Consider the following 144,179-nt stretch of genomic DNA (forward strand, 5'->3'; position numbering starts at 1 on the left):
GGGTGCAATGTGAAGAAAAAATGTATACTCTGCACAGCTCTGAGGTATGATGTGCCTTACGATCAAAGACAGCCTGTCACATATAAATTACTGAGGCTGGCTGGGGAACTCTGTTAAACTACTGAGGCTGGCTGGGGAACTCTGTTAAACTACTGAGGCTGGCTGGGGAACTCTGTTAAACTACTGAGGCTGGCTGGGGAACTCTGCTAAACTACTGAGGCTGGCTGGGGAACTCTGTTAAACTACTGAGGCTGGCTGGGGAACTCTGCTAAACTACTGAGGCTGGCTGGGGAACTCTGCTAAACTACTGAGGCTGGCTGGGGAACTCTGCTAAACTACTGAGGCTGGCTGGGGAACTCTGCTAAACTACTGAGGCTGGCTGGGGAACTCTGCTAAACTACTGAGGCTGGCTGGGGAACTCTGCTAAACTACTGAGGCTGGCTGGGGAACTCTGTTAAACTACTGAGGCTGGCTGGGGAACTCTGTTAAACTACTGAGGCTGGCTGGGGAACTCTGTTAAACTACTGAGGCTGGCTGGGGAACTCTGTTAAACTACTGAGGCTGGCTGGGGAACTCTGTTAAACTACTGAGGCTGGCTGGGGAACTCTGTTAAATTACTGAGGCTGGCTGGTGAACTCTGTTAAACTACTGAGGCTGGCTGGGAAACTCTGTTAAACTACTGAGACTGCCTTGGAACTCTGTTAAACTACTGAGGCTGGCTGGGGAACTCTGCTAAACTACTGAGGCTGGCTGGGGAACTCTGTTAAACTACTGAGGCTGGCTGGGGAACTCTGTTAAACTACTGAGGCTGGCTGGGGAACTCTGTTAAACTACTGAGGCTGGCTGGGGAATTCTGTTAAACTACTGAGGCTGGCTGGGGAACTCTGCTAAACTACTGAGGCTGGCTGGGGAACTCTGTTAAACTACTGAGGCTAGCTGGGGAACTCTGTTAAACTACTGAGGCTGGCTGGGGAACTCTGTTAAACTACTGAGGCTGGCTGGGGAACTCTGTTAAACTACTGAGGCTGGCTGGGGCACTCTGTTAAGGCTGGCTGGGGAACTCTGTTAAACTACTGAGGCTGGCTGGGGCACTCTGTTAAGGCTGGCTGGGGAACTCTGTTAAACTACTGAGGCTGGCTGGGGAACTCTGTTAAACTACTGAGGCTGGCTGGGGAACTCTGTTAAACTACTGAGGCTGGCTGGGGAACTCTGTTAAACTACTGAGGCTGGCTGGGGAACTCTGCTAAACTACTGAGGCTGGCTGGGGAACTCTGCTAAACTACTGAGGCTGGCTGGGGAACTCTGCTAAACTACTGAGGCTGGCTGGGGAACTCTGCTAAACTACTGAGGCTGGCTGGGGAACTCTTCTAAACTACTGAGGCTGGCTGGGGAACTCTGCTAAACTACTGAGGCTGGCTGGGGAACTCTGTTAAACTACTGAGGCTGGCTGGGGAACTCTGCTAAACTACTGAGGCTGGCTGGGGAACTCTGTTAAACTACTGAGGCTGGCTGGGGAACTCTGTTAAACTACTGAGGCTGGCTGGGGAACTCTGTTAAACTACTGAGGCTGGCTGGGGAACTCTGCTAAACTACTGAGGCTGGCTGGGGAACTCTGTTAAACTACTGAGGCTGGCTGGGGAACTCTGTTAAACTACTGAGGCTGGCTGGGGAACTCTGCTAAACTACTGAGGCTGGCTGGGGAACTCTGTTAAACTACTGAGGCTGGCTGGGGAACTCTGTTAAACTACTGAGGCTGGCTGGGGAACTCTGCTAAACTACTGAGGCTGGCTGGGGAACTCTGCTAAACTACTGAGGCTGGCTGGGGAACTCTGCTAAACTACTGAGGCTGGCTGGGGAACTCTGCTAAACTACTGAGGCTGGCTGGGGAACTCTGTTAAACTACTGAGGCTGGCTGGGGAACTCTGTTAAACTACTGAGGCTGGCTGGGGAACTGTTAAACTACTGAGGCTGGCTGGGGAACTCTGTTAAACTACTGAGGCTGGCTGGGGAACTCTGTTAAACTACTGAGGCTGGCTGGGGAACTCTGTTAAATTACTGAGGCTGGCTGGTGAACTCTGTTAAACTACTGAGGCTGGCTGGGAAACTCTGTTAAACTACTGAGACTGCCTTGGAACTCTGTTAAACTACTGAGGCTGGCTGGGGAACTCTGCTAAACTACTGAGGCTGGCTGGGGAACTCTGTTAAACTACTGAGGCTGGCTGGGGAACTCTGTTAAACTACTGAGGCTGGCTGGGGAACTCTGTTAAACTACTGAGGCTGGCTGGGGCACTCTGTTAAGGCTGGCTGGGGAACTCTGTTAAACTACTGAGGCTGGCTGGGGAACTCTGCTAAACTACTGAGGCTGGCTGGGGAACTCTGTTAAACTACTGAGGCTAGCTGGGGAACTCTGTTAAACTACTGAGGCTGGCTGGGGAACTCTGTTAAACTACTGAGGCTGGCTGGGGAACTCTGTAAAACTACTGAAGCTGGCTGGGGCACTCTGTTAAGGCTGGCTGGGGAACTCTGTTAAACTACTGAGGCTGGCTGGGGCACTCTGTTAAGGCTGGCTGGGGAACTCTGTTAAACTACTGAGGCTGGCTGGGGAACTCTGTTAAACTACTGAGGCTGGCTGGGGAACTCTGTTAAACTACTGAGGCTGGCTGGGGAACTCTGTTAAACTACTGAGGCTGGCTGGGGAACTCTGTTAAACTACTGAGGCTGGCTGGGGAACTCTGCTAAACTACTGAGGCTGGCTGGGGAACTCTGCTAAACTACTGAGGCTGGCTGGGGAACTCTGCTAAACTACTGAGGCTGGCTGGGGAACTCTGCTAAACTACTGAGGCTGGCTGGGGAACTCTGCTAAACTACTGAGGCTGGCTGGGGAACTCTGCTAAACTACTGAGGCTGGCTGGGGAACTCTGTTGAACTACTGAGGCTGGCTGGGGAACTCTGCTAAACTACTGAGGCTGGCTGGGGAACTCTGTTAAGGCTGGCTGGGGAACTCTGTTAAACTACTGAGGCTGGCTGGGGAACTCTGTTAAACTACTGAGGCTGGCTGGGGAACTCTGTTAAACTACTGAGGCTGGCTGGGGAACTCTGCTAAACTACTGAGGCTGGCTGGGGAACTCTGTTAAACTACTGAGGCTGGCTGGGGAACTCTGTTAAACTACTGAGGCTGGCTGGGGAACTCTGCTAAACTACTGAGGCTGGCTGGGGAACTCTGTTAAACTACTGAGCCTGGCTGGGGAACTCTGTTAAACTACTGAGGCTGGCTGGGGAACTTTGTTAAACTACTGAGGCTGGCTGGGGAACTCTGTTAAACTACTGAGGCTGGCTGGGGAACTATGTTAAATTACTGAGTCTGGCTGGGGAACTCTGTTAAACTACTGAGGCTGGCTGGGGAACTCTGTTAAACTACTGAGGATGGCTGGGGAACTCTGTTAAACTACTGAGGCTGGCTGGGGAACTCTGTTAAACTACTGAGGCTGGCTGGGGAACTCTGTTAAACTACTGAGGCTGGCTGGGGAACTCTGTTAAATTACTGAGGCTGGCTGGTGAACTCTGTTAAACTACTGAGGCTGGCTGGGAAACTCTGTTAAACTACTGAGACTGCCTTGGAACTCTGTTAAACTACTGAGGCTGGCTGGGGAACTCTGCTAAACTACTGAGGCTGGCTGGGGAACTCTGTTAAACTACTGAGGCTGGCTGGGGAACTCTGTTAAACTACTGAGGCTGGCTGGGGAACTCTGTTAAACTACTGAGGCTGGCTGGGGAATTCTGTTAAACTACTGAGGCTGGCTGGGGAACTCTGCTAAACTACTGAGGCTGGCTGGGGAACTCTGTTAAACTACTGAGGCTAGCTGGGGAACTCTGTTAAACTACTGAGGCTGGCTGGGGAACTCTGTTAAACTACTGAGGCTGGCTGGGGAACTCTGTTAAACTACTGAGGCTGGCTGGGGCACTCTGTTAAGGCTGGCTGGGGAACTCTGTTAAACTACTGAGGCTGGCTGGGGCACTCTGTTAAGGCTGGCTGGGGAACTCTGTTAAACTACTGAGGCTGGCTGGGGAACTCTGTTAAACTACTGAGGCTAGCTGGGGAACTCTGTTAAACTACTGAGGCTGGCTGGGGAACTCTGTTAAACTACTGAGGCTGGCTGGGGAACTCTGCTAAACTACTGAGGCTGGCTGGGGAACTCTGCTAAACTACTGAGGCTGGCTGGGGAACTCTGCTAAACTACTGAGGCTGGCTGGGGAACTCTGCTAAACTACTGAGGCTGACTGGGGAACTCTGCTAAACTACTGAGGCTGGCTGGGGAACTCTGCTAAACTACTGAGGCTGGCTGGGGAACTCTGTTAAACTACTGAGGCTGGCTGGGGAACTCTGTTAAACTACTGAGGCTGGCTGGGGAACTCTGTTAAACTACTGAGGCTGGCTGGGGAACTCTGCTAAACTACTGAGGCTTGCTGGGGAACTCTGTTAAACTACTGAGGCTGGCTGGGGAACTCTGTTAAACTACTGAGGCTGGCTGGGGAACTCTGCTAAACTACTGAGGCTGGCTGGGGAACTCTGTTAAACTACTGAGGCTGGCTGGGGAACTCTGCTAAACTACTGAGGCTGGCTGGGGAACTCTGCTAAACTACTGAGGCTGGCTGGGGAACTCTGCTAAACTACTGAGGCTGGCTGGGGAACTCTGCTAAACTACTGAGGCTTGCTGGGGAACTCTGCTAAACTACTGAGGCTGGCTGGGGAACTCTGTTAAACTACTGAAGCTGGCTGGGGCACTCTGTTAAGGCTGGCTGGGGAACTCTGTTAAACTACTGAGGCTGGCTGGGGCACTCTGTTAAGGCTGGCTGGGGAACTCTGTTAAACTACTGAGGCTGGCTGGGGAACTCTGTTAAACTACTGAGGCTGGCTGGGGAACTCTGTTAAACTACTGAGGCTGGCTGGGGAACTCTGTTAAACTACTGAGGCTGGCTGGGGAACTCTGCTAAACTACTGAGGCTGGCTGGGGAACTCTGCTAAACTACTGAGGCTGGCTGGGGAACTCTGCTAAACTACTGAGGCTGGCTGGGGAACTCTGCTAAACTACTGAGGCTGACTGGGGAACTCTGCTAAACTACTGAGGCTGGCTGGGGAACTCTGCTAAACTACTGAGGCTGGCTGGGGAACTCTGTTAAACTACTGAGGCTGGCTGGGGAACTCTGTTAAACTACTGAGGCTGGCTGGGGAACTCTGTTAAACTACTGAGGCTGGCTGGGGAACTCTGCTAAACTACTGAGGCTTGCTGGGGAACTCTGTTAAACTACTGAGGCTGGCTGGGGAACTCTGTTAAACTACTGAGGCTGGCTGGGGAACTCTGCTAAACTACTGAGGCTGGCTGGGGAACTCTGTTAAACTACTGAGGCTGGCTGGGGAACTCTGCTAAACTACTGAGGCTGGCTGGGGAACTCTGCTAAACTACTGAGGCTGGCTGGGGAACTCTGCTAAACTACTGAGGCTGGCTGGGGAACTCTGCTAAACTACTGAGGCTTGCTGGGGAACTCTGCTAAACTACTGAGGCTGGCTGGGGAACTCTGTTAAACTACTGAAGCTGGCTGGGGCACTCTGTTAAGGCTGGCTGGGGAACTCTGTTAAACTACTGAGGCTGGCTGGGGCACTCTGTTAAGGCTGGCTGGGGAACTCTGTTAAACTACTGAGGCTGGCTGGGGAACTCTGTTAAACTACTGAGGCTGGCTGGGGAACTCTGTTAAACTACTGAGGCTGGCTGGGGAACTCTGTTAAACTACTGAGGCTGGCTGGGGAACTCTGTTAAACTACTGAGGCTGGCTGGGGAACTCTGCTAAACTACTGAGGCTGGCTGGGGAACTCTGCTAAACTACTGAGGCTGGCTGGGGAACTCTGCTAAACTACTGAGGCTGGCTGGGGAACTCTGCTAAACTACTGAGGCTGGCTGGGGAACTCTGCTAAACTACTGAGGCTGGCTGGGGAACTCTGCTAAACTACTGAGGCTGGCTGGGGAACTCTGTTAAACTACTGAGGCTGGCTGGGGAACTCTGCTAAACTACTGAGGCTGGCTGGGGAACTCTGTTAAGGCTGGCTGGGGAACTCTGTTAAACTACTGAGGCTGGCTGGGGAACTCTGTTAAACTACTGAGGCTGGCTGGGGAACTCTGTTAAACTACTGAGGCTGGCTGGGGAACTCTGCTAAACTACTGAGGCTGGCTGGGGAACTCTGTTAAACTACTGAGGCTGGCTGGGGAACTCTGTTAAACTACTGAGGCTGGCTGGGGAACTCTGCTAAACTACTGAGGCTGGCTGGGGAACTCTGTTAAACTACTGAGCCTGGCTGGGGAACTCTGTTAAACTACTGAGGCTGGCTGGGGAACTTTGTTAAACTACTGAGGCTGGCTGGGGAACTCTGTTAAACTACTGAGGCTGGCTGGGGAACTATGTTAAATTACTGAGTCTGGCTGGGGAACTCTGTTAAACTACTGAGGCTGGCTGGGGAACTCTGTTAAACTACTGAGGCTGGCTGGGGAACTCTGTTAAACTACTGAGGCTGGCTGGGGAACTCTGTTAAACTACTGAGGCTGGCTGGGGAACTCTGTTAAACTACTGAGGCTGGCTGGGGAACTCTGTTAAATTACTGAGGCTGGCTGGTGAACTCTGTTAAACTACTGAGGCTGGCTGGGAAACTCTGTTAAACTACTGAGACTGCCTTGGAACTCTGTTAAACTACTGAGGCTGGCTGGGGAACTCTGCTAAACTACTGAGGCTGGCTGGGGAACTCTGTTAAACTACTGAGGCTGGCTGGGGAACTCTGTTAAACTACTGAGGCTGGCTGGGGAACTCTGTTAAACTACTGAGGCTGGCTGGGGAATTCTGTTAAACTACTGAGGCTGGCTGGGGAACTCTGCTAAACTACTGAGGCTGGCTGGGGAACTCTGTTAAACTACTGAGGCTAGCTGGGGAACTCTGTTAAACTACTGAGGCTGGCTGGGGAACTCTGTTAAACTACTGAGGCTGGCTGGGGAACTCTGTTAAACTACTGAGGCTGGCTGGGGCACTCTGTTAAGGCTGGCTGGGGAACTCTGTTAAACTACTGAGGCTGGCTGGGGCACTCTGTTAAGGCTGGCTGGGGAACTCTGTTAAACTACTGAGGCTGGCTGGGGAACTCTGTTAAACTACTGAGGCTGGCTGGGGAACTCTGTTAAACTACTGAGGCTGGCTGGGGAACTCTGTTAAACTACTGAGGCTGGCTGGGGAACTCTGCTAAACTACTGAGGCTGGCTGGGGAACTCTGCTAAACTACTGAGGCTGGCTGGGGAACTCTGCTAAACTACTGAGGCTGGCTGGGGAACTCTGCTAAACTACTGAGGCTGACTGGGGAACTCTGCTAAACTACTGAGGCTGGCTGGGGAACTCTGCTAAACTACTGAGGCTGGCTGGGGAACTCTGTTAAACTACTGAGGCTGGCTGGGGAACTCTGTTAAACTACTGAGGCTGGCTGGGGAACTCTGTTAAACTACTGAGGCTGGCTGGGGAACTCTGCTAAACTACTGAGGCTTGCTGGGGAACTCTGTTAAACTACTGAGGCTGGCTGGGGAACTCTGTTAAACTACTGAGGCTGGCTGGGGAACTCTGCTAAACTACTGAGGCTGGCTGGGGAACTCTGTTAAACTACTGAGGCTGGCTGGGGAACTCTGCTAAACTACTGAGGCTGGCTGGGGAACTCTGCTAAACTACTGAGGCTGGCTGGGGAACTCTGCTAAACTACTGAGGCTTGCTGGGGAACTCTGCTAAACTACTGAGGCTGGCTGGGGAACTCTGTTAAACTACTGAGGCTGGCTGGGGAACTCTGTTAAACTACTGAGGCTGGCTGGGGAACTCTGTTAAACTACTGAGGCTGGCTGGGGAACTCTGTTAAACTACTGAGGCTGGCTGGGGAACTCTGTTAAACTACTGAGGCTGGCTGGGGAACTCTGTTAAATTACTGAGGCTGGCTGGTGAACTCTGTTAAACTACTGAGGCTGGCTGGGGAACTCTGTTAAACTACTGAGGCTGGCTGGGGAACTCTGCTAAACTACTGAGGCTGGCTGGGGAACTCTGTTAAACTACTGAGGCTGGCTGGGGAACTCTGTTAAACTACTGAGGCTGGCTGGGGAACTCTGCTAAACTACTGAGGCTGGCTGGGGAACTCTGTTAAACTACTGAGCCTGGCTGGGGAACTCTGTTAAACTACTGAGGCTGGCTGGGGAACTTTGTTAAACTACTGAGGCTGGCTGGGGAACTCTGTTAAACTACTGATGCTGGCTGGGGAACTTTGTTAAACTACTGAGGCTGGCTGGGGAACTCTGTTAAACTACTGAGGCTGGCTGGGGAACTCTGTTAAACTACTGAGGGTAGCTGGGGAACTCTGTTAAACTACTGAGGCTGGCTGGGGAACTCTGTTAAACTACTGAGGCTGGCTGGGGAACTCTGTTAAACTACTGAGGCTGGCTGGGGCACTCTGTTAAGGCTGGCTGGGGAACTCTGTTAAACTACTGAGCCTGGCTGGGGAACTCTGTTAAACTACTGAGGCTGGCTGGGGAACTCTGTTAAACTACTGAGGCTGGCTGGGGAACTCTGTTAAACTACTGAGGCTGGCTGGGGAACTCTGTTATACTACTGAGGCTGGCTGGGGATCTCTGTTAAACTACTGAGGCTGGCTGGGGAACTCTGTTAAACTACTGAGGCTGGCTGGGGAACTCTGTTAAACTACTGAGGGTAGCTGGGGAACTCTGTTAAGGCTGGCTGGGGAACTCTGTTAAACTACTGAGGCTGGCTGGGGAACTCTGTTAAACTACTGAGGCTGGCTGGGGCACTCTGTTAAGGCTGGCTGGGGAACTCTGTTAAACTACTGAGCCTGGCTGGGGAACTCTGTTAAACTACTGAGGCTGGCTGGGGAACTCTGTTAAACTACTGAGGCTGGCTGGGGAACTCTGTTAAACTACTGAGACTGGCTGGGGAACTCTGTTATACTACTGAGGCTGGCTGGGGATCTCTGTTAAACTACTGAGGCTGGCTGGGGAACTCTGTTAAACTACTGAGGCTGGCTGGGGAACTCTGTTAAACTACTGAGGCTGGCTGCGGAACTCTGCTAAACTACTGAGGCTGGCTGGGGAACTCTGTTAAACTACTGAGGCTGGCTGGGAAACTCTGCTAAACTACTGAGGCTGGCTGGGGAACTCTGTTAAATTACTGAGGCTGGCTGGTGAACTCTGTTAAACTACTGAGGCTGGCTGGGAAACTCTGTTAAACTACTGAGACTGCCTTGGAACTCTGTTAAACTACTGAGGCTGGCTGGGGAACTCTGCTAAACTACTGAGGCTGGCTGGGGAACTCTGTTAAACTACTGAGGCTGGCTGGGGAACTCTGTTAAACTACTGAGGCTGGCTGGGGAACTCTGTTAAACTACTGAGGCTGGCTGGGGAATTCTGTTAAACTACTGAGGCTGGCTGGGGAACTCTGCTAAACTACTGAGGCTGGCTGGGGAACTCTGTTAAACTACTGAGGCTAGCTGGGGAACTCTGTTAAACTACTGAGGGTAGCTGGGGAACTCTGTTAAGGCTGGCTGGGGAACTCTGTTAAACTACTGAGGCTGGCTGGGGAACTCTGTTAAACTACTGAGGCTGGCTGGGGCACTCTGTTAAGGCTGGCTGGGGAACTCTGTTAAACTACTGAGCCTGGCTGGGGAACTCTGTTAAACTACTGAGGCTGGCTGGGGAACTCTGTTAAACTACTGAGGCTGGCTGGGGAACTCTGTTAAACTACTGAGACTGGCTGGGGAACTCTGTTATACTACTGAGGCTGGCTGGGGATCTCTGTTAAACTACTGAGGCTGGCTGGGGAACTCTGTTAAACTACTGAGGCTGGCTGGGGAACTCTGTTAAACTACTGAGGCTGGCTGCGGAACTCTGCTAAACTACTGAGGCTGGCTGGGGAACTCTGTTAAACTACTGAGGCTGGCTGGGAAACTCTGCTAAACTACTGAGGCTGGCTGGGGAACTCTGTTAAATTACTGAGGCTGGCTGGTGAACTCTGTTAAACTACTGAGGCTGGCTGGGAAACTCTGTTAAACTACTGAGACTGCCTTGGAACTCTGTTAAACTACTGAGGCTGGCTGGGGAACTCTGCTAAACTACTGAGGCTGGCTGGGGAACTCTGTTAAACTACTGAGGCTGGCTGGGGAACTCTGTTAAACTACTGAGGCTGGCTGGGGAACTCTGTTAAACTACTGAGGCTGGCTGGGGAATTCTGTTAAACTACTGAGGCTGGCTGGGGAACTCTGCTAAACTACTGAGGCTGGCTGGGGAACTCTGTTAAACTACTGAGGCTAGCTGGGGAACTCTGTTAAACTACTGAGGCTGGCTGGGGAACTCTGTTAAACTACTGAGGCTGGCTGGGGAACTCTGTTAAACTACTGAGGCTGGCTGGGGCACTCTGTTAAGGCTGGCTGGGGAACTCTGTTAAACTACTGAGGCTGGCTGGGGCACTCTGTTAAGGCTGGCTGGGGAACTCTGTTAAACTACTGAGGCTGGCTGGGGAACTCTGTTAAACTACTGAGGCTGGCTGGGGAACTCTGTTAAACTACTGAGGCTGGCTGGGGAACTCTGTTAAACTACTGAGGCTGGCTGGGGAACTCTGCTAAACTACTGAGGCTGGCTGGGGAACTCTGCTAAACTACTGAGGCTGGCTGGGGAACTCTGCTAAACTACTGAGGCTGGCTGGGGAACTCTGCTAAACTACTGAGGCTGGCTGGGGAACTCTGCTAAACTACTGAGGCTGGCTGGGGAACTCTGCTAAACTACTGAGGCTGGCTGGGGAACTCTGCTAAACTACTGAGGCTGGCTGGGGAACTCTGTTAAACTACTGAGGCTGGCTGGGGAACTCTGCTAAACTACTGAGGCTGGCTGGGGAACTCTGTTAAACTACCGAGGCTGACTGGGGAACTCTGTTAAACTACTGAGGCTGGCTGGGGAACTCTGTTAAACTACTGAGGCTGGCTGGGGAACTCTGCTAAACTACTGAGGCTGGCTGGGGAACTCTGTTAAACTACTGAGGCTGGCTGGGGAACTCTGTTAAACTACTGAGGCTGGCTGGGGAACTCTGCTAAACTACTGAGGCTGGCTGGGGAACTCTGTTAAACTACTGAGCCTGGCTGGGGAACTCTGTTAAACTACTGAGGCTGGCTGGGGAACTTTGTTAAACTACTGAGGCTGGCTGGGGAACTCTGTTAAACTACTGAGGCTGGCTGGGGAACTCTGTTAAACTACTGAGGCTGGCTGGGGAACTCTGTTAAACTACTGAGGCTGGCTGGGGAACTCTGTTAAACTACTGAGGGTAGCTGGGGAACTCTGTTAAACTACTGAGGCTGGCTGGGGAACTCTGTTAAACTACTGAGGCTGGCTGGGGAACTCTGTTAAACTACTGAGGCTGGCTGGGGCACTCTGTTAAGGCTGGCTGGGGAACTCTGTTAAACTACTGAGCCTGGCTGGGGAACTCTGTTAAACTACTGAGGCTGGCTGTTGAACTCTGTTAAACTACTGAGGCTGGCTGGGGAACTCTGTTAAACTACTGAGGCTGGCTGGGGAACTCTGTTATACTACTGAGGCTGGCTGGGGATCTCTGTTAAACTACTGAGGCTGGCTGGGGAACTCTGTTAAACTACTGAGGCTGGCTGGGGAACTCTGTTAAACTACTGAGGGTAGCTGGGGAACTCTGTTAAGGCTGGCTGGGGAACTCTGTTAAACTACTGAGGCTGGCTGGGGAACTCTGTTAAACTACTGAGGCTGGCTGGGGCACTCTGTTAAGGCTGGCTGGGGAACTCTGTTAAACTACTGAGCCTGGCTGGGGAACTCTGTTAAACTACTGAGGCTGGCTGGGGAACTCTGTTAAACTACTGAGGCTGGCTGGGGAACTCTGTTAAACTACTGAGACTGGCTGGGGAACTCTGTTATACTACTGAGGCTGGCTGGGGATCTCTGTTAAACTACTGAGGCTGGCTGGGGAACTCTGTTAAACTACTGAGGCTGGCTGGGGAACTCTGTTAAACTACTGAGGCTGGCTGCGGAACTCTGCTAAACTACTGAGGCTGGCTGGGGAACTCTGTTAAACTACTGAGGCTGGCTGGGAAACTCTGCTAAACTACTGAGGCTGGCTGGGGAACTCTGTTAAACTACTGAGGCTGGCTGCGGAACTCTGCTAAACTACTGAGGCTGGCTGGGGAACTCTGAGTCACAGAGACAGAGCAAGTCACAGGGGGAAGATCCGTCCTCCCTGTTCATATACGCATGCTTGCAGCATGCAGACACGGACACACACACGTACGCACACACACACTGGCACCTTTAGACAGTCTGTCCCTCACCTTTCAGCTACACACAGTGAGTGTTTACACTCTGTCATCAATTGCTGGTCTGTGCAGGATGACCAGGGCAATGGCCAGTGATAATTCTCTCACCAGGAGCCGTCACAGCGTTGTGATACTTACCAGAAAACAAAAGGAATGTCAGAGGAAACGTTAAGAAAAGGAACAGCCCCACAACCCCCCCAACAGCCCCACCTGCTGGTGGAAATATGTAATTGGGTTGTATTATTACAAATGTATTCGACAGACATGCTTAGAAGTAGCACTATAGTAGAGAAGCCAGAAATGTTTCAGCAGACTGTATTTCATCTAAGATTTGATGCTGTCATTCTGGGGTATTGCCTCAGATAACAGCCACTGTAATTGTCTAAATAATGGATGTGATCACTGAAAGAGAAGAAAGAAGCAACAACATCTACATGTTAGTATGTCTGGTCAGCTCTCTGTGTGGGCTCTGAGGTGTGTAACATGTTAGTATGTCTGGTCAGCTCTCTGTGTGGGCTGTGAGGTGTGTAACATGTTAGTATGTCTGGTCAGCTCTCTGTGTGGGCTGTGAGGTGTGTAACATGTATGTCTGGTCAGCTCTCTGTGTGGGCTGTGAGGTGTGTAACATGTTAGTATGTCTGGTCAGCTCTCTGTGTGGGCTGTGAGGTGTGTAACCAAGCAGAGTCCCTGTCCTCTGTCAAATGGATGAACCCACTTTGCAAATTAGCAGCCTTGCCCCTATCTCTCTGGACACGCACACAGCACACAACACACACACACACACACACACACACACACACACACACACACACACACACACACACACACACACACACACACACACACACACACACACACAGCGGACGGGATGGCAAAAGGCCAGGCTTGAGAGCCTCACAAGGGGGAATAGAAACATGTAGAGGCCTAAGCGGAGAGGGAGGAGAAGAAAGAAAGTGGGATGTGTAGGAGGGCAAGGCAGTATGGAGAGCCCTGGGTGCTCATGTAGAGGACAGGGGTCCCCATGGAGGGACCAGCCGTGGGGCAAATTAGACCAAACCAGCATCCAGTCGGTCAGTGGGACCCAGGCAGAGGGCAGGTTCTGCCCCTGGCATGCACCCTCTCATTGGGGTCACCTAGCAGCCTGCTACACCCCCTCTAGTTCTTCTGAACATCTATTTATCGCCTTTCAGGAGAACTCAACTATCCTTTATAGGACCAGACCACAGGATGTTGAAAACAACAACTAAAGGATCCAAAAATGTTGTAGCCATGGGTTACCAGACTGTGACATCAGGGCTGATCAAATATTTAACAGAAAATCGACATCAACATACAACTCTCTCTCTCTCTCTCTCTGTGTGTGTGTGTGTGTGTGTGTGTGTGTGTGTGTGTGTGTGTGTGTGTGTGTGTGTGTGTGTGTGTGTGTGTGTGTGTGTGTGTGTGTGTGTGTGTGTGTGTGTGTGTGTGTGTGTGTGTGTGTGTGTGAAAGAGAGAGGATGAGAGCTTCCCCGGCCCTGCTGCACAGACCCCAGTAGCCATAGGGAACACAACAGGGAGTAATGGACGAGGAGGATCAGATTGATTAAGCGATTTTAGGAGTGATACAGCAGATTAACCTGCTAATTAATGTTTAATTTGAAGGCAGATTTAGATCAAATGTGAGAAAGCCAAGGCCTTCAGCTTGCTTTGTTCATTGGCTTCAATGTCTTGGGTCCTGGGTTATAATCAGCGTCCAAAATGGCACCATATTCCCTACAAAGTGCACTACTTTTGACCAGAGCCCAGGGCCTTGGTTAAAAGTAGTGAACTATGTAGGGAATAGGGTGCCATGTGGGACGGTCCCCAGCTGTTGGTTTTATGAACTGTATTATTATGACAGCGGATCATCTCACTAACAACTACAGGCCCCTGCACTGCTGCCTACACATCATTAGCCATCCATCTGTCAGGATACTAACAGGTTTGCACCAACGTGGCCAATCAATGCTCACTTCACTGCATTCCTATTCACCAGAGTCGGAGAAGGGGATAAACAGCGCACCTACGCACGCACGTACGCACACATGCACACACATACACACACACACACACAACACTCTGCAGACATGTACCCAGGGCATCGGAGGGGAGGTAGAGATAAAGGGCTGGTGCCAATAGTCAATTGGGGATTACAGAGGATGGAGGGATGGAGGGAAGGAGGGATGAAGGGATGGAGAACGTGTGAAAGCAGTGAAGTCACTCACACTACCCCAGAGGCACAGAGCCTCACACACGCAAGCAAGCACTCAGGCAGGAAAACACACTCAGGTCAAGTCACAGGAATATATGCATGCCCAATTGCACAGCACACACACCTACATACTGTATACCAATACACACATTCTGAATGGACATGACAATATGGACCTGGAAATGAAAATAGTGGAAAATAACTTCACAAGTTGAAACTGGTGAAAACTCCATACGGTCATTGGGAAAAACTCTATGGCAGTGGGGACAATAGACTGCGGTGAATGATCTGCCTCCCTGTGTAACCCTATCTGAGGAGGCAGAGGAGGGGGAATACACCAGTGGTTGGTTAATGGGAAGGTCATTTAGAGAGAATCCCCCAGGTAGGAGGCTTGTCCTGGCCCTGACACGGCTCGTTTGTCACAGTTCAATAACTGCCACTCCAGGGAGCCCCTGTGTGGAGGCTGTGTGTGTCTGTGGACCCATTGGCCTGGGTAGGACATGACTACACAGCTGATTTCTAGTGCTGCCTGGCCCTCCATTAGAGCCCTCACACGGGGTCCCACACGCAGACAGACATGCTCACACGGACCCTGGGCTGCAGGAATCAGTAGCCATAGCTAATAGGCTGGATAAATGTCAATTCCCCAATTCATGCAGACTGGAAGGATTAAACACTTTTGAGGATGATTTACACTGTTAGAAAATAAAGCGTTCCAAAAGTGGCCTTCGGCTGTCCCCATGGGAGAACCCTTCTTGGTTCCAAGTAGAGCCCTTTTGGGTTCCATGTAGAACCATCGGTATAAAGGGCAAGCAAAAAATGATCCTTCAAAGGGTTCTCCTATGGCAGGGGTGGGCAAATTTTTTGGCTCGAGGGCCACATCGGGATATTGAAATTCAACGGAGGGCCGCATTTTTTGGGGGACCAATTGTTTGTTAAAATCAACTGGCCCAGCATCGTCCTGGTTAGGAGAGGGTTTGGCAGGCCGAGATTTCCTTGTCCCATCGCACACTAGCGACAACTGTGGCGAGCCAGGCGCACGCACGCTGACACGGTCGCCAGGTGAACGGTGTTTCTTCAGACACATTGGTGCAGCTGGCTTCTGGGTTAAGCGAGCAGTGTGTCAAGAAGCAGTGTGGCTTGGTTGGGTCGTGTATCGGAGGATGCACGGCTCTCGACCTTCGCCTCTCCCAAGTCCGTACAGGAGTTGCAGCGATGGGACAAGACTGTAACTACCAATTGGATACCATGAAATTGGGGAGAAAAAATGTTTACAAAAGAATATATACATATTTTTTTCTTGTAAATGTCTCAAGGGCGGATACGGCCGCAGGCCATACTTTACCCCCCCCTTGTCCTATGGGGACAGCCGAATAACCCTTTAAGGTTCTAGATAGCACCTTTTTTTCTAATAGTGTAGAGAAGGGGCAAAGCTCCATCACTAAAACCCTTGGGAGTATTTAGGGTCCGATGGCATCATTGGTAATAAATGAGTTGATGACAAACAATACAGAGTAGTTGAAAATGTTAACTTGCAAGCCCAATACCTATCGTTTAGTCAGACAGAGTGCTATAATTCTAGTGCTGAACTGTGTATTGATGGGAATGCCCTCTGTAACCTGTCTCTCTCTCTGGGTAGATAACAGTAACTAGGTGATTCCCCTGCTAAGAGAGAGAGAGAACCTTCGGATTTTCACACATCTTATTGATCAGGAGGACAGTGAGAGACTGAGACACCACACAGCCATCCTTTCTCACTCTGAAAATCAATAGGCCTTCATGTGTTTGTTCATCCATGTGTTACCATGTCCTCAGTCACACATGCCCAGGGCACAATTTGGACATAAAACTGAGATTTAGGTTTTGGGTCGATTTTCTGTCTAGTGGGATTTGGTGGACCTATACAGTATTTTATTGTCGGTTAATGCTTAGTGCCATGAGGAGAACAGAAAAGGTATGTGTCTCCCTCTTGTGGTCATATTGTGAAACATTAATTTATTGTAGCCCTAATCTGAATAAAGTATGTTTATTTGCACTCCCTTCGAAATTAGAAAAACAATACTCCATATTCCAGTGTATAAATGCAACAAAAACAGTTAACTTAATGTGATACTTAGGCCTATACCCATGGGCAAGTGGCGGCACTGAGAACAGTGCCAAGGAAAAATGTACCAAACGTATACATGCCTTACTATGTCCAGTCCATGGGATGTCCATTCTGAAGGATGACGCAGTCATCTTGTCATAGGTACGAGCGTAGGCTAAACCTATTCAGCAAGTTGTTGAAAAAAATACACATCAGATGACTAGAAAATAAATATCGACGCTCTCAATTCTTGGATCGAACCTCGACATCATTCTGCCTCTTGGTTTACCTCCCTTCCCGTTGATGGCATTTTACCTGCATGGCCCTTTTCAAGAACTTGAATATTTAACCACAACATGTAGGCCTAATATTTAGTTGTGCTTCTACGTTGTTTCAACTTTCAAGGTGATGGTTTATTTATCTCCCTGAGTACACCACTAGAGGTCGGTATTTGTTAGCTGTTAAAGTTCAGTTAGTCGTCTGATGTTCACAGGTGGATATGATGGCTTTTACAAACAGCAGTTAATTGGAAAGCACTTACTGTGTAGGCATGTCAAACATATTATTAAACATAAATACAAATATATATATTTATACATATATTATTTATAATACATTTTAATGTATTTTCTACCCTTTATTTAACTAGGCAAGTCATTTAATTTAGAACAAATTATTATTTACAATGACGGTCTACCCCGGCCAAACACGGACGACGCTGGGCCAATTGTGCGCCGCCCTATGGGAATCCGATCACGGTCAGATGTGATACACCCTGGATATAATCAAACCAATGGCTATTCTTCATGAACAAGGGCACAATCTGTGCCCAATATAGTCTGTGAATCCGTTTTAGGTCTGAAATTCTATATGATCTATTATTCAAATAATAATCAAAACTGTAGTTATCTACATATCTCAGCAAGGGGCTGTGTCTGTGGATAGTGACATCACAGGGTACTTCCTCATTCAAGCCCAAAGCAAAGTTCAACAGTGATATTGCAGTTATAACAGCTGAGGTATTCTGGAGTTGTCCTTCATATATATATATACATATATATATTTGATCTCAGTAAGGAATCTGTTAAATTGAAGTGGTTTATGTTTTTTGTAAACGTTGATAAAGAGGATATTAACATTCAACTTTGAGGAAGTGCATGTATAACACAGAATGACTCCCTTGCTGTATAAAGATGCCTTTTGGGTAAGTTCCCTCAGTCTGCTACCATTGTCTCTTGATGTCCTGCGTTGGTGTGTGTAACTAGATATAACTAGGTAGTCTACTGATAACTCATTTAAAATCTCTCTATCCAGAAATAGTAGTATTTTGTTCATTCTCAGCCATTTACAGACTTGAAAGTGTAGTGAGCCTTTTAAAGCAAACAGCGTTAGGTTTTTAAAATGTGACAGTTGTCTGACAGAATATGATGTCCACAGTAATAACATGCCAATGAAATGTGGAACTGAACTGAGTGCTGTGGGAAAGCTGGAAAGGTCTGGGTTCAACTCTTACTGCTAACCCCTTAGATATGCACTGTAGGATAGGTACTGTAGGAAAGGTCTGGGTTCAACTCTTACTGCTAATCCCTTAGATATGCACTGTAGGATAGGTACTGTAGGAAAGGTCTGGGTTCAACTCTTACTGCTAACCCCTTAGATATGCACTGTAGGATAGGTACTGTAGGAAAGGTCTGGGTTCAACTCTTACTGCTAACCCCTTAGATATGCACTGTAGGATAGGTACTGTAGGAAAGGTCTGGGTTCAACTCTTACTGCTAACCCCTTAGATATGCACTGTAGGATAGGTACTGTAGGAAAGGTCTGGGTTCAACTCTTACTGCTAACCCCTTAGATATGCACTGTAGGATAGGTACTGTAGGAAAGGTCTGGGTTCAACTCTTACTGCTAACCCCTTAGATATGCACTGTAGGATAGGTACTGTAGGAAAGGTCTGGGTTCAACTCTTACTGCTAACCCCTTAGATATGCACTGTAGGATAGGTACTGTAGGAAAGGTCTGGGTTCAACTCTTACTGCTAACCCCTTAGATATGCACTGTAGGATAGGTACTGTAGGAAAGGTCTGGGTTCAACTCTTACTGCTAACCCCTTAGATATGCACTGTAGGATAGGCACTGTAGGAAAGGTCTGGGTTCAACTCTTACTGCTAACCCCTTAGATATGCACTGTAGGATAGGCACTGTAGGAAAGGTCTGGGTTCAACTCTTACTGCTAACCCCTTAGATATGCACTGTAGGATAGGCACTGTAGGAAAGGTCTGGGTTCAACTCTTACTGCTAACCCCTTAGATATGCACTGTAGGGTAGGCACTGTAGGAAAGGTCTGGGTTCAACTCTTACTGCTAACCCCTTAGATATGCACTGTAGGGTAGGCACTGTAGGAAAGGTCTGGGTTCAACTCTTACTGCTAACCCCTTAGATATGCACTGTAGGGTAGGCACTGTATGATAGGCACTGTAGGATAGGCACTGTAGGATAGGCACTGTAGGATAGGCACTGTAGGATAGGCTCTGTAGGATAGGCACTGTAGGATAGGCACTGTAGGATAGGCACTGTAGGATAGGCACTGTAGGATAGGTGCTGTAGGATAGGCACTGTAGGATAGGCACTGTAGGATAGGTACTGTAGGATAGGCACTGTAGGATAGGCACTGTAGGATAGGCACTGTAGGATAGGCACTGTAGGGTAGGCACTGTAGGATAGGCACTGTAGGATAGGCACTGTAGGGTAAGCACTGTAGGATAGGCACTGTAGGATAGGCACTGTAGGATAGGCTCTGTAGGATAGGCACTGTAGGATAGGTACTGTAGGATAGGTACTGTAGGATAGGCACTGTAGGATAGGCACTGTAGGGTAGGCACTGTAGGATAGGCACTGTAGGATAGGCACTGTAGGATAGGCACTGTAGGATAGGCACTGTAGGATAGGCACTGTAGGGTAGGCACTGTAGGGTAGGCACTGTAGGATAGGCACTGTAGGATAGGCACTGCAGGGTAGGCACTGTAGGATAGGCACTGTAGGATAGGCACTGTAGGATAGGCACTGTAGGATAGGCACTGTAGGATAGGTACTGTAGGATAGGCACTGTAGGATAGGTACTGTAGGATAGGTACTGTAGGATAGGTACTGTAGGATATGCACTGTAGGATAGGCACTGTGCTTTCACCACAATTTCCACATCTGTTATATTCTGTTTAACTTGTGAGGTATCATAGTATTTTTGCACAGATGTTCCCTGAGGTGTTGGTTGCTATGGCTCCCTTCCTGCTCACGGTGGTTACGAATTTAGCTCTATCATTGTCCAGATAGATTTGCATCCAAGGCAACAGTTGATAATCTACCTGTCATCTTCAGACATGAAAGAGAACATATTAAATGGGTTTCTATTATGCTGTCTGCAACTAAAAGTTGTTCAAAGTGAATATTCTATGGTCCTCTGGACAGTCCTCTGACTATATTGTCTGTTTGTAAGTACTGTAACAAGTATTTATGACGCAATGCACATTTCAGTGAAACGTAATATCAATCTTAAATGCTTTGTGAATTTCACCAGGTTCATATACCATGTTGTAAAGACACCCCATTCTATGGGAACCAATCCCTAAACAAGTTCCAACTTCTGTGGAATCTAACTGTTCAGTATGTGCCACCAAATACAGAGACAAACCACTGGGCAGTTTGAGTCAAACGTTTATTTTGTAACTATTGTTGTGTAACTGGATTACAACACCTCTCTTTCTCTCTCTGTAGGGAGTTGATTTCACTAATCATCAGGGCTATGAGGTTCTGATTCAGAGACTATGTGATGGCAGGCGGATGTGCAAAGATGTGGAGGAACTGCTGAAGATGAGGTAGGGTTTCTCTGACGTCATTTAAACTTCATACAAAATGCACGCAGGGATGGTCAGCAGTGATTGCACACTGAATCGGAATGTTCATACAACTCAAAGATTGGTCTACACTCTACAAGTCTGCCTGTTTGTCTGTCTACAGGGCCATGGCAGAAGAGAGGTATGGGAAGGATCTGGTGACAATAGCACGTAAAGCTGGGGGGCAGACAGAGATCAGGTAAATGGCTGGTTATGTACATATATAGAGATGATATGTTTGGACCATAATACCTACTATGCACAAGTTAGCCAAAATGCTGTCATAACAGATACAAATAACATTGGTGGGGACGTTGGCCGAAATCGAATGTAATGTTGTTGTTTTTTTATTTAAATAATTTGCCATTACCTGGTGTGGCGCGCCTGCTACTTGCTTATATGCCACAGCCACTTCACAGGCAATATAATAGGTAGTCAATAGAATAATAGTAATATTTTTAGAACATAATAATGATAGAGTCAGGGTTCAGTAGTGGCACACAATGCCATTATGTCACACATTCTAGCCCTCGTGGAATCATTTCCAACAGAGAGAGAGAGAGAGAAAATGTGTGTGTGTGTGCATCCTCAATCCAGTTTCCTGTTCACACAGTTAATCTTTACACCATTGCTAATTAGCCAGTCATGTGACATGGTAAAGTTGGACGAAGAGAAGAGACCAGACAAGGAATCAGTGGTTAAGGATAAACATCATAACTTACTGAGAAACAGTAGCCGCAGGATCACAGTACACTTGAAACAACAAACACTAAGTCTTGAAAACTCACTCAGGAAACAAACGCACACAGTAAACAATTCAAGCTTCTGCAAAGGACAACAGAAAACACACCTCTTAACAGGGAAATCATTATCACCTTGGGTCAGGTTCTCGTGTCTGGGCTTGTCGGACCGTGGTCTCAATACTCCATATCACAGAGTCCACAATGCAGGAGCTGTGGATGATGGGCCCCGAGTCCCTCTCCTCGTTAGAGGTATCGTGTTGGCGGGACAGGGCACCTGCTTTCTGATTCTTGGATCCCGGGCGATAGGCTAGTGTGAAATCAAACCTGTTAAAAAAACAGAGCCCACCTAGCCTGGCGAGCGTTCAACCTCTTGGCTTCTTGAATGGAGACCAAATTCCTAAGGGCCCACTTAACTGCCAAAAGCTCACAGTTGCCTACATCGTAGTTGCGTTCCGCTGGCGAGAACCACTTGGAGAGAAAGGCGCATGGGTGCAGTTTCTTGTCCTCTTTGTTCTGCTGTGAAAGGACCACCCCTGCTCCGGTGTCCGAGGCGTCCACCTCTACTACAAAGGGCAGAGTAGGATCAGGATGAACGAGGATGGGTCCAGAGGTGAAACATCCCTTAAGCTCTATGAATGCCCTGTCAACCTCAGGAGTGTAGCAAAAACGGGTCTGGGACATTAAAACAATTATATAACCTTTATTTAACTAGGCAAGTCAATTAAGAACAAATTCTTATTTACACTGACGGCCTACCCCGGCCAAACCCGGGCGACACTGGGCAAATTGACACGCGGGTTAGGAACGAGAGAGGCGCTGCCACTGCACCAAAGTTGCGTATAAAACACCTGTAAAAATTGTTTCACCCGAGGAACCGCTGGACCTGCTTGAGTGAGGTGGGATCGGGACAGTGGACGACCGCCTCAACCTTTTTGGGGTCCATTTGGATGCCTGTGGTAGAGATAATGTGGCCCAGGAAGGAAGCTTTGGACACGTGGAATTCACACTTCTCCATCTTGACATATAGTTGGCTCTGCAGGAGGCATCTCAGGACTTGGTGGACGTGCATTATGTGTTCTGGAAGGGTTTTGGAGAAGATCAGGATATTTTTGAGGTAAACAAAGAGAAACCAATTTGAGTGTCATTGATCAATGCTTGAAAGACTGCCGGTGAGTTTGATAATCCAAAGGGCATGATTAAATACTCATAGTGTCCACTAGGGGTGTTAAAGCCAGTTTACCACTCATCTCCCTGATTCTCACCAGATTTTAAGGGTTGCGGAGGTCCAGTTTGGTGAAGAATTGGGCCAACTCCAAGACATCAGGGGCAGAGGTTAACGATTCTTGATCGTAATCCAGTTCAGCCCTCTGTAATCGATGCAAGCACGCAGGCCTCCATCCTTCTTACCCACGAAGAAGCCTGCACCAGCTAGTGATGTAGAGGGGCTAATGAAACCTGCCTCCAGCGACTCCCGGATGTAATTGTCCATGACTGCTGCTTCAGGGGTTGAGAGATAGTACAGACGGCCCTGGGTAGGTGTGGAGCCGGGTAGGAGTCCTATGGCACAGTCGTATGAACGATGTGCAAGAAGGGTGGCAGCTTGCCTCTTACTGCAGGCCTCCGGGAGGTCGAAGTATTCAGGAGGGAGAGCGGAGAAGTCGTGGACTTCAATGGATGCTGGAGGACATGGTGAGGCTCTTGGTGGGGGTCTTAGACATTTAGACTGGCAGTCCTTACCCCAGTCTAGTAGGTGTTTCCCGTGGACCAGGAGAATAGTGGGTTATGTAGTGCTAGCCAGGGGTACCCTAGGATAAGGGGGTTTCTAGGGAGCAGAAAACTAAGAGTCTGAGTGTTTCACCCCAGCCTGTAGTAGAATGGGCTTGGTCTGATATTCCACCTGACCGGAGCAAATGGGCCATCCATTGAGGGCTTGAATCTGCAGAGGGATGGGACACTTCATGCAGGTGATTGGTAATTATCTGGTGAAGTCCTGATCAATAAAATTACCTGTGGCCCCGGAGTCCACGAAGGCTTGATTCTGGTGCTGACGGTTGTCCCAGTGGAGGGTTGCGAGTAGTGACAGACGGTGACTGAGAGGTAGCTGAACAGCTCGTCAGGGTCTCCCCTTGTCCTGGCGTTTCCCGTCAGCTCTGGACATATAGCACGGAGATGGCCGAGACCTCCGCAGTAGAGGCAGCAGCCATCGCAGATGCGCCTGTCACGCACCTGTGGACTCTGACGTGTGGGTCCCAGCTGCATGGGCTTCTCAATTCTGGGCTTGGGGGGCTTAAGGTGCTCAGGAAACCGAGATACTGGGGTGGAGTCAAAAGTGCGCTGTCTCAAACATTCGAGGCGGTTGTCGATCCTGATTGCCAGTATTATCAGGGACTCAAGGTCCTCTCCCAGTTCCTGATAGGCCATTTCATCCTTGGAGTTAGACAAACCCTGATGGAAAGCAGTTTCCAGGACCTCCATATTCCACACACTCTTGGAGGCAAGGTTGTGGAACTCAATGGCGAAGTCAGCAACTGGTCTGGCCCCTTGGCAGATGTTGAACAGTCGGCTGACCACTTCTCTTCCGCCGACTGGGTGGTCGAAGACTTGTAACTCAGCAATGAAGGCTAATATGGAGCTGCAGGTTGGTGGCTGCTGTTCCCACACTGCCATTGCCCACGCCAGGGCCTTGCCCGAGAGTAGAGAGATGATGTAGGCGATCATGGCCGATCGGTGTGGAACGAGGAGGACTGTAGCTCGAACACCAGAGAACACTGAATGAGGTAGAAACCCCTTACATGCTCCCAGGTGGCCGTCATACCGCTCGGGGGCTGGGATCTTGGGTACCCGGTGCAGGTTCCCTGGAGGAACTATGGCGACGTCTGTAGCACTGGGCGATGAGACTTGGCCCCTCTTGGGTTGAGGTTGGACTGTGTTTGGAGGGAGTCGGTAAGTGCCTGCAGGGTCTCTGATATTTGGGAGAGTTGTTCTTGCTGCCGCCTCAGCAGTGCTCCTTGGTGGGTTACAACATTCTTGATCTGAGTGATCTCTGCTGGGTCCATGTTTGGTGCAGAAGCTTGCTGTGATGTGGCAAGGTTGGACCCAGGTGCAGAGAAGAGACCAGACGAGGAATCAGTGGTTAAGGATAAACATACTTTACTTTACTGAGAAACGGTAGCCGCAGGATCACAGTACACATGAAAAAACAACCAACACTAATTCTCAAAAACTCACTCAGGAAACAAACGCACACGGTAAACAATTCAAGCTTCTGCAAAGGACAACAGAAAGCACACCTCTTTTAACAGGGAAATCATAATGAATAAATTGGACACACCAGAGTGTCGTTAATGTCTCTAGGACGGTTTCTGCTGCCCTCTGGTGACAGGTGGAACCATGACAAGTCATTGATATCTAGATACAGTTGAATGCAGTGATCTGTTTATGCGTACTGTGTTTAACTAGTATTTAGTATGCTACACTACCTGTTATTGATAAATGCATCATTCCTATTTTTTCAGCACTCTGAAAGCCTCCTTTGATCAACTTAAAACACGTAAGTTTATCCTGTCTACTGCATCTCTCACTACAAAGCCCAATGACAGTTTACTAAAATAACTGTTTTCTTTGACAGAAATTGAAAACATTGGGAATCTGCATATCCAGCTATCCGGAATGTTACGGGAAGAGATCAGGAAGATGGAAATATTCAGAGAGCGGCAGAAAGAACAGAGGAGGAAGGTTTGAAATGTGTTATTGAGTGCTTATTTCATTTCGAAAATCCATTTTGAAACCTGTATTTATGAGGTGCCATTAAATGTCAACCATGTTGTTTATCCTCGTTCAGTTTGAGGGAATTATGGAGAAAGTTCAGAAGATGAAGGTGTCCTTATATAAGAAGACCATCGAGGTAGGCATACTATTTACTCAGGGTATTACATGCTTACTTAGTAAGTAAGTCAGCTTAAGTACAGAGTTACATACATAGAGGGTTACAGAACAGTCTGTAACCCTTTCCACAGTGTTCTACATTGAACCCAAAAGGATTCCACCTGAAAACCAAAAGGGTTCTAGCTGGAACCAAAAAGGGTTCTCCTATGGGGACAGCCAAAGAACCATTTTCTAGAGTGCAGTGTAAGAGTTCATAACCAGAAAAGAGGAAGGCTGACATTACACCCAGTAGACCTAGCTACCTCTCAGAGATGGGTGAACTACCCAAGAGAGAACATACATCACAGTGCAATTCTGCAAGAGGAAGAGGGTAGGAAACAAAGTATAGACATACACACCCACACACCAACCACAGACTTTGGCCCTATTATAGTGGGGAACTGGTAGGATAACGCAGGCCTTGAAAATGAACATTTTGGTCTGCATCAATACGGATCTCACCTCTCATAGTCCCATGATTTATGCTCAATTATAAACCGGGTGATTTGAGCCCTGATGGCTGGTATATCAACCCGTATACCACGGGTATGACAAAAACATATATTTTTTGTTGTCTAATTACATTGGTAACCAGTTTATAAAATATTAATAAGGCAACTCGGGGGTTTGTGGTATATGGTCAATATATCACAGTTAAGGGGCTGTATTCCAGGCACTCCGCGTTGCATAGAGGGTAAGAACAGTCCTTAGCTGTGGTATATTGTCCACATATCACATCTCCTTGGGCCTTATTGCTCAAATATATATAAACTTAGGCCTATTTTTGTGAGTATCATTACAGTATCATACTTACACCCTGTATAACATCCTGTATACAGTGCCTTTGGAAAGTAGAACCCTTGACTTCTAAAATAGATTAAATTGTGTTCTTTCCCTCATCAATCTATACACAATACCCCATAATGACAAAAAATTATACATTTTTTTACACATTTTTGCAAATGCATTAAAAATAAAAAACTGAAATATTACATTCACATAAGTATTTAGAACATTTACTCATTACTTTGTTGAAGAACCTTTGGCAGCGATTACAGCCTTGAGTATTCTTGGGTATGATGCTTGGCACACCTGTATTTGGGGAGTTTTTCCCATTATTCTCAGCAGATCCACTCAAGCTCTGTCAGGTTGGATGGGGAGTTTGAGTTTGAGTTTATTTATTTTTACAGGGACAGTGCACATTAATCAACGTTATAGTAAAAGTGACGGTTTTAACCAGCCGGCTAATTACTCTGTCAAGTTGGATGGGGAGCGTCCAGAGATGTTCGATTGGGTTCATGTCCGGGCTCTGGCTGGGCCACTCAAGGACATTCAGAGCCTTGTCCCAAAGCCACTCCTGCGTTGTCTTGGCTGTGTGCTTAGGGTCGTTGTCTTGTTGGAAGGTGAACCTTCACCCCAGTCCGAGGTCCTGAGCACTCTGGAGCAGGTTTTCATCAAGGCCTTTCTCCCCCGATTGGCTGGGCGGCCAGCTCTATGAAGAGTCTTAGTGTCCAAACTTCTTCCATTTAAGAATGATGGAGGCCACCATGTTCTTGGGGACCTTCAATGTTGCAGAAATATATTTGTACCCTTCCCCAGATCTGTGCCTCGACACAATCCTGTCTCAGAACTTTACAGACAATTCCTTCAACCTCATGGCTTGGTTTTTGCTCTGACATGCACTGTCAACTGTAGGATCTTATTTGACAGGTGTGTGCCTTTACAACTCATATCCAAACAATTGAATTTACTACAGGTGGACTCCAATCAAGTTGTAGAAACATCTCAAAGATGATCAGTGGAAACAAGATGCACCTGTGCTCAATGTCAAGTTTCATAGCAAAGCGTCTGAATAATGTTTTTTTATTTTAATACATTTGCAAAAAAATCTACAAACATGATTTCACTTTGTAATTATGGGGTATTGTGTGTAGATTGATGAGGATTTCATTTTTTATTTAATCAATTTTAGAATAAGGATGTAACGCAACAAAATGTTGAAAAAGTCAAGGGGTCTGAATATTTTCCGAAGGCACTGTATAACCCTATTCTCTATGCGAGCAATTGCACACCGAATAGATTAGCTACATCGTTAGGCTACTCTGTGGTGAGACAAGTGACACGAGCCAATGGCAGAGTGACATAATTGGAGCTAAAGTGGTGAAGACTGATTATCCTGTACAAGAAACAACCAATCTGAAGCCAGAAATACATATTGACCTAAATGTTTGCTTAAACTGCTAAGTGAGGACAGCACCATTCACCATGTTGACATTGCATACAGTTGCATACAGTTTTACAGAGATCCAACATTGCTACTGTTTTAATTGATTGTTACATAAAACATGACACCACAGACCACTGTGGCTGCTTCAATGATGATTCCCTGAAAGTCTCTTCTGTCCATCTCCAGTCTAAGAAGTCCTATGAGCAGAAATGTAAAGAAGCAGACGAGGCAGAGCAGCTTGCAGCCACAACAACAAAACAGTCTGAGAAGGTAACACCACCTCCCCAAACCCTGGAACTATACAAACACACAGCCCCCAAGCAGTCTGAGAACGTATTGTAATCCCCCTACCTGGAATTACACACACACAGCCACAACACCAAACCAGTCTGAGATGGTAACACCACCTCCCCAAACCCTGGAACTATACAAACACACAGCCACAACACCAAACCAGTCTGAGAAGGTAACACCACTGCCAACCCTGCAATTATACACATGTAATACGCCTCGTTATTCAGTGCATTCAGAAAGTATTCAGACCCCTTCACTTTTTCCACATTTAGTTACTTATTCTAAAATTGATTAAATTATATTTCTAATTAATCAGTCTCTACACAATAACCCATAATGACAAAGCGAAAACAAGTTTTCATAAAATGTTTGCAAATGTATTAAAAATAAAAATAGAAATACCTTATTTACATAAGTATTCAGACCCTTTGCTATGAAACTCGAAATTGAGCTCAGGTGCATCCTGTTTCCATTGATCATCCATTGAGATGTTCCAACAACTAGATTGGAGTTCACCTGTGGTAGATTCAATTGATTGATTGGACATGATTTGGAAAGGCACACACCTGTCTATATAAGGTCCCACAGTTGACAGTGTGTGTCAGAGCAAAAACTAAGCAATAAGGTCGAAGGAATTTTCCGTAGAGCTCTGAGACAGGATTGTGTCGAGGCACAGATCTGGGGAAGGGTACAAAAACATTTCTGCAGCATTGACTATCCCCAAGAACACAGTGGCCTCCATCATTCTTAAATGAAAGAAGTTTGGAACCACCAAGACTCTTCCTAGAACTGGCAGCCCAGTCAAACTGAGTAATCGGGGGAGAAAGGCCTTGGTCAGGGAGGTGACCAAGAACCCGATGATCATGCTGACAGAGCTCCAGAGTTTCTATGTGGAGATGGGCAAACCAGCTCTGTAGCACTCCACCAAGCAGGCCTTTATGATAGAGTGGCCAGGCGGAAGCCACTCCGCAGTAAAAGGCACATGACAGCCCATTTGGAGTTTGCCAAAAGCCACCTAAAGGACTCTCAGACCATGAGAAACAAGATTCAACAAGATTCTCTGGTCTGATGAAACCAAAATTGAACTCTTTGGCCTGAATGCCAAGCGTCACATCCTACAATGAAGCAGGGTGGTGGCAGCATCATGCTATGGGGATGTTTTTCAGCGGCAGGGACTGGGAGACTAGTCGGGATCGAGAGAAAGATGAACGGAGCAAAGTACAGAGAGATACTTGATGATAACCTGCTCCAGAGTGCTCAGGACCTCAGACTGGGGCAAAGGTTCACCTTCGAACAGGACAACCCTAAGCCCACAGCCAAGATTATGCAGGAGTGGCTTCGGGACAAGTCTCTGAATGTCCTTTAGTAGCCCAGCCAGAGCCCAGATTTGAACCCAATCGAACATCTCTGGAGAGACCTGGAAATAGCTGTACAGCGACGCTCCCCATCCAACCTGACAGAGCTTGAAAGGATCTGCAGAGAAGAATGGGAGAATCTCCCCAAATACAGGTGTGCCAAGCTTGTAGCGTTATACCCAAGAAGACTCTGAGTCTGTGATCACTACCAAAGGTGCTGCAACAAAGTCCTGAGTAAAGGATCTGAATAGTAATGTAAATGTAATATTTCCATATTTGTTTAATAAATACATTTGCAAAAAATTGTAAAAACCTGTTTTGCTTTGTCATTATGGGGTATTGTGTGTAGATTGATGACACACAAAAAAAACGATTTAATACATTTTAGAATAAGACTGTAACGTAACAAAATGTGGAAAAAGTCTAAATACTTTCCCGAATGCACTGTAGTTATTGTTGTGCTACTGCAACTCAATTTCTCAGTATCAGAGAAGGCTATGAAACAGTTCCCTTTGTCACTGTTTTCCTACTACAAGTAAAACAGTGGTATAGTGGAGGAAAACACAAGTAAACACAGTCTACAAACTGTTTTCCTACTACAAGTAAAACAGTGGTATCGTGGAGGAAAACACAAGTAAACACAGTCTACCCACTGTTTTCCTACTACAAGTAAAACAGTGGTATAGTGGAGGAAAACACAAGGTAACACAGTCTACCCACTGTTTTCCTACTACAAGTAAAACAGTGGTATAGTGGAGGAAAACACAAGTAAACACAGTCTACAAACTGTTTTCTTTTGCCCAACAGTTCATCCACCTTTTGCAGAAAAATGCATTGAAATAATAGGAAGTGTTACTTTTTTCACCACGACCAGCGAGCAGAGTTTACACATCTCTTTTTGATCTTATTTTTTTGTAAACTGGACTGATTCTGTGAGTCTATGAGTTGGTTATAATGCAAGGCAATTGAATGTCCAATGAAATGATGGCAATTCCTGGAATTGAGTTATCTATTTATTAGAAATGCTTGTTCTGTGTGCGTTCTGAAAATGGAGGTCTGTAGAGGAACAGAGAGTCAGGAGAGTAAAGAGAACACATTCTGATATTTTCTTCTAAAGGAGAACTGTCTCTTTTAATTTGTTGTTTAGCAGTCCCGTTTTGATTCAGAACATGACCAGTTCCTTTACTGCTGTCTTTCTCAGGTACAACACAAGGCCAAGCAATGCAGACAAGCCGTCACTGAAGCAGGTCTGAATCATACCATACAATATACTGTACTTTTATTTATTGGTGATATCAATGGATGAATCAATCAATGAATCTGTAAATCCATTACGAATTTATTATCATTGATCTGATTATTTAAAAAACATGTATTTATTATGGTAATCCAAGTAAAGAAGAGTGCTTAGGATGCAATAAATGTAAAGTATTCCCTAACCTCTCTTGTGCTCCACCTGTACAGAGAAACAATACATGCTGAACGTAGAGCAGCTGGAGAGAGTTCGTCAGGACTGGGAGGGAACACACAAGGGCACGTGTGAGGTTAGAGCTTCACATTGCACCCACCCACAACTGTTACTAGCCCAACTACGACCTCACACCACAGCACACCACGCCCCCTTCCGCAGTATGTCTGAGTAGGCCTATATTTCTCAGTATAACACCCCCCCCTGTGGCTTATGTACATACATCCAGAATAGACTACACTGTTAGAACAAAAAGGTACTATCTAGAACCTAAAAGGGTTCTTCGGTTTTCCCCGTAGGAGAACCCTTTGAAGATGCCTTTTTGGTTCTAGGTAGAACCCTTTTGGGTTCCATGTAGAACCCTTTACACAGAAGGTTCTACACTGACCCAAAAAAAGGTTATCCTATGAGGTCAGCCGAAGAACCCTTTTAGGTTCTAGATAGCACCTTTTTGTTCTAACAGTGTAGTCTATGCCTCTTAAAGCACAATATTGAACGTTGCCGATTGAGCAGGTAAGCCTGATGATTCAGCTATTACAGTAGCTTGTAAAGCTATTTAGAGCCTGGTTACGCCTGGTTAGCCTCCTTAATGTATGCAGTCGCTTTTGAGCCAGATTGTATACTTAACAAAAATATAAATGTAACATGCAACAATGTCATTTATTTTACTGAGTTACAGTTCATATGAGGAAATCAGTCAATTGAAATAAATGTATTAGGCACTAATCTATGGATTTCACATGACTGCGAATACAGATATGCATCTGTTGGTCACAGATATCTTTTTAAAAAAGGGGCCTCATTATCTTGTCACAGTATTTTTGTGCATTCAAATTGCAATTTCATTCGTTGTCTGTAGCTTATTCCTGCCCATACCATAACCCCACCGCCACCATGAGGCACTCTGTTCACAACGTTGACATCAGCAAACCGCTCGCCCTCATGACAGCATACACGTTGTCTGCAGTTGTGAGGCCGGTTGGACGTACTGCGTCCAACCGTGTGACAAAACTACATGTTTTAGAGTGGCCTTTTATTGTCCCCAACACAAAGTGCACCTATGTAATGGGCATGCTGTTTAATCAGCTTCTTGATATGCCACACCTGTCAGGTGGATGGATTATCTTGGCAAAGGAGAAATGCTCAGTAACAGGGATGTTAGCACATTTTTGCTCAAAATTAGAGAGAAATACGTTTTTTTGTGTGTTTGGAACATTTCTGGGATCTCATGAAACATGGGACCAACTCTTTATGTTACATTTATATTGTTGTTCAGTGTGTATATATAGGGATAGATGATTAAGGGTTTGTACTGTATGTGTGTCTCTGCTGTTCCAGGTGTTTCAGCAGCAGGAGGTGGACCGCATCACTATCCTGAGGTGTGTCCTCTGGGACCACTGTAATCACTTCTCTGTGCAATGTGTCAAAGACGACGAGGTGAGCTCAACAATGACCACACTTCAGACGATAGGCAAATGGATTATGGATGGGTCCATGAACTGCTGTCTACATTAAACTCTATTAGTACCAGTACTACACTGCCTAGCATGCAATGTATCTGGTGATCAACCAAAATGGATCCTATTTGTGAACCAGAACAATTTTAAATCAATGAAGCCTCTTTGAAGACTGAGCATGAATATGAGAAATGTTTTTTTGTAGTTTTACGAGGAGGTGAGGAATATTCTGGAGACGTGTGACATCACAGCAGATAACAACTGTTTCATAGAGATGAAGACAACAGGTTCAAGTCCACCAGGTAAAAGCTCACTGAATACAGGACAGAGCGTGAAGGGCCAGGGTTGCTGTCAACATTGGCACCAATGGCGAACACTTCTTAGAGTAATTGTAACGGGTTTGTTCTGTGTGTCTCTGCTTTTCAAGTGTAACAGTTCCTCTGAACAACATTTGAAATATTATACTCCTGGACTTCCTTCCTCTTCTCTCTAGACCCCGTTGTGTTTGAGAACTACTATGAGAGGGAGCCAACGGGTGACAACAACGGCAGCGCTCGCTTCGGAGGGGGAGGGGTCAGGAAAAGGTCAGTTAGCAGAACTTGGGACTCGTAGGGGCAGTTTCCTGAAGACAATCGAGGAGTAGGCTAAATTGTGTCCAGGAAACCACCCCATAGTGTTTCTGTGAAACAAGCTCTATCACTTTGTAACACTGGAATAACAGTTGAATGCATAGGAATTCTAATATGGACATTGTGGACATTATCATAGTTATACATCATCAACACATTCAAATATATTTGAGAATGGAACATGAAAAATATTTGTGCAGATTCTCCAATCTTCTGCCACGAAACTCTGGTTCAAAGATGAGTATCAGTGAGGGTTCAGCTTCCGAGCCAGCGGCGCCAACTGTTGGTCAAACAGTGCCTGAGAGTTCAGATGGAGTGTATGCATCCATACCTGGCTTCCAGTCTGCAGCTGCAGCTGCCCTGCCTGCAGTGACAACTGATGAGGATGATGATGATGATACCTTCATGGTGTTTTATGACTACTCTGCACAGGTGAAACCTGCACACACAGTTACAGGTGTCAAGTTACAGGTGAAACCTGCACACACAGTTACAGGTGTCAAGTTACAGGTGAAACCTGCACACACAGTTACAGGTGTCAAGTTACAGGTGAAACCTGCACACACAGTTACAGGTGTCAAGTTACAGATGAAACCTGCACACACAGTTACAGGTGTCAAGTTACAGGTGAAACCTGCACACACAGTTACAGGTGTCAAGTTACAGGTGAAACCTGCACACACAGTTACAGGTGTCAAGTTACAGGTGAAACCTGCACACACAGTTACAGGTGTCAAGTTACAGGTGAAACCTGCACACACAGTTACAGGTGTCAAGTTACAGGTGAAACCTGCACACACAGTTACAGGTGTCAAGTTACAGGTGTCAAGTTACAGGTGAAACCTGCACACACAGTTACAGGTGTCAAGTTACAGATGAAACCTGCACACACAGTTACATGTGTTATGTTACAGGTGAAACCTGCACACACAGTTACAGGTGTCAAGTTACAGATGAAACCTGCACACACAGTTACATGTGTTATGTTACAGGTGAAACCTGCACACACAGTGATAGGTGTCAAGTTACAGGTGAAACCTGCACACACAGTTACAGGTGAAACCTGCACACACAGTTACAGGTGTCAAGTTACAGGTGAAAACTGCACACACAGTTACAGGTGTCAAGTTACAGGTGAAACCTGCACACACAGTTACAGGTGTCAAGTTACAGGTGAAACCTGCACACACAGTTACAGGTGTCAAGTTACAGGTGAAACCTGCACACACAGTTACAGGTGTCAAGTTACAGGTGAAACCTGCACACACAGTTACAGGTGTCATGTTACAGGTGAAACCTGCACACACAGTTACAGGTGTCATGTTACAGGTGAAACCTGCACACACAGTTACAGGTGTCATGTTACAGGTGAAACCTGCATACACAGTTACGTGTCATGTTACAGGTGAAACCTGCATACACAGTTACAGGTGTCAAGTTACAGGTGAAACCTGCATACACAGTTACAGGTGTCATGCTACAGGTGAAACCTGCACACACAGTTACAGGTGTCATGTTACAGGGGAAACCTGCACACACAGTTACAGGTGTCATGTTACAGGTGAAACCTGCACACACAGTTACAGGTGTCATGTTACAGGTGAAACCTGCACACACAGTTACAGGTGTCATGTTACAGGTGAAACCTGCATACACAGTTACAGGTGTCATGTAACCGTGTATGCATGTAACTAGTTGAGATATTGATGGATCATGTTTACATAAACTATTCCACTGATCTGTATTATACTGTATGTATGTACTGTATATGAACCATACAGTAATTCAAAGCCTCATACTTCTATTACTAACAATGTGTTCCCTGTGCTCCCAGGACCCATATGAGCTGTCAGTGTCTAAAGGGGATGTGGTGTTGGTGATAGAACAGAGTGAAGACGGCTGGTGGACAGTGGAGAGAAACGGACAGGTTGGGCTGGTACCTGGCTCCTACCTGGCCAAAGTCTAGATATAGTCACACACACATCCATGCATGGACACACACATATGCACGCGCACACACTCATGCACACAGGTACAGGGATTCACACACACATACTCATGCACACTCACCCATACATACTGTAGTCTTCAAAACCTTACTATGAGGACCCCTTTCTGCTTCTTACTCAGATGTTCTGATCCTTGGTTCAAGACTTCGGAGTAACAGATTCTCCAGCAGTAGAGATGACTCACTGAACTGACTTGGAACATGAGTCATGACTGTGTGTTCCCCATGAACTATTAGGCTATGCTGCACCACAGATTGTCAGTCTTTTCACCCAACAGGCCTACTGCACACATACAGTGATGTGAAAAAGTATTCGCCCCCTTTCAGATTTTCTCTACTTTTGCACATTTTTTATTCTGAATTTTATCAGATCTTCAACCAAAACCAAATATTAGATAAAGGGAACCTGAGTGAACACAATTGTATACTTATTTCATAAACAAAGTTATGCAACACCCAATGCCCATGTGTAAAAAAGTAATTGCCCCCTTACACTCAATAACTAGTTGTGCCACATTTAGCTGCAATGACTCCAACCGTTGTTGATCAGTCTCTCACGTTGCTGTGGGGGAATTTTGTCCCCCTCTTCCATGCAGAACTGCTTTAACTCAGAGGCGTGTGGGTTTTCAAGCATGAACTTCTCGTTTCAAGACCTGCCACAACATCTCAATTGGGATTAGGTCTGGACTTTGACTAGGCCATTCCAAAACACATTTGTTGCTTTTTAGCTCTTTTCATGTAGACTTGTGTGTTTTGGATCGTTGTCTTGCTGCATAACCCAGATGCAGCTCACAGACGGATGGCCTGACATTCTCCTGTAGAATTCTGATACAGACCAGAACTCATGGTTCCTTCTATTTAGTCAACTCGTCCAGGTCCTGAGGCAGAAAAGCATCCCCAAACCATCACACTACCACCACACTTGACCGTGGGTATAAGGTCCTTACTGTAGAATGCAGTGTTTGGATTTCGCTAGACATAATGGGACCCATTTCATCCAAAAAGTTATACCTTTGACCCATCTGTCCATAGAACATCAAATCAAATTTTATTTGTCACATACACATGGTTAGCAGATGTTAATGCGAGTGTAGCGAAATGCTTGTGCTTCTAGTTCTGACAATGCAGTAATAGAGTCTTGATGATCATGCATGTTCTTTTTTGCAAACTTGAATCAACTTTTTGGATGATGTGGATCCCATTTTTTTGTTTTGGAATGGCCTAGTCAAAGTCCAGACCTAATCCCAATTTTGATGTTGTGGCAGGACTTGAAACAAGCAGTTCATGCTTGAAAACCCACAAATGTCACTGAGTTAAAGCCGTACTAAATGCAAGAGTGGGCCAACATTCCTCCACAGCAATGTGAGATTGATCAACTACAGGAAGCATTTGGTTGCAGTCATTGTAGCTACAGGTGGCACAAACGGTTATTGAGTGTTGGGGGGCAACTTTTTCACACAGGGAAATTGGGTGTTGTACAACTTTATTCATTAAATAAGTAAAATAAATATTAATTTGTCGTCATTTGTAATCTCCGGCCCTTTAATCTAATATTAGGTTTTGGTTGAAGATCTGAAAACATTCAGTATCAAAAATATGAAAACATAAAAATCAGAAAGGGGGCAAATACTTTTTCACAGCACTGTAGAGAATCTCAGATACCGATACCATACAGAAAACGAGTCAAACTTTCAACTGTATCAATTGTAAATATGTGTGTCTACACCAACCTGAGAAGTGATCTACAAGAGAAAGTAGAAGAGTATCTGAATCAAGACCAACAGCTGTACTGTATTTTATATATTATTTAGTATTTGATAAAATATGTAATGTTTACTTTGAAGTTTCCTTAGTTTGTATACATTGAATAGTGGTGCTTCAGTTCATCAGTGAACAATAAAACATGTTTTAGTTTAAATTTAGGTTTATTTCAATCAAAGTTCTTTCCTCTCCTCAATTTATTTACATGATTTTGTTTCACATTTTCTGCAATGCTACAAGTCTAAATATCAACTTCCGTTTGAAAAATAATACACAATGCCACAAAAACACAAAACAAAAGTGACTCCCTCAGTCACAGCCCCAATTCTTTGGTGGTTTACATCAAATTCCCAGGCAGGGTTGAATCTCAATTGTATTCCTCATGTCCTCCCTCCTCAGCTTCTCAATGCACAGATCTGAGGGTTCTCCACTTGGATCTTCTCCTCCAATGCATTTTGAAAAAGGAGGCAAGGAGAGAGGACAAGGAATCAAGAAAATACAATTGAGATTCATCCCTTCCCTTTCATACTTGGTATTAGAATGTGTGTCAGAAAACACCTACATATGTACCAACTTGTAACACAAAGCTCTATCTACACATGGGTCTTAGGTAACACTGGTAAAGTACCTCTACACTACATATGAATGGAGACGGGTTGACTGACTTACAATTTAGTGGTAAACTACAGGGTCCCTCATAGATAAAGGTACTTCTAATATTCACATGATTAAATATTCCTTAAATACTTCCAGAGCTCTAGTCATAGTGCAAAATGACACGAGACAGGAGTACATTCCACATATTGCACTGCGCAGTAGTTCTCTTCTATAAAGAGCCCCTAATCATCCCTTGTGCCCCAAAAGGGAAAAGAAGGCTGTATTTCATGAGCAAAAGAAAAACAACATCAATTCGCCATTTAACAACTTTGGCCTTAGGCGTTCCAGTGTCTAAAAAAACACATTTAAAATAAAAATACATTTACAAAGCATGTTCAATAAATAACTATTTTCACAGATCCCCCCAATCACCAGTGTATATTCAATAGTTATCCTGTGCAAGGTGTGCTTGAGCTTACTACTACTGAAAACTACAAATTGTGGACATGTCAGGTGAGGCTTCGTTTCTTTATTCTTATTGGTGGAGCCCTTGGTGCGGGCGGGGCCTGTACTCCTCATGCGTAGGTTGCTCCGGTGACCAGTAGCTCATAGGCCGGGTCATGCCCCCTCCTGCACAGCACCACACAGGCACACAGCATCCCCAGCATCTACGGGTACAACAGTATGCATAGTTAGCATAATCATCATCGCTGCACCCAGAATAAAGTTTCACGTGCACTGGCCAGCTTCTCCGTCTTGTGAAAGACTAGAATTTCCAAGAGTCCTGCTCCTAGAGCAACATTAGTGCAGGGTTTCTGTCCCAGCCTTGTCCCATGCCATCACGTGATTCGATTAATTAAAGAGAACTTGGTGTGTGAAGTGAAGTTCTTCGAATGAAGGAGAACAAAAAGGAGAACCAGAAGAATCATACATACAAAAAAATGTTTTTTTAAAAGCACAGGTCGAGGCACTCTAGTCTTCATTAACCGGGTACATTGAGCATTAACACCTGCACAATGTGACGCATGCCTTCATCAGGGCTGGTTTTTAAATGCTCTTCATGCCTGGATAATAAAAGCTCTCTATATTAAAACCCACTAGTGCTTCAACCTCGAGTTTTCTACCACTTTACTCCTTTTTGGTGGATATGTTTCTCCCCCATCCCAGAGGCAACCGTGGCTGTTTGGGATACCTGAAGCGTTCTACATTGTTATGACTCATGAGACTGCATTTGAAAATCCATTTCATAATTACTATACATCCAGTGACTCCACAAATACATCAAGTTATCCTCACAAGGAGAAGGGAAGTGACTGGTCAGCAGGACCCATGTTGTGATGTCCCCGTAAGGTAGTGTTGAAACATTGAAAAAGCAATTTGACACAATCAGGTCAGCTTCTCAGCAGCAGCAGCCGACTAGGCTAGAGACTCCCACTGCAGGAGGACATTACTGCAGCTCTAGTTAACATGCACCTGGTACACATGGTTCAGATGTTATTACAGAAGGACTCAAATATGGGCCTAGGAACAGTGGGTTAACTGCCTTGTTCAGGGGCAGAACGACAGATTTTTACCTTGTCGGCTCGGGGATTCAATCTTGCAACCTTTCGGTTACAAGTCCAACACTCTAACCACTAGGCTACCTGCCTATATTGGTTTACCTGTATTGCAGCGAAGGTCAGAGCAGCCCAAATGACATACATCATGATTTCTTTCAGCTTTTTCACAACAAGAGCTTCACAGCCCTAGAGGAAAAAAGACAAATATTAAAAACATGTGTCTGTATGTCAGTATTTTCTTTAGGAAAGACATGTGCGAGTCGAATGTCCAAGCAAATCAAATAGATTCCCATTTGAATGCCGTCATGTGTTAGGTAATGGTGTTCTAGGAGTGCCCACTGACAATTAATTGACACCACATGCAAGTGACTACAATAAATATGCAAGGAGAAATGAGGGCCTACGAAGTGAACGTTGGCTCCTTGCACAATATCCTGTTTCAGTGTTAAGTTAAAAAAGAAATCTGTGCCTCCATCCTTGGTACGGTAGCTAGTTAGCTAACTTGATTTGCACGGTATCCAGCATTTGTAAGCTACTTGACTAGGCATTAGATTAGGAGGAAGGAGGAATCGAAATATTCCTCCTTGGTGGACTTGTATGACGTCTGTAAATTCTCTTTAAAATACAGTGAACACTTTTCAGACTCACTGGCACAGGAAACCTTGTGGGCCGGTACCAGTTGATACAATACTGTAAGTTCGCTAGTGTGAGCGCAATCTCAAGACAGACAGGCATAGCAGAGAGATAATGCGATTGAAAGACAATCTGAACCAATCACCATGCATAGCCAATGGGATTTGTAATAAATGCCATTTAGCTGACACTTTTATCCAACGTGACTTACAGTCATGCGTGCATACATTTTACGTTGGTGTGGTCCTGGGATTCAAATCCACTACCCTGGCGTTACAAGCGCCATGCTCTACCAACTGAGCTACAAAGGTCCATTTATAGACCATATTTATTTTCATTGGGCTATTTACCAGCTAAAGGAAACGCTTGGGTGTGCGTGTTCTCTCTTACCTCTGGGTAGAGGTCACCAGGCCGGCTCATGGTTCCAGTACAGTTGCTGATGTTGGGTTTACAGCAGCTGACTGGAACACTGTTGTTTCTGGACTCCTTGAACCAGCGAGTATTCCTCCAGTCAGAGTAGTTGTGAATGCCACAGCAGTGGAGCTATGACGGGGGAGAGGGTAGGAGAGAGATGGGGAGAGAGAGAGACTGCTGTATGCACCTGCAAACTCACCTATAGTCATATTCTTTTTTTTAAACATGTCAGGAGAAATAAATCCAGTGGCGTTGTTCTCACCTGTCTCTGCACATAGTCGATGGCTCGGCTGGGGGCATCTGTGTTGGTGCCATTGTATTCATCATACACCTTCTGAATGGAGTGGTTCACCTGATCTTCCACCTGAGTACAAGCAACAACGTCAATGTCATCTGTGTAAGAATTGTAACATTCATATTAAATTCTAACAAACTGCATTCCCATTCACCCTTTTCTATTGCTTTTGTGTGATAAGACACTAGGCAGTAGGCCAATACTAACCCTAGCTCTGTAGATATAACCAATAACAACCACAACAACTTCTGTGACAAACACCAGCAGGAGAATGACAGCAAACTGCAGAGCAAAGAGAAGAGATATGATCAATTCAATATCTAGTCCAAAGATAAGAAATTACATTTACTTGCATTATACAAATTACATTTGTATCCATGTGCTTTTCAATACTTACAGCTGTTAGTCCGCAGGAGCTTTCCCGTATTGTGGCACAGCATCCAATCAGCCCAATGATAAACAGCAGAGTCCCGACTGCTATTATAATGGACGCTGGGATCAAGGTGTACACATCCTCAAAGAAGTGGTCATAGTCATCATATGTGATGAACACATAGGCTCCAATGTAACACAGAATTCCAGCTGCAGCCTAGAGAGGGAGACAGAGCAAGAGAAAGTGTGGGTCAGGCATGTAACAGCCAACATTTTTTTGCTTATCAGAAAGAAAACCCAATATTTTGTGCAGACTGAGACATTGTTTTAACAAACACACATAAAGCTATGTTGGTATGTGGTCACTGGCTAGCTGCTGGTGTGTAGCAAGGGTATCCTCAGTTTCACTTTAAAAACTTTCACAAAATATACCCTTGCAATAACTTGTCTAAATTCATGGACTTATTAAGAGGACATATGCCATTTTTGTGATAAAGTGTGACTCTGAAGTTATTTTGGAGTGATTCAAGTAATTAAACCTTTTTTTTCATTAATATGACCCATGTATTTAGAATGATTATGTAATATGTTATTATTCAAGTAAAAACAAAACTACTTTAAATCTGTCCTTAAATGGAATATATTTTTTTACTTGAAATCCAATATTTAATCAAATATCTACAATTAGTCAATATTTAAAAAAACAACAACTATGTATTCTTACAACAATTGCAACCCCTGCCATTCTATTTTTATTTGAGGTACTTTTAACTGTTGTCACTGGCAATTCATGTATAGGGATTTTTATTTATTGTTTTTGTTAATTTTACTTTAATGCTATTTTATGTTTCTTCAGAGAAAAATACATGTGATGTCCTATGTTTTTTGCTATTATATTGCAATAGGAAATGTGTTTTTTTTTGTTTTAAGGGAATCCTCAGTTATGTAAAGTTAAGCTAAGTGAACATTGCAGCACACTGTATTACCAAGCACTATCAGATTGCTAGCCGGACTCCTTGCTCGGGCCAAACTCTACGCCCGTTTGTTTCTTCTCAGTAATTAAAGTACACTACTCAAAAAAAATAAAGGGAACACTTAAACAACACAATGTAACTCCAAGTCAATCACACTTCTGTGAAGTCCACTTAGGAAGCAACACTGATTGACAATACATTTCACATGCTGTTGTGCAAATGGTATAGACAACAGTTGGAAATTATAGGCAATTAGCAAGACGGTCCTGCAGGTGATAACCACAGACCACTTCTCAGTTCCTATGCTTCCTGGCTGATGTTTTGGTCACTTTTGAATGCTGGCGGTGCTTTCACTCTAGTGGTAGCATGAGACGGAGTCTACAACCCACACAAGTGGCTCAGGTAGTGCAGCTCATCCAGGATGGCACATCAATGCGAGCTGTGGCAAGAAGGTTTGCTGTGTCTGTCAGCGTAGTGTCCAGGGCATGGAGGCGCTACCAGGAGACAGGCCAGTACATCAGGAGACGTGGAGGAGGCCGTAGGAGGGCAACAACCCAGCAGCAGGACCGCTACCTCTGCCTTTGTGCAAGGAGGAGCACTGCCAGAGCCCTGCAAAATGGCCTCCAGCAGGCCACAAATGTGCATGTGTCTGCTCAAACGGTCAGAAACAGACTCCATGAGGGTGGTAATGAGGGCCCGACGTCCACAGGTGGGGGTTGTGCTTACAGCCCAACACTGTGCAGGACGTTTGGCATTCGCCAGAGAACACCAAGATTGGCAAATTCGCCACTGGTGCCCTGTGCTCTTCACAGATGAAAGCAGGTTCACACTGAGCACATGTGACAGACGTGACAGTCTGGAGACGCCGTGGAGAACGTTCTGCTGCCTGCAACATCCTCCAGTATGACCGGTTTGGCGTCAGTCATGGTGTGGGGTGGCATTTCTTTGGAGAGCCGCACAGCCCTCCATGTGCTCGCCAGAGGTAGCCTGACTGCCATTAGGTACAGAGATGAGATCCTCAGACCCCTTGTGAGACCATATGCTGGTGCGGTTGGCCCTGGGTTCCTCCTAATGCAAGACAATGCTAGACCTCATGTGGCTGGAGTGTCAGCAGTTCCTGCAAGAGGAAGGCATTGATGCTATGGACTGGCCCGCCCGTTCCCCAAACCTGAATCCAATCGAGCACATCTAGGACATCATGTCTCGCTCCATCCACCAACACCACATTGCACCACAGACTGTCCAGGAGTTGGCGGATGCTTTAGTCAGGAGCATGCCCAGGCGTTGTAGGGAGGTCATACAGGCACGTGGAGGCCACACACACTACTGAGCCTCATTTGGACTTGTTTTAAGGACATTACATCAAAGTTGGATCAGCCTGTAGTGTGGTTTTCCACTTTCCTTTTGAGTGTGACTCCAAAACCAGACCTCCATGGGTTGATAAATTTGATTTCCATTGCTCATTTTTGTGTGATTTTGTTGTCAGCACATTCAACTATGTAAAGAAAAAAGTATTTAATAAGAATATTTAATTCATTCAGATCTAGGATGTGTTATTGTAGTGTTCCCTTTATTTTTTTGAGCAGTGTATATATCGAACGACATAGCAGCGTAATAATTTAGTGTGAGTCGTCAGGCTACTATCAGATGAGATTGGGTGAGAGGTTAGGCCTAAACAATATGAAATACTAACTTGTGAAAACACTGATACTGCAAAGAAATGTCGGGGACATCGGCGCATGGCGGCTAGGCGTTAGCAGGCTAGCTAGGTTTCTCACAGTGATACCAAATATGTTTTTCATTGTTCTCTGTGGTGATACGTTTTCTGCTAAACTGACTCGCACAAACTACAATCGTGCATATAGTCTTACCCACTGTTATGCAGTATTTAATTCAATCTCGCTGGTTTTCATGCAACAAATTGCAGCATTAAATGTCAGACGGTTAGCTAGCTAAAAGCGAGAGGTAACAACAATGGCAAATGCCTGTACGGCGTTAGCCAGCAGATCCGACACGCTTGCTCACAGCTGCATTAGTCTTTGACACCGCGAAGCCGGCGCGAGATATAACTCGTTAAATGTACTTTAATCCAGGGATGAGAAATGCGTTGTACTCCGAATTGTCCCATTTCCCAACTGTTACACTGAGAATATTGTATATTTAAAACTAGTAGTCGTTCAGACGTTTTCTTCCTCATGTTAGTTAGCATGTGGCAACAGCAGCCATTTATGGAAAGTGTCTTATACACAGGAATGCTGTCCTACCCACCAACGGGTCGGATCTGCTGGCTACCTGTCCTTGTTCTACCGGTGCTTGCAATAACAGCAAAAGCATACATTTCAGAAATAATGTATATTTTAATAAACAAACTAGACAAGTTGGTTGGAAAGCTCCACATATTCATTTTGTAGAGAATTAACGTGAGCTAGCTAATGTTAGCAGACGCCTCCCTTTGCTGCAACTAACGTTAGCAATTTCTGTTGCGTACTGTAATTAATCCCAACCTTGACTACCTAGCGTCAAATACATGTTTTGAAACAAATTCGTGATATTTTACCCAGAATATTAGATTCAGAAACACCAGGACGGTCTTTGATGAAGTAATCCCACACTGGCCCATGGTTGCGCTGGAATCCAAATATGTTACTGTAATTTCGGATGGATCATGGATGTTGTTATGATAATAAAATGGCTGTCCTGTCCGTTCTTATTATACCTCAGTGCAGTGGTAGGTTCTGCCCCACTACCTTCTTCTACAAAATCGCCAAAAGAGCGGATATGTCACGTGTGCAGATGAGATCATCAAAACAACCCGACGGTAAAATTCTTCTTCTGTGATGTTTATCGGCAGATGGCATCCACTGTTATGGGTCATTACTGCCACCTACTGTACTGAAGTGTGAGCTAGAGGGAGAGGAATCCTACATAAATCCTACCTGCCAGCCCTGTTTCTCCTATAAAAATATAAACAATTATACTGTATTTAATGTTTTTTTTAAATGAGGCTGACAGAGATGGCTGCCTCGCTTCTAGTCCTTAGAAAATATTGCAATATTTAGTTTTTTATGTATTATTTCTTACATTGTTAGCTCAGAAAATCTTAAGTGTTATTACAAATAGCCGGGAAGAACTATAAGATATCAGAGCTGCATCAATTTACCAGCACTAGGACCAGGAATACAACTTTCCCGAAGCGGATCCTTTGTCCGAACTACCCAGGGAATTTGAGCTGATTCCAGAGGCTGACCCAAAACAACACCGCCAGAGAAGAGGTAGACGGAGCGATCCTCTGGTCAGAATTCGCACACACCACCCACCTCTTCCAAGTATATTACTAGCTAATGTCCAGTCTCTAGATAACAAGGTAGATTAAATTAGGGCAAGGGTTGCTTTCCAGAGAGACATCAGGGATTGTAACATACTCTGTTTCACAGAAACATGGCTCTCTTGTGATATGCTGTAGGAGTTGATAATGCCACCTAGATTCTTTGTATGTCGCGTTGACGGGAATAAACATCTCTCCGGGAAGAAGAAGGGCGGGGGTGTGTTTCATGATTAACGACTCATGGTGTAATTGTAACAACATACAGGAATTCAAGTCCTTTTGTTCACCTGACCTAGAATTCCTCATAATCAAATGCTGACTGTATTATCTCCCAAGAAAATTCTCCTCGTTATTGTCAAAGCAGTGTATATCTCCTCTCAAGCCGATACCACGACGGTCCTCAAGGAACTTCACTGGACTTTATGCAAACTGGAAACCATATATCCTGAGGCTGCATTTATTGTAGCTGGGAATTTAACAAAGCAAATTTGAGAACAAGGCTTCCTAAATTCTCTCAGCATATTGACTGTAGTACTCGAGCTGGCAAAACTCTGGATCACTGCTACTCTAACTTCCACAATGTATACAAGGCCCTCCCCCGCCCTCCTTTTGGCAAATCTGACCATGACTCCATTTTGCTGCTCCCTTTCCCTTCCTTTAGGCAAAAACTCAAACAGGATGTACCTGTGTTAAGAACTATTCAACGCTGGTCTGACCAATCAGAATCTACGCTTCAAGATTGTTTTGCTCATGGGACATGTTCCGGGTGGCCTCAGAATAATATCAACGTATACGCTGATTCGGTGAGTGAGTTCATAAGGAAGTGTATATGAGATGTTGTATCCACTGTGACTATTAAAACCTACCCTAACCAGAAACTGTGGATAGATGGTGGAATTCACGCAAAACTGAAAGCACGAACCACTACATTTAACCATGACTGGGATTAAAGCCGAAAACAAACAGTGTAGTTATTCCCTCCACAGGGTAATCCAGAAACGAAACACCTTTGCCCACTTTGAGGATAATACAGTGCCACTGACGCGGCCCGCTATCAAGGACTGTGGGCTCTGCTTCTCGGTGGCCAACGTGAGTAAGACATTTAAACGTGTTAACCCTCGCAAGGCTGCCGCCCCAGATGGCATGACTAGCCACGTCCTCAGAGCATGTGCAGACCAGCTGGCTGGTGTGTTTACGGACATATTCAATCTCTCCCTATCCCAGTCTGCTGTCCCCACATGCTTCAAGATGCCCACCATTGTTCCTGTACCCAAGTAGCCAAAGGTAACTGAACTAAATTACTATCGCACCGTAGCACTCACTTCTGCCATTATGAAGTACTTTGAGAGGCTTGTCAAGGATCATATCACCTCCACCTTACCTGTCACCCTAGACCCACTTCAATTTCCATACCGCCCCAATAGGTCCACTGATGATGCAATTACCATAACACTGCACACTGCCCTAACCCATTTGGACAAGAGGAATACCTATGTAAGAAAGCTGTTCATTGACTATAGCTCAGCATTCAACACCATAGTACCCTCCAAGCTCATCATTAAGCTAGAGGCCCTGGGTCTCAACCCTGCCCTGTGCAATTGGGTCCTGGACTTCCTGACGGGCCGCACCCAGGTGGTGAAGGTAGGAAACAACATCTCCACTTCACTGATCCTCAACACTGGGGCCCCACAGGGGTGTGTGCTCAGCCCCCTCCTTACTCCCTGCTCACCAATGACTGCGTTGCCATGCACGCCTCCAACTCAATCATCAAGTTTGCAGACGACACAACAGTACTAGGCTTGATTACCAACAATGACGAGACAGCCTACAGGGAGGAGGTGAGGGCACTCAGAGTAGTGGAGAAGGTTGAACGTTTCAAGTTCCTTGGCGTGCACATCACGGACAAACTGAAGTGTACACCCACACAGACAGTGTGGTAAGGAAGGCGCAACAGTGCCTCTTCACCTACTGCCTACATACAGATTTGAAATCGTTGGCCACTTTAATAAATGGATCACTAGTCACTTTAATAATGTTTACATATCTTGCATTACTTACATTACTCATATCTCATATGTATATACTGTATTTTATACCATCTATTGCATCTTGCCTATGCCGCTCTGTCATTGCTCATCCTTATATTTATATGTACAGTTGAAGTCGGAAGTTTACATACACCTTAGTCGCATACATTTCAACTCAGTTTTTCACAATTCCTGACATTGAATCCTAGTAAAAATTCCCTGTCTTAGGTCAGTTAGGATCACCACTTTATTTTAAGACTGTGAAATGTCAGAATAATAGTAGAGTGAATTATTTATTTCAGCTGTTATTTCTTTTATCACATTCCCAGTGGGTCAGAAGTTTACATACACTCAATTAGTATTTGGTAGCACTGCCTTTAAATTGTTTATCTTGGGTCAAACGTTTTGGGTAGCTTTCCACAAGCTTCCAACATTAAGTTGTGTGAATTTTGGCCCATTCCTCCTGACAGAGCTGGTGTAACTGAGTCAGGATTCTAGGCCTCATTGCTTGCACACGCTTTTTCAGTACTGCCCACACATTTTCTATAGGATTGAGGTCAGGGCTTTGTGATGGCCACTCCAATACCTTGACTTTGTTGTCCTTAAGCCATTTTTCCACAACTTTGAAAGGATGCTTGGGGTCATTGTTCATTTGGAAGACCCATTTACGATCAAGCTTTAACTTCTTGACTGATGTCTTGTGTTGTTGCTTCAATATATCCACATAATTTTCCTTCCTCATGATGCCATCTATTTTGTGAAGTGCACCAGTCCCTCCTGCAGCAAAGCACCCCCACAACATGATGCTGCCACCCCCGTGCTTCACGGTTGGGATGGTGTAATTCCGCTTGCAAGCCTCCCCCTTTTCCTCCAAACATAACGATGGATGATCATTATGGCCAAACAGTTCTATTTTTGTTTCATCAGACCAGAGGACATTTCTCCATAAAGTACGATCATTGTCCCCATGTGCAGTTGCAAACCGTAGTCTGGCATTTTTAATGACGGTTTTGGAGCAGTGGCTTCTTCCTTGCTGAGCGGCTTTTCAGGTTATGTCAATATAGGACTCGTTTTACTGTGGATATAGATACTTTTGTACCTGTTTCCTCCAGCATCTTCACAAGGTCCTTTGCTGTTGTTCTTCGATTGATTTGCACTTTTCGCACCAATGTACATTCATCTCTTGGAGACAGAACGTGTCTCCTTTCTGAGCGGTATGACAGCTGCATGGTCCCATAGTGTTTATACTTGCGCACTATTGTTTGTACAGATGAACGTGGTACCTTCAGGCGTTTGGAAATTGCTCCCAAGGATGAACCAGACTTGTGGAGGTCTACAATTTTTTTTGATTTTCCCATGATGTCAAGCAAAGAGGCACTGTGTTTGAAGGTAGGCCTTGAAATACAAACACACGTACACCTCCAACTGACTCAAATGATGCCAATTAGCCTATCAGAAGCTTCTAAAGCCATGAAATCCTTTTCTGGAATTTTCCAAGCTGTTTAAAGGCACAGTCAACTTAGTGTATGTAAACTTCTGACCCACTGGAATTGTGATACAGTGAATTATAAGTGAAATAATCTGTAAACAATTTTTTGAAAAATTAGTTGTGTCATGCACAAAGTAGATGTCCTAACCAACTTGCCAAAACTATAGTTTGTTAACAAGAAATTTGTGGAGTGTTTAAAAATCGAGTTTAATGACTCCAACCTAAGTGTATGTAAACCTCCGACTTCAACTGTATTTATTCTTATTTCATCCCTTTACTTAGATTTGTGTGTATTCGGTAGTTGTTGTAGAATTGTTAGATTACTTTTTAGTTATTTCTGCACTGTCGGAACTGGAAGCACAAGCATTTCGCAACACTCACAATAACATCTGCTAACCATGTGTATGTGACCAGTAACATTTGATTTGATGATGTTCTACTTCGTATGCTCATTAAACTCAATTCCTGTTTCCCCTTCTCCCTCATACTGGATCTGTCTCTCTTTCCTTTCATACTGCCCACACTATATCAGCACATGCACCACTGTCTGTTTCCTGGCAAAAATCACACCTTTCTGTTGGATGCTGTCTTGTGCAATCAGCTGTGTCCATCTTGAAGCAGGTGGGGACAGTAGACTGGGAAAAACGAGAGATTGAATGTATCCGAAACACTCCAGCCAGCTGGTCTACTTATGTTCTGAGTGTGCGGATAGGGATGCAGCCTTGCGAGGGTTAACTCGCTTAAACGTTTTACTCATGTCGGCCACGGAGAACGAGAGCCCACAGTACTTGGGAGCGGGCCACGTCAGTGACACTGTGTTATCCTCAAAGCGGGCGAAGAAGGTGTTTAGCTTGTCTGGGAGCAAGACGTCAGTGTGGCTGGTTTTCCCTTTGTAATCTTTGATTGTCTGTAGATCCTGCCACATACGTCTCCTGTCTGAGCCGTTGAATTGCGACTCCACTTTGTCTCTGTACTGACATTTGCCTGTTTGATTGCCTTACGGAGGGAATAACTACCCACCACCCAAAGCTCATGTTCCAAGCATGCCTGTAGCATCCCTTTCGCAGGATGAGACACCCCATGTCCCTGTAGGTTCAGCCAATCGTTAATTGCCAGCTGCTGTCTCCTAATCTGCAATGGCATCTCCCTCATCTCCACCTGACACTGGGGAGGTCCAAAACGCCCCACTACATATTCTGCATCCTAGTGCCTGTATGACATCTTTTTAGTGAGGTAGGGACTGCCGAACCAAACGCTCAAAGTATATTACAGATGGAATCAATGCAACATACGTGGTCCTCAGTGAGGAATACACAGCCCCCCATTCCATCCCTGTCAGACAGTCAGACATTTAGCACCTTCTTACACACCACCACTCTCTCAATGTGTTCTGCCCAGGTCAGTCTGATGTCAAAGTACACCCCAAGGAACCTGAAGAACCCCGCACTCTCCAGTTCTCTCCCGTACAACCTCAGGCGTGCCTCATCTCCCACTTTCCTCCTGGTAAAGAACATTGTCTGAGCTTTCTCTACAGAGAACCTGAATCCCCACATTAATGCCCACTGCTCTACCTCATCAATTTCTTCCTGTACTTCCTGACTATGTATGGTACATATCTTCCCCTCTTCCATAAGGCCCCATCATCTGCAAATAAAGACCTCCCAATATCCAGCAGTACCTGCAGACAGTAAACTGTTGGAAACTGTAACATTATGAATTGATACAATGTATAACTTGTTTTGTTAAAATAGATTACAGATTAGTTTCAATTAACTCCAACAATAGCTTTTAATTATCAAAAATATATCAATCAAACACAAAATATGAGACACACATACACACACACTGTACATAGTACACACATACAAGGCCTATACTAATAGCTACCATAAATGAGGGTTTAAAAACTGATAGGCAGTGAGTAAGCAGTAAAAGATGAGAAAAACAGACAGGAAAATGATCATTCATACCAGAAGGTGGCAGTATAACCCCTCAGTTGTTGGCTTTGACTTGCATCAATTGATTTCATTCAAATTGTCCAGGCATATGCTATAATCTTTGTTTTACAAACATACATTTGAACCGGGAACAATTGTTGTTATATTGGAATCCGTCTACTCATCATACTGATGTCGTAAACAGAAGCGTAATGATTCCTTCTCTCTCACCATCAGCATTGCAATGGCTTGACCTGTTCCTTCAGTATAATTTTATTGCGGGGGTAATTTAAACCATTCAGAAGACGGTTAACACACACTAACAAGTTTAGGTTGTTTGTGGTGCTGGGAGTTACTGCCCCAAAATACATTTAAACCACTTCATATCTCCCTGTAAATTTAGAAACATCTTCCAACCCAACATTGCAAAATTATGATTTCCTCAAAACAACTCCAAAAGCAAATAAAATTGGCTTCATACATGATATCTTGAGTCATCTATATGAACGTGATATCTGTGTCACTATCAAGTGATATAAGGACATGGTTTACTTTCTTCATAAAGAAGCTGTCCACCCAATCAACATTAGTGAGTTCATGAGAGCAAATGACTGCTTCCTCGGCTGTCTGTCTGCCTGTTGCCCTCCTCACCATTAACCTGGTTAATATCCTATCAGCCTCCAGCTAGACATGTCAGCAGATGTGTATGTGACTGTCAGAGGAAACAGATCACTGTGTATCTTCTACCACGCAAGGAAGGCAAAACTGGGATTTGTGTTTTGGAGTGAGTGGGAAGCAAGGAAAGGCCATTGAGATGATAAATTCAATCTCTCTTCCCCAAGAAGAGGAGCGTATGTCAGTGGAGATATAGTGTTGGGGGCCGGCGGGCTGGACTAGCACGTCAGACTCTAACTGGGGATGCCACCTACTACTTATTTTACCTGTGGAACCGCTTGAAAAATGTCTGCAGTCTGACGTCTACAGTGGGTGGTCAAAACACAGCGTGCGCAGACAAACCCTAGATCCATATTCGGTGCGATGTGTGCGAGCTATTAGTCACGGAAAGACAATTACATTTCAATTTAATCAACTGTACATTACGAGATACAATTAAGACTATGATATGATGTGCTACACTGTAGCCTATACATGGGTTACCTCATCTGACCATTCAAACTGTTGATTGTTTGTTTATTTATTTACTGTATCTACAAATTACATCATGATGACCCTTTGAGATTTAGCATATCATTCTGAAGAGACAGCCTAATTAAATGTAAAAGCATTTCCCCAGAGGTGTCATGCATGTACACAGGCTAGTTGAGGGGCCACTGATTATAGCCAAATTCAATATCGCAGAATGAATTCTGTGTAGGAGAATGTATTCCTCCTACTCCATACTGACATACTGACGGTGTATCTGGGAGCTATGCAAGGCTAATAATAATAATAATAACACTATGCAACACATGTTACCATGCATAATATGGTAATATTAATGTGTAACCTTCATGTATAAAATATATTATGTATACTTGTGTGTCATATATTTAAGCAATAAGGCCTGAGAAGGTGTGGTATATGGCCAATATACTACGGCTAAGGGCTGTTCTTATGCACGTCACAACGTGTCTGGATACAGCCCTTAGCCATGGTATATTGGCCACACCACAAACCCTGAGGTGCCTTATTGCTATTATAAACTGATTACCAAAGTAATTAGAGCAGTAAAAATAAATGTTTTGTCATACCCGCAGTATACAGTATATGGTCTGATATACCACAGGTGTCAGCCAATCAGCATTCAGGGCTCAAACCACCCAGTTTATAAACAGTAATTACAGCTGGGAAACTTTAATCAGAAAACATTTGAAGAGGAGCAATCATAAATCAACCACATGAGACAACAATGTGAGAAGAGGTGTTAGTGTATTAGAACTACACAGCTGTAAGTAATCAAGACCCAGAGTGACAAATACATTCATGCTGTGTGAACAGAACACAAGGACAATACCTAATATACTTAATTAAAAAACATCCTAATCTAATCAATCATCTAACCTCTAACCTGACCTCTAACCTATTATACGGAGACCTCTTTTGACTGGATTGTAGGAATGCTTTTCAGACAGTGGGTGCTAAGGATATGGCATTTATTTGTGACATAGGTCACCTAACATAATGTTCAAGTGAGTTCAAACATCAGACAGTACAGACCAGGGTAGGGGTCTATTCCATTTCAATTCCAGTCAATTCAGGAAATAAGCTGAAATTCCCATTTGAATGCTTTTCAATTAGAAAAATATAGAATTGAAATTTGGTTTACTTTCTGAATTGACTGGAATACAGAGGCAAAACAATAGAACATCAGACATCAGACATGAGGGAGGAGTCAGACAGGTGAGGACACAAAGACATCAGAGAGAACGCCATTGGGTTATTTAAAAGGAATTCTAAACAGGTGTGTTCTCAGCTGTGTTTTTGAGCGTGAACAGAAAGTTTGAAGTGGGTCTGAACTGAAGTGGCAGATGTGTGGTGGGAGTGAGCAGACCCTGGGTGCAGACCTTACTGAATGATCAAGCACCCATAGTGTGAGATGGGGAAATGTGGCTATTGGCTACCATTTGTTCCTAACATCTACATGTATTAGATGTTGTGTGCGGTAAATGTCCATAAAACTACTTAAACCCCACACTGTCAGTTTACAGGAACCTGGATATAGCCCCCACTTGTCACAAACCGGCTCGAAGTCCATAACAAAAAGGAAGACAATGTGGAGATAAGGAATAGCAAACATATTTATTAACTGAAGTAACGTAAATACAATTAACAACGGTGTGTGTAGTCAGTAATCGGTAGTGTAAGTGAGTGGTTGCGTGCATAAATGTGATAATGAGGGGTTTTGAACGGTGCCAAAGCAAACAAACAAACAAAACAGCCACAACCAAACTCTATCAGTGTGTCTGCATGGAGAGAGTCTCCTCAATGAATGGGGAAGAGGTGTATTTATCCCGGGACACACCCGGGCCCAGGTGTGTCCCATGTTGCTAACGACCCTCCCAGCTCCGCCCGCCAACATCCTAATAAGGAAAACAAGAGCAAAGAGAAAGAATACGGCAGACAGAGTGGGTTGTGTTCTGCCATGGCCAGCAAAGAGCCCGGATCTTAATCCAATTGAGCACGTCTGGGACCTGTTGGATCGGAGGGTGAGGGCTAGGGCCATTCTCCCCAGAAATGTCTGGGAACTTGCAGGTGCCTTTGGTGGAAGAGTGGGGTAACATCTCACAGCAAGAACAGGCAAATCTGGTGCAGTCCAGAGATGCACTGCAGTACTTAATGCAGCTGGTGGCCACACCAGATATTGACTGTTACTTTTTATTTTGAACCCCCCTTTGTTCAGGGACACATTATTCCATTTATGTTAGTCACATGTCCGTGGAACTTGTTTAGTTTATGTCTCAGTTGTTGAATCTTGTTATGTTCATACAAATATTTACACATGTTAAATTTGCTGAAAATAAACGCAGTTGACAGTGAGAGGATGTTTATTTTTTTGCTGAGTTTACATTGAGTCAGCCTTCATATGTACAGTGTAAGCCCTGTTTGTTTGTGAATGATGTATCTGTTACCAAAGTTGAATATATTACATGTCAACGGGCCACCCTCTAGTAAATGTTTAATTATAGACGTATAGAGTTTCAGTCAAGTAAGCTACACAGAACAAATAACAGTTTGGAAAAATGTGATACCCTGCCTACAGGAACTGTCATGACTGGCAGAACATATTGGTAAATGTCATTGAAATACAGTGGGCTAATGTTATTGATTCAGTTTATAATACAATGGATTGTCTCGGGGTAATAAAGGTGAAATATATTACACTGCCATTATTGATTGAGAAGGCCAGAGATCATCCCTTCATGCAAAAAAAGGCAGATAATAAAAAATGAGTTGGATAATAAGAGATTGAATACTTAGAGACTGGACGATACTGAGAGAAATGGTGAATGTGAGTACCATATTGATTTTTTTTCAGTTTGAAGACAAGATTTAAACATTAAATCATGAATATACATTATTTATGTAAGGCGCCCACATGTAGTGTTTATGTAAGTAAGTGTTGCTTGCTTCAACTTGGTTTTTAGTACACACTTGTTATATTTCCTCGCATAAAAAGCAAGTTAGTTTCTCTCACTCACGCTGTGAGTACAATCTGTTGATTTCTCAGTCCTGCTATAGCCTGAGGAAAAGTGAAGCTTCTCTTCCCTGGCTGACTAAAGTAATCTGGTATAGGCCCCTATGGAATATCAGTCAATATCAGTGTTAAAGGGGGCAGAAACTGACAGAATTAATATCTATCCACTTGTACTGTTTTGTGCATTTTTAATAAACCATGTTTCCACAACATAATGGGATTTCAATTCTCAAGGACAGAATCAAAACGCTTATTTATTAGTCAGAGCATTATGGTGATAATGTGATTTATTCTATTCTCAAGTACATAATCTTTGTATTAAAAATAAAAAGTTATTTATCAGTCAGATCAATTTGGAGTTTTCTCTCTGTTTCTTCAATTAAAGCTTCAGGAGACAAACACATGAGAATGTAGTCAATTAGTAGACTAGTCTTCCAGTCAACAAGTAGTAATGAAATGATTTTAAGTGAATAATGGGTCTTGTTCATATCTCTCGGTGTTCTTAAATAACTTTATTGGTCTTCTGAAGTGCCTGTTGATATCATGCCTGGAATTTCACATTGTGGAATGATTATTACGATGGTATTCTACGTTCCTCTTAGTTTTTGGTCTATGTGTGTAGACTATGAGGGGACGAGGCATTATTTTTGTCAGTAAAACTAAAGGATTCCAGATAGGCTAGTTGAGAACAAGTTCTCATTTGCAACTGTGGCCTGGCCAAGATAAAGCAAAGAAGTTCGACACATACAACAACACAGAGCTACACATGGAATAAACAAACATACAGTCAATAAAAGTCTATATACAGTGTGTGCAAATGAGGTAGGATAAGGGAGGTAAGGCAATAAAAAGGCCATGGTGGCGAAGTAATTACAATATAGCTATTAAACACTGGAATTGTAGATGTGCAGAAGATGAATGTGCAAGTAGAGATACTGGTGTGCAAAGGAGCAAGATAAATAAATAAATACAGGATGGGGATGAGGTAGTTGGATGGGCTATTTACAGATGGGCTATGTACAGGTGCAGTGCTCTGTGAGCTGATCTGACAGCTGGTGCTTAAAGCTAGTGAGGGAGATATGAGTCTCCAGCTTCAGTGATTTTTGTAGTTCGTTCCAGTCATTGGTAGCAGAGAACTGGAAGAAAAGGCATCCAAAAGAAGAATTGGCTTTGGGGACGACCAGTGAGATATACCTGCTTGTGCGCGTGCTACTTGTGGGTGCTGCTATGGTGACCAGTGAGCTGAGATAAGTATGAAGCGAGGGCCAGCCAACAAGAGCGTACAGGTCTCAGTGGTGGGTAGTATATGGGGCGTTGGTGACAAAATGGATGGCACTGTGATCCAATTTGTTGAGTAGTGTTGGAGGCTATTTTGTAAAAGACATCGCCATACTCGAGGATCGGTAGGATGGGCAGTTTTAAGAGGGTATGTTTGGCAGCATGAGCGAAGGTAGATTTAATTTTGAATTGGAGATGCTTAATGTGAGTCTGGAAGGAGAGTTTACAGTCTAACCAGACATCTAGGTATTCGTAGTTGTCCACATACTCTAAGTCAGAACCGTCCAGTATACAGGACATACACTCTGCAACCCTGCTAAATTGTTCATACCTCAAGTATGAAAACCTTAACTTTTCCTTTTTGGAAACTAATAATTTAATGTAAGGTAAATGTCAAAGAATTTGAAAATATTTGGTTTTATTGAATATAAATAATTTAATATCAACAATACAATGCAGCACATCCTCAATAACGATAAATACACATGTACATTTAATTCACCCTTCATTTCAGATCCAGTGACATTACAAATAGCATTTTGGTCAACTGTAAACTGAACAGACATGTTACAATCATGTTAAAGCATATGAGATTTGATTCCATATTGACCAAAACCTTTATAGACATAGACTGGATGACTTCATCTTGGTTATAAGGAACATTATGATAGACTTCTGCATCACTTTCTGTTGTTTTGAACGTAGCTCTCTAATATCTTCATCAACAATCCAGTCTCCTATGGGATATTAAGAGAATGCCATTAAATAATGCAGTAGACATGTATTTTCTACTGCACAGTTAAATCTCTTGTCAGACCGGTTGAGGCTCACCTGGTTAAGATAATGCCATTAAACAATGCAATTATGACACAGGATAGTCTCATTATAAATTGTACAGATAAATCTATGGTCATATACAGGTTGGTGTTGTTGATAGCTCACCTGGTTTTTAGAGCGGTTCTCTGTGTCATCTCTGAGTTGGGCTTGCAACGCGACCCTCAGCACATCTTGGAAGAGATTTCCCATCCCGTTCTGCTCCGGACTCAAGGCGACCTCGAACGCATCCACAGACTGTCCATCGGGAGACTGGAGCAGAGGGCTATCCATGACACTCTTCTTGCCCATAAAATGACCTTGGAGGTAAGAGAAAGTTATATTTTGGTCATTTGATTCTCAAGTGAAATGAAATATTTCCTAACATGTTGAAAGTCTATTTTGAAAGAGTAAATATAGCTTTATTTGATAAGGGCTAGACTTAATCCATTGTTGTAATTAGGAATAAAAATATATATAATTGTCAGATTTTACTTTCACAATTGTATGCTGTGTTGTAGATGAGATTGAGAATAGCCTTCGCATGCCTTACCTGTCGCCCAAAGATTCCCTCTTTGATTAACTTTAATTTTCGCAACTTTATTTCCAAGTTCGGTTAAATCAAAACTCACTGAAGTGGTTACAGAAATGTAAGAAAAAAGCACAAGGTAGGTAAAAAAACCAAGTTGGGAAACGTTTAAAAAAAATCCGGACATCTCTACGGAAGAAATAGGCTATAGAACTCTCCTCCTGGACGCAAAATGTCCAAATGGCAATAGAAGCGCAGTTATTCGTGACAGACTTTCAAACCCAATCCGATGCTGCATTTATACCATGCTGATCTGGGTGGGCTCTCTTGCGTGACACCGACACGAAGTCAGGGGAATTTTATGCAGAACAATTCACAAGCATGGTTGTTGACCAAACCCAAACTGTCAGTCATTCTCACAGTTTATATCGGTCACAACGTAATGATTCGTGCGTAATCTTTAACTCTATAAATTATATTTGCTGCGTAAATTACGGGCGATTAGCTCGAACAATAGGTGGCTTTAACATAGCCTATCAGTGTCAACAGATATGTGGAAACATGTCGATATCAACATGTCAATGATTTCATAATGAATTAGTCCATAGTAAACTCAATTAAGGATACTGCTGGGGGAATATTCCAATGCATAATCTATAGATGAATAGGCCTATTTTGGAGAACTCTGCAATACAACTATTGAAGTGGTTGATCATATTACAGACGGTTTTCTCAATCCGTTAATACAGGACTAGTAAAGGCACTACTTTTTAAAGATTTTTTTCTTCTTAAAAAAACAACATTTTATTCATATTTTTATTTATTCAGATGGTTCTGGGTGTGATGCAGCAGCTCTACTAATGTGTATTATCAACAGAGAAGTCAGTATTAGCCCCTTGAGATAAATGTATATTTTGAGAGAAATGATTGGACGTGTAAATTAGGTCCATTATCAGCTCTGCCCACAACAGATCCCTTCAGCTTTCCTTACACCATGGATGCATGGCAGGAAATTCAGGCCAACACATTGGATGCATCACAAATGGAACCCTATACATCGTGCACTACTTTTGACCAGAGCACTATGGGCTATGTAGGGAATAGGGTGCCATTTGGGATGCAAACATTATTTCCTGCCAAGACACCCCCAAGGCCTTAGTTCCACATGAGTAGCCTGACATTTGGCTGTCAGTTGTGGCACACAGGCAGTCGTGGTCACTGGACCAGGGTCTCAGTCCCGTGGACCTCAGCCTCCGGTCTTAGGACAGGAGGGCTTCGACCTGAAATGGCACCCTATTCCCTATGTAGTGCACCACCTTTTGACCAGGGCCCGTAGTGCACTATGGAACCGGGTGCCCTTTGAGATGCAGAAGAGGACTTGCTGATTCTCACCCTAGAATTAAATCTGTTGAGACAGTGTCCTTTTTGACACTTCGGGGTGCTAACTGGGAAGTTAAGTAAGAGAACTAGGCCTACTACTTGGTATTGTCCCCTGTCTAACCTTTGACATCCAAGACTCCAGTCACGCTGTTCCTTCATTTAGCTTGGGTGCCGTGGGTTTGTGTGACAGAAATGAGGATATTATGAATGGACTATCAAGACAACCAAGTGCATTGATGAAGGAGTTTGATGCAAGAGAGACAAAGTACGTTCAGACATTTGGGGCGGATTCTCAGGGCAAAGATTAAGCCTAGTTCTGGAATAAAAGCATGGTCAATGTAAAATCTCCATGAAATCAAATCAAATTGTATTAGTCACATGCGCCGAATACAACAGGTGTAAACTTAACCATGAAAATGTTAATTTACGAGCCATTTTCAATAACACAAAGGGATTAAAATTACAAGTTGCTTCATTGTCCAGCACTAAACTTAATCTGTGACCGGGAAACTGTCTCTTAATAAATTAAATGACCTTGACAAGGACAATAGTTGAAAGGTTGATTGAGGTCTATGGTCGAGCTGGACTCGACTCGCATGGAAGCCATTCATTTGAAGGACTCCCTGATTAGAGGTTATTTCATCTTAAAGTGCCTGAAGGATGTGTGAAGTACCTACAGACTGAGTCAATGCAGGTAATTCCCTAGAGACCTGGAAAGTGTTGGTGTCCCACAAACATACCTGATTAACCTTTTGATGGGGATTAGACTATGTTGGAGAGATTTCCAGTATTCTATATAAAGACATATAGGATTCACCATTAGATAAATTAGAAACGGTATAAGCAAACCACATCTAGACTGCATGTCCTTTTAAGATTGTCTGAATGTGAAGTAAAACAAATTACAGTAACTGCTGTGCTTTAAAATCCCAGTCTACCACCATCAAACCTTCTATCACTCTACATTAGCAACATCCTCCAGAAATGCAAGATGATTTTAAGACTGTGACCACCCACGGTTAATTAGAATTTTAACTCACACCATCAGGGAAACTGTAAAGGGTTCATCAAATGAAGACGGTGAGCAAAATCTGCCTTAATATCTGTTAATAAATAATGCATAAAATATGGTTGTATTTATTTTATTATTGTGTAACAATTTTAACGGTGTGGGAGGAATACTGTTTGGCCGCGTCTCAAGAATATTTGGATGCTGTACAGTGTTTATTGAATAAGGCCCTTTGTCAGGCCGCGTCCCAAAGCTTTAAAACGCTTGATTTGAAGAGGCAAATATTTATCCTTCATAGTAACTTTGTTTATTCTTAGTTCTTCCTCCCCACCATGAGAGCATATACAGACCGTATTCACACCCTTTGACCATACTTTGTTGTGTTACAGCCTGAATTTAAAATGGACAAAATTGAGATTTTGCATCACTGGCCTACACACAATAACCCATAATGTCAAAGTGGAATTATGTTTTTAGACATTCTTACAAATTCATAAAACATTTAATACTGAAATGCCTTGAGTCAATAATAATTCCAGCCTTTTGTTATGTATGGCAAGCCTAAATAAATTCAGGAGTAAAACTTTGCTTAACAAGTCACATAATAAGTTGCATGGACTCACTCTGTGCGTAATAATAGTGTTTAACATGATTTTTTTAATGACTACCTCATATCTGTACCCTCATATATAATTATCTGTAAAGGCCCCTCAGTCGAGCAGTGAATTTAAAACACAGATTCAACCACAAAGACAAGGGAGGTATTCCAATGCCTTGCAAAGAAGGGAACCTATTGGTAGATGGGTAAAAATAACAAAAGCAGACATTGAAAATACCTTTGAGCATGGTCAAGTTATTAATTGCACTTTCGATGGTGTATCAATACACCCAGTCACTACAAAGATAAAGGTGTCCTTCTTAACTCAGTTGCTGGAGAGGGAGGAAACCACTCAGCGATTTCACTATAAGGCCAATGGTGACTTTAAAACAGTTACAGAGTTTAATGGCTGTGAAAGGAGAAAACTGAGGACGAATCAACAACATTGTACTTAAATGTACCTAAATGACAGAGTGAAAATAATGCAGTCTGCACAGAATTAAATAAAATAGCCCAAAACATTCATCCTAAAGTAAAACAGCAAATAACAGCATATGTGGCAAATAATTTAATTGTATGTCCTGAATACAAAGTGTTATGTTTTAATTAAATTAAGGGCAAATCCAACACAACACATCACTGAGCACCACTCTTCATATTTTCAAGCATGCTGGTGGCTGCATCATGTTATGGGTATGCTTGTCATCGGCAAGGACTGGGGAGTTTGTTTAGGATAAAAAATAAATGGAATGGAGCTAAGCACAGGCAAAATCCTAGAGGAAAACCTGGTTCACTCTGCTTTCCAACAGATACCAGGAGACAAATTCACCTTTCAGCGGGACAATAACGTAAAACACAATGCCATTGAATTAAAGTTTCTTACCAAGATGCCATTGAATGTTCCTGAGTGACCTAGTTACAGTTTTTACTTAAATCATCTTGAAAAACTATGGCAAGACTTGAATATGTCTGTCTAGCTATGATCAACAACAACTAGACAGAGCTTGAATAATAAAAAAAATAATAAAGTGCAAATATTGTACAATCCAAGTGTGCAAAGCTCTTAGAGACTTTCCCAGAAAGACTCACAGCTGTAATCGCTGCCAAAGGTGACTAACATATATGGACTCAGGGGTGTGAACACTTATGTAAATTAAACATTTCTGTATTGTATTTTCAATAAATTGCAAAACAAATTTAAACATGTTTTCTCTTTGTCATTATGGGCTATTGTGTGTTCAGGCTGTAACACAACAAAATGTGGAAGAAGTCAATGGGTATGAAAACTTTTGGAAGGCACTGTATGTCAAAAGGGCAAACATTGGTTCAGAATATTGTAAAAAAAAAAAAAAAAAAATGTATATATATATATATACATATATATTTATACAATACCAGTCAAAAGTTTGGACACACCTACTCATTCAAGGGTTTTTCTTAATTTGAACTATTTTCTAAATTTTAGAATAATAGTGAAGACATCAAAACTATGAAATGACACATATGGAATCATGTAATAACCAAAAAAGTGTTAAACAAATCAAAATATATTTTATATTTGAGGTTCTCAAAGTAGCCATCCTTTGCCTTGATAACAGCTTTACACACTCTTGGCATTCTCTCAACCAGCTTCATGAGGTAGTCACCTGGAATGCATTTCAATTAACAGGTGTGCCTTGTTAAAAGTTCAATTGTGGAATTTCTTTCCTTTTTAATGCGTTTGAGCCAACCAGTTAAGAAGATAGCCCTATTTGGTAAAATACCAAGTCCATATTATGGCAAGAACAGCTCAAATAAGCAAAGAGAAATGACCGTCCATCATTACTTTAAGACATGAAAGTCAGTCAATCCAGAACATTTCAACAACACTTTCTTCAAGTGCAGTCGTAAAACCATCAAGCGCTGTGATGAAACTGGCTCTCAAGAGGACCACCACAGGAAAGAAAGACCAAGAGTTACCTCTGCTGCAGAGGATAAGTTCATTAGAGTTACCAGCCTCAGAAATTGCAGCCCAAATAAATGCTTTAGAGTTCAAGTAACAGACACATCTCAACACCAATTGTTCAGAGGAGACTGCGTGATTCACGCCTTCATGGTCAAATTGCTGCAAAGAAACCATTACTAAAGGACACTAATAAGAAGAAGAGACTTGCTTGGGCCAAGAAACACCAGCAGAGGACATTAGACCGGTGGAAAACTGGCCTTTGGTCTGATGATTTCAAATCTGAGATTTTTGGTTCTAACCGCCGTGTCTTTGTGAGACGCAGAGTAGATGAACGGATTATCTCTGCATGTGTGGTTCCCACAGTGAAGCATGGAGGAGGTGTGATGGTGGTTTGCTGGTGACACTGTCAGTGATTTATTTAGAATTCAAGGCACACTTAACCAGCATGTCTACCAGAGCATTCTGCAGCGATACGTCATCCCATCTGGTTTACGCTTAGTGGGACTCATTTGTTTTTCAACACACCTCCGGGCTGTGTAAGGGCTATTTGACCAAGAAGGAGAGTGATGTAGAGAGTGCTGCATCAGATGACTTGGCCTCCACAATTTACAACCTCAACCCAAGAAAATCTCTTGAATGAGTAGGTGTGTCCAAACTTTTGACTGCACATATATAGTGAACCAAAATATAAACACATGAAACAATTTCAAAGATTATAAAGTTCCAGATCATATAAAGAAATCAGTCTATTGAAATAAATTCATTAGGCCCTAATCTATGGATTTCACAACTGGGAATACAAAGCTGCATCTGTTGGTCACAGATACCTTAAAAAAAAGGTAGGGGCGTGGATCAGAAAACCAATATCTGGTATGATCACCGTTTGCCTCATGCAGCGTGACACATCTCCTTCGCAAAGAGCTGATCAGAAAGTTGATTGTGGCCTGTGGAATGTTGTCCCACTCCGATTCAATGGCTGTGCAAAGTTGCTGGATATTGGCGGGAATTAGAACACAGTCGTACATGTCGATCCAGAGCATCCCAAACATGCTCAACAGGTGACCTGTCTGGTGAGTACGCAGGCCATAGAAAAACTAGGACATTTTCAGCTTCCAGGAATTGTGTACAGATCCTTGCTACATGAGGCCATGCATGATCATGCTGAAACATGAGGTCATGGTGGCGGATTAATTGCACAACAATAGGCCTCAGGATCTCGTCACAGTATCTCTGTGCATTCAAATTACCATCTATAAAATGAAATTGTTTTTGTCTGTAGCTTATGTCTGCCCATAACCACCATGGGGCACTCTGTTCACGTTGACATCAGCTAACCGCTCACCCACACAACGCCATACACTTGGTATGTGGTTGTGAGGCCGGTTGGATGTACTGCAAGATTCTCTTAAACAACGTTGGAGGCGACTTATGGTAGAGATATTAACAGTCAATTATCTGGCAACAGCTCTGGTGTACATTCCTGCAGTCAGCATGCCAATTGCACACTCCCTGACTGTAAGTCGCTCTGGATAAGAGTCTGCTAAATGACTCAAATGTAAATGTCATATTTAGCCTGCATGTAAAATAATGGCATTTTGAAAATGCACAAATGTGTTTTAGTGAAGTTATGCTTGATTATAAGAAAAAAACACTAGATGGATAACTTACCAGATTGAAGGATAGAGGGTAACAGATGTCATATTTAATGTCACAAACATATCACTTGTCATTCAATATATCAAGCAAAGCAAAACCTAATTAAATGTGAAAACAAAATACACAATTAACCATCTAAAATGTTGGATTCATGTTCTGAAAAAAATTAAATAAAGAAATACAGCTCTTTATTCTACTTAACTTATATCTAATTTCCCTCACAAAAATAATGAATGCTTGTTTTTATGTAATGTAAACACTATCCACATTTCTAGACAATTCAAAACACATGGTAGAGAAAAATTGGACATAATCAACATAATTCTGTCTTGAAAGGCATGGTGGGGTGGGGATTTCCAATTCTTCCTCCGTGGTAGATAGTTAGGTAGTCTCTTCCTCACTCCCGATGGACCAGGACGAACAGACCCAGCAGGAAGAGAACAGCGTACTGGGAAGGGGAAGAACAACAAAATATTAGTATCCCTGTTCCGAGGATCTGAAACCAACAGCTTTCCGTCTGCCAGTTGCTCTCCTACTGTTTAGTGTCTGGCTGCTGGTCAGGCTCTCTAACCTTTAGAGTACCTGCATAACACTCCTAATAAGGCCAAATTTAGTAAACAATTCATAAAACCTTAAGTGATTTTCCTTCTAGTGATGACGATGTAAAATATCTTACCTTGAATTTGGGATAGTCGTTCATCAGAATGGTAACGATTCCGATGTATGGCACAAACCTGCAGACAAAATTGACATTCAACATCAGATGACATGTTCATGACAATGTCATGTCGCTGTTATGATGTACAATTCAAGTAAATTATTACCCAACATTACATCTTCAATAGTTAAATACAGTGGTGGGAAAAGTACTCAATTGTAGTACTTGAGTAAAAGTAAAGATACCTTAGAAAATGACAAGTAAAAGTCACCCAGTAAAATACTACTTGAGTAAAAGTCTAAAAGTATTTGGTTTTAAATATATTTAAGTATCAAAAGTAAATGGAATTGCTAAAACGTACTTAAGAATCAAAAGTCAAAGCATAAATCCTTTCAAATTCCTTATATTAAGCAAATCAGACGACAACATTTTCGATATACGGAGAGCCAGGGGCACACGCCAACACTCAGACATAATTTACAAATGAAGCATTTGTGATCAGTGGCAGTAGTGATGACCTGGGATGTTCTCTTGATAAGTGTGTGAATTGAAAAATGTTTGGGTGTCAGGGAAAATGTATGGAATAAAAAGTACATTATTTTCTTTAGGAATGTCCCAGGCACTCTCATTTGTTGACTTCTGTAATCGAAAAAGCCTTGGTTTCATGCATGTTAACATCAGAATCCTCCAACCCTAAGTTTGTTTTACTCACTGCTTTAGCACACTCCACCAACCCTGATGTCCTTGCCAAGTCTAAATTCTGGCTTAGGAAGGCCACCAAAAATTCTGAGATGTCCATACCCAACTACAACATTTACCGTCAAGATAGAACTGCCAAAGGGGGAGGAGTTGCAATATACTGCAGAGATAGCTTACAAAGTTCTGTCATACTTTTCAGGTCTATGCCCAAACAGTTCAAGCTTCTAATTTGAAAAATTAATCTCTCCAGAAATAAGTCTCTTACCGGCACCTGACCCCCCTCAGCTCCCAGCTGTGCCCAGGACACCATATGTGAATTGATTGCCCCTCATCTATCTTCAGAGTTCGTTCTGTTAGGTGACCTAAACTGGGATATGCTCAACACCCCGGCAGTCACACAAGCTAAGCTTGATGCCCTCAATCTCACACAAATCATCAAGGAACCCACCAGGTACAACCCTAAATCTGTAAACATGGGCACCCTCATAGATATTATCCTGACCAACTTTCCCTCCAAATACACCTCTGCTGTTTTCAATCAGGATCTCAGCAATCACTGCCTGCATCCTCTATGGGTCCGCGGTCAAACGACCACCCCTCATCACTGTCAAACGCTCCCTAAAACACTTCTGCGAGCAGGCTATTTTAATTGACTTGGCCCGGGTATCCTGGAAGGATATTGACCTTATCCCGTCAGTCGAGAATGTCTTGTCGTTCTTAAAAAGTAATTTCCTCACCATCTTAAATAAGCAAGCCCCTTTCAAAAAAATGTAGAGCTAAGAATAGATATAGCTCTAGGTTCACTCCAGACCTGACTGCCAGCACAAAAACATCCGGTGGCGGACTGCAATAGCATTGAATAGTCCCCGCGATATGCAACTGTTCAGGGAAGTCAGGAACCAATACACGGAGTCAGTCAGGAAAGCAAAGGCTAGCTTTTTCAAAACAGAAATTTGCATCCTGTAGCTCAAACTCCAAAAAGGTTTGGGACACTAAAGTCCATGGAGAACAAGAGCACCTCCTCCCAGCTGCCCACTGCTCTGAGTCTAGGTAACACAGTCACCACCGATAAATCCATGATAATCGAACATTTCAATAAGAATTCCTCCTGGCTACCCCAACCCCGGCTAACAGCTCCGTCCCCCCCGCAGCTACTTGTCCAAGCGTCCCCAGCTTCTCCTTCACTCAAATCCAGATTGCAGATGTTCTGAAAGAGCTGAAAAACCTGGACAAATCAGCTGGGCTAGACAATCTGGACCCTCTATTTCTAAAATTAACTGCCGCCATTGTTGCAACCCCTATTACTAGTCTGTTCAACCTCTTTCGTATCGTCCGAGATCCCTAAAGATTGGAAAGCTGCCGTGGTCATCCTCCTCTTCAAAGGGGGTGACACTCTAGACCCAAACTGTTATAGACCTATATCCATCCTGCCCTGCCTCTCTAAAGTCTTCGAAAGCCAAGTCAATAAACAGATCATTGACCATTTCGAATCCCACCGTACCTTCTCCGCTGTGCAATCCGGTTTCCGAGCTTGTCACAGGTGCACCTCAGCCACGCTCAAGGTACTAAACGATATCATAACTGCCATCGATAAAAGACAGTATTGTGCAGCTGTCTTCATCCACCTGGCCAAGGCTTTTGAACTCTGTCAATCACCGTATTCTTATCGGCAGACTCAATAGCCTTGGTTTCTCAAATGACTACCTCGCCTGGTTCACCAACTACTTCGCAGACAGAGTTCAGTGTGTCAAATCTGAGGGCCTGTTATCCGGACCTCTGGCAGTCTCTATGGGGGTTCCACAGGGTTCAATTCTCGGGCCGACTCTTTTCTCTGTATATATCAATGATGTCGCTCTTGCTGCGGGTGATTCCTTGATCCACCTCTACGCAGACGACACCATTCTGTATACATCTGGTCCTTCTTTGGACACTGTGTTAACTAACCTCCAAACGAGCTTCAATGCCATACAACACTCCTTCCGTGGCCTCCAAATGCTCTTAAACGCTAGTAACACCAAATGCATGCTTTTCAACCATACGCTGCCCGCACCCGCCCGCGCGACTAGCATCACTACCCTGGACGGTTATGACCTAGAATATGTGGACAACTACAAATACCTAAGTGTCTGGCTAGACTGTAAACTCTCCTTCCAGACTCATATTAAACATCTCCAATACAAAATCTAATCTAGAATTAGCTTTCTATTTCGCAACAAAACTTCCGTCACTCATGCTGCCAAACTTACCCTAGTAAAACTGACTATCCTACCGATCCTCGACTACGGCGATGTCATCTACAAAATAGCTTCCAGCACTCTACTCAGCAAACTGGATGCAGTCTATCACAGTGCCATCCGTTTTGTTACCAAAGCGCCTTATTCCGCCCACCACTGCGACCTGTATGCTCTAGTTGGTTGGCCCTCGCTACACATTCGTCGCCAGACCCACTGGCTCCAGGTCATCTACAAGTCTATGCTAGGTAAAGCTCTGCCTTATCTCAGCTCACTGGTCACAATAACAACATCCACCCATAGCACTCGCTCCAGCAGGTATATCTCACTGGTCATCCCCAAAGCCAACACCTCCTTAGGCCGCCTTTCCTTCCAGTTCTCTGCTGCCAGTGACTGGAACGAATTGCAAAAAAAATTCTGAAGCCTTATATTTCCATCATTAACTTTAAACATCAGCTATCTGAGCAGCTAACCGATCGCTGCAGCTGTACATTGTCCATCTGTAAATAGCCCACCCAATCTACCTACCTCATCCACATATTGTTATTTACTTTTCTGCTCTTTTGCACACCAGTATCTCTACTTGCATATCATCATCTGTTCATTTATCACTCCAGTGTTAATCTGCTAAATTGTAATTATTTCGCTACTATGGCCTATTTATTGCCTACCTCCTCACGCCATTTGCACACACTGTATATAGACTTTCTTTTTTTCTATTGTGTAATTGACTGTACGCTTGTTTATTCCATGTGTAACTCTGTGTTGTTGTTTGTGTCGCACTGCTTTGCTTTATCTCGGCCAGGTCGCAGTTGTAAATGAGAACTTGTTCTCAACTAGCTTACTTGGTTAAATAAAGGTAAAATAAATAATAAAATAAAAATGTAGTGAAGTAAAAAACAAATACTAAAGCCAACTACAGACACACAAAAAACAACAACTTAGGTAGTACTTTAAAGTATGTTCACAACTGGTTAAATACTTGAGAAGGGTTAAAGCAAAAAATGTGACTGAAACTTGTCTGGGGCCAAGTTAACCTGCCCTTTCATGTCAGAAAGTCATGGCCATCATGCTTTCAGGGAAAGAGGATAATTGTGTACATGTATTAGACCTAAACTGCGAGTTTGACCAATTCCCCCTTCCTTAGGGGGTCCACCCTGGGATCGTTTGTAAGTAGAAGACTGAGAAGCTCAGTTCTGGTGACTTTTTTAAAGGGACATTCTACTCCAAAATGAAAATGCAATTATGCTGAAACCATTTTAAATTAAATTACCACCTCCAGAAATGTGTCCGATAAAATATTGTTAAAATCATATTGGACCATGCATATAGCCTATGCATGGTGTATATTATCAGATATGCTATAAGCAATATCACCTGTAGCCCAACTGATGCAGCATAGTGACTATAAAATGTACATAGGCTGAAGCATGGAGTTTGTCCATCTGCATTTACCCATTGGACACAACATCCTGATCGTTATTAATAACTATACTTTTATTATAAATATACTGTATATCAATTAATTATTATTCACTAGAAAATGTTTGATCTTTTGGTTTCTATTACAAACTGACATTGTCCATTTAAGACACCGTTGCCCCTTTTAGAGCTGTTGCATATTGATTCAGAGTCTTTTTGGTCAGCCGGATCATTTGGCTCCTTTCACCTAAAAGAGCTTCTCATTTGGCTCCCAAGCGGGAGTGCTTCAGTAGTGCTTAGAAATTTACATAAAACCATGAAAAATGGTCAACCCTTAATTTAAAGCCTAAAATGTTACCTACCATTTTGTCAGTTCGTGAAATTTGAATTCAAATACATTTTTACCTGACCAAATGACTAGATGGCTTGCAAAAAATAAAAGGACAAAAAAATGTAAAGCACTGAAAAAAAAATTGGGTAGTGCAGAATGAGGGTCTCTCCTCACAGTTATGGTTCCTGCACTGAGGAATTACCATCTTCAGAGAATATTTTTTATCATTTATCTGCAGATAGTTGATGTCTGGAGATCAAAAAGCAGCAGTATGCACATCAGGGAGTCAAATTAACTGGGGGAAAAAATGTGCAGTCTGCTCGCAAACTACACATCACTACTTTGCGCAGAAGTGCCTAAACCATGCTCTGTTGTAACCAGAGCATTTCTAAAATGCATAATTGAAGGAGTAGAGAAATAAACGTGATAGCAATGGAAAACTGGGATCCTCCTCTTAAATAAAAAATAAATAAAAAAGGCCAAACCCACTTTCAAAATACATTTGCCAAAACTGCTCTCGGACGTTGAATGCGCCTCGAGTGTAGGGATGTGACAAATGGAAAACATTTTCTTAACTTTTAAACTGCCATTTTCATCTGAACATCCGAGTGTCAGCTACAGCATGTCAGTTCAGTTCACACAGCGTAACAGAGAAAATAACATATTTGATAATACATTTATTTGGGAAAATATTACTTCATATTAGGATATGTGATCTCCAGATCAGCCCCCCCCCCACACACCTTTCCCCCTGAGACTTTTATGCGGATCTACACTGATCTCAAATCCGTCACTGTGATGGAGAACTTTAAACCATGCTTGATCCCTTCCACTTTACAGGCTAGATGAGCGCAGACTCAAGTTCAGTTTAATTTTGCACTAAATAATATCTCAAGGGAAATGGTATCATATAGATCCAGTGAAGTGAAGCATGAGACTGAAGTCATACTGCAGACTAAGCCTAGTATCACTCTGGTGGAATGAGATAAATGCTCACCCTCTGGCTCGTCCCACCACGTCTTTCTTCTCTAGCCAGTGCTGTCCCGGCTTGTACAGCCCTCTGTCATCTACAGAGTTGTTGTCACCTTTGGTCAGGAACTTGATTTCGCCATTTTCCCTGGAGATAAACATTTAGATTTAGTTTGGATGTCGATTTCCTGGCCCCAGAGCGGCTTATGAAGTTGCTCTGACAATGACATTTATTCAGTTACCCAGCATATATAAAAAAAACATACGAGGTAAGAAATATTACAGAATATTTAGAGCCTAGTTTGAGTGTTATGCAGCAATACAAACTTTTTTTGGGGAAGTAGGCCTTCTTAAACTTATAACAAACAAAGAGAACTATCCCGAGAGAGAACTAGTGCATTTCAATAACTACAGAAACATCATAGACTAACTTTTCATGAATCTTTAGTACTCTGTGTACTATGGGGATCTCTCTGCCCTCTATCCTGAAGACCACAATCTCTCCGACTCTGATGGGGTCCTCGACCCGGTTTGTCAGGAACAGAAGGTCTCCTCGATGGAAAGCAGGTTCCATACTTCCACTGAAACCAAGGACATGTTACAGTCAAGGATAGACAGGTTACTAAAAATTAGCAGATGCGCTTCAGACAAACAGTAGGTATGTTGGTGCTACACTTTGGTTATGAAAGTGGCAAATTTCCCCTTACTATGTAAAGCGCTTTGAGTGTATTGAAAAGCACCCCATCTACATAAATCCAACACCAATGCTTTACCTGAGGACGACAACAATAGGGCTCTCGCTGCCTGTCAAGACCATCAGTCCTTTCCAGATCATCAGGGCTGAGGACACTATCATACCAAAATTAAGCACCTGGTAGTAGAGCTGAAAACAAATAAGACAGGTTGTCAGGTTGAGACGAGGATAAGCTAGTGTTCGCTTATAACAACTTCATAATAACTATGTCTACCAAGAGCTGGTCCTGGGGACTAACAAGGTGTGCAGGCTTTTGTCCCAACCCAGTACTAATACATATGTTTCAGTTAATAAAGGGTTTGGTGATCAGCAGAATCTAGTAGAAACTAGTAACTTAGGCTGGAATAAAAGTCTGCACACTTTGTAGGTCTTCAGCACCAGGTTTGAAGAAGACTGAAGTAACACCATATTCAGGCAGAGAGGAAATTGTACTGGCTAAAGCTACATTGATTTTGCAAGGTTGCTAGCTATTTATTTTGACAACCCAGTTTATCATGCATGTTTAATAGGCGATGTAACGTATATAACTAGCAGGGCAATGTTCTTTATACATGATTAAGACCACACGGAAAGCTGGGTAGCTAGTTAGCGTAGACGACTTGACATTTTAGGGAACGTGCTATTAACCAGCCGGCTAATGTTGCTAGCATAACTAGATAGCTAGCTAACTAGCCTTGGAAGAATCAGTCACATTCACACAACATCAAAAACAATATTATAGTACATACCTGGCGCTTATTCATCCGCCGCACATCATCAAGGAAATCTAAAGACAACATCGTCCCAGTATTGAGTTTATAAAATTACCTAAATTAAATAAAAACCAGTGATGGATACATAAAAAGCGAACATATGGGTGAACGTCCGAGAAACTTGCATCCAAATCTTCCGGGTACACTCAGCCGGAAGTTCCGCCCACATTCAAAATATTTTGTCGAGGTGTCGCTTCGCGATACGGGGGCTGGCAGACAGAAGGTTTGGATATGCACATTTTAAGAGCTTTCATTCACTTACGTAGTGAACACCCGATTCAATTGCAATCAGTCGATCTAATCGACAACTATCATTAGAAATCAAGCGATATGAATCAGACTGTGGGGCGCCGCCTGCAACGAATGTATGAAAACTCTAAAACCATAAAAAAAACTATGACGTCTGAAATATAACAAAACAAGAGAGAACTTTCTACAGGCTGGAACGATTATTATAACATTCACCAGAGAGACAATCACTAGGAAGATTGCTATTTATTGGCCAATGAGAGGCTTTGAAGCCACCAGCCTGCCATATTGTAAGAGACAATTAAATCCACCAGCACAGAGAGAACATTCTTCACCCGTGACCTGAAGAGAGAATACCCTTATCCAGTGACCTACAGAGAGAAAACCCTACTCCAGTGAACTACTGACAGGTCCCATCATCTCTCTCTGACTGAGCAGGGTTTCTGTCACAGGACAGAGGGAGTGAGGCAGGGTAGTAGAGGAAGGCCAAGGGTAGGAGGAACAGCCAGAAACATTGCACCACTTATAGCTATACTAAAGAAAAAATGTGACAATTTCAACGATTTTACTGAGTTAGAGTTGATATAAGGAAATCGGTCAATTGAAATCAATTCATTAGGACTTAATCTATGGATTTCACATGACTGGGCATAGACCCACCCACTGAGGAGCCAGGCCCAGCCAATCAGAATTAGTTTTTCCCCATACTAGGGCTTCATTACAGACAGAACAACTCCTCTGTTTCATCAGCTGTCTGTGTGGCTGGTCTCAGACGATCCCACTGGTGAAGAAGCCAGATGTGGAGGTCCTGGGCTGGCATGATTACACGTTGTCTGTGGTTGTGAGGACGGTTGGATGTACTGCCAAATTCTCAAAAATGATGTTGGAGGCAGCTTATGGTAGAGAAATTAACATTCAATTCTCTGGCAAAAGCTCTGGTGGACATTCCTGCAGTCAGCATGCCAATTGCATGCTCCCTCAAAATTGAGACATCTGTGGCATTGTATTGTGTGACCTAAACTGCACATTTTAGAGTGGCCTTTTATTGTCCCCAGCACAAGGTGCATCTGTGTAATGATCATGCTGTTTAATCAGCTTCTTGATATGACACACCTGTCAGGTGGATGGATTATCTTGACAGAGGAGAAATACTCACTAAAAAGGATGTAAACAAATTTGTTCACAACATTTTGGGGATCTTGTTGGGTTTACATGTATTTATATTTTTGTTCAGTATAATTGCCATCAGCACTTCTGATTTGAGCAGTTCATTGACATTGACACACAACTCTAAGGAAATGAGAGACGTGGACGCAGAATATTGCGGGTCCCCAGTGCTTAATAGCTACAGGAATTTCTTTATCTTCGTTTTATTTTAACCCAGCACCGGGATTGTGTGGAATGTGCATAACACATTATTTTTCTTCATCGACAAACAAGTCTGCCTTATGTGTGTGAGAGTGTGCATCTGCGTGCATTGAGTTTGCATGTGTGTGTGTGTGTGTGTGTGTGTGTGTGTGTGTGTACCTGACACCTGCAGTTGACACACAGGTCTGACTCGTAGGGTCCACATGGTGTTCCATCCATCACTCTCTCTGCGGGGAATCTCTCCCCACAGGGGAATAGAACAGGGCACACGGCTTCTCTACAGAGGGAACACAAAGGGGGTTAATGATGGGGGAACAGAACAGGGCACACAGCTTCTCTACAGAGGGAACACAAAGGGGGTTAATGATGGGGGAACAGAACAGGGCACACAGCTTCTCTACAGAGGGAACACACAGGGGGATAATAGCCTAGCGCAGTGGTCACCAGCCAGTCATTCGTGATCGTCTTGTTGATCTCTAAGGGATTCCTAGTCGATCACCAAACATTTCTGTAAAAAGCCCTACGATAAAGCCTTGCATTCCAACGTCTTTTATTTGTTTCGGACTGTCTGCGGTAGGTGCACTTGATTCGGCAGCCCTAGCTCTGGGAAGGCAAAGTGTTCCCATTTTGAACCATTCCATGTGTCTGAAGGTAGAAGGTAACTGAAGGTAACTGCTGGCCAATCAGATAGCTCAGATCACCTTGTCTGCACAGTTTCCTCGCGGCATAGACCGTAAAAAGAAGCCTTGAACACACAGGAAAGTTGATAATGTAAGATTTCAACACTTTTCAAACGTACATCTCTAAACGTACTAAAGTACATCTCCATCTAGTTGTCGCATCGTGGATAACTGTAGCATTTTAGCGAAGACTAACCCTTTTCCTAACCTTAACCTAATTCTCTTAACCTGCTGCGTTAATTCTAATAACCTGATGCGTTAATTCTCCTAACCTGCTGCGTTAGTTCTCCTAACCTGCCGGGTTAGTTCTCCTAACCTGCTGTGTTAATTCTCCTAACTTGCTGCATTAATTCTAATAAGCTGCTGTGTTAATTCTCCTAACCTGCTGCATTAGTTCTCCTGACCTGCTGCGTTAGTTCTCCTAACCTGCCGGGTTAGTTCTCCTAACCTGCTGTGTTAATTCTCCTAACCTGCTGCATTAATTCTAATAAGCTGCTGTGTTAATTCTCCTAACCTGCTGTGTTAGTTCTCCTAACCTGCTGCATTAATTCTCCTAACCTGCTGCATTAGTTCTCCTAACCTGCTGCGTTAGTTCTGATGTAGAAGCTGTCATTTTCGAGAAACCATCAATATCACAAGAGCAGGACGCGATCGAACCTGGTTATATCTAAACGCCATTGGTCAGATTTTTGCAACAAATTCACCAATCACGTTAGGTAGCCTAGCAGTTAGAGAAGCAAGCCAGCAACTGAAGGGTTGCCAGTTAAAATTCCCGCTCTGACATGACAAAATCTGATGGGAAGTGAGCCGGCAACCGGAGGGTTGCTGGTATTGAATTGTAGATGCCATTGCCTTCTGTTGTGCCCTTGAGCAAGGCACATAGCCCTCCACAACAACTGTTTTACGGGCTCCTAGTGTGGCAGCCCTCTGGTCCAATCTGTATATGTACCGGTATGTGTGTCTTTTGGGGGGGTTGGGATAAAATTGTACTCAAGGTCAGTTGGACCTTAAGTACAATTGACGAATAAAGTAATATTAAACATCTTCATCTTTTGTTTTGTATTCCCATTGTGATTGGTCTCTGAAAATTAGGAGGACGTTTTTGAAATAGATAAAATCCTCCTTCAATTTGCCATCTGTAAGCCATGATGAAGACTGGTAAGGCCCTGATGTGGCAAAAAGCCTTGGTTTTACCAATAATGAAGCGTTTTATCAACTTCCACTGCCCTCCAAGAGAGTTGCTGATATACTTTTCATGTTCAGGTTGCTCCTCAATTCATGCACCTTGTTTGGAGAGCGAGGTAGTGGCAGTGTTACCTTGCTAGGAACCATAGAAAGTCAGGGAGCCTGTTCGTCTTGTGTGTGTGAGTATAAAAAAACTTTTTAGAACTCTAGCCTAATCATGATTTTGAAAATGAGTCTGACCTCCTTGTTGTCCGTCTAGGACCAGGAAAGTGTTATTAGGCTGTGTGAGTCAAGTCATGTTTCAGATGTAAGGCTTCAGCCACTGTTTCTGTGCTCCAATATCAATTCTGTCTGTTGTTCAAGCATCAGCATCAAGCATCCATCCTCATCATCTTGACAAGAGCCTGTACAGGTGGCTTGTGTTGTGTCAATTCCCAGAATGAACTATTGGGTTTGTTCTTCTTTATTTGCAGTGAACTGTGTGGCTGTGGGAGTTACTCACGTTTCAGATGGCTTATTGTACATCACAATGCATTATATCACTAAACAAACCCAGGCACATTAGGCTAATTGATACTGTCACTGAGCAAATAGTTTTTGTCATGTGTTCAGTCAAATTTCCGAGGGGAAGTACATTTGAATGAAAAGATGAGTCACATACAATTTTTAGAACTGTCTGATTTCTTTTCATGTTGACAATTATTATGATTCATGGGTATTTTAAGCCTCTGTCAATGTTTGACCGATACTGCAACTGTGTTGCCTATCATTAATGTAGGTTACATGACAACAAGCACAGATCTACTGTCTTGTACAACATAATAAAAACCCTTATACAATTCCAGATATAGGTTTGCGAGTCATGGTGGCGCCCCAGCAATCACGTCACACTAAAAAGCTAGTATCCAGGGGGGGCTGGTTAAGGATTCCTTTAGAAGGTGAAACTGACACTATTATTTGGTTGTTTAAGCATTGATGGTTTTAGCTTTGACATATTTTGTTTCTCCAATATGTTTGACTCGCCCAGGGAGAGAGCGTCAGGGAGAGAACGCCAGGGAGAGAGCGCCAGGAAGAGAGCGCCAGGCAGAGAGCGCCAGGCAGAGAGTGTGTCGTGGCTCAAGATCTTCACAGAACACTCACTTGTTCCCACTGTGGATGAGAATAGTAGAGGTCCGTGCTGATAAGGGAAGGTGTTCTTTTCAAATGCCCACATTGTGGTGGTGTCAGTGTGAGCTTGTGAGTGGGTATGACGAAACGCACACACATACACACACATACACACACACGCGCGCACGCACACACACACACCACCAGTCCTGCCTTCATAATGGCAGATAAACATCTTTAGAATACAGCATACCAAGTTCTGTTCTCCTCAGAGAGAGCGAGAGAAGCTCAGCCAAAGCTCAGTAGACCAGTCTCAATCTTTCTGATTCAATATGTCTCACCAGCTCTGAGAAATAGATGTATGCCACAGGAGGTTGGTGGTACCTTAATTGGGGAGGACGGGTTTGTGGCGATAGCTGGAGCGGAATCAGTGGAATGGTATCAAATCCATCAAACACATGGCTTGATGCCATCCCATTTCTCCGTTCCAGACATTATTATGAGCCGTCCTCCCCTAGATAGTTTGTGTGTATGTATTGATATGTATGTGCTGTGACATGTGCTTTTTGTAAAAACATATTTTTAATGTAGTTCTGTCCTGTAGTGCTGTTGCCTATAAATGTTCTGTATTATGTCATGTTTTGTGTGGACCCCAGGAAGAGTAGCTGCTGCTTTTGCAACAGCTAATGGGGTCTTAATAAAATACCAAAAAATACCAATACCCTCAGCAGCTTCCACTGATGTATACACATGTTCCATTATCAACTCTTATCAAAATAGCCCAGTAACATTGTTGTTAACACTTATCACTAATAAGGCGTTATGGTAATAATGTACATTACTTTAGGCCTATATTACATTACACATCTGAAAACACATAATTAATCAATGAGTCCTTCAATAATTAGGAATTTATTCAAAAATGATGGTGGATACTTGAAATGTCACATATCATTTTGTGAATCACTTGCTATTGTAATTTTTCTAAACGCTTTGCCCTTTTGGCAAAGGGGCTCCTGAGTGGTGCAGCGGTCTAAGGCACTGCATATCAGTGGTAGAGGTGTCACTACAGACCCTGGTTCAATTCCAGGCTATATCACAACTGTCCGTGATTGGGAGTCCCATAGGGCGGTGCATAATTGGCCCAGCATTGTTAGGGTTTGGCCAGAGTAGGCTGTCATTGTAAATAAGAATTTGTTCTTAACTGACTTGCCTAGTTAAATAAAGCTTAAATTAAAAAAAAACCTCACTGGCATTCAACTTTGTTGAACTTGTTTTTGAAGAGGATCGTGTTGTCATGCTTCCCCTCCGACATATTAACTAGCAACTGAACGAGGGAAAGTTTGGAGCTTTGTTGTGAATCTAGAGACCATACATTACTTTTGGTAAGACATCCAGAGGCTCTATAAACTTCTCTCTTTGTGAATGTGCCATTTTTGTGGCAAGTTTTCTATTGTTGTTCCATCTTCATCTTCAGGCCTTCCACCATCTTGTTTCTGGGTATTTCCACAAGCAACAAGATCCAACATAGCTCTTTTATCTGAAGATATTTCCCATAGCATAACACTGAAAAAATCCAAGCTGATCTGGCTAATCTGAAATCCTCCCAGTTGTTGCTACCTCATAGAAAGACTGAATCAGAATACCTAACACTGTTATGTGCATCTACTACAGAAAGAGTGTTGAATGCTGGAATGTCAGTACAATCTCCATTATGTTCTGTTGTATAACTCACATGTACTCAAATAGGGGGTGCTTATTTGTCTTGTTTTGATCTAGCAACCTTTTGGTTTCTGTACCAACACTCTGACCGCTTGGCTACCTGCCACCCTAAAGCTATATAATTGTAGGCTATATCACAGGCCAGTCTTTTATACAGTATATACAATATACCGTATATGAACATGCATATATGATTATTATGACAATGCTTTTTGTCATTATGTTTCATATAATTTCCACAGATCCTCTGAAGGTGTCATGAATACATTGCTAGCATTTCCACAGCTCCTCAGAAGGTGTCATGAATACATTGCTAGCATTTCCACAGCTCCTCAGAAGACGTCATGAATACATCGTTACCAACCACCAACGTATGACTGCTGAAGACTATGAGATATGGCTCGAAATTATAGTGTGGTGGATATTATTTTCTGAGGAGAATATGATGACCAAAAGAACGTTAAATTGTTCAAAGTAGCCCGGGCTACATTATCATCTAATTAGTCCGTATTTATGTGATTCCAGCCATATTGAGCCTTTATGCTCTCATGAGAGTGGAACAGCGTGGAAGCAGATAGATCTGTATCAGAATGTCATCATTTCCTAAGCACAAGGCATTCTGGGTTTTGGTAGATTACCTCGCCCTTGACAGCCTCAACAGTGGCGGCGGGGACAAAATGGCCGCCTGCGACTTTTGGTGGATTAGAGATAAAAGTTGTTCCAAATGCCATCACTGTACTGTGACATTTAGCAGCCTGTGATGCTTTTCAAATAAATCTGAATAAATGGTCGGGAAATTACAATGTCTCTCAGCCAATTACAAATGAACATCACGCACAACAATGTGAGTTTAATAACCGATGGTGTAGCCTAGGCTAATGCCTCTAAAATGTCCTAATCGCTAACCGGTTGTAGTTATACACTTGCCACGTTCAACCAGTTAGCAAGTCGGAAACTTCAGAGTTCCAACTAGCACGTGAACGCGGCATATTTATGAAGGATTTGTCCTGGGAGATCACACTCAGTCCTCATTTTTAATTTGATCAAATGAGATCTCAATGACAATGGACCACCATTGTGTCTCTAATCAGCTGTTTACTTTGTCGTCCTTCTGAATGAGACTGCTACAGGAATGAATGTAAATGTAATATATGCTTGCCTTGTGTGGCCTAACATTACCTTATTATAGCTTATTATTGTGCATGACTCTTCCGGTCCGTTCACCCTTATGGTTAACATTAGCTCCATATAAATGATTAACATGCTACAATTAACGTAGCCTCTCATATCACATTTAACAATTGCCTGAATGGATGAAATGTCATTGACAGATGTGTCCTTTCTATTACTCTCCATAACTCTGATTGTGTCAATGAGTATCCATCAGTCCACAGAGCCCTGGGTCGCTGTGCAGTGTGAAGTCCTGATATTAACTTGGATTTCTCTTTTATTAACTGAGGGGGCAATTATTTATATGTACTACATGTGACGTTTCTATAATTAGTGACTCTCAATATCCACAGTTGCTGTGCCTTGCACTGAATCTCAATCGAAAGATTAGTTTAATTGACTAGAATCAATGCTCGTTAGCTCTCCTCATCAGACACACTCAGTGCAATATGAGGAGCTATTTTAATGTATGATGTTTTTATTCAACAATTTCCTGCTGGAATCTGCTTGGATTAAGGAATGCCTCATTTTGAGTTCCTCTGAGTGGGTCCTGATAGAGAAATGTGATTTGGCTGGCGTCAGTGTTTTTAACAAGGTTGTACGTTTGAGGGGGATATGTAATAGGGTATGTGAGCACTAAGCAAACTGTAGCATGAATGAGCCTCCTGAGAGATGATTGGTTTTTAATTATCATAGAAATCACTTGACGCCTAATACCCTTAACTGTGAAGGTAGGCTTGTCCTTTCTGTTGAACTATTAATGAATAAGGAAAGACTGAGTGTAAAGTCTAACTTCCACATAATATTGTAGTGTTCTTGGAAGTCAGATAATTATGTAGGCTATTTGTAGGGATTTTTCCATCACATTGTTTGACTTGATGGACTTTGTGGGAATAGGTTGGATCAAGGAAATGAAGGTTTGGTAGGATTGGGCAGGCAGCACACTGTCTGGGTTTGAAAACATGCTCTAGTTACAACCTTGTCCTATCACTGAGATTTAAAGTAAATGATGGTGAGGAAACACCATAGCAGCACTCAACCCAGCATGACTTCTACTCCTGAAACTCTGCTCCCTAAAAGGTGACGAGGAAAAGCAAGGAAACTCTCAACATTTTCACAAGTCGCATCCTATTCGACCAAATACTCTTCACTCTCTGTTGACCCTGAGGGAGTTGGGTCAATTAAACCAGGGTGTCGATCGATAGGATGTGGGCAGAATAACAAGACACGTCTGCCATCTACTGTCAGTGCACTCTCCACACTATGCCATTTAACCCAGGCAGGCAGGAGAATGACTGCATGGGCTGCATCCCAAATGGAACCCTATTCCCTATTTAGTGCACTACTTTTGACCAGGACTCATAGAGCTCTCTATAAGGAATATGGTGGGATACTACCCATGCACTAATTTTCCTGCTTGCCTGGGTTAAATGGCATTGTGTGGAGAGTGCAGTTAGCCCTGGATCTCCCTGAGCTGTCATCACCTCTGTCACACTTTCTAACGGCTCCTGAAAGGGCCCTCTTCTTGGCCCCCAACTCCCTCAGCTCCCACCTCTGGGCTCTATAGGTCCCAGACCTGAGTCATTGTCGTATCAGGCAGACACTTCCAAGCCAAGACTGTGAAAGACATGAGCCACTAATGAGCCATGATGGAGTCAGATATCAATATATCTATTATGTTGTGGGAAGCCTCATCATGAGAGGAGTCTTTTGAAAAGAAGACATAAAGGTTGCCAGTTTGATGCAAAAACTTAAGTGAACTATTTACAAAATAAGCAGATCAGAGCAGATCAGCCTATAGAATGACAATACAGTAGGAAAAACGTATTGAGGAGGAGGAGTCGTATGACCATATCGCTCATTAATATATTCTGTAGGTGATTCAATCATAGAGTGGTGTGACTTTTTTGTGGCTTTGCCATGTATTCACCTGAGCCGGGTCTTCTGTTTAGCGAAGGGGAACCTGTTTGAAGTTGATCCTCCTTTTCTTGCGACTTTCAAAGGAATATCCAGCCAATAGAGAAGTTTAATATCAGCTCCAGTTTTCATAAAGTGTCCTAGATCAGAACTCCTACCCCGAGACACTTTATGAATAAGTGCCCAGAACACCAGCCACTAAACCTCTCAATATTGCTCAGAAACAGCATTGCCATGACACAAATTGAGAACAACTGGTTAGGTTTAGGAGAGGACTAGGTAGTGATGCAACCAGTCAGGATACTCTCGATGGTGCAGCTGTAGAACCCTTTGAGGATCTGAGGACCCATGCCCAAACTTTTCAGTCTCCTGAAGGGGAATACGTTTTGTTGTGCCCTCTTCACGACTGTCTTGGTGTGCTTGGACCATGTTCGTTTGTTGGTGATGTGGACACCAAGGAACTTGAATCTCTCAACCTGCTCCACTGCAGCCCCACTGATGAGAATGGGGGCGTGCTCTGTCCTCTTTTTCCTGTAGTCCACAATCATCTCTTTAGTCTTGATCATGTTGAGGGAGAGGTTGGGGTCCTGGCATCACACAGCCAGGTCTCTAACCTCATCCCTATAGACTGTCTCATCGTTGTCGGTGATCAGGCCTACTACCACTGTTGTGTCATCGGCAAACTTAGTGATGGTGTTCGAGTCGTGCCTGGCCATGCAGTCATGAGTGAACAGGGAGTACAGGAGGGGACTGAGCATGCACCCCCGAGTGGCCCCTGTGTTGAGGATCAGCGTGGCGGATGTGTTGTTACCTACTTACCACCTGGGAGCGGCCCGTCAGAAAGTCCAGGATCCAGTTGCAGAGGGAGGTGTTTAGTCCCATGGTACTTAGCTTATTGATAAGCTTTGAGGGCACTATGGTGTTGAACGCTGAGCTATAGTCAATGAATAGCATTCTCACAATAGGTGTTCCTTTTGTCCAGGTGGGAAAGGGCAATGTGGAGAGCAATAGAGATTGCATCATCTGTGGATCTGTTGGGGCGGTATGCAAATTGGGGTCTAGGGTTTCTGGGATGATGGTGTTAATGTGACCCATGACCAGCCTTTCAAAGCACTTCGGGTCGGTAGTCATTTAGGCAGGTTACCTTAGTGTTCTTGGGCACAGGCACTATGGTGGTCTGCTTAAAACATGTTAGTATTACAGACTGGGAGACAGTTCCCAGGGACACTTCCCACTTCCCAGTCTTCACTGACTCGGTCACTGACTCACTGACTCTAGAACAGCTGGTGTTCTCATGCATGATTCAGTGTTATTTGCCTCGAAGCGAGCATAGAAGTGGTTTAGCTCATCGGGTAGTCTCGTGTCACTGGGCAGCTCTTGGCCGTGCTTCCCTTTGTAGTCTGTAATGGTTTGCAAACCCTGCCACATCCGACGAGCGTCTGAGCCGGTGTAGTACGATTCGATCTTAGTTCTGTATTGACGCTTTGTCTGTTTGATGTGATGAGAGCCCAAATGTGGTGGTTGATTTATATTATGAGAAGGCAATATAAGGACATGATTGTATCGTGAGCATTATGTCAGCGTTTGTTTCTTGCGTGTTGTATTGCAACTGACAGTGATGCTGAGTGTACATGTATATTTCAGTGCTGTAGAGCAGGGGTGTCAAACTCATTCCGTGGAGGTACGAGCAGGTTTAAGTTTTTTCCCTTCAATTTTTTATTTTTTATTTTTTTATTTAACCTTTATTTAACCAGGTAGGCAAGTTGAGAACAAGTTCTCATTTACAACTGCGACCTGGCCAAGATAAAGCAAAGCAGTTCGACACATATAACAACACAGTTACACATGGAGTAAAACAAACATACAGTCAATAATACAGTAGAAAAATAAGTCTATATACAATGTGAGCAAATAATGTGAGATAAGGGAGGTAAAGGCAATAAACAGGCCATGGTGGCGAAGTAAATACAATATAGCAATTAAAACACTGGAATGGTAGATTTGACAGTAGATGAGTGTGCAAAGTAGAAATACTGGGGTGCAAAGGAGCAAAATAAATAAATAAATACAGTAGGGGAAGAGGTAGTTGTTTTGGGCTATTTATAGATTGGCTATGTACAGGTGCAGTGATCTGTGAGCTGCTCTGACAGCTGGTGCTTAAAGCTAGTGAGGGAGATAAGTGTTTCCAGTTTCAGAGATTTTTGTAGTTCGTTGCAGTCATTGGCAGCAGAGAACTGGAAGGAGAGGCGGCCAAAGGAGGAATTGGCTTTGGGGGTGACAAGTGAGATATACCTGCTGGAACGCGTGCTACGGGTGGGTGCAGCTATGGTGACCGGCGAGCAGAGATAAGGCGGGACTTTACCTAGCAGGGTCTTGCAGATGACCTGGAGCCAGTGGGTTTGGAGAAGAGTTTGAAGCGAGGGCCAGCCAACAAGAGCGTACAGGTCGCAGTGGTGGGTAGTATATGGGGCTTTGGTGACAAAATGGATGGCACTGTGATAGACTGCATCCAATTTGTTGAGTAGGGTGTTGGAGGCTATTTTGTAAATGACATCGCCATACTCGAGGATCGGTAAGATGGTCAGTTAAGACCTAGACAACTAGGTGAGGGAGTTCCTAATAATTAGTGACCTTAATTCATAAATCAAGTACAAGGGTGGAGCAAAAAAAAACGAACACTCAGCCCTCCGTGGAATCAATTTGACACGTGCTTTGAGAATCTCAAATGTTGGTGGTCGACTTTGATAGAGCCCTCGGTCTATTCAGAAACACAAACACTCTTGTTCCTGCTGATGGCTATCTGATCAAACCTCTAATAACACTTCCTCATTTATTTATGTTGTGCTGTCTAAATTCCCCTCTAGATCCCGTCACAGATTAAACCCAAATAGAGGCTGTCGCTGTGAGTAATGTGTTCTCTCCAGTTGAAATCTCTGCTGCCATCCACCACCATCATACTGATTTGTCTGTCATCACTACGTTGAGACTGCACTGACGCTGACAGCTCCTGACCCTCTCTCTCACTGACTGACGGAATTATGACATCACAAGTGTGCATATACAATAAGTCGCCAAGCAAGGATGAGGGGGGAGTAGTACACTCAGCCCGAGCTCCGCCACAAGAGTCTCACATTGTGGTTTCACACCTGCACGTGCAACCATCGCTCATCTCTCTTTCTCTCGCTCTCTCTCTCATAAAACCACAGGGAATCATGAATAATAACATTGATGAACTTGGGCAATTTCTTCCCAAACACTGCTGATCTATAGAAACTATACAAAACAATATTTAAGTGCTTTAGTAATATAAGAAAAGTAACTACCACTCAATTTTAGTTGTACTTTAGTAAAGTATCTCTGTTTGTGCTATGCTGACATCTAGTGTACAGAATACGGACACTTGAGGTGCTGTTCATTTGAGGTGCTGAGTACGTATGTGGTTTCTGGCATAATTCACAGCTACATCAGCAGCTGTGCACTGACTATTTGAATCTATAAACCCATTGGTTTCTAAATGAGTTAGTAGTACAGTGTCTGTCATACATTACATATTGTACTACTCTTTGTCAGACATATCCAATCCATGAACAAGGGAATTATATTCCCTTTTGACTGAAATTGCGGTATTTCCCTCAATTTGATGTTTCTTCAAGTGAATGTCTTACAGCAATTATATGTTTGCTCTTTTGATCTGAAATATTAGAATGATTAATAATGAAATAGGTTATTATCAGTGGCGTGCAGCTCTAATGTAGCCTTACTATCCATAGGTCCGGTGATGCTGTATATTATTGCATGGTGATGACAGAACGCAATGTAATTTTGCCCTCTGAGATCTCAGTCAGAACTAGCTATCTGGCCAGCCGGACTTAGCTATCTATACTCTTCCCCAGATCTGTGCCTCGACACAATCTTCACTGAGCTCTACGGACAATTCCTTCAACCTCATGGCTTGGTTTTTGCACTGTCAACTGTGGGACATTATATAGACAGGTGTGTCCCTTTCCAAATCATGTCCAATCAATTGAATTTACCATAGGTGGACTCCAATCAAGTTGTAGAAACATCTCAAGGATGATCAAAGGAAACAGGATGTACCTGAGCTCAATTTCGAGTCTCATAGCAAAGGGTCTGAATATTTATGTAAATAAGGTATTTCTGTTTTTTATTTTTAATACATTTGAAAAAAATTCTAAAAACCTGTTTTCACTTTGTCATTATTGGGTATTGTGTGTAGAGTGATGAGTATTTGTATTTATTTAATCAGAATAAGGCTGTAACATAACAAAATGTGGAAAAAGTGAAGGGGTCTGAATACTTTCCGAATGCACTGTGTATGAATGCATATTGTTATTAAACGACACCTAAAAAAAACAAATCATTAGTTAGCTACCAATCACATAAATTGTGCACAAATATGATAGCTAACATCAGTGGCGTGGTGCAGACAGAATGAAACTGGTATCAACAAATGTTTCACTCTATCTGATAAAACATGACATTGCTAACTAGGCATAATTTAGCTAATACCATTTTAAAGTTTAATTAATAAGTTAGACACTCACCAGACAATGTTGGTAGGTACTGTAGCTAGCTTGGTTTCCAATTTCCAACAGTTGTTTCCAATCCCCTTGATTGGTCATCAACTGTTTGCCACTAGTGATAGTGAATATTATTGTTGCCAAAGGTTTGCTGCAGATTCACCACTAGTGGCAAACGTTTGCAAACTTCTGGCAACATTTTGTTGCACACTATTTAGTTTGTAGCAAATTAGCCACAAACTTGCGGGAAGTTTGAAGCAATAAATTCATTTTTGTAAGGGATAGTTAGCTCTCTTAGCTAACTACATTCTCTTGTATTGATGCAGTAAAGACAGGTACTACGTAATCATATTGGAAGATAAATAACCTAGCTATGACAAGCTAGAAGTTAGTCTACTAGCACAAGTCAGCTCGGTTGGTTTCTGCCTCTCCCTCCCTCCTTGCTCCTGTTTCACTCACTCAAAGTACACACACTGCAAGGCCCCTGCTCCGCCTGCTCTCCTTTGCACTTAATCAGCTTTGTTTAAAGTAGCTTTCAAATATATTTTTCTACCACTTCCCTCACTCGGATCCGACCATGTCCTCAGGTCCATTCGGAGCGGGTCTCTGAATTGAAACATTTATTTGTGCATATTACACAGGGTGGGAAAGCCCCAAGTCTAATTTCGGATCGTGTCCAACTTTTTAGACCTCTACTTGAGGCCCAACCTAACAATCCTTGTCACAACAGACAATACCAGAAACATTGTGAATGATGTCACAGAAACTGGACTTTGGCCACAAATAGGGTGCTTTAAATTTGGCGTATTTTCCCAAATAAACACAAATTAAAACTGTTTCTATCTATTTTTCCGCTGTACCGAAACTGAACCATAACCCCAATATAACTCGAACCATGGGTTTGGTGAACCGGTACACCTTTACCCTCAACTACACAATTTGATCCATAAAATGTACCTTTATGATTCAAGTCTTTGGAGATCTTCATGTACCATTGAGCTAAGTGAGAAGAAGAAGCAGAAGGTAAGTCATGGGCCTATACTGTCATTGTAATGAGGATCTATTTAGATACCTAAATATGAGCTCTTGTATAGCATGACATTACTTAAGTTATAGATAGGCTATGGATATATTGAATTAACCTTTAATAATGTGGTTGGGATCTGTTATAACACGTTCATGAAATGCCTATATATTATGGATATGTCGTCAAGGTAAATCATTACCCAAGTGGTACAGTTCTCCTGCAACAGGGTGACCAAATTACGATCCTACATCTGTAATGTCAGATACTTATATGTCAGATTACAGCAAGTGACATAGCGGCTAGCCCACGTCATTATTTACAACTGAGATACATTACATGTCAAATGGTTTCCAGGGTAGCACTCAAAACACACCCTGGTCAATAAGAGGCTTAATTTCAATATATTTCATTTTAATTTACAGCCATTGCATCCCGTGAGCATTTTATAGGAATGTCATACACTGCAACATGAAAACGTAGGCACATTTACAGTATAAAAAGCACCACGTTTTTATTCACAGTGTCATGGAAAACAATATACGCTACATTCTTAGGGCATAGTTTTCTTAACAGAACTATTATCCTGAGCACTGTGCACCATTGAAGATAACCTTTAACTCCATAACGATCCCTTTAAACGTATTTCCCCTAAATGTTCATGTTGTTGGGACCTGAATCGAGTTGGCGTGCTAACCTTGTGAATTACTACTGTGAATTACTACTCCGAATTATTACTAATATGCAATAGGAATCCCTGTATAATGTGAAAGCTTTAGCCTAAAATTGTATGTGATCTACTCAAAAAAAATTAAGAATGTATTCATTAGTGAAATGAATGTGTAATTTAATAATTTGAAGGACATACTAGTGTGTCATTCATTTCATTGTCTCCGATTCTGGCAACAGAGGCGACATGCCCATTAAAACTGAGGTGGCATTTCATTGTTTATTTTAACACAGAATTCATTAAAAGATGTGGATGAAGCGTCTGTCATTTCTGGAAACATTCAAGTTCTTCCTTCACCTGGCCTTCTCTTTCTCCTTCTGATCTCATCTTTCTGTCTGTCTCTGTCTGTCTTTCTGTCTGTCTGTCTGTCTGTCTGTCTGTCTGTCTGTCTGTCTGTCTGTCACGGCTTGGAGGAAGGGTCACCAGCCTTTCATCCCAGACCGGCTCCCAGCTCCCCGAAAGCTCTATAGGTGGGAGGACAAGTCTGGCAGTAATTCCATATCTGGTTCAGCATTTATTCTCTTTATTGAGAAAAGCAGTTGCTTGCTTTCTACGGCCGATTCTAACTTCGGACAACATTATGAACATCAACGGCCTTGTGCTTGGCGGTGGCTTTGCTGTCCTCTGGCTGCGCTGGCTTTCTGATCAACCGGGGGCTTCCTGTGGCCTTCCTGGAGGGCTGGGGACTGAATGAAATAGGTACTTTATTAATCAATTTGGCTAGCACAGACTTCGACTTCTACCCTTTTAATAACACCCCTAGACACACACGTTGAGAGGTTACAGGGTCCGCCACAGCGCAGCGCCCTTGGATGGAGAGGATTTGGGGGCTAAAGGAAAACTACATCCTATAACTATATTTTGGTATTTGGTTCATTAGTCTGTTGTTGATATAGTCCCAAAATGTTTTCATGTCAGCAATCAAGTTTTCAAGGTATGTAACTTTCAAAATACAGAAATCTTGCCTGAATGATGCATTTTGCATCCTCTGATGCTGAGTTTGCATCATATGATGCAAAATGCATTATTCGGGACAGATTTCTCAATTTTGAACGTTACATATCTTGAAAACTTGATTGCTGACATGCAAAACATTTTGGGACTATATCAACAAAAGACTAATGAAACAAATACCAAACAATAATTTTTGGGTGGAGTTGTCCTTTAAGTGCCTTGCTGAAGGGCACAATGGCAGTGGTTCATACCTGGAGGAGCCGCCCATCTTGCGGTGGAGCAGGGGGCTCCTGGAGCACTTGGGTTTGGCTGGGGTCTGCAGGGAGTCCTGTGTCTTCAGGGACCTCAGGCTGAGGAGGCCGCAGTAGTAGTTACACTGGTGCTGAGAGACAAACTGCTCAAACACATTGGGGTTCTCTGTGATCGTGAGACTTTGGTACCTGGAATAATAACAACAGATTCAATGTAACAGATGAGTAAAGGAACATTTTGTTGACAGAGCTTCGTGACAGATTTTGTTATTACAGTATTTGTAATTGTAATTGTAAATGATCTATGTAGTCATGAATATCTCTAGAACACAATGTTCAGAAAATACAACAGAATAAATGATAGGCCTACAAACCCTTTCGATTTGATGGAAATTCCAACGTTTGTGATCTTGAAGTCAACACCTGCAGCACAATCACAATTACAGTTCATTTCACCTGTTCTGTTATTCAGCCAAAGCATTGTCCTGCTAGAGTTAGTCATCCGAGACTATGGACACTGTACCTTCCATCCGAGTGAGCAGCAGGTTTCCATTGGTCCACTGGAGGATCCAGTGCTGCAGAGTACAACACTTCAGTGCCGCCTCTGAGCCAGTTCTCATGACCAGCCGGCCTGTAGCGTCCATCAGACAGTACCTCAGATAGACCCCCTTCAGGTCAGACTCCACCGTAGCATGGGGAATGGTGTTGGCAGGCCGATACATGAGGTGGACTGGGATCACTCTGTATAACCAAGAACATACACACACTGTGGTATGACAGAAGACTAAACAAAGTAGTGAAGTGATATGAAAAAACATTGTTTTTATGTGCAAGTTTCGTATCATTTTGATGATCTCACTCACTCCAGCACTTCTCCAAAGGTTCCTATCACCCTACATTCCGCAGCAAAGATCTTGCAGTATTCACGAGCGATGTTCTGAAGTCTACATTCCTTTTGGAAAGAAGATTGCATTCACGATCGGACAGAAAAACTTTAATTGGGTTAGGGATCAGAGCTTTGACTAAATGATTCCTTTCATAACATCAATAATATCATTACATTGAACCAATTTCCATTGATTTTCATTAAACATTTACTTTATGTTAAAGAAGTAAAACCCTTCACCTGTTGGGTGATTGCCAGGTTCCTCTCGACCAGGTTGCTCTCCTCCTTGACTCCGTAGTAGGCGATAGGGCTCTTCACCTTGATGTAACATGTGGTCCCAGACTCAAACACTGGCTCCAGCCCATAGATGACCCTCACTCTGCAGGCCTTGTGGGAGCAGCCCTCTCCTATATGGGCCTCCTCCATCATGATACGCCCAAAGAACTTACTTCCCCAGACGCCAGAGTCAGCCAGGCCCTTGGTGAACAGTAGTGGACTCATCTCTATCTCCTCTCCCACTGTAGAGAGGAAAGATAGTAAATTCATCAAATATAATGCACTGGAAGTGGTATTATGAGGCTGCATCGTGAGCCACCTGATCCTGCAAGCTTCCACGAATGGCTAGTTGAACGGCGCTAACCATTCATGTAAGCTTGGGGATCAGGTGCCTCACAAAGCAAATGATGGGGTGTGACCGGACAGTATTGAACACCAATTACATCCTAACAAATAATAGACAAATGTAATCTTACCTTCTTGATCCTCACGCAGAAACATGCCAGAGAGTACTGCAAAAAAGACAGAGTAGAAAGAATAAGAGCTTGCGAGATGCTAAGTATTTATATATTCCTGCTACCAGTCACTTTTCAGCCCAGTTTATGCATATCCACCTATCACGCCTACACTGACTTTCTTGCACACTCACACACCCACACTAACACCCACACACACTCATATACACACACTCAACACCACGCACACACCCACCCTCCACATATACGGCTGCCATCTTGTTTACTACTATTATTATTCATCCTGCTACCAGTCACTTCCTCCTGATCCCTGCCTACATGTACATATCAACCTTAACTACTCCAGTATTCCTGCACATTGTAAATGTGGTACTGGCATTGACCCTGTATATAACTTACATTCTTCTATTTATTTTGCTTCCTCTCTTATTTCTTATTTCTCCAGTTTTTTTGTTATACTATTTGACATTGAATACTGCACTGTTGGGAAGGACTTGCAAGTTTAGCATTTCACTGTACTTGTGCATGTGACAAATAAAACTTGAAAGATATAGGAGATAAAACACGCCAGAGAGTACTGCAAAAAATAGATTCTAGTTGACAGAATGAGAGATAAGAGATATTAAGATATAGGAGATAAAACACGCCAGAGAGTACTGCAAAAAATAGATTCTAGTCGACAGAATGAGAGATAAGAGATATAAAGATATAGGAGATAAAACACGCCAGAGAGTACTGCAAAAAATAGATTCTAGTCGACAGAATGAGAGATAAGAGATATAAAGATATAGGAGATAAAAGACTCCAGAGAGTACTGCAAAAAATAGATTCTAGTCGACAGAATGAGAGATAAGAGATATAAAGATATAGGAGATAACGTGTTGAAACAACTTCAGAGATTGAACTGAGACACTTGTGTACATACTGTCAACACTCAGTAGGAAGTCTGTTGTGTCTGTCCCGTATTCATTAGTGATGGTGCAGCCATAAACTCCACAGTCTCTGCTGGACGTCTGGACAATAGCCAACGCTACCTGAGTCTCATCTCCTGCACTGGGAAACACACCATCAGGGATGGACAGAACAGCAAAATAAACAGAGTTTCAGAAAGCTCTAACTATAATTTCTCAGCCACATGGTGTCTCTACAACACCTTATCATTGTTGCCATCAGGAAAACCGTCGTGATTATTTTATTGTTGAATCCCTTTTATAAACAATATTTTCCAAATTTTGGCTACAGCATTTCACGTCAAGGCAGCCTGCATGGAGGACTCACCTTCTTTTAACCTCAGCGATCTCCACCTCATCCCTGATCCACTTAATTGTGGAGTCACTAAGAACGTTGAAGAACTGGCACCACAGCTTCAGATGTCCTGCCGTATCTGAGAAGGGCTCTCCTCTAATCTTCCTGATGACCTGAGGAGCTGGAGAGAGAGGGGGGAGATAAAGAGAGGAGGGGAGAGAGAGAGATTAGTGCCAGTAAGAGAGGGACTCCCGATAGACAGGCAACTAGGTAAAGATAAACACTTTCTTATGTTTCAGCTTCCTAACTTAAAGTAATATGGATACTATTTCAGTTAAGCCTCCATGTAATCCCACCTGGCAAGTAGCTGGCCTCATAGAAATAGAATGAATAGAACAAGCATCCCCAGTCAAATTGCCAGGTTTAGAGGTTGTAAGCCAGTTCTATTAATTCTATATCTATAACTGACGATCCATCTCGTGACAGTGTCAAAGCAAACAGAGGAAGCACGAAGGCTCTCGATAGCACTCCCTACTGGAGGTTAGCCAAAGAAACTACACTGACTCTAATGGTTAATTTAGTTGAATAAGACTAGCTACTCTCTAAAAGTATGCCAACATCAGCCACCCCTTTTTTTTTACACTAAGCTGATATATCTTGAAAGGAGTTTACCTTTGAATGGGTTATGCTTGTCCTTCTCAGCTGGTTTCTCCTCAGTCTTGGTAGTGCCGGTTGTCTCCAGGGCAGGTTCCTGGCTCTGTCTGAGGGTCTCTGGAGTTGGAGCCAGCTTCCTCCTACTGAGCAGTGGGGAGCGTCTCTCTGTTGGAGGGGTGCGCTGGCCATTGGGGGGCTGCAGCAGGGGCGACCTGCGGGACAGCCCAGGGGACATGGGAGAGGAGGACTCTGGGCATAGCCTGGAGCTCATCCTGAGGACCTCCTCTCTCTGGGGGCTCTGGGTGTCAATCTGTGAAGCAACAGCTCCAGGGTCCTCTCCTTTGGGTTTTGGGATTAAGATTTTGCGTCTAGCGCCGGAGGCCAGCTCCTTTGGTGTGGCTGAGGGCATGGGGGACACACTGTCTGATCCCTTCAGCAGGCCAGTACTGCTTTCAGTGACTGAGACAGATGTTGAAGAGTCTGGCTTTGAATATTCCCCAACTTTCACCTCCTTGGATGGAGAGCTTTTGCTATCCAACGGAATGGTGGGAACAGGTACTGACCCTTGTGTCTCACTACTTGGGGAACCGTTGGTATCAAACCTTCGTACAGTCTGAGGACCAGGCTGAGGAACATCAGGTTTGCATGCTTCACTCCAACCTAAAATCATACCAGTATCTGGTGAAGAGTCTCTCTGTTTTTCACTGACAGGTTGCAATGTTGGGGTTGCAATGTTGTTTGTAAATCCTGTATTTTTTGTAGAAAAACTTTGGTTCTCAGTGGCACTAGGAAGTGAGCTAGATTCTGTTGAACGCTCCGAAAGGGGAGAAGCACACGTTTTGTCTCTGCCATGTCGACTGCTGAACCCTGGAGGCAGTGAGTGTGAAGAATCCATCCCTTTGACTGTATTTTCTAGTGTTTGTTGTTTCTCTGCAGGAAAGGTAACAGATGAGATGGATGGAGGAGGAACTGTAATGTCCAGGGACTTCTGCTCAGGAGTAACAAGAGAAGACTCTTTTTGACCATCCTTATTCGCAGCCAGACTAATATCAGCATTATGATCCAAAAGATGCTCCTGGTCTGTATCCATGACACCTTCAATGTCCATTACTATACATACAGGAGGATTACTGTTCTCTAAAGTGCCATCCATGTCTACAATAGAGATAGGAGGACTAACAAAAGCTTTAGGTGAGGCTTCAGTCATAGGACTAACTATGGGGGACTCAACTCGTTCTGGTTCAGAGGTATTACATCTATATTCTACATTTGAAGCTGAAATAGAACTGACAGACATATTGGTTTCCTTCTTACAAGTGTCTTTCTCAGGTTCCTGCCTGTACTCTGTCTCATCCATCCTCAACTCTGGACTTTGCATTCTCACATCCTGTATGTCAGTTGATGGGGGACATTTAGGTTGTTGGTCTGTGTTTAGACTTTGTATAAGGGGCATTGAAATGGTAGCTACTGAAATAAGTGCCACTGAAATGGGTGCATCTGAAATGGGTGACACTGGACTTACTTCTGTAGGGGCACTTTTCTCCATTTGTGACCTTAGAATCTCGGCAATAGACATTACTTTGGCTACAGGTGTTGGGGCTTTTGTTTGTTGCTCTGAGATGTTTGTGTTTGGGACACTTGTTGTTGTGTCAGCCATCTGTGATGTGTCTGGAATAATAGGCTGAAAGCGGGGATTTAGAGAAAGATCTTGGCATTCTGCTATCTTCAACACAGGTATACTCTTCTCATCCCATACAGCCACTGCTATACTTTCAACGGTTTTCTTTTCAGGTGCTTTCGTAAGTCTTTCAATTTCACCTTCCTGAACTTTGCTAACTTTATAAACAGTTTCCATGTCAACTCTTCTCTCATAACTGCCTCCCTGTGCATGTAACTCAGCCAAATTATTACCCTGTACTTTAACGTCAACTTGTATTTCTGTCTCACCAACGTTTTTTATAGCTATCTCAACTTGGCCTTGCTGGCCTACTGAGGAAACACTACACCCCAAGGTTTTCTCACCAACACCCGGGCTTTCCAGGGGTGACTTTAGTGGCTCTGTAAAAGGTAATGTATGGCTCTCATTTGATCCCCTGGAATGATCCTGTGTGCCCTGCATCATTTTGTCAGAGGCCGATTGGCTCAGAGGATTGTGCAAAGTAGGTGACCGTTTGTTGGCATTTGCTGTGACTTCTCTGTCCGATGACGATGGAGAACGTTGTCGTGGCGAAGGTGATTGTCCGTCCAGCTTTCTCCGGATGGTTAGTATTACAGGTTCTTGCCCGACAGGTGTTCCCTTCCACTCTCTCTCTGTCTGTCTGTGGTTCTGTGTAACCTTGAGGCACAATAAAAGAAGAGACAGATTTACATTCTGTAAATACTTTGCTGCAGTCATAGCCATGACACATAAACACACATCATTGTTATATACACATCAAAAATAAAAGCATGGTCTCCCGGGTGGCGCAGTGGTTAAGGGCGCTGTACTGCAGCGTCAGCTGTGCCACCAGAGACCCTAGGTTCGCGCCCATGCTCTGTCGTCACCGACCGGGAGGTCTGTGCGGCAACGCACAATTGGCCTAGTGTTGTCCGGGTTAGGGAGGGCTTGACAAACATTCCACATCCACAATGTGCAAATCAGCTCTGTCGACTGCAGATGTGTTTACTAGTTTTTAAAAAATGTATTTAAAAGTATTCATATTCAGTATTATCAACAACCATCACTCCTGTGTTCCAATGGCACAAGCCTAAGATCACCATGCGCAATGCCAAGCGTCGGCTGGAGTGGTGTAAAGCTCGCTGCCATTGGACACTGGAGCAGTGGAAACTCGTTCTCTGAAATCATAAATCATGCTTCACCATCTGTCAGTCCGACGGACAAATCTAGGTGTGGCGGATGCCAGGAGAATGCTACTTGTCTGAATGCTTAGTGCCAACTGTAAAGTTTGGTGGAGGATGAATAATGGTCTGGGGTTGTTTTTCATGGTTTGGGCTAGGCCCCTTAGTTCCAAAGAATGGAAATCTTAACGCTACAGCATAGATTGACATTCTAGATTCTGTGCTTCCAACTTTATGGCAACAGTTTTGGGAAGGCCCCTTCCTGTTTCAGCATGACAATGCCCCGTGCACAAAGCGAGGTCCGTACAGAAATGGTTTGTAGAGATCGGTGTGGAAGAACATGACTGGCCTGCACACAGCCCTGACCTCAACCCAATCGAACACATTTGGGATGAATTGGAACGCCGACAGCGAGCCAGCCCTAATCACCCAAGACAGGTGCCTGATCACACTAATGCTCTTGTAGATTAATGGACGCAAGTCCCCGCAGCAATATTCCAACATCTAGTGGAAAGCCTTCCCAGAAGACTGGAGGCTGTTATAGCAGCAAAGGGTGGACCAACTCCATACTAATGCCCATGATTTTGGAATGAGATGTTCGACAAGCAGGTGTCCACATACTTTTGGTCATACAATGTATCTAACGAATGAATCTTGTTTTCAATTTTGAGCTCTCGTGTTAAGTGCTGAGTGCTCAGACATATTTACTAATTGGAACCTGGTCAATGGATGAAGCAATCCTGTTTTCCAGTTATAACTCTGTTACTATCTCACAAACTGTTCTTGACTTGACAGCTATGGCTTGTAGTCAAATCACTATAATTCACACAGGTTCAACCCCTCAGATAGAAAGATTTGAATACTGTCTAATAGTGCTACTGGGGTGTAGCGTTGTTAAGCTGCACTCATTTGATTATTAGATGATTATTACTTCACTTTATATGTCCTTTGATGAGCCATGGAGATGAACAATACCCTCACAAACACAGTGCAGTCCCACAGTACAGGACGAGGTAGTCTAATGTTTTGACCAGGTGCAGAGTGCATGTGGATCTGTTGTGAGATTGACTCCTGGTCTGAGCTCATGTTCCTTTAGTCTTAGATAAACAGTAAGAGATATGTAACTCATTTGAAATAAGCACCAGATCTAATTGGTCAGCTGAAATTAGCACCAGAGGGATTGGCTCCGGTGTGACTTCATCAGTGAATGAGATAAGTCCAGAGTTACTGAAAGGACCATTCACATTGTTTCTACTTTGATTTCAATATCACAGAACTAAACTATGGTGTTGTGTGAAATAATAGTGCATTCCCTTTGAAGAATCAACTGACAAATGATATTGAAATGGGGAGTACATGAACATTTACAATGACATGTACAGAAGGGAGAGTATGCTCTTAGGTTCAAATTGTACAAAAATATATTGTAGGCCTACTTTGGTTTCATTGAAACAAGAAAGTGCTTTATAACCTGTCTCGCTCTCTCACACAGTGTTCACAGTATGACAGTGGACTAAGCACAGACAGACATGGAACATTTAATATTTTTAGGTTTAGTGGGGAGACAATGTAATTTGGATCATTCAAAGGGGTGCTTGATGGAACAGAGTGGACAGAAGTCTGTCTCAGCACTATTTTCACAGTACTTTGTTTCCATACCTTCCTTTTCTTGGGTTCAGTAGAAGATGCAGTGTTTCAAAAAGCCCAAATAGTAGGAAATCATTAATGTCTTCTTTGGAGAGAAAAAATAATCAACGCCTAAAATGATTTACACCTCTTTGGATGAGAGACAAAAACGACATCATCTTCCTCTCTGTTTGCATGGCTGCGACCAACAGCGCAACTAAAAGACGAGGATAACAGTGCAGCTCAACTCTCAAGGATAGCAAAAATATTACCCATCATGCTCTCTGCCTCTATGTCTGGACAAATCCAAAACCTTTTAAGGCATCATTGCTGTACCATCTGTTCCATTGTGCTTTTCACTCTCATGCCATGTGTTTTCCACCACCAATACCATTCACAGTCGCCTTAAAGACCCACTCTGTCACACAAGCTAAGATTGTTGACCTTCCAAAATCCTTATTGCACAAATCATACGCACAACAGAAGTCTTGAGCTATTCTGTGATTTCTATATTCATGTTTTCAGCCATTCAATATGTAGCAGTGGCAATATACCTGCTGTCCGTGCCAGCACATGCATCATTACACATACATCTTGTCACACAGAGAGGGGCATACTTGTAAAGTCTAATAATAGCCCTGTGGATGCTTGTGTTACTGATCTGATCTGGCTGGTGTGTTTTGGAAAAGTTAGGCACTCCATGAGCTCATAGGGACAGGGCAGAGACACTCACCTCCCCACCCAGCTGCGCAGGCAGCCGAGACAAAGACACATTCTTTAGGCACGTGCATGTTTCCTCCACAGACAGCTGATCTCCTGACTGTTCACACAGACGCTGAGGCAAGGCAGAGACAGCCTCGCTGCTCTTACAGGGTGATGTTAGTACTGACTCCACTGATTCCCCAGCAACTTCAACTGCAGTTCCAGTTCCATGAATGGAATAAGTATCTGAGTTTAGCACCTCAAGCACTGATGCTGAATCCTTCCCCGGGCATTCAGTTTGACCTTTTAGGGGAGTAGTGGTGCTATTTAGGTGTTCCAGGACAGAACGCTTGTTGTCTACCTCAATGTTCTCTGGTGTGTTGCTCAACACCTTTGGAGTTGTTACTGAAGGACTTGCTTGTGGTTGTGGTGTGACAGAGGAACTTGGTTGTGGTTGTAAATTCGGTGAAGGACTTGGTTGATGTGGTTGTGGTTGTAATTTCATTGAAGGACTTGGTTGACGTGGTTGTGGTTGTAGTTTCGCAGAAGTAATCTGTTGTGGTTGTGGTTTCGCAGAAGTAATCTGTTGTGGTTGTGGTTTCGCATAAGGACTTGCTTGGAGTTTCTCTGAAGGACTTGGTTGACGTATTTGTGGTTGTGGTTGTAGTTGTAGTTTCGCAGAAGGAGGATCTGGTTGTGGTTGTGGTGTTACTGAGGGACCTGGTTGTAGTTTTACTGAAGGACTTGATTGGTGTGGTTGTAGTGTCCCAGAAGGAGGATCTGGTTGTGGTTGTGGTGTTACTGAGGGACCTAGTTGTGATTTTACTGATAGGCTTGATTGACGTGGTTGTGGTTGTAGTTTCGCAGAAGGAAGATTTGGTTGTGGCTGTGGTTTTGCTGAAGGGCTTGGTTGTGGTTGTGATGTCACAGAAGGAGGACTTGGTTGATGTGGTTGTGATTTTGATTTCGCTGAAAGAGGACTTGGTTGTGGTTGTATTTTAGCTGAAGGACTTGGTTGTGGTTTTAGTTTAGCTGAAGGACTTGGTTGTGATGAGGTGACAGGAGGAACTGTACTCTGACTCCCTATAATATTGTTATTTCCAACATTTTGGGTCACCTGAGCCACTGCAGCATTCTGACTCTTATTCCCTGAGATGGTTTCCCCTGTAGAGAGGAGCCCAGTAGAAGGAGAGAGGATGCTAGGCTCTCCGTTGTGTGGTGGGGTTTGTGCAGGTACTTTCTCCTTCACTTGGACCTTCACTTCTTCCATTACTGACACAGTGTTGTTCAGTGGGGCTCTCTCAGACTGATTCATGTATTTTACACTCTCTGTCTTTGAGGCTGAAGTTTCAACAGCACTCTCCACTTCCAGGGCCTCTTCTGATGACCCCAGTGAGGGTGAGGACTCAACCAGACAGGGTGTCACACTGACCTCTCCTTCTTCACTCATCCCTCTCTCCTCAGGCTTCTTTCTGGCTTGGTTATCAGCCGTCATCCCACTATCCTCTCCATTGGAGATCTTGATCTTCTTCTTGGCCAGTGATGCTTTTGGTGTGTGTGGAGCAAAAGACTTTTGCACTGAATCGTAAACATACGTTGGGCCTTTGTTGCTGCTATTTTCTGTAATGGCTGCCTGTCCATTGACATTGGAAGACCCAGCCCTGTTAGATTCCCATTTTTCTTCTCCCACCACAGGTGTGTCCTGTAGCCTGGCCTCTGCCTCCCCAGCATGAGCCTGAGTGCTCTCCTCAACCACTTCATCCTCCATAAAGCTGGGGGCACTGAGGCTGGGGTCCATGGGGGACCGTCGCTTCCTCTGGGACCGGTCTGGACTGATGGTCCTCAGTGTTTCCTGCCGACTACCAGGAGACCCGTGGTTCTCCTTGTCCCACAGCTTGGGCTCCTCCAGCTCTCTGCGTGTGTTTTCAGCCTTCAGTTTTATCTTGGCGAAGTACTGCTGGTGGATCTTGTATTCGCTCATCGTCCCCACCTCAAGGACTCCAGAGCAGGACACAATACCTTTGTTGTTCCTGGCTGATGCCTGGTAGATGGCTGCATCCTCCATAGTGCAACTGTAAAGAAAACAAATCATAGATACTTGTATTATACAGTTGCTGCACAATGTTTTAAATAATATTTGTGTGCATCAATACAAACCAAACTGACATCAATATGATAATGTATAACATCTTCAATACAAATGACAATTATGATCTTGATCCATACTTGTAAATGTGCAGTGAATGGTTTTGTCCATTGCGGGAAATGTTGTATTTAGGTAGTCCACAGTATCTGTCCAATTGCAAATCATCTTTATACCATGTCACTTCAGGAGCGGGGTGACCTGGAGTCAAATTGAAACAGAGAAACAGTTATAGAGACTACATTTCGCACTTACTGTAAAATCTTCAGATAGATAATAGTGGTTAGCAAGTACAACAACAAAGTATGTAGGCTATTACAAACAACGTATTGCGCCCACTCACACACCAGAGGAGAGTTTACCTGACACCTCACAGGTGAACTTGATGCTACAGGTTTCAGATACGGCTCTTGACTTTAATGTCGTCTCAAAGGATGGCTGGGTCTCCTCCGTTAAATGTGCCATAACACAATGTAGGGTGCTCCTGCATAACACACTTAGTTACATTTTCAAATGGAAACAAATGTCTCTCACCTGGGCCAAAGCTATTTTCAAAATATGTAATCCTCTATGCAGGCAATGGAAGACAGCCAAAATATATGGAATATAAAATGCAATAATTTGTAAAATATATAAATACATTTTTATCAACACATTCAACCCTACATACTGTAAAGTAATGTGATTCCATATCCTAGTGATTTGATATCCATGGATTGTCTTGCTTTCCATAAGAATTGCAGAGGTCAAAATGGGTGTTATGTAGTTTGTGATGCAATATCTTGTGCAGTCCAATATCACAATAATCAAATATCAGCCAACATACTTCACCAAGCACACATTGTTCCATCTCAATGTCATGACGGTGAGACAACATAAGCCAGGCTAAAGGAAAGCTAAAAGATAGCAAGTGTTGGTGTTAGTTTAAATGAATTTCATGAAACAAATACATGACAGTACCTTGATGGCCTGTACTGAGAATAGCTGTGACTGGAGTAGCTATGCAGAGAGGATGCAAATAGAAGCAGCTTATCAGGCACAATGTATAGGTGTTCTGGCATGAATGAAGATGGACTAAGAAGTGTTCTTACATAAACTATCACCAATTGTCATGCTTTTAATTGGTTATCAAATGACTTAATTGGTTATTACATTTAATTGGTTATCAAATTGGTTATCAAATTCACATCAAATTCACATCTTTTAGTCCATATGAAATTAATTTTACAGTAATGAGACATACAGTTGAAGTCGGAAGTTTACATACACTTAGTTTGGAGTCATTAAAACACATTTTTCAACCACTCCACAAATTTCTTGTTAACAAACTATAGTTTTGGCAAGTTGGTTAGGACATCTACTTTGTGCATGACACAAGTAATTTTTCCAACAATTTTTTACAGACAGATTATTTCATTTCTAATTCACTATATCACAATTCCAGTGGGTCAGAAGTTTATACACACTAGGTTGACTGTGCCTTTAAACAGCTTGGAGAATTCCAGAAAATTATGTCATGGCTTCAGAAGCTTCTGATAGGCTAATTGACATCATTTTAGTCAATTGAGGTGTACCTGTGGATGTATTTCAAGGTCTACCTTCAAACTCAGTGCCTCTTTGCTTGACATCATGGGAAAATAAAAATAAATCAGCCAAGACCTCAGAAAAAAAAATTGTAGACCTCCACAAGTCTGTTTCATCCTTGGGAGCAATTTCCAAACGCCTGAAGGTACCACGTTCATCTGTACAAACAATAGTGTGCAAGTATAAACACCATGGGACCACGCAGCTGTCATACCGCTCAGAAAGGAGATATGTTCTGCCTCCAAGAGATTAATGTACTTTGGTGCGAAAAGTGCAAATCAATCGAAAAACAACAGCAAAGGACCTTGTGAAGATGCTGGAGGAAACAGGTACAAAAGTATCTATATCCACAGTAAAACGAGTCCTATATTGACATAACCTGAAAAGCCGCTCAGCAAGGAAGAAGCCACTGCTCCAAAACTGCCATAAGAAAGACTACCGTTTGCAACTGCACGTGGGGACAAAGATCGTACTTTTTGGAGAAATGTGCTCTGGTCTGATTAAAGAAAAATAGAACTGTTTGGTCATAATGACCATCGTTATGTTTGGAGGAAAAAGGGGGACGCTTGCAAGCCGAAGAACACCATCCTAACCGTGAAGCATGAGGGTGGCAGCATCGTGTTGTGGGGGTGCTTTGCTGCAGTAGGGACTGGTGCACTTCTCAAAATAGATGGCAATATGAAGACGGGAAATGATGTGGATAAATTGAAGCAACATCTCAAGACATCAGTCAGGAAGTTAAAGCTTGGTTGCAAATGTGTCTTCCAAATGGACAATGACCCCAAGCATACTTCCAAAGTTGTGGCAAAATGGCTTAAGGACAACAAAGTCAAGGTATTGGAGTGGCCATCTCAAAGCCCTGACCTCAATCCTATAATAAATTTGTGGGCAGAACTGAAAAAGTGTGTCCGAGCAAGGAGGCAATCAAACCTGACTCAGTTACACCAGCTCTGTCAGCGGGAATGGGCCAACAATCACCCAACTTATTGTGGGAAGCTTGTGGAACACTACCCGCAACGTTTGACCCAAGTTAAACAATTTAAAGGCAATGCTACCAAATAGTAATTGAGTGTATGTAAATTTCTGACCCACTGGGAATGTGATGAAAAAAATTAAAGCTGAAATAAATAATTCTCTCTACTATTATTCTGACATTTCACATTCTTAAAACTAAGTTGTGATCCTAACTGACCTAAAACAGATAATTTTTAAATGTCAGGAATTGTGAAAAACTGAGTTTAAATGTATTTGGCTAAGGTGTATGTAAACTTCTGACTTCAACTTTACATGACTCTATATGAATATAGTGCTTTCAATACAGAATGCAGGTATTGTAGGCTCATTATTGAGTGACATTAATGCCAACAAAAACTGCATTTGTATTCAGAAATGTATTTTGAATTGAAAATTATTCAATTCAGATTCCACTTCTGTTGGAAGTAATATCACTCCATACACCATAGAGTGCAACATCTTAATTGGTGGATATGTCATGCCTGTAATCATGGCCAAAAACAGAGTGTTTAAGTGTAGGTCTAGTCACTCTGTCTGGTTTTGTCATCTATTTCAGTCTCTCGGCCAGATCATTAAGATAGGGTGCTACTAAGGCCATGGTTTATTTGAGATTGTATTTTGACTGACTATTGCCTAGTGTCTACAGTGAAACAAAATCAAACCACTGACAGTGGAAAAACACTAAGTGACGTCAGAAAGTATTACATGACGATACTATCTGTACCATTAATATTTTATTTAATTATAATTAAGAATACATGTTTTCACTTGACTTGATAGTTTTGCAGCCCGCACTTGGCCATAAGTAGACATACCCAGTAGTAGGAAGATTGGATTTTCAAAAACTTTTCTTCTATTTGTAGGATGCATTTTGGAAGACGGTTTGCCTTTACACAGGCTCATGCAGGGAGATGCAGTTTATTTATAAAGAGCTGAGAGCTGACCTTCATGGTCATAGCTTTTTATGAGCCGGTAGTGAGTGTTGCCTATCAGCTGGCCATTCAAACAGTCCTAAATGCAGTAAACGACACCATGGAAACCAACAATGACTTTAATATGTGGTTGACTCATCCAGTTGTCTTAAGATGAATGCATTATAACTGGCTCTGGATGAATGCATTATAACTGGCTCTGTATGAGTGTGTCTGCTAAATGACTCAAATGTAAATGTTATGTAAATATAACTAACACCGCTATCTCCAACTAATTAACACACTGAGAAATCATTTCAATCCAAGCCATCCAATCATTTTCATTTAAAAGGGCATTATAAATTCAATGATTATTGTTTTATTATTAAGACCTCATAATGCAATGATGCCGAATCAATGGTTAACCTTCACTTCAAAAGGAGAGGGATGTGGTAATAAACATATTCTAACTTTCTTGTTGCTTGTTGAGGTACAGTAATATTTCCTGTGTTGAGCTGAGGGGTTGTGTACCTGTTTTCAGGCCTGACATCAGAGAGGTAGCTGCGGCTGCTGGCTCTGCTACTCCCTATGACATCATCTCCATTGTGGGAGCTGGACCTCCCGTCCCCCGCAGAGTAGGAGCGGGTCATCAGCCTCCTGGAACTCATTCTCCAACAGATAGAGTTTCTCTTTCAAACTTAAATTCCCAGGAGAAACTTCCTCGGAGAAGGCAACAGATGATGATGTACATCCACCAAAACAAATTAGGTTTGCTTCTGTGGCTGTAATCTGTTATGGTCTAAATCTGGGAGATAGCAGCTGAAAGAGAGATAAAGATGACACTAAGTTATTTTTAATAACAAGATACAAAATCAAGATTATTCCCTTTTTTGGTAAATATTTATGAGCTTGAAAACATGTTTTTTTAAAAAGCAAACACTTCTATTGTCTTCATCAATTGTAGTGTAATGCCTTATACTATAGAGACTGATATCAGCAACAGAGATGTTTGTTCAAAGTAATGTTGTTATGTTCAGTTGGTAACACATCCATTATATCATCATTCATCGACAAGCTATCTTCCATCAGATCTCTGAGGTAAACTCACCATTCATAGCTTTCCTTTTGTCTCTTTGTATAAGGACCCACCACTCTCTCCGGCTCAAGGCACTGTGCAATTTCCAAACAAACATGAGCATGCGTACCCTGCCAAACCTATTTATAACAAGCCTACAAATAGGCACAAGAGCACATCACATTTTCCAAAACTAGCCTTCGAACCATTTTAAGTACAATACCCCACCACCACAAGGAAAACTCCCTTTGGGAAAGAATCTGTAGAAAAGAGTTTTGATGATATCTGTTCCAGCATTGTGGAGGAGATAAATCCATATGGAACAATGCTTAGTCAGAAGCCACAAGGCCATCTAAGAGTTGGTTGTCCTCCAAATGTTACGAATTAGGTTAAGCAAGTTAGGCCACCACGAGTGTGTGACTTGGTTACCATTGGAAAACGTGCCCTCTAAAACAGCAGAGGGACTTTCATGTGGCCCAATGGGTGACTGCGCTTTTTCTTCTCTTAAACAGCGTGCATGCTTAGTGTTTGATACAGCCCGTGTTGCTAAAGTATCATATGACCCTGTCAATCAGAATGATGACACCAGCCTTAAAAGTCCATTCAAAAGAGCTGTAAATTCAGGCATCCAGTCCCATCGCTCCCACTTTCCAAACAGAAAAGTGTTTGGTTACAATGACTGACCTTCCACAGCAACAAGCTTGTTGATCCTGTATATGACAAATATACTGGGAGAAATGTGGGTCTAAATGCAATAGAACATTTTGCAATGGTTACTTCTCTGTGATATTTTTATGCTAGTGATATAACATGTGCTGTTCTCAGTGAGTTTTTCACAGAATTGCCGTGCAAGTTGTGGATGTCAGTTTCATCATCTCTTGGGCTGCTGTTTGGTTAAGCTGTGATGACACTGTTCGACCACCCTGGTCCTTGCCTGTGCTCTCATTGTGTTGTGATTGACACTGTTCTGTCAGACCCCCAGAGGAAAAGCAATAGGAATAGAACAGCCTTATATAGTCCCTTCAAGATGTATAGGTGTGGGTGGTACATTGTCATTTGCTCATCCAACTGACGGAGCACAATGAAAATACACACAATATCGTACATTTTGCACAAAATGTACAACAAAAAAATCACATTTGGCCACCAGTGTCCCCTCCAAAAATGTGGTGCATGATGCCTCATTTGTGTAGCTCTAGGTCATTAGTTAGTCAATGAATGGACAACAAATTCAAAACAAAATCAAAATAACTCTAAAGAAGGATATTACACTTTTCACCTTAACTTGCATTCTCTCCAGCATACCGACAACTCAACATGCATCTCAGTGCACTAGGGATTAGGGGACGTAACTGGCACTATCACTATGAATTCCCAGATTTTTGAGTGAGTGACACATAAATCAAGTTCAAAGATACCAATCAAAATTCCTCCCATGTTACTCTGCATAGACAGTCATCAGATTATACATACAGTGGGGAGAACAAGTATTTGATACACTGCAATTTTGCAGGTTTTTCTACTTACAAAGCAAGTTGAGGTCTGTAATGTTTATCATAGGTACACTTCAACTGTGAGAGACGGAATCTAAAACAAAAATCCAGAAAATCACATTGTATGATTTTTAAGTAATTAATTTGCATTTTATTGCATGACATAAGTATTTGATCACCTACCAACCAGTAAAAATTCCGGCTCTCACAGACCTTTTATTTTTTCTTTAAGAAGCCCTCCTGTTCTCCACTCATTACCTGTATTAACTGCACCTGTTTGAACTCGTTACCTGTATAAAAGACACCTGTCCACACACTCAATCAAACAGACTCCAACCTCTCCACAATGGCCAAGACCAGAAAGCTGTGTAAGGACATTAGGGATAAAATTGTAGACCTGCACAAGGCTGAGATGGGTTACAGGACAATAGGCAAGCAGCTTGGTGAGAAGGCACCAACTGTTGGTGCAATTATTAGAAAATGGAAGAAGTTCAAGATGACGGTCAATCACCCTCGACCTGGGGCTCCATGCAAGATCTCACCTTGTGGGGCATCAATGATCATGAGGAAGGTTAGGGATCAGCCCAGAACTACACGGCAGGACCTGGTCAATGACCTGAAGAGAGCTGGGACCACTGTCTCAAAGAAAACCATTAGTAACACACTACGTCGTCATGGATTAAAATCCTGCAGGGTCCCCCTGCTCAAGCCAGCGCATGTCCACGCCCGTCTGAAGTTTGCCAATGACCATCTGGATGATCCAGAGGAGGAATGGGAGAAGGTCATGTGGTCTGATGAGACAAAAATAGAGCTTTTTGGTCTAAACTCCACTCGCCGTGTTTGGAGGAAGAAGAAGGATGAGTACAACCCCAAGAACACCATCCCAACCGTGAAGCATGGAGGTGGAAACATCATTCTTTGGGGATGCTTTTCTGCAAAGGGGACAGGACGACTGCACAGTATTGAGGGGAGGATGGATGGGGCCATGTATCTCGAGATCTTGGCCAATAGCCTCCTTCCCTCAGTAAGAGCGTTGAAGATGGGTCGTGGCTGGGTCTTCCAGCATGACAACGACCCGAAACACACAGCCAGGGAAACTAAGGAGTGGCTCCGTAAGAAGCATCTCAAGGTCCTGGAGTAGCCTAGCCAGTCTCCAGACCTGAACCCAATAGAAAATCTTTGGAGGGAGCTCTAAATCCGTATTGCCCAGCGACAGCCCCGAAACCTGAAGGATCTGGAGAAGGTCTGTATGGAGGAGTGGGCCAAAATCCCTGCTGCAATGTGTGCAAACCTGGTCAAGAACTACAGGAAATGAATGATCTCTCTAATTGCAAACAAAGGTTTCTCTACCAAATATTAAGTTCTGCTTTTCTGATGTATCAAATACTTATGTCATCCAATAAAATGCAAATTAATTACTTAAAAATCATACAATGTGATTTTCTGGATTTGTTTAATTTTTAGATTCCGTCCCTCACAGTTGAAGTGTACCTATGATAAAAAATTACAGACCTCTACATGCTTTGTAAGTAGGAAAACCTGCAAAATCGGCAGTGTATCAAATACTTGTTCTCCCCACTGTACATGCCTCCTGCGCTGCTATTTTAAATTTTTACATTTCCATTGTCGTGTTTCAGCAAATTCCAGGCCCTGTCTTTTACATAGCAGGTTGATGCAGTATGTCTCAGTAAGTTGCAGGCCCTGTCTTTGACATGGAAAGCTGATGCAGTGTGTCTCTGCTTATTATCAAGCGGAATTATTCCACTCTTTTGCTGGCTCCCACCACCACCACCCTGTGATGACGGACGTACATGAACTGGACTGGACACACACACACACACACACACACACACACACACACACACACACACACACACACACAGCAGCTGGCTCACAGCCCTCAATCAGAAGCCACGGTAGGGACAAAGAGGGAGGCCCTTGGCTAGCCTCTGCCTGGCTGTACATTTTTAGAGGGGTGTGTATGCTGCTATGCTGCTGGGATCAATAGACCACGAGGCCATGTCACATGACCCTGAAACACCTGGCCTATGACGTAATGGAAGGAATTTTCTACAAGATGTGTGGAAAGAGAGACTCACAGATTGTACAAGGGTCTCAGATTATGTCAAATGTGGTTGATATCCTCTTTGACCTCACAGAGGCTGCCTTGGATACATCTTTGGTATAGTTGACGTCTAAAGTTGCTGTCACACCCTAATCTGTTTCACCTGTCTTTGTGATTGTCTCCACCCTCCTCCAGGTGTCGCCCATCTTCCCATTATCCCCTGTATATTTATACCGGTGTTCTCTGTTTGTCTGTTGCCAGTTTGTCTTGTTTGTCAAATCAACCAGTGTTTTTGTGTCTCAGCGCCTGCTTTTTCCAGTCTCTCTTTTTCGCGCCCTCCTGGTTTTGACCCTTGCCTGTCCTGTCTCTGAGCCTGCCTGCCCGCCCGTGTTGGGGAATAATCAGAATTGGTTGGTAATATAGGTAAGATGTTTTATATTCATCATATGTTTGTATGTTACTTCTCATCAGAATGTGTTTGTATAATACTGTGGCGGGGTTGCAGTGTCTGTTCTATGTCAAGACTAAGTTGCTTGGGCCGGAGAGAGGGGAGAGGTCAAGAGTGTATCTCTTGGCTCCACAATGTCTGTGTGCCAGTCAGTGTGTCTCTGTGATCTTGTCAATAGGATGGATTTGATATATGCCTGTTGATATGATTGGTTTATGGTTCTGAGTTTGAGTAAATAACATAGTTTAAGAGACAAAGCTGAACGATTTATTATGTCTATGCTGTCTGACTGTGTTTTTTGCTATTAAAGGATCTCAGCTGCAATGTGGAAGGGACTCTCAGAGAATTCATTGATAGACACTGAATTGATCGGAGAGTCACAGGGTTGTGATAGAGCTCATATAATTAAAGATGGACTTCGATAACTAACTCTGACTTGTGTGTGGTTTGCTCTCATGATTTGGTAAATAGAGGAAATTTCCACGACACCCGCCTGAGCCTGCCTGCTGACCTGTACTGTTGCTCCACCTCTGGTTATCTGACCCCTGCCTGCCTTGACATGTCTATTGACTGCCCCTGTGGATTATTAAACAATTGTTCATTTGACGTTGTCTACATCTGGGTTTTACCTTCACACCTGATAGTAGCTTTTGTTACACCATATGTTTTGCCTACTGATAATGGAAATAGAAAATCATATTATTGTAATTATATTGAATTTACAGCTGATTTATGATCATTATCCCATTGCATAAATGGGGAAACCTGATACTCAGACGTTACATCAACATTTGTGTTGACCTCATGGTCTGGATCAGATGGTGGGTTTTCCACCATGGCCAGCGGGGTCATAATTCACTTCATTGACATTGTAAAAATCAAATCAAATGTTATTTGTCACATACACATGGTTAGCAGATGATCATGAGAGTGTAGCGAAATGCTTGCGCTTCTAGTTCCAGCAGTGCAGTAATAACCAACGAGTAATCTAACCTAACAATTCCACAACTACTACCTTATACACACAAGTGTAAAGGGATAAAGAATATGTACATAAAAATATATGAATGAGTGATGGTACAGAATGGCAGAGGCAAGATGCAGCAGATGGTATCGAGTACAGTATATACCTATGAGATGAGTAATGTAGGGTATGTAAACATAAAAGTGGCATAGTTTAAAGTGGCTAGTGATACATGTATTACATAAAGATGGCAAGATGCAGTAGATTATAAAGAGTACAGTGTATATATATATACATATGAGATTAGTAATGTAGGGTATGTAAACATTATATTAAGTGGCATTGTATAAAGTGACTAGTGATACATTTTTGACATCAATTCCCATTATTAAAGTGGCTGGAGTTGAGTCAGTATGTTGGCAGCAGCCACTCAATGTTAGTGATGGCTGTTTAACAGTCTGATGGCCTTGAGATAGAAGCTGTTTTTCAGTCTCTCGGTCCCTGCTTCAATGCACCTGTACTGACCTGGCCTTCTGGATGATAGCGGGGTGAACAGGCAGTGACTCGGGTGGTTGTTGTCCTTGATGATCTTTATGGCCTTCCTGTGGCATCGGGTGGTGTAGGTGTCCTGGAGGGCAGGTATTTTGCCCCCGGTGATGCGTTGTGCAGACCTCACTACCCTCTGGAGAGCCTTACGGTTGTGGGCGGAGCAGTTGCCGTACCAGGCGGTGATACAGCCCGACAGGATGCTCTCGATTGTGCATCTGTAGAAGTTTGAGTGCTTTTGGTGACAGGCCAAATTTCTTCAGGGGTGCTCCCTCTGCTGTTTCCTGAAGTCCACAATCATCTCCTTAGTTTTGTTGACGTTGAGTGTGAGGTTATTTTCCGGACACTACACTCCGAGGGCCCTCACCTCCTCCGTGTAGGCCGTCTCGTCGTTGTTGGTAATCAAGCCTACCACTGTAGTGTCGTCCGCAAACTTGATGATTGAGTTGGAGGCGTGCATGGCCACGCAGTCGTGGGTGAACAGGGAGTACAGGAGAGGGCTCAGAACGCACCCTTGTGGGGCCCCAGTGTTGAGGATCAGCATAGGTGGAGATGTTGTTACCTACCCTCACCACCTGGGGGCGGCCCGTCAGGAAGTCCAGTACCCAGTTGCACAGCGCGGGGTCGAGACCCAGGGTCTCGAGCTTGATGACGAGTTTGGAGGGTACTATGGTGTTAAATGCTGAGCTCTAGTCGATGAACAGCATTCTCACATAGGTATTCCTCTTGTCCAGATGGGTTAGGGCAGTGTGCAGGGTGGAGGTGATATGGTCCTTGACTAGTCTCTCAAAGCACTTCATGATGACGGAAGTGAGAGCTACGGGACGGTAGTCGTTTAGCTCAGTTACCTTAGCTTTCTTGGGAACAGGAACAATGGTGGCCCTCTTGAAGCATGTGGGAACAGCAGACTGGGATAAGGATTGATTGAATATGTCCGTAAACACACCAGCCAGCTGGTCTGCGCATGCTCTGAGGACGCGGCTGGGGATGCCGTCTGGGCCTGCAGCCTTGCGAGGGTTAACACGTTTAAATGTTTTACTCACGTCGGCTGCAGTGAAGGAGAGTATGCAGGTTTTGGTTGCGGGCCGTGTCAGTGGCACTGTATTGTCCTCAAAGGGAGCAAAGAAGTTATTTAGTCTGTCTGGGAGCAATACATCCTGGTCCGCGACGGGGCTGGTTTTCTTTTTGTAATCCTTGATTGACTGTAGACCCTGCCACATACCTCTTGTGTCTGAGCCGTTGATTTGCGACTCCACTTTGTCTCTATACTGATGCTTAGCTTGTTTGATTGCCTTGCGGAGGGAATAGCTACACTGTTTGTATTCGGTCATGTTTCCGGTAACCTTGCCCTGGTTCAAGCTTTCAGTTTCGTGCCAATGCTGCCATCAATCCACGGTTTCTGGTTAGGGAATGTTTTAATCGTTGCTGTGGGTATAACATCGCTGATGCACTTTCTAATGAACTCGCTCACCGAATCAGCATATTCGTCAATGTTGTTGTTGGACGCAATGCGGAACATATCCCAATCCACGTGATCGAAGCAGTCTTGAAGCGTAAATAGTGACCTTTAATGCCTCATGGCCTTGAACTTTTCACCCAGCTTCCTCCCACTCTGTTACAAGGTCTTGTAGAACCAGGTAACTTGATTTACTCTACAGCTGTGATACAAGATATGTTGGTTCTGATATGAGACAACATGTTGATTTCTACAGTATTTATAAATGGTAGAAGTTATAATGCTTATCTGCCTGTCAGCTATACAGGATAGAGGATAACTGATCCCCTAATTATGATCAAATTAATACATTTATCATCATGGTTTCCTATGTCGTCTCTAGGCCTCAGCAGTTTCAACATCAGCTAAACACAACCAGAGCCCGTTCAGATGTAGGCCTACTACAATATGCCTCAGTACTGAGTAAAGTCACTCAAGTCAATATCTCATTGGATACAAATACACTTCTCTGTACAGTTTAGCAATTTAATCATTTCAATTCAAACAGGTGCTCTTGTCTGTAAAGAGTACAAATACCCTGCTTACAGTAGGTGCCTGAGTTTACGCAGTACTGAACACTTCACTACTTCCCTCTAGTGGTCCCCTAGCAAACAAGCAGGAAGTAGACTGCGTGTGGCCACTACTATGAAACTTCTGTGTTATCACTCCTATAGCCATCTTCACATGCACCCAGGTGGGCCAACAGTGTATTACTGTTTGGTGAAAGCAGAACATTAAACTCCACTGACTTTTCAGACTGCTTTCATAAACATTGTGTGTGTGTGATTGAGATCACAAAGCTATGTAAGATATACAGTAGTGTGTCCAGCTTCAAATTGCTTCCACCGGGATACATATCGGCTAAGATTAAAATATAACATATCACATTTAGGGTATCGGAACTATGGAACATTGGAACATGGTGTTCCTTTTCGATTGGACGCATGAGGGTTAAGATCCAAGCTAATTGGAGCGGCTAGGTGTTGACATGACGTCTTATGCCAGAGTGATTGGCTGGCTGTCCTGGGGTATGTCCTAAATAGTACTCTATTCCCTATGTAATGCACCACTTCTGACCTCTGGTCAAATGTAGTGCACTATATATAGGTTATATTGGAGTGCTGTTTACCACTCTCAGGTAGCATGATGCCAAGTCCTGTTCTCGCTCCTTACCCCCCAGCCAGCCAGTAGGGTTGTTTTGATGTTTGACAGCCTGGGGTCTGGTCACTGTGGAAACTGGGCTTGGATTTGTAAGACTGTCCTGGGCTGCTGAATCTATGACATCATCTCTTGGTTATTCACACCCAGACAGTGTTGACTCCCAAGGCCAGAAGGAGAAATAGGAAGAAGACGTGACCCTGTGGAAGGACAGCTGAACAACACCCAATGTGTTTTCTCCTGTTGTTAAAAAGTATTTGCCTACTCATTTAATGTTGAACACATATCAGGATTTTAACAGCACCATAGGCTCATTCCAGAAGTTAGCCTTAGCAAAGACCTAGGATTAGCTTACCCTCTACACATTTTTTTTATATATATATTTTTTTATACCTCAAGGGGTCTTAAAATTAAAAATCAAATAACAAAATGATCCATGGTATGACCATCTTAAAACAATTCCATATAGCTTAGAAACCCCCCCCCCCCCCAGCTTAGACAGGGCTCACTCCTTGATCACACCGACAGCTGTCCTTGCATTTTGGTACACCAGAAGTACATTCATTTCCAATGGAACGCTGTGTTTGCCTTGCAGCATTGCCCAGCAGAGGTAGTTGCAGTGCATTCTGTGTGGTGCATTTGTTGGATTTATCGAACATATGCATTAAACTGTATGTGTAGACGGCTTGACAGAAATGGTAGCAGAAGGTGAATATTGAAATGTTGTGGCACACATATCCAGATGATGCTGCGTACTCTTTTTTACGCTGTCGGTGTGATCGAGGCGTTAGACTGTTAAGTGCCAAAAATAAGGGGTCAAATATATGTCAACAAAAATAACAAATGTTTCCTGATCTTTCTTATATCTCTCAGAAATAGGACAGACACTTCAGAACAAACGTCCTTTAGATTTTTTGGGGGGGACTATGTGTTGTTCCATGTCGTGAATCTGTTATTCAATGCTTTTGTGTGGGCTAATAGCAGTAAGGCCAAATAAAATGTTTCATCAAATAATGTGTATATATATTTTTTATACTTCAAGGGGTCTTAAAATTCAAAACCACATAGCAAAATGATCCTTCTTAAAACAATTCCATATAGCTTAGTAGAACATAGACAGGGTTTAGACTCTTACGGGTTAAACAAAACTTGGTTGAAACATGAGTCTTTCATTAATGATAGGCCTAATTGATAAGTTATATAATTGAGAGGGCTTCCCAATACTCACGGGGCTGTTTAGTCTAATATATTAATCTCCTACAGCTACATGCATTCCACATGTGTTGATAGACTATTCTGTCTTAATCCCAATAATTAATCGATTAAAAAGAATCTCTGCGATCCCATCCACCCCTCTATTTATTATAAGCGCACACTGAGATAACGGTTAAGCAGGTAGGGCAGGTACATACTGTTATGTCAACCATTTCCAGCGGCTTCTCCTAGTGGTCTAGTGGCCCACCTGCTCAAGACTACCAAGAGCAGACTGCACTAGAAATTACACACCACCTGAGGGAGCCAACAGCCTATTGCATAACCAGACAATCTTAATAGTAGGCCTAGTCTATGCAATAAATTATAGACTCCCCGGATGAGATCAATTATAGGCATATTAGTCTATAATAAGTTACATGATCATTGTTTTCCCTTACCTCAGTGGTTACTGTTGGCAATTTTGGACATTGCATATTCCCTAGGTTTTTCAAAGGTTGAATCTAGAAAAATATGACTATTACATTCTCTGTATTATGAAACAGTCTACGATTAACACCTCTCGCTCGCCAACCTCCTTTCCAGCCGCTCTCCTCGAGCGCGTCATGCACTCATTTGCATACGGTGCGATTTGAAATACAATGTAAACAGCTCTTGAACTGAGCAGCTCATCGAAACAGATCGAGCAGTCCTTGCTGGCTATTCGTATCCTTGGTGGTGTAGGCTGACTGGCATTATTTCAGCTGATGGGCATGGCCCTGCATTCTGATGGAACGTGGGAGATTCGAAATGACTATTCGTCACATTGCTCCCGCGGAGAACCAACCTGTGGTTACACACAAATGTAGCCAATTTCCTCGGCTTTGACTGCGCGCAGACACGTCATTCAGAGACTAGTCCGTGACCCGCCCAGCAGCATTTGACTGAAGAGAGCAATGAAGAGATTGGAGGTATGATAACAGTTTAACTGGACCTCAGCAGCAGGCTAACATTTTATCACATTGAGTGATACAGTATACATTCTTTGGTTGCCCAGCCGTTGAGCATTCAGTGCGATATCACATCTGGGCTACCGGAAATACAATGCTCAACCACCGCTGTAGGTTGACATTGCTGCTATCCAGGTGTTGGACCAAAGAGGAGGGACGTTGTTGATGTGACATTACATCTATGCTGTGTGCAGTTTTTTGTGGTCCCATTCACAGACACAGAGCAAGAAGATGCTGAGCCGTTTCATGAGTGGCAGCATCAGGAATCTGGAACGAGAATACAACTGCACCGTGAGGCTGCTGGATGACTCGGAGTACACCTGCACGATCCAGGTCAGTTCCTGTTTAGCAAGCAGGGAACCTATTATATTTATACCGTTGCTGTCACCGTTGGTTGCCCCACTGTGGGTCATGTCTCTTTCGCCTGAGTATCTGCTACTTGTGCGCATCACATGACAGCTTGATGAAAATAGAGAAGACCGTAATCTGCATTGCGTATTCAATGTGTAAAGATGTAATGTATCTCATCGGGTATTTGCTGTCATTCTGCTGGCTGAATTTTGGAAGCATGGCTTCAATGCACTGCAACTGTCCTGAATCGTTCATCATACAATATTGATCATCTATGGATCATCTATTGATCTATGACACTTTTCATATGTTCTATGTTTGTCTTGGTCTTAGACTGGCATTGGCCTAGGTAAAGAGTGATAATCAGCATCAATAACAGTGTCTCCTAACTTGGACGCTTAGAGATGTGACAGTTCTCCTCACCACCATATTAGTAATGACAATATGTAGAGACCTTCACCATCCACAACATCTCTGGGATCTGACAACAAAGGAAAACTATAGCCTACTTTCCAATGTGACTGAAACACTGAATTGAAAGGGAATGGCAGGATTTAAGACCAACCATGTTAAGTCTGTAAACAAATGCTGATACCGTTTCAGAGAATCTACAGTATAAGAAGAGGTCAGTCAATCAATCAGCCATCTGTAATCAATCTGCAATCAATCAACATTACCATTTTTTGTGTTTTTTTGTATCAGAACCTCTGACTTTCTGAGTATTGTAATGACCCTGGCCTTCCTTTTGCTGATCCATGCCTGATCAGGCCCTTGCATCTGCTCTAAGAGAGAGACAAAGTATTGAAACACAACACATCTCCAGGACACACATGTTAAGGCTTGTCACAAGTCACATTTTAATCACTCTCAGACTGTTGTTGATGATCTGCAATTCTCTCACAGAGAGAGGGAAGGGGAGGTAGATGGATAGCTAGAAAGACAGACAGACAGACAGACAGACAGACAGGTGCATTGGAAGAGAACATGTGAGAGAGTGTATGGGAGAAAGAGAGCTTCAGTTCTTTATATACTGCATTTGGGCATTATTAGTCTGTGTACCTCAACGCTTTAGGGCTGCACTGCTCACAGCCGTACTCAGCTTATAATGTGCTCTCTGGTTCTATTCTGAATGCATCTCTGGATCTTCTTCTCTCTATTGTTACAGGGTGGTTTGCAACAGGACATTTTCAAACCCTGATTACAGTCAAATGGCCAAAGTGCCATCTAGTGGCCTCATGGGTGGAATGTTATTAATATTTGTCATAATTTCATTAATCAACATTGTTAAAAAAAATCTGAAAATCCTGTTTTATATGTTAAACAGTTTTGTTATAGTTCTGCCTTCTGTGATGTATACAATGTGTAACATTTGGAGGCAAACTCAAAATAATCTGAAATGGTACAGGTATCTTCTTTGTTGTAAGCCTGTGTGTGTTTCAAAATAGATTTGTTTTAGACTACCAAGAAACACTCTGTGTGCCACTGCAGTAATTAAATAAACGTTTTAAAAAAGGAGGGAACTCAACATTTTGAGATGCACTGACTTTGTGGCAGGATGAGCATTTTAACTTCTGATGGTGTTTGGTCTTCCTCACCCTGAAGGAAACTGGAATCACTCCTAGCCAAGTCTTGAAGTGTACTGTATTTTCCCCAAAGCTCTTCTAGTCTTATGGCACATTGGTATTCCTTACTTTTACCCTCTTCAATTCACCTGGAATTCATACAAGTTTAAAACAGAAACAAGTACATTTATTAATGACTTTAGACAGGAGCTTGAATTAAATATGTCTCTGTCTTTCATAGAACGTTATTGATCCAGAAGAGCAGAGAAGTCCTCTCCTCCTCATCAGTATGGGTGACTGAGGCACTGGCACACAGTTGGTGGATGTGTCCCAAATGGTACCCTATGTAGTGCACTATATTGGACCAGGGTTCATAGGAGTCTTGTTACAGTTTTCTTCCGTCAAAGGAGAGGAGGACCAAAATGCAGCGTGGTTATTTCGATTCATATTTAATAAAAAAAAGAGAAACACAAACAATAAACGTGAAACCATAAACAGCCTATTCTGGTGCAAACTAACACAGAGACAGGAACAATCACCCACGAAACACTCAAAGAATATGGCGCCTAAATATGGTTCCCAATCAGAGACAACGATAAACACCTGCCTCTGATTGAGAACCACTCCAGGCAGCCATAGACTATTCTAGACAACCCCACTAACCACTATCCCATTACCTACAACAAACCCCTAGACAAAACACACCACATAAAACAACCCATGTCACACCCTGGCCTGATCAAAATAATAAAGAAAACACAAAATACTAAGACCAGGGCGTGACAAGTCTGGTCAAAAGTAGGGTGCCATTTGGGACGTCCACAGTCTACAGGTCTCAGTCAAGATGCTGCATTCTGTGGTGCACTAATGAAATCACCACCGTTCCCTGGAAGTCTAATGCAGGACTTGGATGGAGTTCTGATTTTGTCTTGTAAATGCATTATTGAAATAGACTTCCGCTGCTTTCGTCTAAGTGGGCGTTGTTAAGTTATGTTGTTTACTGCCTGGCGTGTTGCCTGGTAATGTTGGGGTTTGTTAAACTTTTACTGCAGTGGGCTAAATCAGGCTCACACAGAGTGATTCTTGGTAAGTCTTAAACACATCTACTTTAAAACAAAAGTATACACTTCACACACATGGTTATGGGCTTAAAAAAACAAGACACCTGTGCCATGTCAGATATAGAGTTGAAATGTATTACATTTTGAGTTTGCTACCCAATATTACACTTTATATACATTACAAAAGATGAAACTATAACAAAACAGTTTGAGTTAGAAACACCAGATTTCGGGTCAGGTTTTTAAAAATAATCTTTAATAATGATTAAATTAGGAAAAATATGAATAACATTTCACCCATGAGGCCAAAGAGGGTGCTTTTGGTCATAGACTGCAGGAAAGGGCTTGGCAGCTTTGTTTTTGTTTTTGGAGCCGACATTCAGATAGAAAAGCCTATTGTAGATGTCAAGTTCGCTTTTCTTTCTTCTCATGCCTATACCATACAGTTTGATCATAATTATGTCCCTATTGTCAAAATACAAGCAGACCGTTGAAATTTAACAGAGATTATCTAAACAAAGATGATCTAAAATTATCGAAGCATTTTCTTCATTATTATACAATACTCGTCTTTGATCATATCAGCACATTTAATTGTTGAGTCCCACTTTAAATGAAGTACGACTTTAAGGTTTTTAATAGCATACATAAAGGCGTTGTAAGCACTGCAAAAATGCTTCACAAATAATCTATAAGCGTCTATCATGCTTTATGAAGGTTGACACTGACATTCCCATTCCCACTGTAAGGTCAATTGCCAAATGTGGCACAACGCACTATGTATGTTTATCCACCATTTATAGAGTATGACATACACTTATAGATTCTTTGTGAAGCATTTATGTTGTGCTTTTGAAGTATGCTATATAAAGCCTTTATTAATTGTACTTTGGTTAAAGTTGGAGTGTCATAAGTGCATTTCTTACTGTACATGAACATGTTATTACCAAAAGGACTTCTTAAAACTGCATGTGGGTTAATCCCCAATCATTCCCAGTCAAAATAATCTCTCCTAGATGCAATACCAAATAAATCCTGAAACTGAGATTCCACCTAGTGAACATTACAGGAGAGAGAGAGGGTTCCAAGTGGGATCATTTCACCCCATGATAATCCTGAGACTGGGATTGCTGTTCCCCTATTTATATGTATTTCTAACTGCTGGCTCAGGCTTAATAGAAGCTAGAATAGCAGGACGATGTGATTTAGACAGCCACAGCTCTGCTTATCAGTCCCTCTAGCTACAGGCCTACTCTACGCCACCAGGCCTGAGTTCAAATAGTATTTGTTGTCTTTCAAATACTTCAGCTGTGCTTAGTTGAATATGCCTGGTGCAGTATAACTAATCATACAGTAAAGGCAAACAGACTCAAGCAAACGCTCACAAATACTATTTGAACCAGTCCTGACGCCACAGAGCTGAATCTACACAACACATGTCACTTTGAGTCGAAGGCACCCTGCAACAACATGGTTAATCCAGAATGTAGAGGAATAGTGAGATAAGTCCTCCAAGGCTTTGGTGCTCTCTCAGATTAGGATGATTTGCAGTCACGACAGTAATAACCATGATTCTAATGATGTCACTGGATACATCCCAAATGTCACCATATTCCCTATTTAGTGCCCTACTTTTGATCAGGGCTCTATGGGGCTATGGTCAAAAGCAGTGCACTTCATAGGGAATAGGGTGTCGTTTAGGATGCAGACACTGACTGCTTCAGCTTGTCCCTTTGATTGCTGCTCTTTCAGCATTTAAAAAAAAATCTCTGATGCCAAATTTCAGAATTTAAACATTTGCATCCTAGTCACTGACAGCTTGAAATGGTGCTGATTTTTACTTCTACGACGTGGACAGACCGGTAGGATTGTCGAGCGTCTGCCGGAGAGAATACTTACCACCTCTGTACAGAGTGGTGGATGTAATTTGCAAACCAAGTGCAAAGCGATTCTACATGTAGAAACGGGTGAAAATGATGGTCATTATGGTCAGTCGCAACAGTGGGTGGTCCCTATATCCCACCGCTCTGACAGCAAGCGAACGGTGGAGGAGCAGCCCTGTACTGTGCACACCGACAATTGGTCTGGTGAGTTTTCTCCTTTACTTTTACTAACTACTCACCATGACAACTGATAAACCCAACATGCATCTCTCTAATACTTGGTTAAGCTGCATGCATGTGAGCTGCTGTGTCCTAACCCATTCCTGGAGGCAGTGCTGTACAGCTGTTAAGATACGGTATACTCCATAGCAGTTTGGAAGAACAAAACAACTCTGGTTGAGTGCCAACTTCAGGCAGGCGTTGCATGAAACCTTACACCTCCATATTTAGCCAGCAGCCCCAGAAGTGGACCTTTAACCACACCAGTCCCAGGTGACCTGTAGAGTGTCGGATAAGAAGCACAGAAATATTTTGATATGGTATTTACGTCCATGGTAGAATTGCAGTTACACACTAATAGCCTATGAATAGTTTGTTTATTTGGGTCGTTAATTAGTTACCAGTTGTTTTGAATTATACTAAGTCATTACCAGACAATACACATTAATACCATGTCATGTCCTATTAAATATCAGGAACATACCAGAGCACACATTACTGGTTATAAAGTAGAAGGCTCTGCCTTACTGGAACTTAAGCACAGTTCTGTTGCTTACAAACCTTGATAGATAAACACCTTTCTCTGTAGCTTAGTGAATATGAACCTAGTCGCTGTCAGACAGACATTCGAGTCACAGAGTGCCTGCCTGCAGAGCGGACTAACAGGCAGCTTCCGTCAGCAGTGAGGCAGTGATGACGGAGCTGTCTCTGACTGTCTGTTTAGGGTTTAAGCGGCTCTACTGTTGCTGTGCCGACCCACAACAATAAATAATACAAATGTGTGCCAGGAGTGAATATTTCATGGAGCGTTTCACCTCTACCTCAGACTGCTATGATTGCAGGCATCACAGCACACATGTTTTTGGGGCTGTTTATACACAAACACACACAGACGCTAACACAGATGCACACACCACGATGGCAACAGACATGTTGCTGCTAGTAGTGATTTTTAATTTCATTGTGGTGCAGGCAGGAAGCAAAAATATAATATTTTAGCTCACTTTGCAACCGCTGCATGCTCCCTCTCTCCTCACCCAGTGATGATGTCACTGGGATAGCTCAGGACTCTGCAGCAGTGCCTGTAGGATCCACAGTCAGCACAGGAGCAATGAAGATTCCCGCTGTAGTCACTCTCAGCATAGACTATATTCTCTCAGTGTACATATTCATCCTATATGGAGGAGTATTAGGATGCCCTAATCTGTCCAGAGAAATTAAGAGATACAGATGGATTTATCATGAATTACTTTAAATTAATAACGTCCCTCAAGAAAGATTAGATAGAGAATAATGTAAACAAGATATGTAAAATGTAATATCTTGGCATAGGATAATTAAGCAATAAGGCACGAGGGGGTGTGGTATATGTCCAATATACCACGGCTAAGGACTGTTCTTATGCACAACGCAATGTGGAGTTCTAGGACACAGCCCTTAGCCGTGGTATATTGGCCATATATCACAAACCCCCGAGGTGACTTATTGCTATTATCTACTGGTTACCAACTTAATTAGAGCAGTAAAAATACATGTTTTGTCATACCCTGTGGTATACGGTCTGATATTTGAAAATTAAAGAGAGCTGTACACTCTAGGAGCTCAGATGCAAAAATTAAATTACCAACGTTTCGACAGCCAAGCTGTCTTCATCAGGGTATAATCACAAACACTGTGGGATGACTCGTTTATGTAGTGTCAAAAGACACAGTGTAATCATGGCTAAGAGTGGCCTAATATCATTGGTTAATTATCAAATATTAAAATGGCATACAAAGAACAGCATACAAACAACAAATGAATAGCATACGATCATAAATTCATTTGACCACACAAGCTTATAAACAATTACACTGGCAAAGTCACAATAATCACAAGAATGGCTTCAGATCAAAGTCTACGTTGAGTTAAAGATCCAGGCAGCCTCTCGTTTTAACAATAAATGATCAAGGTCACCCCCTCTCCTAGGGAGGGTGACATGTTCGATGCCAATATAACGCAGAGACGAAATCGAGTGGCCTGCCTCCAAGAAGTGGGCCGCAACTGGGTAAGTAAAGTGCTTTTACGCAAACGCAGTAAAGTCCTGTTTGAATGAATGCTTACGAGCCTGCTGCTGTCTACCACCGCTCAGTCAGACTGCTCTATCAAATCATAGACTTAATTATAATATAATAACACACAGAAATACGAGCCTTAGGTCATTAATATGGTCAAATCCGGAAACTATAATTTCGAAAACAAAACGTTTATTCTTTCAGTGAAATACGGAACCGTTCCGTATTTTATCTAACGGGTGGCATCCATAAGTCTAAATATTCCTGTTACATTGCACAACCTTCAATGTTATGTCATAATTACGTAAAATTCTGGCAAATCATGCGGCCCAAACTGTTGCATATACACTGACTCTGCGTGCAATGAGTGCAAGAGAAGTGACACAATTTCCCCTGGTTAATATTGCCTGCTAACCTGGGTTTATTTTAGCTAAATATGCAGGTTTAAAAATATATACTTCTGTGTATTGATTTTAAGAAAGGCATTGATGTTTATGGTTAGGTACACATTGGAGCAACAATACGCACCGCATCGATTATATATAGCAGGACATGCTAGATAAACTAGTAATATCATCAACCATGTGTAGTTAACTAGTGATTATGATTGATTTTTTATTTATTTTACCTTTATTTAACTAGGCAAGTCAGTTAAGAACAAATCCTTATTTTCAATGACGGCCCTAGGAATGGTGGGTTAACTGCCTTGTTCAGGGGCAGATTGATTGATTGATTGATTGTTTTTTATAAGATACGTTTAATGCTAGCTAGCAACTTATATTGGCTTACTGCATTCGCGTAACAGGCAGGCTCCTCGTGGAGTGCAATGAGAGGCAGGTGGTTAGAGCGTTGGACTAGTTAACTGTAAGGTTGCAAGATTGAATCCCCCGAGCTGACAAGGTAAAAATCTGTCGTTCTGCCCCTGAACGAGGCAGTTAACCCACCGTTCCTAGGCCGTCATTGAAAATAAGAATGTGTTCTTAACTGACTTGCCTAGTTAAATAAAGGTGTAAAAAAAAAAAATAAGAAAATTGGCCAAATCGGTGTCCAAAAATACAGATTTTCGATTTTTATGAAAACTTGAAATCTGCCCTAATTAATCGGCCATTCCGAGTAATCGGTCGACCTCTAACGCACACCACACACACATACACACCACACACAGGTGGTCGAGTTGTGCCAAGCCAAAAAGTTCACACGTGAACCAAAGCAAACTGAACTGAGCAGTAGTAATGAATCTGACTGAGGAGTGCATGCTGAGTTGAGCGGAGGTCTATCAGTGTAATCAAAACAGTTTAATGATCCAATATCCCAGCTTTTATGCACCGCCTCGTGTGTATCCTGCTCCCTGCACATTACATTAACCCGTTTAAATGTTATTGCTGAAAAGTAATTCTCAGCCTTTGTCGTACTGGGAATCAAGCAGGAGATGATGAAGTCTGTTTCGTCTCCTGGATTACAGAACCAATGCATGTCTGTCTGTGAAACTGGGAAACTGAGAAATGAATGTGGCCGAATGTTGTTATGAATTTCTTCTAGATGTCTCTCTCCCTCCTTCAGACATCTATCACTTTCATCTGTCCCTTCTCGTCTTCATTTGGCAATGAGCAATAGCTAGGCAGCTCTTCATTGATTTTTCTGGACAGTTCAGATCATCTACCTAGACAGATGTAGGATCTTCATTTGAGCCAGTTTGCTACAGCTGGGAAATAATCCTGCAGCAACAGGAAATGTGAATTATTATGTGGATTAGAATGAATTGAGATTTTTTGTAGGGGTTGATACATTTTTCATTAAGTCTGACATTTTAAGTGGAAATTCCAAACTTTAGATTCCATTTTTAACCTCGAATACACCACAAGTTAGCATTTCCTGCTGTTTCTAAGTCAGTTATTTTGTCAGAATTTCCCATATTCCAAAGAGATGACTGCCTGAGTCATAGTTTTTTGTATGAAGGAAGAGCAACCACTGACTATAAACCTACACCATGTGATCAAGGCATTGAAGAGACAGATCAAACCAGACAGAATTCCACAAGTGTTAATCCACCGTGTGTAGCAGTGCACCTCAAGAGAATACATCAGTACAGCCTCTCAAGATGGGTTTATAGCTGGAGGAGAAGATGCTTTCGTTGTGCAGGCTAGCTGCTTGTCTATGCATTGGGGAACCTAAACAAGTTTTCTGAATATTATAGAGGCACCATATTCCCTATATAGTGTATAACTTTTGACCAGAACCCTATGGTAGTGCACTATAAAGGGAATAGGGTACCCTGTGGTAGTGCACTATAAAGGGAATAGGGTGCCATTTGAGGCGCACACCAGAGCCTGTGAGCGGAGTTGAGCGGTTGGTAATCCCCCTCATTGGTCATGGAGCATCCAGGGCTCATCATCCTTTCCCACAGCTCCGCTAAAAAACGCTCTGCACTCATAGGAAAAAAACTGCCGCTCCAAATTCGCTCCATTCATTAAAATCACAATTTAACCAACACCAATCTATTTTTGTAGCTATCTGGACCTACCAATTGGTTTTGAAGTATTGAAACCAAACCATATGGATTTAAATTAAATGTATGAAAGGTGAATGTAAGAAGCGCTCATAATTTCAAATAGGCTACATGTCATAGTAAATAGCATATAAACACTCTAAATAGGTCAGGAGCCAGACAGGGAGCCAGGGAAGGAATGCAAATTAATTATTTAGGCTATAGTATTTCAATTATTTTAAGGCTATAGCCTACAAAGAAATACATTGTGAAACATTTGCGAGTGCTCAGCATTTAAACATTTTTTTTGTTATTAAGTCTGTGTAGTCTATAAATTGTGCATATAGGCTATGACTTACTTAGAATTATATACAAATTAAATGAAATATGACTTATTAGCCTTTTGAATTCATTTTTAGAATTCATTTTTCAGAAACACGAGTTTGGCCAGTCTGTGCCTTCAGGCTCACACGATGGTGCCTGGAGAGCAGGCCAGCATCGCAAAATATCCTCTCCACACTTGCAGAGCCACTGGAGATGCTAAACACCCTTTTGGCCACTGATGCCAGGCTGGGCAAAGATGCAGAGTTGTTTTTAAAAATTATTCTATAGGTAGACCTAAACGTTTTTAGGCAAAATAACCCAATCAAAACGGAAAGCTCCTTGAACGTGGGAATATGCCAGGTCTATTGGGCCAAATTCTATAGATAATAGAACAAACATGAATGAAACGTTTAAGAGATCAGATTTTTTGTTTATAAATACTTTGCCACAATGACACACGTAGTTATCTATCCACCTCGTTGCCTTTTTTAGCATGTGCAATGTAGTTAGTAAAGTACACCATCATGCTTTTCAGATTCCACAATGATTCTTTAGTTATGGACACTACTATGGACACTCTCTTGCTCTTGGTCCTCTTCTTTGTAAGTCATCTTGATTCAGTTTCTTTATGAAAATATTTAGCGAACTCCATGACAGTAGCTAAATCAAGGGGCTATAGCAGCACACATGTACACTACAAATGCATGCTGGGCCGGGCATGTCCTGAGTTCGAAGTGAGCGCTACTGGAGAAAAATTGGAGCATTTGGGAATCTCGCTCCACGCTCCAGTCAAATTGGGCACACTCCGCGCCAGCTCCGCTCCTCACGCCAGCTCCGCTCCAGCTCCGCTCCTCGCGCCAGCTCCGCTCCACTCACTACTCTGGCTCAGACATAGAGTATGCTATCCTTCTTCTTTCATGATGAACTTGAAAGGAGTGACAACGCTTATTTAAGAGTGCTGCAGTTCTCCTGCTGTAGAGGACATCATCTTTGAAATGGGAGGGAGGGAAGGGGATTCTGTTCAGACAGATGATTGTGTCAAAAGCAGTGAACTTGAACATTGTTTTGTTGCAGTTTGCTGCAATTCATGGAATCCCATTAAGTCTTCTCTTCCTTTTGATATTCAATCTGCATATTAATGATGTTGTTACTGAGGTGCTCATACTTGTTATGGTGTGTATTTGTGCGTACTTGTGTGTGTGCAGCACCGTACCTGTATGTGTGTGTGTGTGTGTGTGGTTATTTGTGTATCTGTGTGTTTCTCTGGATGTTTGTGTGTGTGTGTGATTATTTGTGTATCTGTGTGTTTCTCTGGATGTTTGTGTGTGTGTGTCCAAGGGTGTTTGCGTGTGTTCAGTCACTCTGAATGATAATAAATATATAATAATAGATGCCATTTATAAAACACTTTTATCCAAAGTGACTTAGTCATGCATGCATACATTTTAAATATGGGTGGACCCGGGAATCAAGCCCACTACCCTGGCGTTACAAGTGTCATGCTCCACCAACTGAGCTACAAAGGAATGATGTGTTTCGTCCTGTAAAGGAAAGAGAGAGAGGATCAGTATGATTGCTGTGCTGCCCTATAGAGGTGCACGCTCTGCACATTAGCTCTGCACATTACTATCATCTCATCCTCTCAGTGGGCTTGGTGCTATAGGAAGTTGAACACAGCATCTCTCACAGAGAGAGAGAGGAAAGATACAGATTGAGGGATGGAGAGGGGGCTATAATAGAGAGAGAGGGGGGAGAATGAGAGAGAGGGAAAGATGAAATTTTACACCAAGACGGCCTGTACATGTTAGCTGTACTGATTATGCCAATGTTGACTGGCACTGGCCCCTTCCTCTTGGCATCCCTGTATAGGATGCATGTCTGTGTCCTGTAGTCAGTGTGGAAGGCTGGCCAGGTTAGTCTGGTGTGAATCCCAAATAGCACTCTATTCCCTACGGGCCCAGGTCAAAACATAGGGAATAGAAAGGTATTTGGGATGCAGCCCAGGACTCTGGAGGATACCCAACAACCCAATATCCCACGGGTCTCTCCTCTGACTGTCCTCTCCACAGCCTATCAGGGCTTAGGGCCTAAGCCACTGGTGGGGGAGGTGAAAAACACACAGGCTGCATGTAGACTAAGGCATGGGGGGATAGTGTGGCGTGATAGAGGCCAGGGGTACTCACGTACTATTTGAGAAGGCCCGGTTACACACATTTCCTAGGTGGCAAAGGTCCAGTTGGATAATGTAATTTTTCAGCGTAGAAACAAACCCCCACCTCGCAACCCATGCGACCTCAAACTGTTCACACCCCTCTTGTTGGCGGATAGACAATTTGCAGTTTTAAAGCTAATTTCCTGCATATCTATGTATCATCCATGTCTTGTGTGTTTATGGTACCAAGGGTCGAAGCCCGACGAGTAAAAAAGAAGTCTAATTATTCAATTTTTTGGGGGGGCCTATGGTCCATGTTGACCCCGTTCTGGGTCCGAATCCGGTCCGCGATCCGCCAGTTGAATATGTAGGATATAGGCTAATGTACTGAGGGTGTTTCCACACAATCACGCTAATTACATGTGTTACAGTGCCTCTTCTATTGATGATGGGAGATAGTGTTACTATAAGCACAGACGTGTGATATAGTTATGTTAATGTTATGGGAAATAAGGGAACCACATTCTCCTTTTCCTCACCAGTTAATGTTGTGTGCCTAAGAGCGTATCTGTGTGTGTATTTGTGTTGATATTGTTGTTGTCCTCTCTTGTCTCTTGGGGATCTTGTGCCTGCCTGGCTGGCTGCCTGGCTGACTGCCTGGCTGCATTGTAACGGGGACTAGGGCTGTGCTGAGATTCAGACACTCTGCTAGGGCCAACATCTGCTCAGCAGCCAATAGCATAGCCTCCCTGCCTGACAAATACCCTCAGCAATATATACAGTTGAAGTAGTATTTGGTAACATTGCCTATAAATTGTTTAACTTGGGTCAAATGTTTCGGGTAGCCTTCCACAAGCTTCCCACAATAAGTTAGGTGAATTTTGGCCCAATCCTCCTGACAGAGCTTTGTAGGCCTCCTTGCACGCACACACTTTTTCACTTCTGCCCACAAATTTATTATAGGATTGAGGTCAGGGCTTTGTGATGGCCACTCCAATACCTTGGTTTTGTTGTCCTTAAGCCATTTTGCCACAACTTTGGAAGTATGCTTGGGGTCATTGTTCATTTGGAAGACCCATTTGCGACCAAGCTTTAACTTCCTGACTGATGTCTTGAGATGTTGCTTCAATATATCCATAATTTTCCATCCACATAATTTTCCAGCCTCATGATGCCATCTATTTTGTGAAGTGCACCAGTCCCTCCTGCAGTAAAGCACCCCCACAACATGATGCTGACACCCCGTGCTTCACGATTGGGATGGTGTTTCCTCCAAACATAACGATGGTCATTATGGCCAAACAGTTCTATTTTTGTTTCATCAGACCAGAGACAGACCAGAGACATTTCTCCAAAAAGTATGATCTTTGTCCCCATGTGCAGTTGCAAACCGTAGTCTGGCTTTTTTATGGCGGTTTTGGAGCAGTGGCTTCTTCCTTGCTGAGAGGCCTTTCAGTTTATGTCGATATAGGACTTGTTTTACTGTAGATACTTTTGTACCTGTTTTCTTCCAGCATCTTCACAAGGTCCTTTGCTGTTGTTCTGGGATTGATTTGCACTTTTCGCACCAAAGTACGTTCATCTCTAGGAGACAGATGGCGTCTCCTTCCTGAGTGGTATGATGGCTGCGTGGTCCCATGGTGTTTATACTTGTTTGTACAGATGAACGTGGTACCTTCAGGCATTTGGAAATTGCTCCCAAGGTTGAACCAGACTTTTGGAGGTCTTCAATTTATTTTCTGAGGTCTTGGCTGATTCTTTTTTATTTTCCCATGATGTCAAGCAAAGAGGCACTGAGTTTGAAGGTAGGCCTTGAAATACATCCACAGGTACACCTCCAATTGACTCAAATGATCATTTAGCTTATCAGAATCTTCGAAAGCTATGACATCGTTTTCGGGAATTTTCCAAGCTATTTAAAGGCATGACCCACTGGAATTGTGATACAGTGAATTATAGGTGAAATAATCTGTCTGTAAACAATTGTTGGAAAAATTACTTGTGTCTTGCACAAAGTAGATGTCCTAACCGATTTGCCAAAACTATAGTTTGTTAACAAGAAATTTAAGGAGTGGCTGAAAAACTAGTTTTAATGACTCCAACCTAGGTGTATGTAAACTTCCGACTTCAACTGTGTATATATATATATATATATATATATATGTGTCCTCCCAGAATGTTGATGTTTGGTTACTACTAGTTTGACTTTTGTTACAAAGCCTACTACTGTTATATTCCCCTCAAGGAATAACTGAATGTTGTGAAATCTTGACGTAAATGCTACGCGTATGTAATATCACAGAGATAGAGGCTGTTCTTTAAAATGGACTGGCTTCATGTCCTTTTAGATCTGGCCTAGAGGATGTATCTCCAAAGTCTCCCCCATCTTCAAGGTACACCAGCGTTGCCGACTGAGGTCTCTAAAGAAAGTATAGGCTTAAAGAGATACTTCGGATTTAAAGCCGACTGAGGTCTCTAAAGAAAGTATAGGCTTAAAGCGATACTTCGGATTTAAAGCCGACTGAGGTCTCTAAAGAAAGTATAGGCTTAAAGCGATACTTCGGATTTAAAGCCGACTGAGGTCTCTAAAGAAAGTATAGGCTTAAAGAGATACTTCAGATTTAAAGCCGACTGAGGTCTCTAAAGAAAGTATAGGCTTAAAGCGATACTTCGGATTTAAAGCCGACTGAGGTCTCTAAAGAAAGTATAGGCTTAAAGCGATACTTTGGATTTAAAGCCGACTGAGGTCTCTAAAGAAAGTATAGGCTTAAAGAGATACTTCGGATTTAAAGCCGACTGAAGTCTCTAAAGAAAGTATAGGCTTAAAGCGATACTTCGGATTTAAAGCCGACTGAGGTCTCTAAAGAAAGTATAGGCTTAAAGAGATACTTAAGATTTAAAGCCGACTGAGGTCTCTAAAGAAAGTATAGGCTTAAAGCGATACTTCGGATTTAAAGCCGACTGAGGTCTCTAAAGAAAGTATAGGCTTAAAGCGATACTTTGGATTTAAAGCCGACTGAGGTCTCTAAAGAAAGTATAGGCTTAAAGAGATACTTCGGATTTAAAGCCGACTGAAGTCTCTAAAGAAAGTATAGGCTTAAAGCGATACTTCGGATTTAAAGCCGACTGAGGTCTCTAAAGAAAGTATAGGCTTAAAGAGATACTTCGGATTTTGGCAATGAAGTCCTTTATCTACTCCCCAGAGTCAGATGAACTCCTGGATATCTTTTGTATCTCTACGTGCAGTTTGAAGTATGTTGCTAAGTACTGTAGCATTAGCGCAATTGCTAACTAGCGTGCTAGCTGTTACCATAGACGTCCAGTCATTGTGCTAACCCTAGTAAGCTTTGACTTGCGAATCTACCTCTAACTTCCTTCATACTGGACGCAGAGACATACAAATAGAATCTACAAGTTCATCTGACTCCGGGGAAGTAGATAAAGGGCATTTCCCTGAAGTATCCCTTTAAAGCATTGTTAGAAGCCACTGTCAATAATTTTAGTTTCCACACTGTTGTTGTTATATAAAATAATGAGTGGTAGACTTCAGGAAAAACGTCTCATCTGGTCTGTAGCGTCATCATGCTGTATTTTCACATCCTTCTTTTATATTGTGTTTCTACCTTGTCAGCTGGAGCGCCTCCTGCTAGCTCAATCTAGACTGAAGTGACGAGAGAGTGCCATAGGGAAGCAAAGGCACAATAACCAAAGAAGCTAAAACTTTGCTCTGCATTCTGTTCAGAGAGAGAGAGAGAGAGAGAGAGAGAGAGAGAGAGAGAGAGAGAGAGAGAGAGAGAGAGAGAGAGAGAGAGAGAGAGAGAGAGAGAGAGAGAGAGAGAGAGAGAGAGAGAGAGAGAGAGAGAGAGAGAGAGAGAGAGAGAGAGAGAGAGAGAGAGAGAGAGAGAGAGAGAGAGAGAGAGAGAGAGAGAGAGAGAGAGAGAGAGAGAGAGAGAGAGAGAGAGAGAGAGAGAGAGAGAGAGAGAGAGAGAGAGAGAGAGAGAGAGAGAGAGAGAGAGGCTCGCTGTTGAAAGGGAGATAGAGATAGTAAGAGAGAGTGCTAAATAGAAGCTAAAAGGCTGCTGTTCAGCTCTCTGTGTGGGGATTTAACAGAGCTCTGCTGGAAATAGCTGAAAGTCAGTTTGCCATCTGGATTCAAATAAATTGCACACTGAATCAAAGTTTTTACACAGCGCTGTAGCTAGGGAAAACGTGTTGAACTGCTTGAGTGCTTTTGTTGAATCATGGACAATAGTATTTGACCCATGTGGGTGGAAAAGCATGAGTTTGAAGAAAAGCACTGCAGGCATAGAAAGTTGTAATGTTTTGTTTTGGGTAGTCTTAATGTTACAAATTCTGTCTTTGGCTTTTATACCTCAACAGTAAGTGACAAATGTATGTGATCATCACATTACTACACTCAGTACACATCACAAAGTACTATAGATATACTGTGCATTCGTTCTTGACTCCAAAACTGCTCTATTCTCCCACAAATGGGATTCATTAGTAAGCCAGCAATGTCTGTTCTGACATTTAACACATATACAGTGGGGAGAACAAGTATTTGATACACTGCTGATTTTGCAGATTTTCCTACTTACAAAGCATGTAGTGGTCTGTAATTTTTATCATAGGTACACTTCAACTGTGAGAGACGAAATCTAAAACAAAAATCCAGAAAATCACATTGTATGATTTTTAAGTAATTAATTGGCATTTTATTGCATGACATAAGTATTTGATACATCAGAAAAGCAGAACTTAATATTTGGTACAGAATACTTTGTTTGCAATTACAGAGATCATACGTTTCCTGTAGTTCTTGACCAGGTTTGCACACACTGCAGCAGGGATTTTGGCCCACTCCTCCATACAGACCTTCTCCATAGCCTTCAGGTTTCAGGGCTGTCGCTGGGCAATACAGACTTTCAGCTCCCTCCAAAGATTTTCTATTGGGTTCAGGTCTGGAGACTGGCTAGGCTACTCCAGGACCTTGAGATGCTTCTTACGGAGCCACTCCTTAGTTGCCCTGCCTGTGTGTTTCGGGTCGTTGTCATGCTGGAAGACCCAGCCACAACCAATCTTCAATGTTCTTACTGAGGGAAGGAGGCTATTGGCCAAGATCTCGAGATACATGGCCCCATCCATCCTCCCCTCAATACGGTGCAGTCGTCCTGTCCCCTTTGTAGAAAAGCATCCCCAAAGAATGATGTTTCCACCTCCTTGCTTCACGGTTGGGATGGTGTTCTTGGGGTTGTACTCATCATTCTTCTTCCTCCAAACACGGCGAGTGGAGTTTAGACCAAAAAGCTCTATTTTTGTCTCATCAGACCACATGACCTTCTCCCATTCCTCCTCTGGATCATCCAGATGGTCATTGGCAAACTTCAGATGGGCCTAAACATGTGCTGGCTTGAGCAGGGGGACCTTGCGTGTGCTGCAGGATTTTAATCCATGACGGCGTAGTGTGTTACTAATGGTTTTCTTTGAGACTGTAGTTCTGGGCTGATCCTTCACCTTCCTCATGATCATTGATGCCCCACGAAGTGAGATCTTGCATGGAGCCCCAGACCGAGGGTGATTGACCGTCATCTTGAACTTCTTCAATTTTCTAATAATTGCACCAACAGTTGTTGCCTTCTCACCAAGCTGCTTGCCTATTGTCCTGTAACCCATCTCAGCCTTGTGCGGGTCTACAATTTTATCCCTGATGTCCATACACAGCTCTCTGGTCTTGGCCATTGTGGTCTTGGCCATTGTGGAGAGGTTGGAGTCTGTTTGATTGAGTGTGTGGACAGGTGTCTTTTATACAGGTAACGAGTTCAAACATGTGCAGTTAATACAGGTAATGAGTGGAGAACAGGAGGGCTTCTTGAAGAAAAACTAACAGATCTGTGAGAGCCGGAATTCTTACTGGTTGGTAGGTGATCAAATACTTATGTCATGCAATAAAATGCAAATGAATTACTTAAAAATCATACAATGTGATTTTCTGGATTTTTGTTTTAGATTCCGTCTCTCACAGTTGAAGTGTACCTATGATAAAAATGACAGACCTCTACATGCTTTGTAAGTAGGAAAACCTGCAAAATCTGCAGTGTATCAAATACTTGTTCTCCCCACTGTAGGTATTTGTATTTGTCTTTCGGCTGGCCATTTTGCACCCTTCCGGTACTCTCCATACATTTTTTTCTCTTCTTTTGTTTTTTCTCTCAGGCCTCGCGTTTTGTTTGGCTGCCTGGTTCAGTTCTATTTTGACCTTTTCTTTTTTATCTCAGCCAGTGTGTGTCGCATATTAAGCCTCTCCTCTGCCTCTCTCTCTCTCTCTCTCTCTCTCTCTCTCTCTCTCTCTCTCTCTCTCTCTCTCTCTGTCTTTTTCCTCTCCCCTCTCCTCTCTCTCTCTCTCTCTCTCTCTCTCTCTCTGTCTTTTTCCTCTCCCCTCTCCTCTCCTCTCTCTCTCTCTCTCTGTCTTTTTCCTCTCCCCTCTCCTCTGCCTCTCTCTCTCTCTCTCTCTCTCTCTCTGTCTTTTTCCTCTCCCCTCTCCTCTCCTCTCACCAGCCATAACTTCCCCCATCATCAGATCACTTCCATACACACATCACGATACACTCAAGTGCTAACCAAAGTTCCCATTCCTCTTCCTGTTTAATCTCTTGTGGACAGACTACACAAACAGAGAGAGAGAGAGAGAGAGAGAGAGGGAGATTCTTTGTAATCCTAAAGTGTCTTGTTGAGAGGGAGTTTACCAACACAGAACACGCTCAGACTCTTGTCTCGTGGGCTGTATTTGAGATGAAAGAGACAGTGTTAGTCTGCCTTCGCTTGTGGGAGCTCTCCTCTCCTTTCCTCGTCTCTTTTCTACACCCCCTCTCTCTCTGTCTCTCTCTTCTCTCTTCTCTCAGCTCAGAGACAGGTGGATGGACAGCAGCAGAATGACTCAGTCAGAGAGAAAGTTATCTGGGCTATATTCATCCATATTGGCGTTTTTTCAGTTGTATGTATAAATGTACAGTATATGGATTAAGCTATAGTAGTTCTAACAAAATTGTGTTTCTTTAAAGAGCTGTACCCTAACTTTAGAAACACACTTTGTACCTCATGGATTGATGTCAGTGGAAGATTCACACAAAGGTTTGAGATACTTCAAATACTATCAAATCAAATCACATGTTATTTGTCAAATGTGCCAAATACAACAGGTATTACAATGAACACCTCACAGTGAAATGCTTACTAACAGGCCCTTTAACCAACAATGAACACCTTACAGTGAAATGCTTACTAACAAGGCCTTTAACCAACAATGAACACCTTACAGTGAAATGCTTAATAACAAGGCCTTTAACCAACAATGAACACCTTACAGTGAAATGCTTAATAACAAGCCCTTTAACCAACAATGAACACCTTACACTCGTTGTGAATCTAGGCAACAAGTCAGATTTTTAAAATGCTTTTCGGCGAAAGCATGAGAAGCTATTATCTGATATCATGCAACACCCCAAAATGCCTGAATGCGACGTAAACAAAAGATTTAGCGTAGCCGGCGCTACACAAAACGCTTACTAACAAGCCCTTTAACCAACAATGTAGTTCAAGAAATGGAGTTATATTTGGAGAATATTTACTAAATAAACGGTGCGGGGGTACAGGTTAGTTAAGGTCATTTGTAAAGTGACTATGCATAGATAATAACAACGAGTAGCAAAGGGGGGTCAATGTAAATAGTCCGGGTGGCCATTTGATTTTGGGTAGAAGCTGTTAAGGAGCCTTGTGACTTTACCGTCAGGTTCGGTCCTATGTTAGTTCATGGCAGAGCAGAATTTTGCATGCTAACTAAATGAGCACAACTTTCAGAACATTTATTGGTCACTCCTGTTAGAAAAGCAAACCTGTGTTTAACTATGTAATGTTGACCTCTGCTAGCAAACATATTTCATACTACTGAGACTTAGTTTAGGGATGCCAGTGGTATGGGAATTTCAGGAATTATTTGTTTAAAGGAATTGTCACATTTTGATGGAATATTTAAATAAAACAGTATAAACTTCTTGAAGTTTCATGATTTGTTTGTGTGTGTGCGAGCGTGTATGTGCGTGTGTGTGTGTGTGCACGCGCACGCACGCATGTATGTATGTGCGTGTCTATGTGTGCCCACTGCCCATTTCCAGTGGCACGTTTCCGCATCACTCCTACCTGTCTCGTCCTCATGCAGACAGACGGACGGACGGACGGACAGACAGAAAGAGACACAGCATAGCTCTCCTATCTTTATCCCAGTAGACAGACAGACAGCATAGCTCTCCTATCTTTATCCCAGTAGACAGACAGACAGCATAGCTCTCCTATCTTTATCCCAGTAGACAGACAGACAGCATAGCTCTCCTATCTTTATCCCAGTAGACAGACAGACAGAGACACAGCATAGCTCTCCTATCTTTATCCCAGTAGACAGACAGACAGACAGAGACACAGCATAGCTCTCCTATCTTTATCCCAGTAGACAGACAGACAGAGACACAGCATAGCTCTCCTATCTTTATCCCAGTAGACAGACAGACAGACAGACAGAGACACAGCATAGCTCTCCTATCTTTATCCCAGTAGACAGACAGACAGACAGACAGACAGACAGACAGACAGACAGACAGACAGACAGACAGACAGCATGGCTCTCCTATCTTTATCCCAGTAGACAGACAGACAGCATAGCTCTCCTATCTTTATCCCAGTAGACAGACAGACAGACAGCATAGCTCTCCTATCTTTATCCCAGTAGACAGACAGAGAAACAGCATAGCTCTCCTATCTTTATCCCAGTAGACAGACAGACAGAGACACAGCATAGCTCTCCTATCTTTATCCCAGTAGACAGACAGACAGACAGACAGACAGACAGACAGCATAGCTCTCCTATCTTTATCCCAGTAGACAGACAGACAGACAGAGACACAGCATAGCTCTACTATCTTTATCCCAGTAGACAGACAGACAGACAGACACAGCATAGCTCTCCTATCTTTATCCCAGTAGACAGACAGACAGAGACAGACAGACAGACAGACAGACAGACAGACAGACAGACAGACAGACAGACAGACAGACAGACAGACAGAGACACAGCATAGCTCTCCTATCTGTATCCCAGTAGACAGACAGAGACACAGCATAGCTCTTCTATCTTTATCCCAGTAGACAGACAGACAGAGACACAGCATAGCGCTCCTATCTTTATCCCAGTAGCTGCTTGCCAGTGAATACATTCCAGACACGTTTTCCATCACTCTGTTCATTTACTGCAGCTCCTAGCCACCTACGGCCGGTCGGCCACACAAATCTAATTGGTGAACATTAGATTGGCACTGAGCAGTTACCGTTCTGCAGTAATAATGTGTGTTTCTTTTTATAGATCATCCATCTTAGTAGTTAAGGAAGGGAGGGTCATCTGTAAAACACAAGGTAGAGTTTATGATTAAACAATGAGTAAACATTGTTGGAAAAGCAAACTGAAAAACAATGTAGATTGTGAGTCATCATCCGCATTCATTCCTGCAAGTAATTTACAATTACTCTCTTCTTCAGGGACAATAACATAATCAACAGCCATGTTTAAGGATAAAGCACTGAAATGACAATAATTTAACCTATTTCAACTAGTGATGCACCGATATGACATTTTTGGCAGATAGCGATATCCAATATTTTGCTTGCCAAAAAAACGATACCGATTACCAATATTACATTTTTTTGCGGCCAGTTAAATAGTTAACACACACACATGGACGCACGCAGCAGTCTAAGGCACTGCATCTCAGTGCAAGAGGCATAACTACAGTCCCTGGTTCGAATCCAGGCTCTACCACATCCGGCCGTGATTGGTCCCATAGGGCGGTGCACAATTGGCCCAGCGTCGTCCGGGTTTTGTAAATAAGAATTTGTTATTAACTGACTTGCCTAGTTAAATACAGGTTACACACACACACACACACACACACACACACTAACCCAAAAATGATTTTGTTGGCATTTACGTTCGTCCCCATTACCAGTAAAACAAAATCAAAACCTATTTCTTTTTGACGTGTCAAATAATCTGACCAATCAGGATCTGAATATGACTGCATGTCACATAATAATTGAACGCGTTCATACATTATTTATGTAGTTATAACACATTGATTACACTATCACTCGTATTTCACATATCACATTGATTACACTATCACTGGTCATAAAAAAGCTAGCTAGCTCATGGATGCAAACAATGTTCTTCCACCAAAAACATAGCAAAATGACAATCTGTTTTTATTGTATTTTATTACACCTTTATTTAACCAGGTAGGCAAGTTGAGAACAAGTTCTCATTTACAACTGCGACCTGGCCAAGATAAAGCAAAGCAGTTCGACACATACAACAACACAGAGTTACACATGGAGTAAAACAAACATACAGTCAATAATACAATAGAAAAATAAGTCTATATACAATGTGAGCAAATAATGTGAGATAAGGGAGGTAAAGGCAATAAAGGCCATGGTGGTGAAGTAAATACAATATAGCAAGTAAAACACTGGAATGGTAGATTTGCAGTGGAATGTGCAAAGTAGAAATAGAAATAATGGGGTGCAAAGGAGCAAAATAAATAAATAAATATAGTAGGGAAAGAGGTAGTTGTTTGGGTCGCAGTGGTAGGTAGTATATGGGGCTTTGGTGACAAAACGGATGGCACTGTGATAGACTGCATCAAATTTATTGAGTAGGGTATTGGAGGCTATTTTGTAAATGACGTCGCCGAAGTCGAGGATCAGTAGGATGGTCAGTTTTACAAGGGTATTTTTGGCAGCATGAGTGAAGGAGGCTTTGTTGCGAAATAGGAAGCCAATTCTAGATTTAACTTTGGTTTGGAGATGTTTGATGTGAGTCTGGAAGGAGAGTTTACAGTCTAACCAGACACCTAGGTATTTGTAGTTGTCCACGTATTCTAAGTCAGAGGCGTCCAGAGTAGTGATGTTGGACAGGCGGGCAGATGCAGGCAGCGATCGGTTGAAGAGCATGCATTTAGTTTTACTTGTATTTAAGAGCAATTGGAGATCACGGAAGGAGAGTTGTTAACACAGAGTCCAAAGAAGGGCCAGAAGTATACAGAATGGTGTCGTCTGCGTAGAGGTGGATCAGAGACTCACCAGCAGCAAGAACGAGATCATTGATGTTTGCAGCAATATCAGTTAGATTCCAAATATCCATTTAAGAGCTAATTTGACTGAGGTGATAATCAGTAATTGTATAAATGTCATGATCCAGGCAATGTCAGCTTTCATATAGATAGTGGTCCCACTCCCAGCCAGGCTTAGAACGTATAGTACTGTAGGTGAGCTGAGGACATTGGAGGATTGCCTATGCCAGGGCTACTCAACTCTGACCCTACAAGGTCCGGGGCCTGCTGGTTTTCTGCACACACCGGGTGTCCCAGGTCTAAATCAGTCCCTGATTAGAGGTGAACAATGAAAAGATGCAGTGGAACTGGCTTGGAGGTCCAGAGTTGAGTTTGAGGGTGCTATGCAGTTCATTCAGTATCAGGTTTCACATTGAACAGGTTGATTACTAGTTGACTATTTTTCAACCACAGAATGTCATATTGTTTATTGTTTGATGAAACATACAGGGAATTTTCATTGAACACATGAGCTCATAAAAATAACCCACTTCATAATGATCTGGCCTTAATGGCCATACTCTTATAATCTCTTATAGGGGGTTTTCCCACGCCACTGTGCTTCTACATCTGCATTGCTTGCTCTTTGGGCTCTTTGGGGATTGCGTCGGGCCAAAGGTTCCTGAATGAACAGCTCTCTTTCTCATCTTTTTTTATAAATATGCTTTTCTTTGTTCATTTCAATCTTTCAAAATGTCAATGTTTTTCAAGTGGAATTATGTGTAGGAATCTTGAATGATGATCATGCTCTTGTTTGAATAACCTGTGTAGTTGCTAATACTACTGACAGTATTGACATGTTTGAATGACATAACGCGGTAAATAGGGGCCTCCCATTGTTTTCCTACTCAAGGCTTGGATGAAGGCGATTTATGCTGAAACGTAAGCCCATTGTTTGTCCCGTCAATAAATCTATCAGATTTACACAGCAACAGAGTGCTGCTTTTTCTTTCTTCTCCCGGATAGTCACTAGTTCAGGTATCCTGGGGTAAGAAATGGTTTTTAGGACTGGCCACCCCTCAGAGCCTGGTTCCTCTCTAGGTTTCTACCTGGGTTCCTGCCTTTCTAGGGTGTTTTTCTTAGCCACTGTGCTTCATTCATACATCTGCATTCCTTGCCCTCTGGGGTTCTAGGCTGGGTTTCTGTATAAGCACTTTGTGACAACTGCTGATGTAAAAAGTCTTTGTAAATAAAGGTGATTGATTATTTGATACAACTGAGTAGACTCACTGTATTAGGCCTTGGTACAGTATCTTTTGTTTGAGGGAATGTTTATCATTTAGTGATAGTTGTGCCTTGCAGGATGATGTAAACAGTCAGACCAGCTCCTTCAGCAGCCACACACACACACACACACACACACACACACACACACACACACACACACACACACACACACACACACACACACACACACACACACACACACACACAGGATGATGCCAGCCTAGCCTGTGACGATGACTTTCTCCCGTCCTTGGATTTGTTGTGACGTTGGGGTAGGCTATGATACTAATGCCGGTCTCCATAGCAACAGGCTTATTACATCACCGCCCGCCATCCTGCTGCTCTCGTCAGACTGGTGTTGTAGCCCAGACACACACACACACACCACCCACTGCATGCCAAATCGCACACCACACAGACTGCACGCCAAACTCTTAAATCAAATGGGCCAAAAATTGCATTTTAACAACAACACAAATGTCAGCCTACATTGGCCATAACACTACCTGAAACCTGTCTGCTTGCTTACACATGTGTACTTACACATACACATTATACTGCCACACAACAACACTTGTACATATCTGTACTCTGAAACCTACAATACTTGCATGCTGTTCACAAGTTGCTCAAAAATACTAAAAGTTGTAATTTCCTCTGCCTGGTCTCAGGCAGTTAAGCCCCCTCTATATATGGCCCTGTCTTTACTCCAGTTTCACTGTAGCCTGCGGGAAGGTTAACTCCTACATGATCTGTGTCATTAATGGGGTTAACGTTCCGTCTTGGCCTGATTTCCACAGCTGCCTCCCTGCAGATTGCCAAGATGGATGTTTGGGTGAGATGTTTGGAAATGGAGGCTAAATTCTCCGTTGGTAGACAGACAGAAATACTTGTAGTCAGGTACCTGAGATTTGAGGATGCATACAGGACACAGGAAAGGGCTTGCAGAAGGTTGCCCAGAAGATTATCAGATGTCAAACCCTCTCTTTTCTTCCTTACTCAAACTGTACAGTACCTCCCATTGGCCAGCTTGTACTTCCTGTCCCCAGTGAAGGTCAAAGTGACCTTGCAGCCTAGTCGCTCAAATTAGCCTGCCTGGGGATGGGGTTAGTTTCTGCCTGACTGGACTCTCCTCTCCTCACCACGTCACCTCTATCCTCACCACGTCATCACTATCCTCACCACATCACCTCTATCCTCACCACGTCACCTCTATCCTCACCATGTCACCTCTATCCTCACCACGTCACCTCTATCCTCACCACGTCACCTCTATCCTCAGCACGTCATCTCTATCCTCAGCACGTCACCTCTATCCTCAGCACGTCACCTCTATCCTCACCACGTCATCTCTATCCTCACCACGTCACCTCGATCCTCACCACGTCACCTTTATCCTCACCACGTCACCTCTATCCTCACCACGTCACCTCAATCCTCATCACGTCATCTCTATCCTCACCACGTCACCTCTATCCTCACCACATCACCTCAATCCTCATCACGTCATCTCTATCCTCACCACGTCACCTCTATCCTCACCACGTCACCTCTATCCTCACCACGTCACCTCAATCCTCATCACGTCATCTCTATCCTCACCACGTCACCTCTATCCTCATCACGTCATCTCTATCCTCACCACGTCACCTCTATCCTCACCACGTCTCTGAGACCTTGGTCATTAATCATTAATGTGCACAGAGACAGTGTCCTGTTCTGTCCTGTTCTGTTGTGTTCTGTGTGCTTCAGGGCCACTCCGGAAGGAGACGAGGGGCCAGGTGAGCTGTCATACGGTGTGCCTCATTCCCACTTCTACTGTTACCCTAACTGTCTAAGTAGGGAAGGATGTGTGGCGTGCATGCATATGTGTGTGTGTGTTTGTGTGAAGGTGAGGTGCTGACGGGGGCCATCTCTCTAACGCCCACCCCCTTACCTTACATAACTCCAGGTTCTGATGTTTAGCAGAAAGTTCTAAAATAGGAGCTGTGGTGTCAGCACGCAGAGCTGCAGTGGTGCATTATGGTGTGTGTGGGGTGATTAAACATGTATAAATTGTCTGAAGGAGGATGATAATGCAGCACAATGAGAGGTGAGGGAGAGGTGCTGGCTGCTGTCTCATCCTCATCTCATACATGGCCCTGCACTGGCAGCTCTTGCTCCTAGGGTGCACTGTGGATGGGCTGACTAGAGTGAGGCGCACCACTTGAATGCTGAGATGGGAAGGAGGGAGGGAGGAAGAGGCAGGTTATCGTAACCCAATCTTTCCAATCTCTTTTTAAATCCAATTTCTTTCAAATCGTTCCACGAGTCCCAAATAGCAAAGCAATTTATTAACTCAAATACTAATGTTATTTTATAACAATTACCGATACAGGGAGCGGATTGCTCCCATAAATACTGTAGCTTTCAGTACAAACAGCAGAGAGAGATTAATGAGAGATCATAGACATCTCACAGATGTGTCAGAGATATCAGCAATATCATGAATATGTTTGTCAGGCATCCTGTAATAGTGTCAATCACCAGCAGTCATTTATCTTGATAAAGCAAGTCACCCTCCACCTGCCAGTCCAGAGCAGACATGACTGCTTCATTCTGAACAGAGAGAGATACCTCTGTCAAACCAGTAAAATATTCATCCTGGTATGTGTGCCTCAGCTGGTAAACATGGTATTAGCAACGCCAATATCGTGGGTTCAATTCCCACAGGGATCACACAAAAATGTATGTACTGATGAATAAAAGCATCTGCTTAGTGGTATCGGGGTATCGGGGTTAGTAGGGGGGGATTTCATGTTCATGTATCATGTTGATGTAGGGAATAGCGGAGGGCCATCGTGATACAGCCTGCAGGTGAATTTATCTGTTACAGTCATCTCTAATGAGGAGGTATGTTAACCTGATTAGACAGGATCTGTCCTAATGAACCATAACCCAGACATATTAATTAACTCTCCTTACTATCTCCTCATCTACCTCCAGTTCTATTCAGTTTGCTGGTAGTAGTGTTGGAGTTAGGTTAGACTCGGTCTCCTCTTCATCCACCTTCATTCAGTTTCCTCGTAGGTGTGTTGGGGTTAGGTTAGACTCTGTCTCCTGTTAATCCACCACCATTCAGTTTGCTGGTAGTAGTGTTGGGGTTAGGTTAGACTCTGTCTCCTGTTAATCCACCTCCATTCAGTTTGCTGGTAGTAGTGTTGGGGTTAGGTTAGACTCTGTCTCCTCTTCATCCACCTCCATTCAGTTTGCTGGTAGTAGTGTTGGGGTTAGGTTAGACTCTGTCTCCTCTTCATCCACCTCCATTCAGTTTGCTGGTAGTAGTGTTGGGGTTAGGTTAGACTCTGTCTCCTCTTCATCCACCTCCATTCAGTTTGCTGGCAGTAGTGTTGGGGTTAGGTTAGACAACTTTCCTGTCTCTTTTTCCATTCAGTCTTCTAGGAACAAGGCTGTGGTTATTCTCCTGTCTCTTCATCTATTTCCATTCAGTCTTCTAGTAACAAGGCTGTGGTTATTCTCCTGTCTCTTCATCTATTTCCATTCAGTCTTCTAGTAACAAGGCTGTGGTTATTCTCCTGTCTCTTCATCTATTTCCATTCAGTCTTCTAGTAACAAGGCTGTGGTTATTCTCCTGTCTCTTCATCTATTTCCATTCAGTCTTCTAGTAACAAGGCTGTGGTTATTCTCCTGTCTCTTCATCTATTTCCATTCAGTCTTCTAGTAACAAGGCTGTGGTTATTCTCCTGTCTCTTCATCTATTTCCATCAGTCTTCTAGTAACAAGGCTGTGGTTATTCTCCTGTCTCTTCATCTATTTCCATCAGTCTTCTAGTAACAAGGCTGTGGTTATTCTCCTGTCTCTTCATCTATTTCCATCAGTCTTCTAGTAACAAGGCTGTGGTTATTCTCCTGTCTCTTCATCTATTTCCATCAGTCTTCTAGTAACAAGGCTGTGGTTATTCTCCTGTCTCTTCATCTATTTCCATCAGTCTTCTAGTAACAAGGCTGTGGTTATTCTCCTGTCTCTTCATCTATTTCCATCAGTCTTCTAGTAACAAGGCTGTGGTTATTCTCCTCTCTCTTCATCTATTTCCATTCAGTCTTCTAGTAACAAGGCTGTGGTTATTCTCCTGTCTCTTCATCTATTTCCATTCAGTCTTCTAGTAACAAGGCTGTGGTTATTCTCCTGTCTCTTCATCTATTTCCATTCAGTCTTCTAGTAACAAGGCTGTGGTTATTCTCCTGTCTCTTCATCTATTTCCATTCAGTCTTCTAGTAACAAGGCTGTGGTTATTCTCCTGTCTCTTCATCTATTTCCATTCAGTCTTCTAGTAACAAGGCTGTGGTTATTCTCCTGTCTCTTCATCTATTTCCATTCAGTCTTCTAGTAACAAGGCTGTGGTTATTCTCCTGTCTCTTCATCTATTTCCATCAGTCTTCTAGTAACAAGGCTGTGGTTATTCTCCTGTCTCTTCATCTATTTCCATCAGTCTTCTAGTAACAAGGCTGTGGTTATTCTCCTGTCTCTTCATCTATTTCCATTCAGTCTTCTAGTAACAAGGCTGTGGTTATTCTCCTGTCTCTTCATCTATTTCCATTCAGTCTTCTAGTAACAAGGCTGTGGTTATTCTCCTGTCTCTTCATCTATTTCCATCAGTCTTCTAGTAACAAGGCTGTGGTTATTCTCCTGTCTCTTCATCTATTTCCATTCAGTCTTCTAGTAACAAGGCTGTGGTTATTCTCCTGTCTCTTCATCTATTTCCATTCAGTCTTCTAGTAACAAGGCTGTGGTTATTCTCCTGTCTCTTCATCCACTTCCGTTCAGTCTGCTTGTACTGTAGCAATGTTGCGGTTAGGTTCCCGTTTGACTACATGGGCTCTATTTGAACAAACCTAACACAATGGTACATCTAAGCGCCGGCGGGAGCACTATAGGTTTTTTAGGACAAATAATAAAATAATAATAATGTCCAAATCACCTGAAATCAGTTCCATATTTGGTTTGATGATACCTAAAGGTGATTTGGCTATACAAAACAACAACATGCTCACATGCCCCCATCACTCCCATTGATTTTTAGCTAGTGGTGGCTAAAGTCAGATAAAGTTTGTAATGGCTGTGTAAAGAAAACTGAACCATGGATTACAGTTTCTCCTGGCCCATAGACTACTTTCAGGGTGAACCATCTAACCGTAACGTCAAGTTGTAAAATAGTGAACTATTCCTTTAACGCTGCATAAAATTATTACTTTTGCACTTGTTTTTAAGTACACACCTCAAATATTGCCACCCTTCCCACCTCGGTGCCAGCGATCTGAAGTTAGACAGGTAAATTGCTGAACCTGGCGTAAGGGGTGGAAAATACCGGTGGCCCAGTTTTAACATGACTAAATTCTAAACGAATGTGCGCTTGACACTTATGCCTCCTTAAAGCCAGCCGAAAATAGAGCCTAATGTGTTAGAGATGAGGTGATATGGATGAAACAAACCTCTTGAGGGTATTATATTGGATCGATTTGGAGAGTTAGGTGGCATTGGTAGTTTGCCAGGCGTGTTAGGCTTGGCAGGGCATCATTGGTATCAGAGAGAGCTGTGTGTACCAGGGCCAGACTGGCAGCTCATCCCTTCTCTCATCTGTCTCTCATC

General features: G+C 43.2%; 5 protein-coding genes across 8 annotated transcripts in view; 2 read left to right on the plus strand and 3 right to left on the minus strand.

Annotated features, from left to right (window-relative positions):
• The first annotated feature begins 17,734 nt into the window (after positions 1-17,734).
• On the plus strand, positions 17,735-35,155 carry LOC139384878 (proline-serine-threonine phosphatase-interacting protein 1-like). The gene is made up of 14 exons (XM_071129777.1): positions 17,735-17,914; positions 20,479-20,579; positions 20,722-20,796; positions 24,856-24,890; positions 24,969-25,075; positions 25,182-25,244; positions 27,678-27,761; positions 30,342-30,387; positions 30,605-30,684; positions 31,947-32,045; positions 32,271-32,367; positions 32,559-32,649; positions 32,895-33,126; positions 34,529-35,155. Exons 1-14 carry the CDS (start codon positions 17,882-17,884, stop codon positions 34,658-34,660), a joined length of 1,275 nt encoding a protein of 424 aa, XP_070985878.1. The 5' UTR covers positions 17,735-17,881; the 3' UTR covers positions 34,661-35,155.
• Positions 35,156-36,168: 1,013 nt separating this feature from the next.
• Positions 36,169-44,090, minus strand: LOC139385194 (tetraspanin-3-like). Its single transcript, XM_071130306.1, has 7 exons — positions 43,865-44,090; positions 40,359-40,550; positions 40,169-40,243; positions 39,929-40,030; positions 39,643-39,795; positions 38,722-38,805; positions 36,169-37,728 (listed from the first exon to the last, which is right to left on the minus strand). Exons 1-7 carry the CDS (start codon positions 43,925-43,927, stop codon positions 37,636-37,638), a joined length of 762 nt encoding a protein of 253 aa, XP_070986407.1. The 5' UTR covers positions 43,928-44,090; the 3' UTR covers positions 36,169-37,635.
• A 17,256-nt stretch (positions 44,091-61,346) lies between these two features.
• Positions 61,347-71,462, minus strand: LOC139385089 (signal peptidase complex catalytic subunit SEC11A-like). The gene is made up of 6 exons (XM_071130137.1): positions 71,281-71,462; positions 70,572-70,681; positions 70,230-70,379; positions 69,827-69,946; positions 64,165-64,222; positions 61,347-63,936 (listed from the first exon to the last, which is right to left on the minus strand). Exons 1-6 carry the CDS (start codon positions 71,329-71,331, stop codon positions 63,886-63,888), a joined length of 540 nt encoding a protein of 179 aa, XP_070986238.1. The 5' UTR covers positions 71,332-71,462; the 3' UTR covers positions 61,347-63,885.
• Positions 71,463-85,373: 13,911 nt separating this feature from the next.
• The window catches only part of LOC139385091 (alpha-protein kinase 3-like), a 370,338-nt gene continuing 311,532 nt past the window's right edge, over positions 85,374-144,179 (minus strand). The window contains exons 1-16 of one of the 4 annotated variants that reach the window (XR_011628912.1): positions 103,666-104,133; positions 103,089-103,376; positions 100,009-100,047; positions 99,411-99,532; positions 99,132-99,249; positions 96,937-98,977; positions 91,758-94,074; positions 91,119-91,266; positions 90,766-90,888; positions 89,841-89,876; positions 89,329-89,606; positions 89,066-89,154; positions 88,726-88,943; positions 88,577-88,625; positions 88,203-88,391; positions 85,374-87,683 (exon numbers count right to left, since the gene is read on the minus strand). Coding sequence is in view for 3 of the 4 variants with exons in the window: in XM_071130140.1 (XP_070986241.1) it covers positions 87,560-87,683; positions 88,203-88,391; positions 88,577-88,625; positions 88,726-88,943; positions 89,066-89,154; positions 89,329-89,606; positions 89,841-89,876; positions 90,766-90,893; positions 91,119-91,266; positions 91,758-94,074; positions 96,937-98,977; positions 99,132-99,249; positions 99,411-99,532; positions 100,009-100,047; positions 103,089-103,225 (6,033 nt within the window). In the remaining variant the exon portion in view is untranslated. Of the gene's footprint in view, positions 87,684-88,202; positions 88,392-88,576; positions 88,626-88,725; positions 88,944-89,065; positions 89,155-89,328; positions 89,607-89,840; positions 89,877-90,765; positions 90,894-91,118; positions 91,267-91,757; positions 94,075-96,936; positions 98,978-99,131; positions 99,250-99,410; positions 99,533-100,008; positions 100,048-103,088; positions 103,377-103,665; positions 104,134-144,179 lie in introns of those variants that run through there. The other 3 variants (XM_071130140.1, XM_071130141.1, XM_071130142.1) reach the window with 3 other exon arrangements.
• Positions 114,025-144,179, plus strand: part of LOC139385092 (FERM domain-containing protein 5-like) — a 126,171-nt gene continuing 96,016 nt past the window's right edge. The window contains exon 1 of the mRNA XM_071130143.1: positions 114,025-114,335. Coding sequence (XP_070986244.1) covers positions 114,234-114,335 — 102 coding nt within the window. The 5' untranslated portion in view covers positions 114,025-114,233. The remainder of the gene's footprint in view (positions 114,336-144,179) is intronic.

This window comes from Oncorhynchus clarkii, chromosome 26 (genome assembly GCF_045791955.1).
Source record: "Oncorhynchus clarkii lewisi isolate Uvic-CL-2024 chromosome 26, UVic_Ocla_1.0, whole genome shotgun sequence".
Lineage (NCBI taxonomy): Eukaryota > Metazoa > Chordata > Actinopteri > Salmoniformes > Salmonidae > Oncorhynchus > Oncorhynchus clarkii.

What these genes read in the sequence shown, in the direction of transcription:
- LOC139384878 (XM_071129777.1), top strand. Translation starts at nt 17,882, where the DNA reads ATGACTCCCTTGCTGTATAAAGATGCCTTTTGG. An exon ending in TGTATAAAGATGCCTTTTGG is followed by an intron (nt 17,915 to 20,478) that starts GTAAGTTCCCTC and finishes CTCTCTCTGTAG; the next exon opens with GGAGTTGATTTCACTAATCA. An exon ending in GAGGAACTGCTGAAGATGAG is followed by an intron (nt 20,580 to 20,721) that starts GTAGGGTTTCTC and finishes GTCTGTCTACAG; the next exon opens with GGCCATGGCAGAAGAGAGGT.
- LOC139385089 (XM_071130137.1), bottom strand. Translation starts at nt 71,331, where the DNA reads ATGTTGTCTTTAGATTTCCTTGATGATGTGCGGCGGATGAATAAGCGC. An exon ending in GGCGGATGAATAAGCGCCAG is followed by an intron (nt 70,682 to 71,280) that starts GTATGTACTATA and finishes ATTTGTTTTCAG; the next exon opens with CTCTACTACCAGGTGCTTAA. An exon ending in ACGACTATCCCAAATTCAAG is followed by an intron (nt 63,937 to 64,164) that starts GTAAGATATTTT and finishes TCCCCTTCCCAG; the next exon opens with TACGCTGTTCTCTTCCTGCT.
- LOC139385194 (XM_071130306.1), bottom strand. Translation starts at nt 43,927, where the DNA reads ATGGGCCAGTGTGGGATTACTTCATCAAAGACCGTCCTGGTGTTTCTG. An exon ending in GCTCCTGCGGACTAACAGCT is followed by an intron (nt 40,244 to 40,358) that starts GTAAGTATTGAA and finishes TTTGCTCTGCAG; the next exon opens with TTTGCTGTCATTCTCCTGCT. An exon ending in TCGACTATGTGCAGAGACAG is followed by an intron (nt 39,796 to 39,928) that starts GTGAGAACAACG and finishes CCCCCGTCATAG; the next exon opens with CTCCACTGCTGTGGCATTCA.